This window comes from Gracilinanus agilis, chromosome 3 (assembly GCF_016433145.1).
Source record: "Gracilinanus agilis isolate LMUSP501 chromosome 3, AgileGrace, whole genome shotgun sequence".
Taxonomy (NCBI): Eukaryota; Metazoa; Chordata; class Mammalia; order Didelphimorphia; family Didelphidae; genus Gracilinanus; species Gracilinanus agilis.
The window spans coordinates 137,187,185-137,303,605 of NC_058132.1; the positions used below are offsets into that span (position 1 = coordinate 137,187,185).

Sequence of the window (116,421 nt, forward strand, 5' to 3'; positions counted from 1 at the left end):
CTCTCCCCCCCCCAACCCCGTCTGCCGCCACGCCCGTCCCGCTGCTGCTATGGTAACCATAGGCGCACTTCACGGACTAACGGAATCGTCGTAATCGTTGGTACCGACCTGCGGCCCCCCACATCACCCGGACCACGGCACGTACAGTTCTCCGGGGTGCAACGTTTAGGTAAAGAGACTACGGGAGTTTGAGGGCTACTGGGAAAGCGGGTGGGGGGAGAGAAGGTTGACCCCTCCCTCTCCTTATCACCGCCTCTGCCTGAGCTCTTGTCCATAGTGCTGGAGTGCTGGGGGGATTTGGGGCTCAGCTTTCGGGGAGAGGGAGAAGCGCGAGGGCCTTGCACGGCATTGTGGGATTTGTAGTTCGGCCTCTTTGACATCTCGTGCTCTTTTGCTGGGGGACCTGAAGGAAGAGGACTACAAATCCCAGTGGGCGTGACGGGGATGGAGCTGGGGGGGGTGTCGATGGGCAGATGGCTTTGTAGGGATGAGCATTCTCATTTTCCTTTTTTTGGGCTTCCAAGTGGCTCTTTGCTTGGTCATGTAATGGTGTAAAGAGAAAATGAGAGGAAATGGGACCTAGGCTGCCTTGCTACCCCCATCCCATTATCCCACTGCGGTACGTTTATGTAGCCAGTCTTTGGGCCACCGCCCTACATAATTAACCTGAATGAAACCACCCTTCCCCCCTTACCCCACCCTCCCCCAAATGCAAGCCCTTGGGCCTGTCTAGCGTCATTGACCCCTTTATCTGTTTGCAAAGCCTTAGGTATGTCCCTTTTTGGAAGGTTTTGGTAGAGAGGTTATTTTTAAGGAGGCTTTCTCTTTCTGATATTATAACCGCTTAGTCATTTATATTTGTTCCAAATTGCTCAAGGCCTTTAATAATATTGTTTTACTAAATTGGTTCTATAGTCGGTCAACAAAGATTTATTTTTTAAGCACCTACTTAACAACTGGTGCCAGTCTCTTTGCCAAGACCTGGGGATAAAAACAAAAACAAACCCCCAAACAAAAGAATTATAATACCTTGCTTTTAATATACTTTACAAATGTTATCTCTGACCCCTCCACAACTCTGGGAGGTAGGTGCTATTATCTTTATTTTACAATTGAGGAAACTGAGACAAACAAGTTAAATGACTTGCTCAAGGTCACACAACTTGTGTCTGAAGCAGGATTTGAACTCTCTTGACTCTAGGCCAACTTATTCCATCCACTGTGCCATCTAGCTGTTTCCAAAAACATTTCTTAGCTCTAGAAGAGTTCAGTTTAATTGGGGAGACAAAGTACAAACAACAATATACAAATGAGGTTCAGGATAAAGTGGGGATAATCTTCAGAAGGAAGGTACTAGCAGTAAGGAAGATAAAGAAATATTACAGAGCTGGAAGAGACATTGTAGGTTATAGTTCAACTTTCCTCATTTAAAAGTTGAGAAAACTTGGATCAGAACAAATGATTTGCCCAAGGTCAACACAGTTAGTAGGTGGTAGGTATGGTATCCCAATACTTGCCTCTTCTGACTTCTTGTCCAGTCTTTTTTCCACTCTTAACATTATTCTTACCAAAAATAGTCATTGTTAAGGTAGTGTAAAGCTTAAGAGTTATTGACTGTTCCAGGTGTCTGCAAATAAACAAAAGAGAAATTACTTTAGTTGTTAAATGACATACTGGTATTTTCCATCACTTTAAATGAGATCAGAGAAGCTGTCAAGAGTCAGGAAATATAAGGGGGCATATGAGTCTGTCACATGTTTTTATCCATTACTGGATCTTGTAATTGTGGAGACTGGACTTAGGAGTCAGGAGTCTAGGTTACTATTCTTAACTCTTGAAACTATTACCAATAATAATAGCAACACTGGTAACTAGTAGTAGCAGTACTTGTTAGGTGATAGTGTTTTGAAGTTTATATGTTTTATAGACATGATATCATTTGGACGTCTATAATCCTGTGAAATAGGTACTGCAGATATTAATAGTGCCATTTAACAGATAAAGAATAAATGAAAAAGCATTTATTAAGCTCTTATTAAGTGCAGTATGCTAAGTGCTGAGGGTAGAAAAGAAAGCCCTTGCTCTCAAAGAGTTTACATTTTAATGGGGGAGATAACTTACAAAGGCTTTCTTAAGTTAAAGGCCCTTTAGTTAAAAAAGTTACTGAGATGGTACTTGGGGTTGTAGTGAGGAAATCACAAAATTACAGAATCTGAGAGGCAAAAAGGAACTTGGAGGTCATCCAAGCTGTGTGAAGTGGAAATTGAGGGGACCTTGAAAATTTCAAAGTACCCCCTCTTTGGCCACCATTAAAAAATATGACCTGCGAAAACCATTAAAATATAATGCTTTATTGAGAGAGAAATGGGGAGGGGCGTACTGTCACAAGTCATTGACCTAAGACAAATGCCTCTACCCCCAAGTATTTACAGAGAAAATGTGGGAGCATTGTCTTAAGTCAGTGATGGGCAAACTATTCCCCTTGGGCCAGATCAAGGCCATAGTTTTCCCATCACTGCCTTAAACAATTAATCACTACATGGGGGGTGGGGCGTAGTGATTAGGGAATTGCTTAAGGCAGTGGTGGGCCAACTATGGCCTGGATCTCGCCTGAGGGGAATAGTTTGCCCATCACTGCCTTAAGTAGTTGACTTAAGACAACTGCCCCAAAATCCTGATACAATCAAGCCTCCCTGAGAGATTATAACAGTTTTACAATGATTGGATACAGAATGTTGAATAGCTTTTACAATGGCTTTACAAGGGACACTTTCAAATCCATTCTTCAGGAAATTGGAGAATAGCTTTTTTTTTTTTTTTTTTTTTTTTTAGTCTAGTTATCTAACCAGCTCTGAGTCTTTCTAATTCAATTTCATTCTTCAAGAAATTGGAGAACAGCTTTTTTTGAGTCTAGTTATCTAACCAGCTCTGAGTCCTTCTAATTGTATTATTGCATTACTATGTATCCTATTGTAGTCTTCATCTTTCCATCTTTTCTACAATAATAGTATATGAAATACTTTATCAAAAACTACTAAAAACCAAGTAAACTATAATCTACATTGTTTCTCTTCATTCTGTCAAAAATCAAAAGTAATTCTGTCAAAAAAGGAAATGAGATTAGTCAGAGGCTGCTAGATGTAAAATGGTTAGAGCACTGGATGGGAATATCCTGGGTCAAATCTTGCTCCAGATATCTATCAGCTTTGTGACCAGAGCAAGTTGCTTAACCTCAGAATGCCTGTTTTCCTCATCTGTCAAATCAGGGTAATAATGGCACCTACCTCCCAGGGTTGAGAAGATCAAATGAGATAATAATTATAAAGTGCTTGGTTCAGTGCCTGGCACATAGTAGATGTTATTATTATATATTCTTAATTAAGTCATGCTTTTTCTTACCACTACTTCTCTTTCTACATGTCTGTCAACCATCTCTTTAATACAGAAGTTCTTAATTTAGGGTCCTTTAACTTGGATGGAACAAAATATAATTTATTTTCACTAATCCTAACTAGAATTTAGATTTCTTTCAGCTAAAATAAAAAAAAAAATTCTAATAAAGATTTCATAGACTTTCCCAGACTCCTGAAGGTCCATGAACATCAACAACAAAAAAGTTAAGATTCCCTGCTTTAATGATTGTAATGCCCTATTCAGGAGAGTTGATCATGGTTAATGGTTCCAGAAAAGTGGAGTGAGGAGAAGGCAAGATGAAAGGGTCAATGTGTGATGTCAAGGTGTTTGAAGAGGCTGTTTAAGATATGGCTAGATAAAAGGAGTGAGGAGAACGACTTTCCTGAAGTAGTATCCTGTATAGTCATCAGTCAGTCCTGGAGAGCTCCAGGGCAACATTTTGTCCAGGGAGCAGGGAGGTTGATGAGGCAGGGGAATAGCCAGATATAGAGAACTTAGTGATGTTAAAGTCTTTGGTTACATGGTGGCCAAGTGTCAATATGACTCAAACTTAAGTTTTGTTTTTTTTTTTATAATTTTATTTTAAATATTTTTCCATAGTTACATGTTCCATGTTATTTCCCTCTCCCCTAAACCTCACCATCTCCCATAGCCAAAGCACAATTCCACTGAGTTTTACATGTATCATTGATCAAGACCTAATTCCATATTATTGATAGTTGGACTAGAGTTATTGTTTAGTGTCTACATCCCTAATAATATCCCCATCAGCCCATGTGTTCAAGCAGTTGTTTTTCTTCTGTTTCTCCTCCCACAGTTCTTCCTCTGAATGTGGCTAGTTTTCTTTCTCATAAATCCCTCAGCCTTGCTCTGGATTCTTGCATTGCTGCTAGTAGAGAAGTCCATTATGTTAGATTGTACCACAGTATATCAGTCTCTGTGTACAATGTTCTCCTGGATCTGCTCCTTTCACTCTGCATCAATTCCTGGAGGTCATTCCAGTTCACATGGAATTCCTTCAGTTCATTATTCCTTTGAGCACGTTTTTCATCACGAATAGATACTACAATTTGTTTAGCCATTCCCCAATTGAAGGACATTCCCTCATTTTCCAATTTTTTGCTACCACAAAGAGTGCGGCTATAAATATTTTGTACAAGTCTTTTTCCTTATTATCTCTTTGGGGTATAAACTCGGCATTGGTATGGCTGGATCAAAAGGCAGAAAGTCTTTTAAAGCCTTTGGGCATAGTTCCAAATTGCCATCTAGAATGGTTGGATCAATTCACAACTCCACCAGCAATGCATTAATGTTCCAATTTTGCCACATCCCCTTCAGCATTCACCACTTTCCTTTGCTGTCATGTTAGCTAATCTGCTAGGTGTGAGGTGGTACCTCAGAGTTGTCAAACTTAGTTTTTTTCTGAGTTTTTCCACTTAATTTTTCTGCTTAGTAGCATATTATGATCTTGGTCAAGTCACTTAAGGAAACTGAGAACCAGAGAACTTATGTTATCTATAAAATGGAAGTAATGCTAATGCTGTCTATATCCCAGGACTGTAGTGAGGATAGCAATTTGAAAAATCCCAAAGCATTTAAAAATGTGAGATCTTATTAAATTGCCTATATATTGTCCTTCCCCCCAGTCCTCCATTCCACAACTTGGCTTCTCTTCTCTCCTCCATTTCTCCAAGAAATGGGTCAGGGCTTGAAAATACAAAGTATTAAATGCTAATTACTAGTGATCTTTAAATAATGGTTATACCTTTTTGAAAAACTCTTACCTTCCATCTTAGAATCAATTTTTTGCATTGGTTCCAAAGCAGAGGAAAGATAAGGTCTAGGCAATGGGGGTTAAGTGACCTTTCCAGAGTCACACATCTAAGAATTATCTGAGGTCAGATTTGAACCCAGGACCTTCCATTCCTATGCCTGGCTCTCTATCCATTGAGCCTCTTTACTGCTCCTGCTATACCTTCTTTGTCTCTGATTATATCTCTTCCCTCTTTCATGACTACATTTGAGAAGGCTGTCTAAAATTGGTGCCTCTACTTTCCTCTCACTGTCTTCTTAAATCTGTAGCTTGGCTTCTGACCTCATCATTCAACTGAAACTGCTCTTGGCAAAGTTACCAACAATCTCTTAATTGCCAAATCTAAAGACCTTTGATATTTTCAGAGTCCTTCTCCTTGTTACTGAATGCTCTCTTCCCTAGATTTTCCTGACACTGCTCTCTCTTGCCTGTTTCACTGTCCCTTTTCAGTTTCCTTGACTAGATCTTCATCAAGGTTATACCCTCAATAACAGTGATAAGGCTTTGTCCTAAAGCTCTCTTCTCTACACTGTTTTGCTTGTTGGATCTCATCAGCTTCCATAGTTACAATCATTGTCATTGATGCAGTTAATTAATACAATTAACATCATTATATAATTGATTCTCAGATATTTTTATTCAACCCTAACTTCTCTCCTTCCTTACACTTCCAGGTTCATCTCCAACTGTTGATTGATTATCTCAAACTGATCTGAAAAGAAATCCTAAACTGAACATAGCTAGAATTGAATTCATCATCTTCCCCACCAAACTCTTCTCCCTTTCCAAACTTCCTTCTGTTGTCACACCACCTCCCCAACACAACCAGGTGGCATCTTCAATTCCTCCCTTTTTCATCCACCAGTTCTAATCTGTGAGTAAATCCTATTGATTCTTCAAAACATATCTTGTACATACTCCCTTCTCTTCTCTGACACTGCCACTCCTTTGGGCCAGACCCTTAATACTGCACACCTAGACTTTTTCAATAGCCTCTTCCTGCCCCAAGTCTTTCCTTACTCTAGTCCATCCTCCACTCAACTATCAACAACTTTCTTCCTAAAGCCTACCTCTGATTATGTCACCCTCCTATTAAATCAACTTTATGGGTTCCCCAGTACTTTTAGGATCAAATATAAAAACTTATTTTTAGTTTTTAAAGGCTTTATATCTGGCCCCTTTCTACCTTTTCATTCTTTTTATACTTAAAGATCCAGTGACTCTGGCCTCTTTGCTGTTCCTTACACTAACATTTACAGTGGTATTTTATTTTAGAGGATGTCCCCTTATATGTTCACTATTCAATTGGACTCCAAACTTTTCCCCAATAACAAGAAGCATACATTCATTAAATGCTAATTATATGTAAAGGATTATACTAGGTTCTGAGGGTGTAAGGACAAAAATAAAACAGCTCCTGCCATCAAGGAGCTAATGTTCTATTGGAAGGACCCAACATATTCTCAAATAAATACAATAAAGAGTAAATTATATGGAGTAAGTTAAAGAGGAAAATATTTAACAACTGAGAAGACCAGGGAATACTTCATGGAGGAAGTGACACCTGAGTTCCTTCTTGAAGAAAAACAAATATTCTCTATGTTGTCATGTAGAAAGGGGACATGCACATAACTCATTGCTTTTAAACCCAAGGCAGATATAATAAGCTGATAGACATTCAGTGATTCCAAGGCCCTTAGAATAATGGAATTTTAGAGTTTAAAGCTACTATTTCTCTTTTACCCAGGCTGCTAGGGTACCCTGTTTGGGGGTCATGTTTGTTAAAGATATTTGCAAATGTGTGTGGGTCTTTTTCTTCTTTATTGGTATCTCTTTTTAGGTCTTACTGCTATCAGGTCAGAATGAGAATCACAGTAAATGTATGAAAATGAGATTTAATTTCTAAATATTGTACACTCTATGTAGCATCACTTTGAAACCCATCATCTGTTACAGTGCATACTAATGTCCATTCACATTTTGTTGAATTTTGCAGAATCTTGGCATGCACAAATATCATACATACCAGGGGCCACATTCCAATTTCTGTGAAAGAAAATTCTGCTTTTGCAGAATGCTTCTAACTTTTGTAGGCAGTAATGAGGCAATTAAACATTTGGTCATAATAACAATTTTTTTCCCTCAAGGTATTAGCAAGCAAGTTTCTGACTTCTTCAAAAGTAGTCTTCTTATGCTTTCTAGGACCATATTAATGTATCCTGATAAAGGTTTTTTTGAAAAACATTTAGTAGATGTGCTCTCTCCTTCCAAATGTTGCATTCTTATGTCTATATGCTGATAATATATGCACACATTTTGTATTTAAGTGTGCTCCACTTAGAAAATTGATCGAAGAACTCCATTAGATTGGATGGTGATGATTTCTTTGTCCACGGAAATCCATGAAACTCAAGAAAAATACAAAATGACCTTCAGCCCTATTTTGCTTCTTGCTTTTGCAGTGATGATAGCAGAAGAGGGGTTAAAGGGGACAAAAAGTTATGGTTTTTAAACTATCTACTAATATTCTTTTTATAGGGTGAGGCCCTTCAATGCTTCTGATTGCAGATAACATTTTGCTAATTGTATTAGATCCCGGAACATTGCAGAATCCCCTTAATGGGATCCATAATTCCTAAAAAAAAAGTGTACCCTAATTATTCCTCCACTTTGAGTAATTTTTCCTTTTTTTTCCCAGAGGTAGCTAATAGCACAGTGGATAGATCACTGGACCTAGAGTCAGAAAGTCCTGAGTTCAAATTTAGTCCCAAGTACTTACTAGTTATGTGGTCCTAAGCCAATCATTTAACTACTCTGTCTTAGTTTCTTCTACTGTAAAAAGAGATAATAATAGAATCTACCTTCTGGAGTTGTTTTGAAGATTGAATGACATAATATTTATAAAAAACGTTTGGCACAGTTCCTAGTACAATGTTTCCTGGAATTACTTTCCATTTTCTGTACTTGTTGAACATAGGATCATGGTGTTTAGATCTAGACTAGACTAGGTCATTTAGGCCACTGCATATGGTGTTTGTTGAATGGATGAATGAATTTTGGCCCTGCAAACATTTATTAAATAAATACAGGGTATACCTTGACTGAAAAGTTGTTAATCTGTTAAATAATTTTCCAAGGCAGGCTTTATAATATCCTTTGATAGTATTTAAGATTAATTTCCCTTGTTTTTTGTTGATTTGTCTCCCTGTTTAAAAATAGGGAGATGGACTAAAAAACCTCCAACTTTGTAGTTCTCCACATTTTTAGTTATCAAAAGTTTCTTTTAAGAAGCCAATTGAAATACAATCCCTGACTTGAAACCTTTGTTTACATTAACCTTTTTTTTTGAGTCCCTTTAGTATTTTCCATAAATACTTCCTCTTTGCTATTGCCAAAAAATATTAGGTACACCCCGGTCTGCCTTTGTATCTTTCCTACTTAATGCTTAGTTACGAAGTGTTGACTTCCATAACTTCCAGGTTATGGTTTCTTAATGACTCCTACCCCTTAGCATGAGGCTAATCCAGCTCAGTGTCTTGTCCTTAGTAATCTCAATTAAAATTTGTTTAAATTCAATTCAGTAGCCTTTAATATGATAGAAATATAAACACAGATATAAGAAAAATATTTGTTTTCCTCTGAAAGTATAATACTTTATTTTAAGCCTTATAGCAATCCTGTGAGGTATATACTCTTAATGTGCAAACTGAGGGTTAGAGAAGGTAGGGACTTGCTCATGGTTGCATAACTAGAAAGTTTCAGTGGTAGAACTTGAACTCGGTTCTCCTTAACTTTATAGTGTCAGGAAAACCTGAATGAGAGACAAGGTTACAAAAGGGTCAGGAAGATAGAAGGTAAGGGTTTAAAAAAAAAAAAAAGTAAGAGTAGAGCCTGCAAATTCTAGGCCAGTGAGCCTGGATTTGATTCCTGGGATTGGATCATTGAAGAGATAATTAATGTCCATCTTGGAAAAAGAAGTGATTATGAAGACCCAGCATGGCTTTCTCAAGAACAGTGCATTATGAACCTTGTTTCTTTTTTTTAAAAATGGGATTACTAAACAAGTAGAGGGAGGGATTGCTGTGGATATGGTATACCTAGATTTTACCAGACTTTTGATAAAATATCTTGCATTCTTCTCATAGAGAAAGAAGATGATGAGACCTCATAGATTAAAGTTTCAGAACCAGTTGGAAGGTTAGTGGAGTACTCCAGGGATATGAGTTTGGCACTGTACTATATGACATTTTTTTCAGAGATTTGAATAAAGGCATGGATGACATGCTTATCCATTTTCAGATGATACAAAGCTGAGAGGGATGGCTAACACAATGAATGGCAGAGTTAGGATCTAAAAAAATCTTGACCATTGGGTTGCACCTAATAGAATGAAATGCAATAGAGATAATGTAAGTCCTTATACTTGGTTACAAAAAGTTTCACAAGATCAGGGAGGCATGGTTAGAAAGCAGTTTTAATAAAGGCCTGGAGTTTTTAGTAGATTTATAAGCCTAAAATAGGTCAACAAAACTGATGAGGTTTTGAACCGCATTAAGAAAGCATGGCTGCTACCAAAGCTGGGTTTGTACCCCAAAGAGATAAGGAAAAAAACTTGTACAAAAATATTTATAGCTACACTCTTTGTGGTAACAAAAAAATTGGAAAATGAGGGATTGTCCATCGATTGGGGAATGATTGGACAAATTGTGGTATCTGTTGGTGATGGAATACTATTATTCTCAAAGGAATAAAGAACTGGAGGAATTCCATGTGAACTGGAAAGAACTCCAGGAATTGATGCAGAGTGAAAGGAGCAGAACCAGTTGAACATGGTTCATGGACTGATACGCTGTGGCACAATCGAACGTACTAGACTTTTCTACTAGCAGCAATACAATGACCCAGAACAATTTAGAGGATATTGTGAGAAAGAACTCTGTCCACATCCAAAGAAAGAACTGTGGAAATGGAAATGCATTAAAAAATATGTGATTGATCACTTAATGTGATATGGATATGATTGGGGGTTTGATGTTAAAGGATTGCATTACTGCAGATATGAATAGTATGGAAATAGGTTTTGAACAATGTATAACCTAGTGGAATTGCTTGTGGGATTCGGAAGGGGGGAGGAAAGAATGGGGTGGGTTGGGGGTGGGGATCATGAAATCATCTAACCATGGAAAAATATTCTAAATTAAAAAAGGAAAAAATAAAAAAGAAAGCATGATTGCCATTGTGAGACCTCATCTGGAGCATTGTGTTGAGCTTTGAACCTCACAGTTTAAAAAAGATGTGAAAAACTGGAAAGAGTCCAGAGGAAAACCACTAGGATGATGAGGGCCTTGAGCTCATGTCAAATGAGCATTGGTTGAAAGGACTGGGGAAGTTTTTCCTGGAGAGAAGACTCATCCATTATTACAATTTTCCTTGAGTAATTAAGGATTGTCCTATGGAAGAGTGCCTGTACTTACTTAGTTTGCCCTAGAGCAGTGATGGCAAACCTTTTAGAAACCGAGTGCCCAAACTGCAACCCTCATGCTGTATGTGAACCCCTGCCTTGCCCCAGACAGGAGAGGGAGGAGAGGAAGTGTTCCTATTGGGCTGCTGGGCAGAGGGGCAGATCTTGGGGGGGGGGGAAGGGAGCACCTATCCCCCCCCATCCCCCACCCCTTACCCCGAAGCATGCCATAGGTTCTAGAGGGTAGAACCAGGAAGGTTGGAAGTTGCAAAGAGGGAGATTTAGGTTTGCTTTAGTCAAAAATTACCAGTTAGAGCTATCCCAAATTGGAATGGGTGGTGTAGAGAAGTGTTGGGTTCTCTTCTTTATAGATCTTCAAGTGGAAGCTGGGTGACCACCTGCCAGGTTTGTTTTACTGCAGATTATTCCTGTCATTTTGGACTAGATATCCATTGAAGTCCCTACCACCTCCCAAATCTTTTTATTCCTCTTAGGCATCCAGGTTAAGAATTTCAACTATATATATATATATTCATCTTCCCTTAATATCTGTCCTGTTCTTTCTTTTTCTACTCCAGTCACCCTAGTTCAAATCTTTATTTCTTTGGGCCTAAGATATTCTGATTAACTTCCTAAATGGTCTCACTTGTCATCCTTTATACATTTGTTTCTCAAAATTATCTTCCTAACGTATAGGACTATTCATATCATTCCCCTCCTCAGAAATCTAGTATGTACCATGGTCCTCCGAGGGTCTTAAAATATTTTTTTAGGGAGTCTAGGATAGTGATAATAGATCTGTGATTTTATTGGCATATGGAACTCCCAGGAGGAACTTCCCTTGTCAATGCAAGTTATCACCTTCTCTGCAATTTATTGTCTTAAAGAGCTCCCTGTAACATTGGAAGTTAAATGACTTACTCTAGGTTTCACAGTCAGTCAGTGGGTCAGAATTAAGACTTGAGCTAAGAACTTCTTAGCTTTGAAATCAGTTCTATTTACTGTATCACACTGCTTTTTTTTGTAAGGTGTGTGTGAATTCACAAATAAGCAAACATGTTTTTGCAGACTAAATAAATAATATAGCTGTGCTGTAGAGATTAGGAAAATATTAAATATTTGTATAAGTAAGTTCATTTATAAGTATACTCAGTAGGTCTTTGCCATGATTTAAAAAAAAATTGTTAGATACTGCTAAAAGGATTTTAGTAATGTGTGGTTCTGAAAAAATTTTTTATATTAACATTAGGAGTTAGCTTTTTATAGCTCTTTAAGGCTTACAAACAGTACTGGGAAGTAGTATTATCCCTGTTATATAGCAGAGGAAATGGAGTCAAATCTGGCCTTAGACACCAGCTGCGTGACCCTGGACAAATCACTTAACCCCGTTTGCCTCAGTTACCTCATCTATAAAATGAACTGGAGAGGGAAAAAGCAAACCACTCCAGGCTCTTTGCCAAGAAAATTCCAAATGGGGTCACAAAAAGTTGGACACAACTGAAATGACCAAACGGTAACAACAGTCTAGAGTGAACAGTGACATGTTAGCCAAAAAAATCAAACATGATTTTAGGATGCTTTAATAGAGGCAGAGTGGTCAGAATAAAGGAAGAGAATTCTTACAGTACCTTGAGTATCATGTCTGATTATAAGTACTACATTTTTTGGGAAGGACCACTTCCAAAATAGACCACATCCAAAGGATGGTAACTATCAAAGACTTGAAGACATTCTGTAAGAGGATCAGTTAAATTAACTAAGGATGTTTATTCTGGAGAAGGAGAGATTTGGGGAGAACCGGATGGCTGTGCCCAAGGACTGAAGGTTTGCCTTTGGGCTAGATCTCAGAGCTCAGGAGAGTACCACAGGTGCAGCCACTGTACCTTTTGATGCTGGTCCAGCTCAGTTAGAAAACAAAGCCTGCTGGGGAAATGAATGCATAATTAGTGTTACCAATGATTGCCTACACTTAAAACCTTAAGGATTTGTACAACTATATATTTTAAATACAAAGAGCTTCTATTCAGACAGGACTGCTTTTCTAGTTTTTACAATGTTAGATGGTAAACAGTTGACCTTTCTTGATTCTGTGTCTGACTGTTCCTTCCTAGGCACCTCATTCTCCATAGACCACAGCCATCTTAATTCAGGTCTTCATGCCTTTCAATTAGGTGAATGTAATAGATACTTAAATTAATCTTCCTGACTTAAATCTTTCCCCTCTTGAAACCAAGCCCCATCAAAGTGATCTTCCTTCAAGAAGCTTCTTTAGCTTCCTATTCCCTTTGAGTGAAATATAAACTTAACATTTATAGCCTTTCACAGTATTGTTCCATGCCTACCTTTTTTCAGGCTTATTGCATATTATCTGTTTTTAGGCATTCTATGTTTAATCACATTGTTTTTCTTACTTTCTCATACATGGCATTCCAGTTTCTCTCTTTGAGGTTAGAATCAAAGGACCATAGATTTAGAAATAGAAGGGACATCAGAAGCCATCTAGTCCAACTTATTTTGTAGAAGAAATTGAGATCTAGGGAAATTAAGTGATATGCCTAGACTACCCAGGCAATAAATGTTAAAGGTCATATTTGAACCCAAGGTCCCTGAATTCAGATCCAGAGTTTTTCCCACTGTTGTCTACAAGTTAACTTTTGTCTTGTTAACTTTGTTACTTAATTACATTTTATTTATTTTTTATTTTACTTATTCTTATCCTTTTAAAGTATTTTTTATAGAAACTATTAAACATCACTATAACCAATTAAATTTCTAACTATTTATATTTAATAAATTTATAACAATAAAATATCATAGCCTTTCAATCATTCCATGAAAATCTTCATCAGGATTTCATGTTTGTCTTTGTTTTTAATAAGAAGTTCAGAATATAGTCCCAACAGTTAGTGGGCCAAATGATATGACTATTTTAGTTACTTTTATTATAGTTGCCAGATTGCTATGCAATTAGATTTTTAAAGCCCCTTTACCTTCTGTCTTAGAATCAAATCTAAGTATTGGTTCCAAGCCAGAAGAATGGTAAGAGCTAGGCAATTGGAGTTAAGTGACTTTCCCAGAGACACACAGGTAGGAAGTGTCTGATATCAGATTTGAACCCAGGACTTCCTGAATCCTGGCCTTTCTCTCTATTTACTGAGCCACCTAGCTGCCCATCAATGAGATTTTATAATGAGAAGCTCTTGCTTACATTATGCCTAAATAAATCTAGTATTGCTTTGCAACTTCAGTCAATCCATAGTCATTTATTAAATGCTTACTATGTACCAGCAAGTAGGAATAGAAATACAAAAATGAGATATTTCCTTTTATTTCCTAGAAGCTTATGTTCTACTAGGGAATACAACACATTCACAGATGAAATGTCCCTTCTGGGCTAAGCCCCTCCCTTCCAATTTGTAGGTTAGGTCCCCTGGGAGATGGTGACCTCCAGGTTCAAGGTACTTTGTTGGGTATACTCTTAGAACTCCCTTAACTTCTGTGTATTGGCTCCTAGGTGGAAGAATGGTAAGGGTGGGCAATGGGGGTCAAGTGACTTGCCCAGGGACACACAGCTGGGAAGTGTCTGAGGCCAGATTTGAACCTAGGACTTCCCATCTCTAGGCCTGACTCTCAATCCACTGAGCTACCCAGCTGCCCCTCCCCATTCCATTTTAATAGCAAATTGACACAGCTCAAAGCAAAGGGATTTAGTCATTTGGCATGGCATCATCAGTAAAAACAAAATATATCCGCACAGATCTGGGGTGCTCTTTTCCACAAATACAATGTCAGAGAGAAGAGAGGTTATATGTATATAGACTACAACAGTAGAGAAGTACACATGTAGACAGCACGTATCACCAAGACAATTTATAGCTCTGTTACTGCCAGTTCTGATAGCTTTTCCCATAGTTTTTTTTTGTTTGTTTGTTTGTTTTAAACCCTTACCTTCCATCTTAGAACCAATGCTGCATATTGGTTCCAATGCAGAAGAGCAGTAAACACTGGACAGTAAGAGTTAAGTGACTTGTCCAGGATCACACAGCTAGGAAGTGTCTGAGGTCACTTTTGAACCCAGGACCTCCCATCTTTAAGCCTGGCTCTCAATCCACTGGGCCCACCTTCCCATAGTGGCATTATACAACTCCCTCCAGGTACAGCATTTTCATTGTCAGGTTACCCTGATGGACTTTGTGACCAAATCACTTAACAAATATACTTCTGATTTTCTTTATCTCTAAAATGGGGAGAATACTGTTTCACAGGATCATTTGAAGAAAATACTCTGTAAACCTTAAAACTCTATATTAATGTGTTATTATTGTAATATATGATTTTGTTTTGTTAAATGTTGGGATCATATGTTTTTAGTGGGAACTCGTCTTTGAAAATTATAATGAATGTAAGTGAGAAAATATAATTTAATCCTTATCTTATACTAATTTTTGGTCTTAATGTGGGAATACCCCCTCATACTTCATTTATTTATTTATTTATTCATTCATTCATTTATTTGTTCGTTCGTTCATTCATTCATTCATTCATTCATTCATTTATTTATTTAAACCCTTAACTTCTTTTTATTGGCTCATAGATGGAAGAGTGGTAAGGGTGGGCAATGGGGGTCAAGTGACTTGTCCAGGGTCACACAGCCAGGAAGTGTCTGAGGCTGGATTTGAACCTACGACCTCCTCCTGTCTCTAGGCCTGACTCTCAATCCACTGAGCTACCCAGCTGCCCCTCCCTCATACTTTAGACAACAGTTTATCTATTGCTTCTAATTCTGTCAAGTTCTTGCAACTGTCTTTCCATAGATACTCCAACTAAGGCATTTTTTAAAGTCTTTTTAAATATCTCATTGGTGCAAGTGTAGTACTTAGGTAGTCATCTGTTATCCTTTGCCTAGATTAACAGAATGGGAAATTGAGAATTTAAATAATGCAATCTCAGAAAAAGCTATTGAACAAGTCATAAATGAATGTCCAGAGGGGGGGAAAAATCTCCAGTACTAACTGGATTTATAAGCAAATTCTTCCAAACAGTCAAAGCATAATTAATTCTAGTATTATATAAATTGTTTGCAAAATGGGGAAAAATTCTTCTGTGATACAAATATGGCCTTGATACTAAAATTAGAAAGAAACTAACCAGAGAAATAAAGCTATGGACTAATATTCCTAATGAACTTGTCTCAAAATATTAAAATAAAATATTAGCAAAGAAAGCTTAACAGAATATTTAAGAGATTATACATGCCAACTTGGATTTATACAGGGGATTCAGTTATTTCAATGTAAGGAAAATAAAAATAATAGACCTCATTCATAACAAAATATTTTTAAAATGATTACATTGATGGAAGTTGAAAAAAACAACATTTATTTTTGTTAAAAATGTTAGAATAGATGGACATTTTCCTTATTATAACTAGCATTTATATAGATTCAAGATCTAATACTTTTAGTAATGGGAGAAAGGCTAGAGGCTTTTCCTCTCAAGAAGAGGGTAAATGGTAAACCATTCTTATTAGTTCTATCCATATGATAAGAATAAGGAATTGAGGGTAAAGAGAAAGTGAAACTCACCTTTTGTATGATATGATGGTCTCAGTGATTCCCAAAGTGGGTGCTACCGCCCCCTAGTGGGTGCTGCAGCTATCCAGGGAGGCGATGATGGCCACACTTTTTTTTTGTTTTACATTCTGTTCTGAGTTCAATAAATAGTTTCATAATTTCCGGGGGAGGGGGCAGGCGCCAAGTAATATTTTTTCTGGAAAGGGGACAGTAAGCCAAAAAAGTTTGGGAACCCCTGGTCTATCTAGAGAAAACAAAGAGAGTCACAAAAAGTGAATAGAAACAACCACCCTAAAGTTGCAGAAAAGAAATGTCACCAACATTTGTGTGTGTGACCAATAAAACCCAACAGACAGAGAAAGAAAAATTCTATTTAAAATACAGATTATATAAAACTTGGGGGTCTGTCTGCTTAGACACACACAGGAACTATATGACTACAATTACACAATATTCTTTACAGAAATAAAGACACAAATTATTGGAGAAGTATTTTTGCTCATAAATAAGCTGTATCAATATAATAAATATGCCAATAATTAATTTACTTGTGTGGTGCTATACAGATCACATTATCAAACAATTTCTTTATGCAGCTAGAAAAAAAAAACAATGAAAAATCATCTCTAAGAACAAAAGGGCAAGAATCTCAAGGAAAGTAATGAAAAGTTTGAAACATGGTGAATTAGCAGTACTTGATCTCAAAATATACTCTAGAGCAGTGGTTCCCAAACTTTTTTGCCTACCGCCCCTTTACCAGAAAAAATATTACTTAGCACCCCCTGGAAATTATGAAACTATTTATTGAACTCAGAATAGAATGTAATACAAAAAAAAGTGTGGCCATCACCGCTCCTCTGGATCGCTGCAGCACCCACCAGGGGGTGGTAGCGCCCACTTTGGGAATCGCTGCTCTAGAGCCACATAATAATCAGCACTCTTTGGTACTGGTTAAAAATAGAGGTTAATCAGCAAATCAATTTAGGCACACCACATATAGAAACATCAGATAGAATTCCAAGACCCTAATTAGGCTCTAACTCTAATTTTAATGTATAATTTATCCTAAATTTTAGGCCTGTTTTGAACTTTCTCTGAAGAGGCTGAATATTTCTCTGACAGAAAGAAGATTTGTTGTTACTTTAGACTGCTTATTTGAGAGATAAGAAAAATACTGAGATACATATTAAACCAAAAAGAGGTTTTTTTTTTTGTTTTGTTTTGTTTTTTACTTGGGTTTTACCTTTCTGAGCCACAGGGGTGCTGAGGAGTAAGTTCAGTTTCAATGGTCAGAGGCTTGTCTTCTGTGACTGAGGGAGACAGGGGAGCTGCATTTTAGTGAAGAGAAAATTGACTGTTGGAGTTCCATAAATTTCTTTGAGAAGATTTATAAATTAGAATAAGTTAGATAGTGAGAATAGTAAGTGCAGGTTCACCTTGGTGAACAAGAAGATGCTTAGTGAGAAGCAATTGGGGGGTTTTTGGTTTTATGTAGAAATCATAGTGTTAAGGTTAAGAGATTCATATCCTATTTCTAAATCCTATCTCCTGCCCTGCTTCTCCTCATAGAGTAAGTAAATTAGTTGTATTAGACTGCCTCAGGCTTTCAAATCACTGTCTGCAAATAGTTGACCATGACAGTTTATTAATACAGCTGGGCAATCAAAGCTATTAATACTCAATACCAACGTAGTCAGAGCAATTATATTCATATCATTTATTATACCAGTTTTAATTTACCCCATTACAATTGTCCCTACTAGAATTAATATATTTAATACAAGTTTTAATATACCTCATTACAGCTTCCAGCCCTCTATCAACCACTAGTCAATAGCTTAATAACTAAAAGATTATCAATACAGTTTAGCTGTATCAATACAAGATGTTATTCAATTATTCGAATAGCTGAAAAGACTACATGGCACATTGATGATGTCTTTTGTGGTCTTGGCCAAAGAAAGAGCCAGAAGAGTCTTTGAGTGCCTTTGGAGTTACTGATCTTACAATGTAATTGTAAGGACAAAAACTTCTCAGGACCCTGGAAATCAATCTGGTAGAATTTAGATAAAGACCACTCTCTCACACAGCATATATAAATAGACTCCCATTAGATACATAACTTTGCTACAAAAGACCTCATCACAAACAAATTAGGAGAGCAAAGAAGAAAATACTTTTAGCAGAGCTTCACAGAGGTTAAATGCACAATTTTTTAACTTAAAATTTAAAAGTTTTTGCACAAAAGCATTGCAATGGGGGAAAATCTTTGTTTGTAGTAAGTTGCTCTGAGAAAGGTCTCATAAACAAGTCATATAAGGAACTGATTAGAGATTTATAAAAACAAGAGATGTCTCCAATGCCAAATAATATGAACAGGCAGTTTTCTAAAGAAAAAAACCCAATATCAATATTCATGAAATATAAATATATGAAAATTTCTTAAAATCATTGATAATTTGAGAAATGCAAATTAAAACAACCCTGAAGTTCCACTACATACCCATCAGATTGACAAAGATGACAAGTTAAAATGACATTTTTAGAGAAACTGCAGGAAAATAAGTACACTAATTTACTGTTAAGGAAGCTGTGAGTTAGTCCAGCTATTCTAGAAAGCATTCTTTCCCACTGACCACTAAACTGTGTTAACTTTTTGACCCAGTTATAGTCAGTTTCAACCCCCAAAAAGATTAAAGAAAGAGGAAAAAGAAATAAAACTATTTGTATCAGCTTTTGTTCTTGTTAAGAACAAAGATCTGGAAACTAAAGAGGTACCCATCAATTGCAGATGGCTATACATATTGCGTTATGTGAATATGATGGAATATTATTGTGAAATAAGAAATGATAGAAGAGATGGTGTCAAGGGAAAAAGACTTGGACTGATGTAGAATGAAGTGAGCAAAACCAATAAAACAATTTACAATGACAATAATTTTGTAAAGAGAAGTAACCTTGAGTTTTGATTATTACAGTGACCAGTCACAATTCCATAGGACTGATGATGAAGCATGCTATCCATTTCTTGACAGAGAGGTAGTGAACTTAAGGAAATAGCCAGTGTGTGGATTTGTTTTGCTTGACTATGCATTTTTAGTAAAGGTGCTTTTTTTTTTTTTTTCCCAGTTGAGGGTAGGGTGAGAGGGAGAGAAGACTAATGAATGATGAAGTAGCAGAAAAAAAAAAAGAAAAAATCTTTAAGCATTCTTTTTGTTTGTTTGTTTAAATTTAGAAGAGTGCAAAGGAATAGCCAAAAGGACTCACATACAAGCAGGACAATTTTGAAAGTTATATATTGATTTATTAAGACTTTAGAATTTATTAATAAAAGCAAGTCATTGTAGTCTACATAGTACATACAATCCCCTTTTTTCTGTTCATATTATTTGGTATCTTTTAAGTTTAGAATTAAAGTTTTTTAAAAACTAAAACATTTTTTAAAAGAAGGGAAATACTATTTGTTCTTAATAATAAGATGCATGCACATAACTTCCAGGAGAGGAAAATACATATTTGGGTTTCAAATTTTTATTTTTTTAATTTTAAATTAATTAAGAATATTTTTCCATGGTTACATGATTCATCTTCTTTCTCTACCCCCTTCCTCCCCACTCCTGGAGCTGATGAGCAATTCTACTTCTATATTATTACTATTTGCAATAGAGTGATCATTTAAAATAAAAATCCTCAATCACATACCCATTGAATCATGTGATCCATCATATGTTTTTTTTCTGCATTTCTACACCCACAGTTCTTTCTTTTGATGTGGATAGTGTTCTTTCTTATAAGTTCCTTAGGATTGTCCTGGATCGTTTCATTGCTACTAGTAGAAAAATCTGTCACATTTGATTGTGCCATAACAAATATCTCTGCATACAATGTTCTCCTGGTCCTGTCCCTCTCACTCTACATCAATTCTTGGAGGTCTTTCCAGTTCGCATGGAATCTTCCAGTTCATCATTCCTTTCAGCATAATAATACTCTATCACCATCAGATACCACAATTGGTTCAGCCATTTCTTAATCAGTGGACACCTTCATTTTCCAATTTTTTTGCCACTATAAATATGGTTATAAATATTTTTTGTACATGTTTTTTCCTTATTATCTCTTTGGGGTATAAACCCAGCAGTGGTATGGCTGGATCAAAGGGCAAGAAGTCTTTTAAAGCCCTTTGTGCATAATTCCAAATTGCCATCCAGAATGGTTGATTCATTCACAACTCCACCAGCAATGCACTAGTGTCCCAATTTTGCCACATCCCCTCCATAATTTATTGTTTTCCTTTACTGTCATATTGGTCAATCTGCTAGGTGTGAGGTGGTACCTCAGAGTTGTTTTGATTTGCATTTCTTTAGTTATGAGAGATTTAGGATACTTTTTCATGTGTTTATTGATAGTTTTGATTTCTGTATCTGAAAACTGCCTATTCATGTCCCTTGCCCATTTATCAATTGGGGAATGACTTGATTTTTTGTACAATTGATTTAGCTCCTTATAAATTTGAGAAACGAGACCTTTGTCAGAGGTTTTTGTTACAAAGATTTTTTCTTGATTTGTTGCCTCCCTTCTAATCTTGGTTGCATTGGTTTGTTTGCGCAAAACCTTTTTATTTTAATGTAATCAAAATTATTCATTTTCAATTTTGTAGTATTCTCTGCCTCTTGCTTGGTCTTAAATTCTTTCCTTTCCCATAGATCTGACAGGTATACTATTCTATGCTCATTTAATTTACTTATAATTTCCCTCTTTACATTTAAGTCATTTAGTTGTTCTGAATTTATCTTGGAATAGGGTGTGAGATATTGATTGGGTTTTAAATTTTAAGTTGCTTACAATCAATAATAGAAATTAAGGAAAAATTTCATCATTAAAGTCTTTCTCATATGATTTTTTGGTTTGTTTCAGATCTGTGGAAAAAGATGAATTTGGCCGAGATTTGTGACAATGCAAAGAAGGGGAGAGAATATGCACTTCTTGGAAATTATGACTCTTCAATGGTATATTATCAGGGGGTAATACAGCAAATTCAGAGACATTGTCAGTCAGTTAGAGACCCAGCTGTCAAAGGCAAATGGCAACAGGTTTGATAATCTTTTCTACATTGTAGACTTTAATTTAAAAATTTTAATGTTTTATGTAAAGTTGGTATACATATAAAAATTTAAAATTATTTTTTAGATGTCCCTTGAATTTCTTCACAATATCCAAGTCATTGCTAATTAGTTGCTATTTGCGATAATAAATTTTCACGAGACATATTTGAGAAATTTTTGGTTCCAATTGAATTTACTTTCTTTTCTTCTTATTTTTCCTTGTTTTAATTGGCTTAATTGTGATTGATTGTGTATTTTGGAAATATATACTATTAAAAATTATTTTCACCTGCAACATCAGAATTGGTGGTATTATATTGCCCAAATAATTCTCATAGATGGGTTTAATTAGGAAATATTGTTTTGACATTTTATTTTATTTATTTATTAAAATAATTTTTTTTAAACCCTTAACTTCTGTGTATTGGCTCCTAGGTGGAAGAGTGGTAAGGGTGGGCAATGGGGGTCAAGTGACTTGCCCAGGGTTACACAGCCAGGAAGTGTCTGAGGCCGGATTTGAACCAAGGACCTCCTGTCTCTAGGCCTGACTCAATCCACTGAGCTACCCAGCTGCCCCTTGTTTTGTGATTTTAAAAGGAAACATAAGACATTTAGTTAATTGGCTTTTAAAATAATTATTTTATTTTAACTTTTGTTCCTTTAATATATAACAAGTTTACCTTCTTCCCTTTTCCAAAAAAAGGTAACTGCTACCAAAAAAATCCATATCACAGATGCAGTAAATGCAGTGACAATGCAATTTTTATGAGACTTATCCCTTAAGAAATTTTTCTTGTCTTGTGAAAGATTTTGTACAAATATAGTGAATGAGACAGTAATCTAATAAAGGAATTGCAGTCAATTTGTTTTTGTCTGTTGATTGTACAATAGTACAAAATTAATCAAAATTTGGTAATTAATTTTTCCACCAACTCTTTTAAAACCTTTTAAAGTTAAAAGAACAATGTCAAGAGTTTTAAAACATTTTCCATTAAAATAATATGACTTTCAAGCTTTAATTCAAAATTTTCCATTTGGCAGAAATGGATGCTTTGAATTGAGCTTCAATAAATTTGGTTTATTTTCCAAGTTATGGTAGTACTTTTTTAGGTCAAATTATTTTGGTTGGAGAAGTTTTAGTCAAATTAGATTTCTATTGCTTATACTTTGAGTACTTTATCTGAATAATATTTATTGTTTGGTAAAGTGGCCCTTTTATCATTTTGAAAGAGTTATTGTTATTCAGTAGTGTTCCCAGTCATGTTCCACTCTTTGTTACCCCATTTGGGATGTTCTTGGCAAAGATATATTGGAGTGGTTTGCCATTTCTTTCTCTAGCTCATTTTATTGAGACATTCAAAGTTCAGTGACTTGCCCCAGTTCACAGAGCTAGTTGAACCCAGGAAGATGAGTCTTTGTGATTCCAGGCCCAGCACTCTATCCACTGCTTCACCTACCTGCCCCATATCATCTTATTTCTCGTTTTTTTAAAAGTTGGCTTAATTAGGCATATTTTGACATGTCCATGAAATTTTTGTGTTTGTCTGTGAATTGAGTATCCAGTAAGGGGAAACTAAGGGAAAGCCAATATATGACTCAGCAAGTTAGTTATTACAAGATGGTAGCCATGAAATAAGGTAAATAAACAACTAGGGTAAGGCTTTTTGACCCAAGCCTTGTAGTATGAGGCTTGCCTGGGGTAGGTAGAAGAGTTGATTATTTTTCCAAGGGCTGGGCTTGCTATAAGATTTGTTTTATAAAATCAGTTTCATGAGACCAGTCAGAACAAGAAGGGCGGCAAGAGTTTGAGTAGCTTCCATTGGGTCTAGTCCAACAGAGAAAGGTGAATTGGAACAGGGTTGAACAAAAAAGAAAGTAGCTTTGGAGTCCATGGATAAGGAGTCAATTTTAGAGTTTGGGAAGGTCTGGGTAGATTAGAATAGATTTTCTTAAGCTTTGACCAATACGTTGAAGGTGAAATGTGAACCAGGATGGCTAAAATCAGGCATTGTGTTGTCTTCTACTCTTGAATCTCACCTGTGCCCTATTGCCATTCATCCCTTGCCAAACTTCAGGCCTAGATTATTACTATTATTCATGTATTCTTTGCTCCCACCCATATATGGCTTAACAGAACTGGAGGAAGCCACATACCCATGCTGATTTGGTACATTATAAATTTATGTTCTCTTAATTTCAACTGAATCTTAATTGCAGCAATTCAGTCATTTATTCCTTCTCTAATTGATTCCTTATCTTATTCTCCAAAGAAGCCATTTCAAATTTTGTCTTTTGCCTTCACTTCTCCTATAACCTCCTGTACTCTCTTTTTTCCCCATCTCTGACAATGAGGTAGCCCTTTTGGCCAAGGTCAACCTCTCGTGTCCTTGTTCCCATCTCCTGTTGACTTTTCCAGACAACTAGAGCTTCTGTCATTTCTCTATCCCCATAATCTTAAAAAGAAACCAGCCTTCATTAAACTTGACTGTTCCCTCAAGATATTCTTTTGTATCTAGTATCTCAGTCAAACTCTTGAAAATAACTGTCTAGAGGAGGACAGAGTCAAGGTGATGGAGAAGGTACAGGGACTTATCTAATTTCTACCAAATTACCCTCCAAAAAACTATGATATAATATTTCAAAATGAATTCTGGAGCAGGATAAAACGTAAAGTAATTTTTCAGCATAAAACATCTTAGATGACATGCATGAGGAATCTAGTACAACAGGTGGAGGTAGAGTGCAGCATGAGGGGGCAGGTCCCACTGAGGCAACAGGCCTTGGTTGCTGCGGAAATAGTAGCCAAGGCTTCCAGAACTCTCTACCACAGTTGGACAATAGCTCAGAAGATTACAGGGTATCCTTACTTCCTCTGGGTATAAAACTCTTGTTGCGTTGCTTATATGCAAAACCAGCGCACAGTCTTATGGCACAATTGCAAGGTGAGGAGGAACACCAGCATACAGTAACACTTGCAGCCACAGGGGAGCAGTGGATCCTGGTCACAGTTCCAAGGGGTAAAAGAGTGCTGGGGGTTACTCACAGGCTGGGAGAGTATTAAACATACTGCTCTTACATCAGACCACCTTGAAAGAACTGAAAGCAGATGGATTCTCAGTGCCAGCTCTGAATGCAACTGTTCAAAGATCCTGATGCTTGGAACAGTGTTCACCCTTCACCACAGTAACAGAAGCAACTTTAACCATTTTTTAAACTAAAAGAAAAGCAGGAAAATGAGCAAACAAACAAACAAACAAGAACTCAACATAGAAAGTTCTTTTAGTGACAGGGTGGACTCAAACTGAGAAGAAGACAATAAAGACAATATTGTTACATTCAAAGCCTCCAAGAAGAATATTAGTCTTAAGTCCCAAAAGAATTAATGGAGCTCAAAAAGGATTTTAAAAATCAAATATTAGAGGTAGAAGAAAAATTGGGAAAAGAAATGAGAATAAAAGAGGAAAATCATGAAAAAAGTCAACAGCTTTGTAAAGGAGGTACACACATAATAATATTAAAGAAGTTAATACCTTAAAAAAACAGAATAGGTCAATTGGTAAAAAAGGCAAAAAAATCCAAAGAAGAGAACAACACATTAAAAAGCAAAATTGGCCAAATGGAAAAAGATATTAAAAAATGCACCAAATAGAAAAACTTCTTGAAAGACAGAATTGGCCCTTTGGAAAAAGAGGTACAAAAATTTACTGAGGAAAAGAACTCTTTACAAAGTAGAATTGGCCCAATGGAAAAGGAGGTAAAAAGTTCACTCAAGAAAATCATGTCTTAAAAATTAGATTTGGCAATGTAAGAGGGAAAATTTAGGTATTTATAGATATATATTAAAAATATGTGGCCACCAGGAATCAACAATGTAGGTTGATTCCGTAATTAAATCAGACCCAAGTCAGCATCAAGTTGAAGAGTTTATTTACAATCGGTAGGTAAAAGTAGGAATAAAGAGAAAAAGGAGAGGCTAGTCCAGGCCAAAGGCCTGGACGGAGAGAGAAGAAGGTTACAAAGCTTAATAAATGAAGCTGTAAGCCACAAGGCCCAACAGCCAGATAGGCAGAGTTTAGAATTGGCCCAGCTAGGCCAAGGAAGTCAGCCTAACTTACCCACGTGACAATATAGAGCGTAATCTGTCTGTGGTCTCAGGAGATGCTTCTTCTTCCAGTTCGAGACGGCAACTGCCCCCACAGGAAGTTCACTCACTTACTTAAAGAGATAGTGTCTTTCATCACTTCCTGTGGTCCACCTCTAATTCAAATGTACAAATGGCAGTTTCTACATTGATTTGGACTGCCCAAAGGGCAGTCCTTTATTCTTGATTTGTTACTTATTGTCACGTGTGGGTAACTCGTCTCCCCTCCCCACTAAGGGAGGTGAGAGTGACATCATTAGCACGCCTGGGTTGAGTAGATTTTTGACTATTAATGGGATCGAGCTAATTCTATTTACACAGCAAGTGGAATCTAATAACTCCATGAGACATAAAAAAATAATCAAAGTCAAGAGAATGAAAAAAGAGAAGAAAATGTGAAATATCTAATGAGAAAAACAACTGACTTGAAAAACAAATCCAGGAAAGATAATTTAAGAATTATTTGACTATCTGAAAGCCATGATCAAAAAAAGATTTGAGACATGATCTTTCAAGAAGTTATCAAGGAAAACTGCCCTGATAGAACCAGAAGATAAAATAGAAATTGAAAGAGTCCACTGATCACCTCCTAAAAGAGATCCCTAAAGGATAACTCCTAGGAATATTGTAGCCAAATTCCAAAACTCCCAGGTCAAGGAGAAAATATTGCAGCCAAAAAGAAATAATTCAAATATTGTGAAGTTAAGAGCCAGTATAACCCAAGACTTAGCAGCTGCTACATTAAAGGATCAGAGGGCCTGGAATATGATATTCCAGAGGGTAAAGGTGCTAGGACTTTAAGAATCACTTACCCAGCAAAACTAAGCATAATCCTTCAGGGGAAAAATGGGTATTCAATGAAATAGTGGACTTTCAAACATTCTTGGTGAAAAGGTCAGAGCTAATTGGAAAATTTGATTCCCAAATACAAGACTCAAGAGAATTATATAAAGGTAAATAGAAAAGAGAAATAAAAAAAACATCAAAGGTTAAACTGTTTATGTCCTTAATGGGAATATGAAGATGGGATTGACTCCCCTTGCCTACTTTTAAATTTAATCAACCAAAAGTGTGGGCACCTCTACTTAACACTAAGTAGGGGAAGTCCACAAGCCACTTACTAAAGTGGGTGACAATGCCAGAAGTGATTGACCACCCTTTGGGCAGTGCTAAGCAAATTTAAAGACTGCAATTGGTCCCTGTAAAGTGGAGGAAGGGACAGGAAGTGATGTGAAAAAAAGGACTATAAAAGATGATGAACTTCCTGTGCAAGGGGTCTTCATCCTGAATTTTTGGTTTGAAGGAGTTTGGATTGGGACTGTAGCTCTTGGACTGCTTCTGGTAAGACTGCTCCTGGATCTTCTCCCTTTGGATCTTCTCCTGGTGAGTGAAAATCTGACCTTCCTTTCCTGGCTTCTGGAGAGATTAGTTCTGGAGAGGCCTCCCATTTTGGAGGAGGCTGTGTGGGTTGAACCCTTGCTTAATTCAACACCAAGTCCTCCGGCTGAGGGGTTAACAGTCCTTGCGTGGGTTGAACCGGGGACCAATGCAACATTTAGGGTGATAAGCTAGACTTCTTACTCTACCCTCTCTTTCATTTCTCTACTTTCTCCATCTTTTTTTATAAATAAAAACTGCTAAAAGTCATTTTGAATTGGGCTGTATTAACTTAAAAATTGGTGACCACAGTATTATCTTAAAATTGTTGTATATTTTAGTCAAACTCTTAGTTAAATTCCTTACAGGCAGATTATTCTTGTAATGCCAAAGAACTTTATCATTATTAGGATAGTTAGAAGGCGTATAGACAGGTATTAATTGAATATGATGGGATGATACAAAAAATAAAATAAAATTAAGACATGTGCAAAAGGAATGCATTTGGAGGAAAGGGAAAGGAAAAATAGAATGGGGTAAATTATTACACATAAAAGAGGCATTAAAGAGCATTTATAGTGGAGGGGAAGATGAGGGAAGCCAGGAGAAGAGTATTTGAACCTTAACTCTCATCATAATTGATTCAGTGAGGGAAGAAAATGCACAATTAATTGGGTATAGAAAGCCATCTTATCCTACAGGAAAATAGGAGGGGAAAAGGATAAGAAAATGGGGATGGGACTGATAGAAAAGAAGGCAAAATGGGGAAGGAGAGCTCAGAAACTAAATGGATAAGTAGGATGGAAAGTAATCTGCAATAATCATAATGGTGTAAAATTTCTTTTATAAGTCTCTCTAATAAAGACTTATTTCTCAAATACATAGAGGAATGAGTTGAATATGTAAGAATAAAAGTCATTCCCCAATTGATAAATGGTCAAAGGATATGACCAAGCAGTTCTCAGACAAAGTAATTAAAACTACTTTAATCATGTAAAAATGCTCTAAATCATCATTATTTAGAGAAATGCAAATTAAAACAACTCTGAGGTACCACTATCAGATTGTCTATTATGATAGAAAAGGAAAATGACCTAACTTGGAGGTATAAAAGGGGAAAACGGGAAAGATTATGGTTGGACTGGATATTTAAAGTTTGGTCCCCAGGAATCAATTACTCGATTTCAAAATAACAGACCCAAGTCAGGATGACTTTTATGGTAGTTTATTTATAATTAGGAAGGTTGAAGGTAGGGAAAATGAGAGAGAGAAACTCTGGCCTGGACTGGAAGCCCGAACCTATAGGGCTTCAGAGGCCCCAGCAGAGGGGGCACAGAGGTTAATTAAACAAGGCTTCTAGCCATAAGGCCTCCTCCAAGATGAGAGGCCTCTTGAGCCTAGAGCCTCCAGAAATGTCAAGGGAAGAGAGAGAGTGTCAGCCTAACTTACCCATGTGACAATTCAAGGGGAAGCAGTCTGAGGTCTCACTCAAGCTCCTCCAACGCCAAGTTCAAAAGGCAAAAAGCCCCCCACAGGAAGTAACCATCATTTTTAAAAGATAGCAGTTTTCGTCACTTCCTGCGTCCACCTCCAATTTTACATGGACAAATGGCAACCTCAACCCTGTTTTAGACTGCCCAGGGGGCAGTCACTTGTTTTTTATTTGTCATTTACTATCCCATGTGGGTCACAGACCTCCCCTCTCTCCACTTAATTCTAAGTTGGGTGGGGTGACATTATTCCTGGTGACTAAAGTCTAAAGAATGAATGAGGGTGAACTAATTCCATTTACACAGAGTGGATATGGGAAAGCTGGGACATGAATGCATTATTGGGGGAATTGTGAACTGATTCAGTCATTGAGAACAATTTGGACCAATGCCCAAAGGGCTATAAAACAGTATATAATAGCAATACCATTACTAGGATTGTATTCCAAAGCAATAAAGAAACAAAGAGGGGAAGGACCTATAAGCACAACAATATTTAAAGCGACTCTTTTTTTGGGGGGGGGGAATGAGGGGATACTCATCAATCAGGGAATGGCCGAGTACGTTATAGTATATGATTGTAAATGTGATACTATTATGCTGTAAGAAATGATCAGCAGAAGGAGTTCAGAAATATTTGGAAAGACTTAAAGGAACAGAAGCAGAGTGAAATAAGCAGAATTGGAATAACATTGTACATAGTGACAGGAATACTGTACAATGAACGACTCCAAATAACAGCTATTCTCAGCAATACAATGATCCAAAACAATCCCCGAAGACTCGTGATAAAAAATTCTATCTGCTTCCAGAGAAAGAACCCATGGAGTCTGAATCCAGACCAAAGTAAACTTTTTCACTTTCTTATTTTTTTTAAGTTTCCTCCACAAAAGGATTAATATGGAAAATTGTTTTACATTATTTGATTGCACATGTAAAATCTATATAATGAAGCTTATTATCTCAAGGTGGGATGTGGGTTTTGGGGGGGGGAGAGGGTATTTGAGATTCAATATTCTTTGAAAAATGTTAGAAACTGTTTTTATATGTAATGGGAAAAAAGAAAAGAAAATTTAATACCTTAAGAAAACAATTAAAAAAAGACTACTCTGGTCATCATCTCTGTGCATGGCTGAGGTGGTGGAATAAAAGTATAGGTCATGAGAGCTGAGGATGATGATGAAGGTGAAGTCTTCACTAAAGAATGATGTGGAGGAGAAGTCAGTGTGTTCATTGAAGCCCTTAAATGTGAGGGCAAGGGCTGGAGTGAAGAAGATGATGGTGAGCACTGAATATTAAACTTTTTGAGAATAAAATGGAAATGATCTTGGACATGGTAAATAACTCCAACATGATGATCTATTCAATGGAGTGAATTTCAGAGAAGGCGAGGATGCTGAGTGATAATGGCAGAGGGTGGGGATGAAAGCAGCAGTGGCAGAGGTTTGTCTGTTCTTCCTAATGGCCTACTGTGTAAGGTTACTTGAAAGATGGTCTTCCCAATTTTGGAGAGATTGGCTAGAGATAGGTAGTCTTCTGGAGTGTAATATGAGCAAAAAGAAGAGTGTGTGTGAATGAAGATGAGGGGAAATTTGTTAAGAATAGAAGAGGAAAAATTGAAAGTTTCATCATTAAAATTTCATCAAAATTTAAATTTTTGTAGGTATATATTCACCCAATTTCATTTCTTCTGTAACATCATTTTGTTTTCTATACTATTTTTCTGTTCCCATTTCTGTGGAAGCTAAGTTGAGTCTTCCTTTATAGATGAATGACCTCTAGGCAGCACAATCAGTAGGGTGTTGGAAGCCAGGAAAATTGGAGTTCCAAAACCATCTCTGACACTGGAAAGTCTCAGCCTTAGTTTTCTCATGTCTAAAATGGAGATAATAATAGGACCTGCCTTCCAGGGTTGTTTTAAGGATAAAACAGGATAATATTTGTAAAGTGCTTTGTAGCCTAAATCATTATATAGATAGGGTGCAATCAGATGGTACACTGGATAGAGCAGAAGACCTAGAGTTTGGAGGACCTCAGATTAGTCTCAGATACTTCCTAACTGGGTCACCCTGGACAAGTCACTTAATCATGTTTTGTTTGTCTACTAGTCTTTGCTCTTTGGTTTTAGAGTTGTTACTAGGACAGAAGGTAAGGGTTTAAAAAAAAAGTGCTGTGTAGCTAGGTAGCTGTTATTTCTACTTAATAATATCAGCTATACTAAAAATGACAATAATCCATAAATGGTATGGCTTGCAAATTATTTTTGAAGACATTGAGCCTAGAGCTCAAAATGAATTATAGTGAGGTATAAAGGAGATTAGAGTATGCCTTAAAGAAATGGCTTTCTGATTAAAAATAAAGTTAGATTAAATTAAAAATTGAAATGGAATTCACAGTGCTAAAATTTGGGGTCAGTAATTTTTTTTTAACTTTTGAAATTCATTTACAAAGCTGATTTAAAAAGTTTGGGAAATTTAAAAAAGTAGATCTAGGGTCAGCTAAGCAACTGTTATTGAATTGAATGCCAGACCTAGAGTTGGGAGGACCTATGTACAAATTTGGCTTCATACACTTCCTAGCTAGGGGGACCCTGGGCAAGTCACTTAACCTCAGTTGCATAGCCCTTACTGTTCTTTTATTTTGGAATATTCTAAAATAGAATTTAGAATCTAGAACTTTCTAGAATTTAGAATTTAAGAATAGAATCTAGAATTAGAATAGAATAGAAATTGAGTTTAAAAAATAAATTTATTTTACTGGAAATTGTTTTCTACTGCTCAATTTATTTATATTAAGTTGCATGTTAATGCTTACATTACCTTTGGTAGGTAATGGAATCATTAAACTTACTGTTCAAAGTATATTATTACAATAGGACTCCCATTGCAAAAGTTTCACAATTTGTTTTACTGATGTTTATTTTCATCTTGATTTGTTTTCGTTGTTACTCAGGATTAATATGTAAAATGAGAAGCAGAATGGGATACTATAGTGCCCAGAGTATAGGACTTGGGAGTCAGGAAAACCTGAGGCTAAAAATCATCCTTTTGGCATTTACTAGTTGACTAGTGGGGAAGTTAAAATTAACCAATCTTGCAGAGCTACGGGTAACTCTTTTAAGACTTACTTTCTAAATTAGGAAAAAAATTGGGATATTACAAAGCTTGATATATTGGTTGTCTGAATTAGATAAAAATATTTTTGAGGGTTTTTGAATATGTCACAATGATTTGCTTAGTGCAAAGTTTTATTTTTTAATTAACAGAAATCTTTTTTTCCCTTCCTACCCTTACCCCATTGAGCGAAGGGAAAGGAAAAAAATTCCTTGTCACAAATATGGATAGTCAAGCAAAACAAATTTCCGTATTTGCTGGGTTAAAAAAAAAGTCTCTTTCTATACTGGTGAGGCCATCCTCTTTCTGTCAGGAAGTAGGCAGAATGCTTTATCATTTATCTCAAATCATGGAAGGTCATTGAACTGATCAAAGTTCTTACAACTTTAAAAGTTATTTTAACTATTGGTAAACTATTCTCCTGGTTCTCTGCTCATTTCATTTCTCATCAGAAGGCTTTAAAATAGATTTTCCAATATTAATGTTATAGTGTAAATTGTTCTTCTGGTTCTTACTTTACTTTGTGTCAATTCACATAAGCCTTCCTATGTCTCTTTTAAGTCACCTATTTCCTCATTTTTTTACACAAAATAGTACTCTATTACATTTGCTCCCCCTTTGCAAAAAAAAAAAATTCGAATAGAACTGTACTTTTGGATGTTTTGTATACTTTAACATACTTAATATATGTTAAACATATTTAACCTTGCAAAATAAATGTTCTTTTTTTAAGGTTCGACAGGAATTGCTAGAAGAATATGAACAAGTCAAGAGTATTGTCAATACCTTAGAAAGTTTTAAGATAGACAGGCCCCCAGATTTTCCTGTATCTTATCAAGATGAACCATTCCGTGATCCTGCTGTTTGGCCTCCTCCTGTTCCAGCAGAACACAGGTAGTTTTTGATCCTTCATTCTATATTTTTCTGGTTCTTGTTATGATTTATGACTCTTTTTAAGGATGAAAAGGATACAAAGTTTGAAAAAAAGGATGGAGCAACGCTTTTTGTTTTATCATTAGCAAAAATACTTTTGTTATTCCATGTATACACATGTGTATATATCTGTGTATGTATACTTACATGTATATATTAATAAAATAATTTACCGTATATAGTTTGTTGATTTTAAAAAGATGCTGATGAGAAGGCGTGCTAATCATGTGTAAAAGTGTTATACCATCCACATTGCAAGCTTTTATAGGTAGTCCTTTTTTAAAGGCAAATTTTTCTTTGAGTATTGTCATTTAGCCTTATTTCAGAGGTATTTATGTGATAAAGAACTGTCCTGGGACAGTTTGTTTATCTGATTATCTGATATCTCCTTGGCAGACAAAACAGAAGCAAAATTAGAGTTGAATATTACTGCCTTTTTTCTCATAATTCATTTTCATCCCACCTATAGCGAGCAGAGGTTCTAGCTATTCTTTTTCTCACAAATATAAGACCAACCTAAACCAAACAAGTTTCCTATTTAAAATTTTGTCCTATTTCTGATGTCTTCTTGATGATGGTAGCCCTAGGTTTTTGCAGGCTATGCCAGTGGAATGCAAGTTCTATCAAATCATACCATGTTCAGTTTCTGAATGCATCCTGGAGACAGTCCAAGTATGCAAAGTGCATAGAGGCCCAAAGGTTGGCTTCTGGGTGGTAAATTGTTTGGCAATGGCAAAAATGGCTGTCAGGCCAGTACAGCCACTCTATGTTTCCACAGTGGTGGTGGGGAAATGATGGAAAAGGGAGAGAAAGGGATGCTAAAAATCATGTTTTTGGTTGATATATAAATATTATTTTAATTGTAGAAACTCTGAATGTGACATCTTTGTTCAATGACCATTGAACTGATGTACTTTAGAAAGAACTAAATAGTAGCAGCTTAACAGTTTTGATAAAACCAGAAGACAGAAGGAAAGTACAGCCTTTTGGGAGACTGACTTACAGGCTGTCCTTGGAAAAGGGTGCAAGGAGATTGTTCTTATTGTGTGCAACATTTTATGGGATACACTGTCATCTTAATGTGCAGTGCTCATTGAAATCACAAACAAGAAGGCACTACAAAGATAATTATAGTCTATATGCCAGTGTTTACTATAAAGCAGTGATTCCCAAAGTGGGCATTACTGCCCCCTGGTGGGTGCTGCAGCGATCCAGGGAGTGGTGATGGCCACACTTTTTTGTATTACATTCTATTCTGAGTTCAATAAATAGTTTCATAATTTACAGGGGGTGCTAAGTAATATTTTTTCTGGAAAGGGGGCGGTAGGCCAAAAAGGTTTGGGAACCACTGCTGTAAAGGATGAAGTAGAGAAACTCATAACAATTCAACAAATCCTTCAAATGAAGTCAACATATACTTTTTTCTTTTAAAAGATATTTTATTAATGTTTTGGAATTCTTACATTACAGTCATTTCCCAATATATCACTCTCCTCAATTAAACTTTCCCTTGTGACCAAAAAAAAACCAAACAGGTAAAAAAAAAGCCTATTGAGAGTAATGACATCTGACAATGATTAAACTTGGTAACTTTGATTAGAAAGTTGGCAGAGAGGAAATGATAGGAAGTATTTTGGAAGTTTATTTCTCAGGCTTGAGAAATAAATGAGACCAACTCAGTAGCTTCCCATCTATATATTACAAATACTTCCTTCCAGAAAAAATTGAAAGACTGTGAACATGGTGAGCACTGAATAATCTCACAAATAATAATATTGACTTTATATTAATATGAAAAAATAGTTACTGATCTGAGCATTGTATCTGAAGCACATGTTTGAGGGTAGTTAGATTATTATATAGTTCAGGAGAAGGTAAAAATCAACCTTGAGTTAACTGAAGTTAAATGAAAAAGATACAGATACTATAGATTGAACCTGAACTGTTAAAAATATTCTCTAATTGGGAACATCAAGAAATAGAATTAAAAATATTGATTATCACAATTTTCTGAAAAAGTATAACTTTTGCATTTGCCATGAGAAAGACGCCAAATCAACTGAGAAAGCACTGCAGTCAGGAATTATTTGATTACATTGCCCAGTATATATAGAGTGAAACTGAGGGTAGTACTGATTTAGAATGCAAATTGATTTATAAAGCACTTCAGAAGAAGGTGATAGCAGATTATGAATAGTATTTCTTTTAAATAGCAGGAAAAATGAATGAGTGTAAAAATAAATCTAAAGAAAACTTGATGTGAGGCCCAAACGAGTACCAGTAACACTTGTACATGAAACTGACAGGTCAATTAATGGATGCTAATTGGATCAAAGTTCTTAGTGTTTCTTTAATGATCTGTTTCCATGCTTTGTGACAGTATCTTATTTGAACTCTAGCCTCATTCTTAGAAGTGCTATCTGAAGAAGTAGAAGTGACTCGTAGGAAGGTGGGAAGAGTGGCTGAACTATGCCAATTATATATGGAAGAAATTTGTGCTGGAGGGGTCTTTTTACAAGATATTTCAGAGAGAGGAGAAGATAACTAAAAGAAGACAGAATCATGGATGACAGTAATATCCAAACAAGGGAAATGATAGAATGTCAGTATCTGCCTGTATATCTTCTCATTTTCTAATGAAAATGATCCTACATTAAGGGATATCCTTGATGAAAATGTGGTAAGGGAACAGGCAAATTTCAGCACCCATTCTCTACTTTAGTCCACTTCTTTTTTTTTTTTATTTTTTTATTTTTTTAATTTTATTTTTTTAATTTTTTTTTAACCCTTGTACTTCGGTGTATTGTCTCATAGGTGGAAGAGTGGTAAGGGTGGGCAATGGGGGTCAAGTGACTTGCCCAGGGTCACACAGCTGGGAAGTGGCTGAGGCCGGGTTTGAACCTAGGACCTCCTGTCTCTAGGCCTGACTCTCACTCCACTGAGCTACCCAGCTGCCCCCTAGTCCACTTCTTGAAGTCACATAGCTAACTGGTATGCAGCTCATACATGATCTCACTTTGTTCATTGTTTGTTGATTATCACCCCCCAACTACCTCCCCAAAAGAAAATTAAATCGGTGAAATAAAATGTAGCTTTGAATGCTTGCTTTCGATAAGACGTCTCTTTTGAATTTATTATTTTAAAAAATTCCTTGGTAAATACAGCCATAAAGATAACTTTTTAGTTATCCATTGATTATTTTTTCATTTTAATTTTTTTGAAACCCTTATCTTTTGTCTTATAATCAATACTGTATATTGGTTCTTAGGCAAAGGGGATTAAGTGACTTACTCAGGGTCACATGGCTTGGAAGTATCTGAGACCAGATTTGAACCCAGGATTTCCCCATCTTTAGACCTGACTCTCAATCCACTAAGCCACCTAGCTGACCCATCTTTTGATTATGAATGTCTGTCAAGCCTTAAAACAGAAATATATACTTCTCAAAGTTGTTTGCTATTGTCATAGAGGATGCCCTATAAAATTGTAAATGGAAGAATGATTCCCTATAGATGGTGAAGTCCAAATGTCCATGTTTACAGATGATGTTATTGAATGCTATTATACTTCTTTGGTGAGATAAGTAATTACTCAAAAGATAATTGACCTAATAATTTATATTTTAAAAAAGGCTATTTGGGTGAAAAAATGCCTTTTGTGGGGCAGCTGGGTAGCTCAGTGGAGTGAGAGTCAGGCCTGGAGACAGGAGGTCCTAGGTTCAAACCTGGCCTCAGCCACTTCCCAGCTGTGTGACCCTGGGCAAGTCACTTGACCCCCATTGCCCACCCTTACCAATCTCCCACCTATGAGACAATACACCAAAGTACAAGGGTTTAAAAAAAATGCCTTTTGTTTTGATTATGAAATGTATCTGGATGGCTGATTCACTACATCTATATATCAGTGTGTATATATTTGAGATAGGCCCTGCAGTCAGGCAGGGAATTTGATCTAGAATTGAATAGGAAGAAGAGATCATATTAAAAAAAAATAAATTAGGTAGTGGGGTATTTTATCTTCTTATTTTTATTTTAATTTTTTAAATTTTAAAATATTTTTCCATGTTTCCATGATTCATTTTCTTAACCTCCTCTCTTCTCTCCCCACTCCCAGAGCTGACAAGCAATTCCACTGGGTTGTAAAAATGTTATCACTTAATACCCATTTCCATATTATTCACTTTTGCTATAGAGCGATCCTTTAAAGCCTAAACCCCAAATCACATACCCATATATACATGTGATAAGTAAAGTGATATGTTTTTCTTTTGCATTTCTATTCCTATAGTTCTTTCTTTCAATGTGGGTGGCATTCTTTCACATAAGTCCTTCAGGAGTATCCTGGCTTGTTTGTTGCATTGCTACTAGTAGCAAAATCCATTACATTGGATTGTTACACAATGTTTTACTTTCTGTCTACACTGTTCTTCTGGCTCGGTTCATTTCACTCTGCATTAGTTCATTGAGGTTCTCCCAGTTCACATGGAATTCCTCCAGATCATCATTCCTTACAGCACAACAGTATTCCATCACCATCAGATACCACAATTTGTTCAGCCATTCCCCAATTAAGGGACAACCCTTCATTTCCCAATTTTTTGCCACCACAAAGAGCGTGGTTATGAATAATGTACAAGTATTTTTCCTTATTATCTCTTTGGGGTACAAACCTAGTAGTGGTATTGCTAGATCAAAGGGCAATGTAATCTTTAAAGTCCTTTAGGCATAGTTCCAAATTGCCTTTCAAAATGGTTGGATTAATTCATACCTCCACCAGCAGTGCATTAATGTCCCAATTTTGCCACATTCCCTCTATAAGATTTAAATTAATATCCAGCAACTCCAAGAATTACATTTTATAAAGCTTATTATTATTATTATTTTTTAAAACCCTTACCTTCTATCTTGGAGTCAATACTGTGTATTGGCTCCAAGGCAGAAGAGTGGTAAGGGTAGGCAATGGGGGTCTAGTGACTTGCCCAGGGTCACACAGCTGGGAAGTGTCTGAGGCCAGATTTGAACCTAGGACCTCCCGTCTCTAGGCCTGGCTCTCAATCCACTGAGCTACCCAGTTGCCCCCTTTATAAAGCTTATTAATAATCACTAGAAGTAAAGGAATAAAAGGGTAATTATCTAACAAAATAAGACCACATGACTAAACTTTCTTGTCTGTTTAAAAAGCCTGCTCCACCAAAGCTGCAGCAGGAAGAGAAGAGAGTGAGAGGTGGGACTATACCAAATTTATATCCTCCCTACGTCAGCATATAATGTGAGGAGGAGAGTGGGCTGCTGGGAATTGTAGTTCTAGGGTACAGATATATTAATTACACACCTCCAACATATATTATTTTCCTTGACTGGCCAATATGCTAGGTGTGAGGTGGTACCTTAGCATTGTTTTGATGTGCATTTCTCTAATTAGGAGGGATATAGAACACTTTTTCATGTGATTATTGATAATTTTGATTTCTTCATCTAAAACCTGCCTATTCATACCCCTTGACCATTTGTCAGTTGGGGAATGGAATTGGGTAGTGTTTTTAATGATGTCAGGCTACTCTGAGGTATAATGATGCTGGGCTACTCTGTCTTATCAACATAAATGTTCTTTGATTATAGATCTTGGACCATCCATTCCTGATACCTTACAGGTGGCCTGCAGCATATTTTCAGTAATAAATTGCATTTAAGAAGTAGTTTAAGGATTGGTTTTAGGAAGTACAAGACTGTAAGAAGGAGTAGACAGACACAGACAGAAGTATGATAGCATTCAATGGCATGAGAGAGAGATGACGGATGTGTACCCAAGTGCTCCATTAGTAGGTGACCTGAAAAAGTAAGATCTTATGACTTCTAGCATGTTGGATGGCTCCTCTGTGTGGAACCTAGGTAGGAAATACAAAGAGTAAATAAACAGATATGGTCAGCTAAAGGGAATACCATATTGATGGAGTCATAGACTGAGTGCATTTTTGAAGTAGGATTTTTTATGTCATGCCTTCTGGTCAGTTTAAGCTTTCCTGAACCTATTCTTAGACTTTTTCTCTCTTTTGTATCCATTTTCACTTTCATGTACGCTTCCACTTCCATATTTTTGGTTTGTTATTGGGAAATTTGATTTGTTGATGAACTTTCTGTGTAGCCATATTGATTGGTCTTTTAGACATCTCCCTATTTGTGAGAGCCTTTCATCTTTCTTGTGACAGTAGTTTTTTGGATTCTCCAGCCTGTCTAGTTTCTGAATTCTTTGAAATGTACTTTTTAGAGTTGTAGGGTACAAAATAGACATTTTGATATTTTCTTTATCTGTGGCAAATTCACAATTTCCTGAGGTTCACTTCATTTCCATTTCATTTTCCTTAGGAAACAATACTTTTACTAGTCTCTGTCTGTTTTGCTATAGAGTGAACAGATTGTAAAAAGGCCATAAAAGTAGAGGAAGGAAAACACTTTAGAAATAATGCCTTCATATGTATTTCATATGAAAAAATCAGTACTTTTACAAATCAACCTAAAACCCAACATTACTTTCAAAATTATCTGGTGTTAGACACTTTGGAAAACTACAGTCATATACAATATGGTTGCTTAAACATGTGTGCCTCAAGGAGACAGTAAAAATTCTCAATAAAATGAGAATTAATTGTGTGTTGTGTTATCCTATACCTGTGGGCACTTTTAAATAGATATGCAGTATCATATACATTTTATTCACTTGGATAATTTCTTATAAGTTATAGAGGAGGAGAAACACAGATGTTACAAATATTTCAAAGCACAAATAATCCGTGAAATAAATGTTAAATTTAACCTTAAATGTAATTAAAAAAAACCATTTTAATTGATATCTTTTGTTTTTATATTACCTAGAATTTCCCCCTGTATCTCCCCCATCTAGAAAACTATTTCCAATAACAAAAAATTAAAAACGAAATGAGAAGAGAAAAAATTCAGTAAAATTAATCATAACAAAAATAATCTGACATGTTTAGAATTCTGCCTCTGTGAAACCCCTATGTTTCTGCAAAGGAGTGAGGGAAGGTATTTTGTTATCTCTTTTAGGGCCAAACTTGTTCTTTATAATTTTGTAATATTAAGTTTAGATTTTTTTTGGTGGTTTTATTGGTTTTTCCATTTACAATTTTGGAGATAATGTATAAATTATTTCCTGGTTCTACTTCATTTTTCATCTGTTCATGTAAGTCTTTCCATGCTTACGTATTTGTTTGGCTTGTCATAATATACCATTACATTCATGTACCACAGTTTGTTTAGGCAGCCACTAGTCCATGAGAATCTGCTTTGTTTCCAATTCTTTGTTAAAAAAGAATTACTATAAATATTTTGTGGCCATGTGGAACCTTTCTTTTTTGTCATTATCCTTTTTGGGATATTTGCCTTGCTTTGGAATCTTTGAGTCAAAGGGTATAGACATTTTAGTAACTATTTGTTTAGTTTCACGTTGTTTTCCAGAACAGTTGTACCAATTCCTGCCTTATCAGCCATTATTGGTGTTCCTGTCTCCATGGCCCTTCTAATACTAATGATTTTTATATTTTGTCATGTTTGCCAATTTGCTAGAAGTTGTTTTGATTTGTATTTTCTTATTAATAGTGAGGTGGAGCATTTTTTCACAGTTAGAAGTTTGTAGTTTGCAGTTCTTTCAAGAACATTCATATCCTTTGATAATTTCTCTATTGAACTTCTCTATTTAGTTGTAATTTTTATTATGTATTAAATAAGCATTTTCTTTGGGAAGATGTATCTAAAATAATCATCAAAATCGATGGGGAAAATAAGATTCACTGTGTTAGCTTTTCTTCATGTACAGTTTTTCAGGAATGAATTTGTTTCCTTTGGCTTTTTTCATATGGCAAATTCTAACTTTGTGTTTCTACTTTTCCTTCTCTCATGATGCAACTGAAGGCCATTGTGGTAGCTTAGATGAGATGTGATGAGGATCTAGTCTCTGGGGAGGTAAATGGAGAAAAGGGGATGGATTTAAAAGATTTTGTAGAGGCAAAACAACATAAACTGAATGGATATGTGGGAAGAGTGAGAGTCAAGAGCTGGGGATGACACTAAGGTTCTCTGTAAAATCTATGTAAATTGAAGTATGGTAGTGTCCTCAAAGGAATAGGGATGTTTAGTAGATAGAATCAATAGAGGATAAATTTTGGAGCAAAGCTATTGAGTTCTGTTTTGGATATGGTGCATTTGAGATGTCTAGTTCAAAATATCCAATAGGTAGTTTGTGATAATTGAATTTGAGCTCAGGAGAGCAATTGTATGATATAATGTAAAACTGATTCAAAATTAAAAAAAGTTTTCCCTCCCAACTTTTTCTTCACAGAGCTGCCCAAGTAATTTTCCTAAAGCTTGGGTTTGATCATGTCATTCTCCTACTCATAAGCAGCTTCACTAGATCTCTCTTACATCCAGGATTTAGTAAAAACTTCTCCATTCAGCATTTGATACTTTTCACAATCTGGTATAATATTGGTACAATGTTCTCTGGGTTCTTAACTTCACTTTGAATCAATTCATATAAGTTTTCCCAAGTTTTTCTGAAACCATACTCATCATTTCTCATAGTGCAGTAGTATTCTTCATAATCATATACTGCATTTTGTTCAACCATTCTCCAATGATGACATCTCTTTAATTTCCAGTTTTGTCACCACAAGAAGAGCTACTTATAAATATTTTTGTATAGAAAGGTCATTTTTCTTTGATCTCTTTGGGATACAGATCTAGTAGTGGTATTGCTGAGTGAAAGGGTATGCACAGTTTTATAGCTTTTGGGGCATAGTTCCTATTCCTACCCCCTATACACTGCCCCAAGCATTTGCCATTTTCCTTTTCTTTCATTTTAGCCAATCTGATAGGTATGAGATGGTACCTCAGAGTTGTTTTAATTTGTATTTTTCTAATCAGTAGTGATTTAGAATTTTTTCATATGACTATTGATAGCTTTGACTTCTGAAAACTGCCTATTCATATCAATTTGACCACAGGGCACATCTAGCTTTTGGTAAAATATTCTGTGTTTATTTGGTAAAATAATAGATGAGAATAAATATGGCTTGGAAATGGAGTTTTTAATACACAGTTATAAGCTATTTCCCATTATAATTCTTTAAACTTTTTTCTTGATTTCTTAGATTAGACTATTAGATTATTAGAACATTTTAGACTTTAAGACTATATGGCAAAAAAAATGACAAAATATCACTTGTAATGAAATTGATCTAAACAAAATTTAGAAACTTTTTTGCAATAGGTTCTGGCCATTATCTATTCAAAGTTGCTGTGCTCTAGTATCAGAGATAGAACACAATGCATTGCCAAAGGATTCATAGGGGAGAAGTTTTAAGCCATAGGTAAAAAACAAAACGAAAACCAAAAGACCAGAGAAGGCTCAGTAAAAGAATCTTATGAAAAAATATTAAGCAAGGAGTTTGAAGAGAGCTACTATGTTGGAGAAATCATGTTGGAGACCCAGATCCTTATTTTCTGCACTGAAGTGAAGGCTGCTTCTTTTATGAAGTCTGTTTCCTTTTGACTACTACAATTGTGGAAGCATAGTGTGCCATTCATCAGACCAACTCATCTTATTTAGCATTCCAATAGAGGCTGAATTTGTACAATGAACTTCATCACTATTTGTTTACAGAAAATGTCAACAAGTTTGGCTTCTTAATAGTCCTATCTTTCCATATTATCTCTTCATTAGCCAAGCACTCATTCTTTTAACTCTTGGCTCTAAGTATATCTTGGGAAGAATAGCCACATTTTGGGGAAAATAAGACTTTAAAATACTGCTGCTTAAATGTTGTATCTTTAAGTGAATAGTAAATTTTTTTCCGTAATGGAAAATCTTTCTTTGTTTAGAAACTTCCTTCTCAAGCAACCTAAAAATTTCAGTGATATATTCCTTGTATTTCCCAGTTATCTTGTTAGAAACTTTTGTCCTTTGAGTGAAAAATTACTTTAAAATGTGGTATGTAGTTTGTATACCTCTTGTACATTTAGGTTAATTGAAACCCATTGTTTATTTTTAAATGTTAAATTGCCTTAAAACCATTAGCTATTAAAAAAAAAAGTAAAATCCCTTTAGTCATTAGTATGCTATAACTTTGCAATAAAGAACTCTTCTCTTCTTTACCAGTTTATTATTAGATTTTTTTTGTTAACTGATACAGTTTCTATCCGCATGTCTAAGTGACTTCTTGTAATTTTTGTTTCATCATGCTGATGTTGATAGAAGTTAATGGGTGAATTTTTATACTGTATATCCCAGGTCCTAGGTTCATTTAGGATAATAGAGCTAGAGTAAGAAAGAAACCTCGAGGCCCAAGAGCCCAGCATTCCCATAATACAGATAAAGAGATAAAAGAAACTGAGTCCCAGAGATGTTGTGATTTTTCCAAATCCATGATTTCCAAATTCATTCTAGATTTATGATTCAGATTCTCTGGACTTTTAAGTTCATTGGTCTTTCCTTTGTACCATAATGTATATTGATAGTCATTTTTACTAGTGATCACTTTTCTTGGAGAAACACTTTAAAAAACTATTTTGCACACATATCTGAAAGTTGTCACCCAGTTGTTTTTTTTAAAACCCTTACCTTCTGTCTTAGAGTCAATACTGTGTATTGGTTCTAAGGCAGAAGAGTGGTAAGGGTGGGCAATGGGGGTTAAGTGGCTTGTCCAGGGTCACACAGCTAGGAAGTGTCCGAGGTCATATTTGAACCTAGGACCTCCTGTCTCTAAACCTGGCTCTCAATCCACGGAGCCACCTAGCTGCCCCCTTGTCTCCCAGTTCTTAAAGAATACGTTGTTTAGTGATTCACTCATAGGCAAAAGAAAACTGTACCAGAAAGCCACATATTTCTCTGGGAAGCTGACAGGAGCTGGTGGGCATGCAATCAATACCCACCTCTAGCAGACTGAACTGGAGATTTATAAATCTGCTCCATTCTTACCTTGTCAGTTGCCTGGGTTGCCCAAGGACGATACATCTGTTTTCCTTTAATACAGTTTAACTCATAGGGTATAAAGCTGTATCTTAGATATCCACTCCTCTTATTTTACTGAAGTGGAAACTGAGGCTCAGAGATATTACCCCTGGTCTTGTAGTAGTAAGTAGAAGTCATTTATTTGAGTTCAGGTTTCTGCAACATCCCCACACCATGAGCATTAACTGGTTAGATAGGCTCACCTAACAGAAAATGGAGTTTTTTATAGTATTTAAACAGTGTTCATCACAATCCAGCTCTTCTGGGCTGAGCTTGTATGAAGAGATGAGAGCAGGATATTTAACTGACATTGTATATAATTCCATGAGGTGGGGCAGTCACCAGCAGAGAAGGCAGATGAAATGCTTCCTGAAGCAGTGGGGCAGGCCTGTGGACTGCCGGGACAGTGTAAGTTCTGACAGGCCAGCCTGTCATGGTGCACTGTGAAATAGAGGCTCCCCTTTGGAGCAGAGACTTGAGCTTGAGCTCTCTACATTGAGTGATCCCTGCTACTTGAAGCACACAAGATGTCTTTTAGGTGGTCACCTATAGATCAGAATCATCTCTTCAGTGTGAATATATTTGGAAAGTGAAGGACAGCTAGAAATAAACTTTTATAATGATCACTTTTCCTGTCTGTCAGAATACAAACCAATTGAATCCAAATCTTGATATTCCTAGGATTTAAGTTCAGTTTGAATCACTAGAAACAAGACAACTTCACATTTTAGTGATGTTCCTTGTATTTCCTAATTACTACATTAGAAATGTTAATAATTTTAATGAAATGTTGCCTAAAATGTACTATAAATTCAATAATAAATGTTTACTCATTACCTACTTTGGTACCAGGCATTGTGGATACAAAGAAAGGCAAAAGATAGAAATTGCTTTCAAGGAACTCAAAGTCTAGTGGAGACAACCTGGAAGCAACTATATACAAACTATTTACAGCATAAAATGGAAGTAATCCACAAAGAGAGGGCACTAGAAACAATTGAGATGAGGAAAGGCTTTCTGTAAAAGGTGAGATTTTAGCTGGGACTTGAAGCCAGGAGGCAGAGATAAAGTGGGAGAGCATTTTATGCATGAGAGACAGCTGGAGAAAATGCACAAAGTTAGGAGATGGATCTAGTGTGTGTGGGTCAACAGAAAAGTTAAATCTAGATTTAAGATTTGAGAATCATTAGCTTAGAGATGATAATTGAATCCATGGGATTTCATGAGATTACCAAGCAAAACAGTATAGAAAGAAAAGAGAAGAGAACTTAGGACAAAGCCAAATTAATTAATTAATGGGCTTGACTTGGCTGAAAATTTAACATAGGAGAGCTGAGAGGGAGCAATCAGACATGTAGGAGGAGAGCAATGATACCAAAATGGAAAAGAAGAGAGTATACAGGTGAAGGTGATTGATAGTATCACAGGTTTCAGAGAGGTCAAGTCAAGAAGGATGAGAATTGAGAAAAGTCATTCCCTTCCTCTTCCTTTTCAATCCCCTTCTCCCTCCTTTTTTCTCTTCCCCTTTTCTTAAGTGATTGCAAGAACAAGAATATGATTATTTTTGTATAGCTAAAGAAGTAGGGTGCAAGAGGAAGGTCACTGGAAATAACCAAATTGAGGAACTAGGAAAATTGGATGTTTGAGGGGGTAATAAAATATATGTTGGAAGTTCCCTAGTAATGATGATAAGGGGTTGGGGCAAAAAGTCTGTGAGCCAGCCATTGAGCTCATTGAAGAAAGAAGGGACATGCTCTGGAAGTTGGTAGGCAATAACTGCCAGTATTTTGTTTGGGTGGTAGATATGGATTGTGAACCTTAAAGGAGAGGTCATTGGGTGATGGTGTTAGAGAGTCTGGACATGGCAATGAGGAGCAAGGAATATTCTAATTCCCTGACTTTGACCAGAAAGTTGGTCAAGAGTGAACAAGTGAAAGCATAACCAGTGCTGGAAGGGATGACCAGGGAGTTGTGCCATCAGGAGGGAGCAATGTTTTCAGTGAGTGCTTGAAGAATGAAGGAATGTGAAATAAAGGATTTCAGATGAAAGCCAAGTGTGTTTCCTACTGAGCAAGTATTCCAGAGAACAGAGTGGAAGGAGTGGGCAGGTTTAAATTTGCAGCATTGGTAGGGGTGGGGGTAGGTGGGTAGTTGTGTTGTGTTGGGTGGGATGAGAATAAGGGATTGGTCACTAACTGGGAGAGAATGAGATCTGAATAATGACAGCTGGGGAATTGAGGATTCCTGGGCTGCTGAGGGTATGACCCAGTAGGAATTTGTTGATCTAGACTAGCTAGCTAGATCTAATGATTTACTTTAAATTGTTGTAATCCTTTATATTCTTTAGTTGTTTATTTTAAAAAACACACAAAACTCTTTAATTGTTGGCTTACTGTAACCTTATAAATAGATTCTACTCCAAGCTATTAGGTTTTTGCTAGTGCTTACAGTTTTCACTACCTTTATTAGTATCATAAAAATGGTTTGGTTTGTGGCAGAGGACTTTGGTAATCTGAACAAAAGTGCTATGTTAGTGTCTTGAGTCAGCTTGTTATATATTTTATATATATTTTGTTCCAAGGATGTATCTTATAAACTAATCATCTATTCCTCTTGTACTATTCATTGAATAGTGCCATGTCTGTACTTGCATTCCAGGCCCAAATGAATTAAAGGCCATGGCTAAAAGAAGGATACCTACCAATGGGTAGTGTACGAGGATGAAGTGGGGCCTAAATCCACTGTTCCAGGATTTACTGTAGATGACTGAAACTTCAGATACAAGTAAACAATATATGTGCTCTCTCTGCTTCTGCTCCTCAAGGGCTCCCACCACTTCCAGAAAAAGAAACAAAACAGAACAATTAAAATAAAAATAAAGTAAAAAGAGAAAATGCAAGCCAAGTTAATTCCCCTGGGGCAGATCACTACAGCCTGAGGATCTCAGCACTTCAGGGTCAGGGTAACTGAAACCAAGAGAGACTTTGGATAAGGAAATTCTACTGTACATGGGATCTGAAGAACCTAGAGAGAAGAGAAGGAACTAATCATAGATACATTCAGAGAGACCCAAGCAGAGATACGGAGAAAGGAAAGAACTGAGGTAGAGTAGAACAGAGAAACAAGAGTCAGTGCTGAGAGACAAGGCCTCATAATTATTATAGTCATTAACTTATAGAGATGTATTTCACATTTCACAAAACAAAATTTGCCTTTTTGTGCCATGGGTTAGTAAAAGTCGTCCTTGATTTGGATTGAGAATTTGTGTTAACATGAGAGGTAGATGTGATATGATTTTTTATAGGTGATAAATAATGTTTGACTATTCTAACTTTCTTCCAAAAACCCCAGGATGTGAATTTCATTTACTTTTCACTTGGTTTTTAATTTTAATGTTCCCTCAACCTCAGTTCTTATATCTAATCAGTTGCAAAATGTTTTTTATCCTATGACCACATGTCTCCTATCAGTAACATTCTTTTTACTTACACAGCTTGTACCTAATTCAGGCCCTCATCACTTCTCCCCTGGAGAATTTTGCAATAGCCTCTTAAATGATCTTCTTGAGTCCTGTTTCTTTCCTCTATAATCCATTTTCATTCTGCTGCTATTTCCAAAAAATAGATCTGACCATGTCCCCCAACTCCCAAACTTAATAACGTTAAATTGTTCCTTATTTCCTCTAGGATAAAACCCAGAATCTGTAACCTGTGACTCATTTCTTCCTTCACCTTCTCCATTGCCAGCACTTCTACAGGGTATTCCATTGTTCCTCAGTGTCTTTGGACTAGTGAACCTCCTGACCCCTCTCTCAGGTCTAAAATGGACTCTCTCTTCCTCTTCACTTCTTAGAATCCCAAATTATTTGGCATTTATTTACTTGTGCTCACAGCATTTGACCCCCAGGACAATGTAAGCTCCTTGAGGATATAGCTGTTTTCTTTTTGTTGTGTGTCCCTCTCATTGTATAGCATAGTGCATTGCATGCAATGGTGACTTAATTCATATTTGCTGAATGAATTGAATTGAAATGCTACCATTTGCCATGTAACTGAGAAAATGCTGAGCTTACTCTAACAGTAGAGAAGAAAGTTACCTACTTTTAAATATTGGGAAGAGTAAATGCTTAAATTGTTCATTAATAGACCTCTACTTTTGTCATTCTGTAGTTTTTAAAGCATTCTTTTACATTATACACCGTTGGTTTTGGGAAGACTGAATGAAATAGACTTCTATGGAGCCATTGAGATTATTTCATGGAGAAAGAATCAACCTTTCCCTCACTAATAATAACAGATTATGAATGAGATAATTGTCTTCTCTTGGTCTGTCCAATTAATGTAGCTGGTTGTATTAGAAAGATTTGAAAGTTGTTTTTTTTTTCAAGAACTTTTATAAAATCTTATGCCTGGCAGGTATGTGCATGAGTTAATAGAAGAGAAAGAAATAGTTGAGATATGGAGTGTCTTATTTAATAGTTTTATTCATTAAGATAGTATCGAAGATGTTTTAAAATATGTATATTTTACTTTTATTAATGTTTGTTTTTCTCTTTGTTAGGGCTCCACCTCAGATAAAGCGCCCAAATCGAGAAGTGAGACCCCTGAGGAAAGAAATGCCAGGAGTAGGGCCTCGGGGACCTGTAGGCAGAGCACATCCTATATCAAAGAGCGAAAAACCCACCTCCAGTAGGGACAAGGATTTTAGAGCAAGAGGGAGAGACGACAAGGCAAGAATATATTTTTTTTCCCATCATCTCACTGGAAGTCTGTGCCTTTTGGTAGATAAATTTTACTTTTAATAGCTTCTTGTGGTTCTTTTAGGTACTCATGCTTGCTTCTGTATAGGTCAAGTAAAAAATGTAGTTTGATTGTAAACCCCAAGAGGCTTTTGTAATTTGAATACTGAGTTCTATTATAAGCACTTGAAATTTCATTGTAAATATCTTGAAATGTATTCCAAAGCATTAGAAATATAAATGGGGAAAATGAGTTTTTAAAGCTTCTATTGAATATGTATTATTTTTCAGCACATACTCAACATAAAGGAGAAAATGGATCTTTGAAAAATATTTGTGGAAAAAAGTATTCTGGAATACAATAAATTAATAATTGAAAAATCATTGTGGGAAAAGAATTGTTATGAAGAAATAGATCTAAATGAGAATAATATGAGGGAGATGATTCATGGATTTTTAAAGAAAAACCAGGAATTTTTCTCTGGTGGAAGAAATTTTACTTATATGAAGCTTGATTTTATGCATTTATTTACATGAGAAATCACTAGCGAATAAACAGACTTTCATAGCAGCTTTTATTGCCCTGCAAATGAAGTTATAAAATCTTATTCTAACAGGAGGCAGAACAAAATGACCCAGTATTTCTCTTTCATCTCCAGAGTCAATAATTCTATGTAAAAAAATGAAGTATTAATCAACAACAGCCTTCATTTGTCATTTGTTATTTATTTAATCTTTTAATAACTTAAGGGGGTGATAAGAAAATTTTAAGTAAACTTCCCAGGGACCTTGGATTAGTTGTAGTTCTGCCATTTTTAGTTAAGGCTTGTTTTTCAATGTGGTAAGAAAATTCTCCTGTGGAAACAGCATCTTTTTTCTGATTCTGCTGAGCAGTTGATTTGGAATTTTCTTAATAAGTTGCCTTGGACACTGAGATATTAAATAATCTGCCAGTGGTAACATGACCGGTTTATGTTAGAGATGGGACTTGAACTCATGTCTTTTGATTTTAAGGCCTGGCTTTTCTTCAGTATGTTATTCTACCTTTTTGGTAATGCTTAACTATGGAGAAAGAATTAATTGAAATTTTAATATGTTAGAAATTTAAATGAATATTACCAGTGAGGCAAAAGACCAAAGTTGGTTAATATATGCATGGACAAGAAATGTTTAGCAAATTCATCAGTTATGATACTCTTTTTACTTCTAATCAAAGTAAATCATTGCCTTAAAATATTTTTGGGCCTTAATTATAATTTTGTTTGTATTGATACATATTGTTTTACATCATGTTCATTTCTTATTATTCCATATATAAAGATATTGTCATGCTTCCTCTTAGCCATCGAGTCTTCCCTTGTTAGTAGTAAAGATAAAAAGCAAGTTCATACAAACCTTCATGCATATCTGACATCTTCTGCTCTGGCCTCCATTTAAATAATTGCTACTCATAAGTAAATGATAATGCATTTGAGTTACCACAAATATGCTTGATTTTCTTAGTTTGCTAATAGGAAATATTCAGTATCAGTGCTACTACCATGTGCCTATACTTCTAGAGAAGACGTAGCTTACTTAGGTTAACACATAACTAGCTTTCACAATTGAGGTATAAGTAGTACCTTAATTCATAAATCTGTTCATTACTCATTTCTCCTATTGTCCATTTGTTATTTTTATATAAGAAGAGTAGTGAGGACCATACCAATGATTGCATTGATTTAGGGAATTCTCAGGTGAGGAAGCTTGCTCTATACAATGCAAGTCAGCACCTTTTCTACAGCATTTTTTGTCTGACCTTATTTTTATTTATTTATTAAAAAACATTTTTTAAACCCTTACTTTCTGTCTTGGAACCAATTGGTTCCAAGGCAGAAGAGTGGTAAGGGCTAGGCAATGGGGGTCAAGTGACTTGCCCAGAGTCACACAGCTAGGAAGTGTCTGAGGCCAGATTTGAACCCAGGACCTCCCTTTTCTAGGTGTGGCTCTCAATCCACTGAGCCACCCAGCTGCTCCCTGACCTTATTTTTAGGAACAATATTGATAGGATTAATATTCTAAAATTTGCTTCGGTGCTTCACTGGGGCACTGAAAATAAATGAAATAATACTTTTTATATGCTTGTAAAATACTATGTTCAATTTATTGTAATTCATGATAATGATTAGTATGATGATGATGATGATGATGATGATTGATGATGACCATCAAGTCTCCCTCTTGAGGCAAAAACCTTATAAATAAGGATATATAAAACCCACTTCCTTGTGCTTCCTAATTTTTCTCCATGTTCTCCAGGGGTCAAATAGCCAGCCTTTGTAGCTGGGAAATTATAAAGGGGATTAAATTTAAACTTGCCACATAGCTAGTAACCCTGGGCAAAAAAGCAAGACCAGCTTTAGAACCTGCATTTCACCTTGATTTCATCCAACTTGAGGCAAGTGTAGACTATGAGGTTCTGGTCACAGTGCTGCACTTCAGATAATAATTCTCCATTCAAAGCAAAGTGTATCAAAGGGTTTTTGTAATAGTTCCTAAAATTCTCATTTATTTATGAATTTTTTTCTACTTGGATGCCATATTTGGTATTGTTTACCAGAATGTTATCACTACCAGAACCCTCTTAAGCCAAAACAACAACAACAATAATAAACTTAGATTTAATTGGGGAAAAAGTTTTAGAACAGTTGTAAATACCATTGGAACTTTCAGACATTGTGGACTGAGTCAGCTCTATTTTCTTAAAGGTAATCAAAAGGATAGCTTTTAATGAACATCAAAGGGATTTTTTTGGAGATAGTAAATTGTGCCTCTATGCCTAAAAGATCCATATAAATTTCTAGAATCTAAATTATTATTATTATGAATATGCAACTTCCTTAAAATTCCATGGGGAAATGAAAAAAAAATGTTAAAAAAAAGTCTTTAGTGCCAGGCGCTATAGACCTTAAAAAATTAATGTGAACAGAGAAAGGCAAATTCACTTGCAAGCTCAGATATTTTAATCTTTTCTCGATTTTATTTGTCTTTCCCTGCCTAGCTATTAGTTTAGACTTTGAGAGTTACTAAATACCATCATTTATTATTGTGAGACTAAGTCGAAGTTTACTTACAGTACAGTTTTTTTGGCAGATAAAATTTCCTTTTTTAAGTAGTTTGTATATAGAGAGCCATAGTTATCTCATATGATGATTTATAGTTTCTCCTAGTGTCATAGAGCCAATTTACAATACTTATGAATCCACTGCTTTTTCTTTACATTTTCTTTGGAGATTTGTGTTCACTATCATTTTATTATTAATGTTTAGAAGCCAGTAGAGAAATATACTTAGAGATAATACACTCAATCTATTATTTTTTTGAGATAGGTTTACCTATTAAAAAAATCAGATGGTAGGTGGAATAAGGAAAAATGATGACTAGATTCTTGGAATAAGTGATAATACATTATAAATGTAAGAAATTTAAATGATTATATATGGTAACCATGTTGGTTTTGGGTTATTGCTTTGTGATTAATTTAAATCTTAGACATTGTTATGGTAAAATGGGCGTCATTTCAATTATGATTTGATGATTGGAACACCTATATGGTTTAAAATAAATTTCATAGAATAAATTATTGATAATGAATGGTTATATATGGAGGGATCCAAAATTACTCAACTTCAAAGACTATATTTCACTGGATTATGTGAATACATCTGTTTGTTTAAACTTGTAGTTTTTAGTGTTAGGTACGCTTAGATTGGAGGAGTTCTTTCAGTTAGATTGGAGATCTTTTCCAAGAGTGGAAGTTTAGTGCCATTCCAGGACATGTACAGACATGGGATGTCTTTTTTATCTATTCCTACAAAGACCTTATTTCATTCTTTTAGTCTTCATTAACCCTGAAAATCTTATCACTGGTGGAAGTCACTCAGGTGTTTGTTCTGAATTGCAATCTTTTTGGCCTTGATATGTTAGGTCAGATAGTTTCTTTGCCTAAGAACCCTATGATTAAATTTCTGATATGTTTAGTAGACTTAAGTTTCTAAGGTTATGTGACTGTGTACCCAGATTTTCTCGATTTTTATTGAAGAAATTATTCTTTATTTTTCTAACATTTTGTTGTAATTCAACCTTATTCCTTGAATCTACTTTAGTTTCTGGATATAAGCATCAGTTTTACAATTGAGCTGTTATAAATATTCTACTTTTATAGTCATCTTTAGAAGCTTTTGAACTTGCTTCATTACTTCAAAGATGTGTGATTTTATTAATATGGGTACTTTCGTCAATGATACTAATAGAGAAGCACCCCCCTCTACATCCCCCACCTCAATATGTCATCTTCAAGAATTGCTTTGGCTAAAAAATACACCATTCTCCAGCTACCTGAGGATAAGCTTCTTTGAATTTGCCTAAGTTAGACCTGAGACAACAAACATCATTGGCCCAAACTTGAGCTTTTGGAGTTTGATAGGATCTGCTGGAGTTTGTATTTAAAAAACATAGTTATTAAGTACTTTCTAAGTGACCAGCACTGTGCTAAGCTCTGGGGATTTAAAGAAAGACAAAAAAACAGTCTTTCCCCTCAGGGAGATAATATTATAATGAGGGAAACAATATGAAAATGTGGAAGATGTATATGAATAGATAGAAAGTAATCTCAAAGGAAAATTCTACTGGCTAGGGAGCCTGGGAAAGACTTTCTATAGAAAATGAGATTTGAGTTGATTCTTGAAGGAAGCCAGGGAAATTGAGAGGCAGAGGAAACAGTCAATGCAGAGGCAGAGATGGGAGACGGAGTATTATATTCATTTAATAGCAGATAAGTCCATGTAGCTGGCATATAGAGTATGTGGGAGATAGTAAAGTTTTTGAAAACTGAAAACACAAGAAGGGGACAGGTTATATAGAGTTTTAAAAGCCAAACAGGAATTTCTGTTGGAAGCTGGAGATAATAGACTACCATTGGAGTTTATTGAGGAAGGAGATGACATAGTTAGACTTAAGCTTTAGAAAAATCACTTTGGTCGCTTGGTACTTTGGTAGTAGAGGATGGATTGGAGTGAGAAGAGAATTGACACAGGAAGACAACTTTAGAGAGCTGTTGCAATAGTGCAAGCAAAAGACAATCTGTGAATGGAGGGAAAGGAATGGATCTGAGATGTTGTGAAGTTAGAAACAACATTTAGCAATGTGTTATAGACATGGGGTGAGTATGAATGAAAAGTCAAGGGTGACACTAGGAGTGTGGATCTGGGTAATTATGACAGTAATAAGGAAGTTGGGAAAGTGTGTGTGTGTGTGTGTGTGTGTGTGTGTGTGTGGCGGGGGGAAGGGGGATGATTTGGAGGAAAAGATAAAGAATTGCTTTGGACATTTCACATTTCTAGTACAACCAGTTTGAAATGTTCGAAAAGTAGTTGTGGTAGGAGAAAGGAATTCAGGAGAAGTGTTAGGGCAAAATATATAGATTTGGAAATCATCTGCATAAAGATGATAATTGAACCCTTGAGAGCTGATGGCAACACTACTTGAGATAGTACAGAAAGAAAAGAGAAGAGGCCTGGATAGAGATTTAAATGATTAGTGGATGTGATATAGATGAAAATCCAGCAAGGAGTGTTCAGACAGATATGAGGAGAACCAGGAGAGAGCAGTGTCATAAAAACCAAAAGAGGAAAAAGAATTACTCAGAAAGGGAAGGTGACAAAAAACACATCAGATGCTACAGAAAGGTCAAGAAACCTGAGGACTAAGAAAAGTCTATCAGATTTGTCAATTAAGAAATCATTGGTCACTGGAGAGAGCAGTTTCATTTCAATGAGGTCAGAAGCCAGATTGCAGAGGTTTTATAAAAGAGTGAAAGGAGAATATAGGGAGACCTTCAGTGTTGGTAGTTTTCTTAAAAAGTTTAACTGCCCAGAGGATGAAGATCTAGGATGATAACTAGTGGGCCTGGTAGGCTCAAATGAAGGTTTTTTAAGACTAGGAGAAACATTGTTTGAGAGCAGGAAAAGAGTCAATAGACAGAGAGATTGAAGGTTAAGCCTTAATTTTTTCAGTGAAGTATGAAGTGAGACCCTTAGCCAAGGAGGTAGAGTGGGAGCTTGAGAAGAGATGATATAGATTTTATATTGAATTCAGATCTTTACAAATCAGAACTTTGGAAACTTTTAATCTTTTCAAGTATTTGGACATATGCTCAGATGAAACACTAGAGTTCTTTGTCATAAAGTCAAATATCTTCATTTCCTTCAACTGATTCTTATATGGCATGGTTTTCAGAACTCCTTACAGGTTGGTCATCCTCCTATAGATGACAAACTATTGTTTATCTACCTTAAAATATGGCCCTCAGAATTAAGCTCTGCCCTTGGCCTTAGTTTCCTTTTTTGTAAAAATGAAATTCAGATTAGATGACTTCTCAGGTTCACTTAATTTCTAAATCCATAATACTATGATTTTTTTCTGTCGCCCAACTATTAAGTGTGACAGGCAGCACCATTTGAAACTGCCTAGGCCTCTGATACCAAGTCTAACTTTACCATTAAATGACTGAATTTTAACTATAGTAAGGAATATATAAAACAGGTCATTTAAAGATAACACTAGAACTAAAAACCAATAAAGGGAGCAGAGAAATGAATGAACTGGCAATATAGGTTGAGTTAGATTCTGTGGTTGGTCACTAAATTTAACTTTAAACTTCTTAGAAGCCAAGGCAAAAATGAAGACATGTTGGGTTAAATAGTTTTCATTATCAGATAAAAGGAAGCATAAAGTTTTGTTTGGCAGTACCAACTCTATTCCAGCATCTGAATTCTATGAGGAATTTACTTTGAGGATCCTCATTTGAGGAGTAATGACTAAGACAGTGTACAGTATCTTCACCCATAGTCTTGTGAAATATACAGAAAATATTCTTCACATAGACATTTCTTATAGTAACCCTTTATAAAAGCTCAGGTTATAAAATAAATCTTAGTGGAGGCATTTCCACAGAGAACTAAAGTAATATGTCTAGATTGATAGCTTTTTGATAATCTAATATCTAATATGGCAATAAAAAAGTCATCAAAATGCCCATCAGGCTTTTGGCAAATATCATGTCTCAAGAGAGCTTTCAGTAAATGTTGCAGTTTCCAGTTAAATTCTTTGATCAGTGTCTGAAGTATTGATATATTTTGTTATTGCTGAAAGAAGAATTCATATCCTTTATATTTGAGTGTGAGATGCAAAGTTGACATTTTCTTTTGATTGCTTGGGAATTTGATTTGTATTCTAGTCCAAATGGAGGGCCATCTAGCTGACTTCCATAGGTAGGATGTCTGACAGGGATGTTTTCAGGTACATGAAGATTTTTAAAGCTGCTCAAGCATTCAAACTCCAAATAAGATACATATTAGACCAGAGGCTGTAGTATAAATCACTTAAGAGAAAACTGAAAGATTTTAGAAGCATATGTTTACCAGAAAGCTACCTCAACTACATCCCCTGGGAGCAGCCTATCAGGATGAGTTACCTACAAAATGTTCCAGTAATGAACTGACCTATTGTATGGGGTTGCTTAGTAATATCTATTTAAATATTGGCAAATGCCTGTGAAGTACAAGAAATTTCATTTTAGTAGAATCCACACTAAGCTACTCTTCTTTGGCCATAATAAGCCAGCACATTCCTGCTTCTGTTTAAGATAAAGTGTATTTATCAGCATAGAGAAAGATGCTTATCTTTCCATTGTTTATGGCTAGAGGATTCCATCTAATCATCTAATGGCAGGCTCAGGTTCTTTAAAAGCAAGTTAGAATGAAGGAAGGAGGTGGTGCATTACCCAATTTTATTCCATTCATAAATGGAATTTCATCTGACAAAACACCATTCTGCCTACTGTAAAGTGCTGGTAGCTATATTAAGATGGGCTTTGAAGAAGGGATCTGTATTGAATTATCCAATATGATTGATATTTTGTTTTCAAAGACTGCTGAGAACATTGAATGCTGTTCTTGGTGAGATTAAGGAAATTATAGCCATAATTATTAGTGAAATGATTATTCTTAAAATAATTTTGCTCCTTGTACAGTAGAGGAACTCAGGGCTACACTCTACGGAGAAGAAGTCCATTCATAACATTTTTATAGAATGTCTACCAGACTAAAAGGTTCGTAGTTTTGAAATAATAATGTTTATTTTTGAAGATGAGGGAGCGCTATCTAAGGAGTTGGTTATAGTGAATTGTTTGAAAGGATTTGGAGCCTTCCTACTTAGAACAAGATCTAATCAAAAATAAATTTTTTAACCTTTACTTTCTGTCTTAGAATCAATACTAACTATTAGTTCCAAACAGAAGAGTGGTAAGGGCTAGGCAGTTAGGGTTAAGTGATTTGCCCAGGGTTACATATCTAGGAAGTATCCAAGGTCAGTTTTTAACTCGGGACCTCCCATCTCTAGTCTGGGCTGTCAATTCACTGAACCACTTAGCTGCTTGCTGCCCCTAAGATCTAATTAATCTTGAAAACAACAGACAAATGAGTTTCTTCATTTCTCTTTCCTTTTCCCTTCCAGCTGTGGTACCATTCCCTCTCCCGCTTTCTCTCTCTTCTTCCTCTTTTATCTGACTTTCCTTCCCTCTTCCCCCATCTTTTTCCTTTTCCTCTCTTCCTTTCTCCATGACTATATTTTCCATTGTTTGAGCTCACTTGGGTTCCCTAAGCTCAAATTGTGTCATTCTTCACTTTGCCATTCTTAATTGGTTCCTTTTCCAAAAGAATTTTTAAGTAGTTAATGGAGTATTCTTAGCATCTTTGCTTCAATGTGACTCTGTATTATGACTTTGGAGTGATTATTATTATTATAAAACTTGATTCCAGATAGTGTTTAGATATATTTACTGCACAAATAGCTGAAATGTCTTTAACTCTGTTATTGTTGACATCTGTCACTTTTGGAAACAAGAAACTTGGCTAAAGTAGGATCTGATTCTTTTGCATTACTTCAGAGAAACAGTAAATTGCTCACTTTTGGATTCCAGCCTCCCAGGTACTGTTTAGTAGTGGCAGAAGTCATTTACTAAATCAAACCCGAGTGGCTGGAAAAAAGAGCTAAAGTATTTCTCCAAAGGGAATGATTTATTCCCTTCTTACCAATTATGATCAGGCCTATTGTTTTTCTCAGATGTATTTGTAGAGTAGGCTCACACTGCCCCATTCTTATTCTGCTAAGATTTGAACCTTATGGAGTTAGCTTCCTTTGAATTTTTTCTTTCCTTTTAATATTAGAAAATAAGCAAAGAGCTGAAGTTCCAGGGAAGCCCTTGATTATTCCTGCTGAAATGGTTCCAAAGGGCAAGCCATCTCTGGGAATTAAGAATGATACTTTTAAAATCTTATGTAAAACTAGTAAATCTTAAATAACTCAGGAAAATTGGGTACATAGTATGTAATTACCACATCACTCCTCATTTATTGAAAAGAATTTGGTATGCCATTTTGTAAACAGATAACTTTTTAGAAAAAAGCAGTTTTTTTTTAACATTTATTAATATTCATTTTTAACATGGTTACATGATTCATGCTCCACCTTTCCCCTTCAACCCCCCCTCCTACACCCCCCCCCACCCATGGCCGATGCGCATTTCCACTAGTTTTGTCATGTGTCCTTGATCAAGACCAATTTCCAAATTGTTGGTAGTTGCATTGGTGTGGTAGTTTCGAGTCCACACCCTCAATCATGTCCACCCCGACCCATGCGTTCAAGCAGTTGTTTTTCTTATATGTTTCCTCTCCTGCAGTCCTTCCTCTGAATGTGGGTAGCATCTTTACCATAAATCCCTCAGAATTGTCCTGGGTCATTGTATTGCGAGCACAATAGTATTCTATCACCAGCATATAACAAAATTTGTTCATCCATTCCCCAATTGGTGGGCATGCCCTCATTTTCCAGTTGTTTGTCACCACAAAGAGAGTGGCTATAAATATTTTTGTACATGTCTTTTTCCCTATGATCTTTTTTGAGTACAAACCCAGCAATGGTATGGCTGTATCAAAGAGCAGGCAGTCTTTTAGCGCTCTTTGGGCATAGTTCCAAATTGCCATCCAAAATGGTTGGATCAATTCACAACTCCACCAGCAGTGCATTAATGTCCAAGGGAAGGTTTTTTGAAGATGGGGGAGACATGCAGGAAGCAGATAAGTAGCCACTAGGTAGGGAGAGAATGAAAATAAGAGAGTAGAACGATAGAGGAGGCAATCTTCTTGAAAAGATGGGATGGAATGAGACCAAAGGTACGCATAGAGTTGTTTACCTTGGCGAGTAGAAGGATCGCCTCTTCAGGTGAAAAGGGGTGATGGAGAAGAGAGTGGTGGAAGGTATCTGAGCTATGGGAATCAAGAANAATTATTCTTCTGATTACTATAATAGTGAATATTATAATAGTGAATAGAGTTCACTACAGAGAATTAAACATAACATTTCTCTACATAGGAATACAGATAATTAGATCTCACTGAGGCCCTTAAAAGGCAGATTTAAAAATTATAAGTTTTCTTTCTTTCCCCTCTGTATCTTATTTACCTTTTCAGGTTTTTCTCGATTTTTGTGGTTGGATATCAAACTTTCCATTTAGCCCTGGTCTTTTCTGTGCAAATACCTGGAATTCTTCAATTTTGTTGAATGCCCATACTTTCCCCTGGAAATATATAGTCAGTTTTGATGGGTAGTTGATCCGTGGTTGCAGGCCCAGCTCTCTTGCTTTTCTGAATATTGTATTCCACGCCTTGCGGTCTTTTAGCCTTGAGGCTGCCAGATCCTGTGTGATCCTGATTGGTGCTCCTTGATATTTGAATTGTTTCTTTCTGGCTTCTTGTAAGATTTTTACTTTTGCTTGGAAACTCTTGAATTTTGCAATGATATTTCTTGGTGTTTTCCTTTCTTGATCGAATGTAGTGGGTGTTCTATGGATCCTTTCATTGTCTATGTTGCCCTCTTGTAGGACTTCAGGGCAGTTTTGCTGAATTATTTCTGTTAGTATGGAGTCCAGGTTTCTATTAATTTCTCGTTTTTCTGGAAGACCGATTATTCTCAAATTGTCTCTTCTAGACCGGTTTTCTTGGTCTGTCACTCTCTCATTGAGATATTTCATGTTTCCTTCTATTTTTTCAGTCTTTTGGCTTTGTTTTATTTGTTCTTGTTGTCTTGAGAGATCATTAGTTTCTACTTGCTCAATTCTAGCCTTTAGGGATTGATTTTCGGCTATAATCTTTCGGTTTTCGGCCATAATCTTCTGGTTTTCGGCCATAATCTTCTGGTATTCGGCCATAATCTTCTGGTATTCCTTTTCAATCTGGTCATTTCTGGAGTTCAGTTTGCTTATCAGTTCATTTGGTTTCTGAGCCTCACTTTCCAATTGCATGATTCTACCTTTTAAACAGTTATTTTCTTGCCAGATCTCTTCCATTTTCCTCAAAATCTCAGTTTTGAACTCTTCCATAGCTTGTGAGGAGTTTTCCTTATTTGAGGAGGGTCCGGATGCTTGTTTGTTTCCTCCTCTGTTTGCTCGGTTGTCTGGATTTTCTCTGTGTAAAAGCTGTCGAGTGTTAAAGACTTCTTTTTCTTGTTGTTATTCTTTCTCTTCTGAACTTCCTGAGGCTGAGTAGCCATCATTACCCCAGCAGCTTCTCAGATTTATCCGTGCGCTCAGTGTCTGTCCTCTGACGGAGATTTCTTTACAAGTCTCAGGGCGCTGCTTCCACAGTCGTATACCGGTCTGCACTGGTTCCCCACTTAGGCTTTAGTTCCTGGCTGTGTCTGCCTCCACCCACGCCTCCGCAGTGCCTGCGTTCTGCTCAGCCTGCGTTGTGCACCCTGCGTTGTGCACCCTGCGTCCTGCTCCCGCGCTCAGATTTCGCCTGCTTTCTTTGGCTTAATGGGGTCCTAAGTCTTGCTGCTCTCAGGAACAGGCCCCGGAGCTGCCAATGACTCGATGGGTGCCCCAAACTTGCTCTATTTCTTTTTAGCTGGCTTCAGAGCTCTAGATCTTGTGTGTGGAGGGGGTGGGGGTGGGGCGGTTGCTCAGCCCGCGATTTAGTGAGAGCCCTTTATAGCTTGGAAATGTCTCGATTCCACGTACCTTCCACGCTGTGCCCTGTTGTGGGGTTCCTCCGTTCGTCTGGACTTGTTTTTATGTCCCCTTGAGGAGTTTTTTGTGTTTCGGTCAGGAGAGGTTAAGAGCTGCTTCTTACTCTGCCGCCATCTTAACCCGGAACTCTCCCCAAAACCTAGAAAAAAGCAGTTTTGACAACATAATTCCACAGGAAAAAAGTATAACTTCTTGACATGACTCAAGGGAAGTTTGAAGAAAATACCTTGAAAGTTAAGGTTATTTCCTCACCTAATCCTAGTCTCTTTCAGGAGATGGTGGTATATGGGGCAGATTATAATGCCATTCTCTCTAACATTCAGCAACCATCTAAATTTTGAGTTGATTCTTTAAAGTTTGGAACCTTCTCCACTGACAAAATTGATAATAGAATATGTTCATAGTTCTCTCACAACTATGAGGGTGATCAAAAATCTGCTCTAGCAAAGTCAGAGCTGAGTTTCTAAAGATCTTTGGAATGATGGAGGAAACATCTCTTTTTTTTTTATCTTCATTTAACAAAAATTTAATTAGCTAATTAATTAAGAATATTTTCCCATGGTTCCATGATTCATGTTCTTTCCCTCCCCTTCTCCCATTCCCCCCTTCCTGGAACCAGTGAACAATTCCACTGGGTTTTACATGTATCATTGTTCAAAACCTATTCCATATTATTACTATTTGCAATAGAGTGATCATTTAGAGTCTACATCCCCAATCATATCCCCATTGAACCATGTGATCAGTCATATGTTTTTCTTCTGTGTTTTTGCTCCCATAGTTCTTTTGTTGGATGTGGATAGAGTTCTTTCTCATAAGTCCCTCAGAGTTGTCCTGATCATTGCATTGCTTCTAGTAGAGAAGTCAGTTATTTGATTGTGCCACAATGTATCAGTCTCTGTGTACAATGATATCTTGGTTCTGTTCCTTTTGCTGGGCATCAATTCCTGGAGATCTTTCCAGTTCACATGGAATTTGGAGGAAACCTTAATTATAGAAGCTCCAAGAATGTGAGGCTGAAGAAGTCCCTAATAAGATTAATTGTTTTTTTGGGTATTTCTTGAATTAATTTATCAAGACTCTTTGGAAGTTGAGCATGAGCATTTAATAACTAAAAATTCTTAATAGTTGATTTTCTTTAATGTTTTTTCTTTATGTCCATAGGGAAGGAAGAATTTGTCAGATGGTGCAGGTGATGGGGAAATTCAGAAGTTTGATGGTGCTGGATATGATAAAGATCTAGTTGAAGCTCTTGAAAGGGATATAGTATCCAGAAATCCTAGCATTCATTGGTATGAGGATTTTTACCTCTTTTAAACTTTGCTTTTAGATCAATTTTATTTTTGAATGATTTGCTATGACTTTGGTATTTTTTAAGAAAAAAAATGATTAAAAGCTTACTAAGCTTCATATTATAAATTCTTCCATAACATATAGAATGTATCATTATAATTAGTTTTTTGTATAACATCTGTAATCTGTACAATTTTAAATTATTACTTTGGTATTATGGACAGTATTTAATTAAATAATTTATGACTTTAGCTACAAAATATTTTCATTGTTCTTCCACTAAAACTTTGAATAGGTAATAGAATTAAAAATGGGCTCTCTGAATAACCAGAAGGGAAAAGATATGTAAAAATTAGTATTAACTGTGAAAACTAAAACATTTGTAAATATTTTGTGAAATTCTATTTTTTTGTAAAGGGATGACATAGCAGATTTAGAAGAAGCTAAAAAATTGCTAAGGGAGGCTGTTGTTCTTCCAATGTGGATGCCTGACTTTTTCAAAGGGATTAGACGGCCTTGGAAGGTGAGAGAATTCATGTAATGCTCTTTTCATGAAAAGCAGATTTGACTAACAATTTAGATTCCACTTTAGAAAGGTTTCCACATTAAGGGATCGAACCTGTGTTTAAGGTGTGCTGCCACCAAGTGGTGGTAAGTGCCTTGTTGTTGTAGTCCAGATGTTAATTCAGTCCCACGACTGTTCTGAGGACTGCTTGAACCAAATTAAAGTATCATTGGGAAATATTTAACAAAATAAATAAGCATACAATAAAACATAGATAATACTAATATATGGTTTTTCTAATAAGAATGCAGCCCTCAGACATCCTTATGCATGATTTAGATTTCTATTTGAACTTGACACTATTGTTAAAGTCCAAATTACCAGGCTTTAGTTACTGGTATGGTTAATTGAGAAAAACTGTAAAATTCTTGTTACTTATCACTTATTTTTTATCCTTGATTTAAAATATTTTTGGTCTTATATTGTATTCATTTCTTCATCTTCTTCATTGAACCTTCCCATGTAGAAGATTAAATAGTGAAAATAAAAACAGTTCAGCAAAACTAGCTAACACTTTGCCTGTATATAGCTGTATATATGGAATATTTCACTCATATTCCCCTACCTCTAGAAGTGATGTTTTCTTTCTTAATATTTTTTTCTATTGATATTTTTGTTTGTTATTAGTCAGTCAGTAAGCATTTATTAAGTGCCTTTTATGTGCCAGCCACCATGCTAATCTCTGGGAATACAAAAAGACAGAAACAGCTCTTGCCTAAATAAATAAAAAAAAAAAAACCCAAAAACCAAGATCACATCATAAGTAACAGAACTAAGATTCAAAATAAGGACTTTTGACTCCAAATCCGAAATCTTTTCCATAAGGGCATACCCATAGGCAACTAGGTGGCAAATTGGATAAAAAGCCAGATCTGGAGTCAGTTCCTGAGCTCAAATCTGGCCTCAGACACATGGGAGTTATATAAGACCCTGAGCAACTTACTTAACTCTGTTTGCCTCAGTTTCCTCTTCTGTAAAATGATCTGGAAGAGGAAATGGCAAACCACTCTAGGATCTTTGCCAAGAAAACCCCAAATATGGTCACAAAGGGGAAAAATGACTAAAATGACTGATCAACATAATACAAAAAGAGCTGGTCACATGGCAAATATGGAGGGCGTGATTTGGTGGAAATCAGTGTTCCACAGGTACCCTCGTGACACTGGGAAAAGCAATAAAGTTTATAGTACATTGATTATGAATCAATCAATTAGTATTCCTTAAGTACCTATTATATGTTCTAAACTGTGTTAGATATTAGGGACAGAAGTCTAAAAGATAAAACAATCCCTATTTACAACAACTATATTTTAATAGGTATACAAAGGATGAGCAGGTACAGATGGTCCTGCATCAGGGGAGGAAACTGCTGAGTTGATGAGATAACAAATATAATTGAGTATTTGAGTAAATCTCATTTTATTAGAATTGGCTCACTATTCTAGAATAAGGATTCTTAACTATTTTTTTTTGGTCCTAGATCCCTTTGGCAACCCCTCAGATATTTTGCAATTCAGATTCTCTCCCTTGCCTCCACTTCCCAAGGTGGTAAATAGTCAGATATAGGTTATACCAGTGCTTTTATGCAATACATATTTTTTCCATATTCCCCATATCTTTACAGAAAACACATATCATAATACAACTAAAAACTTGTGAACAGATCTGCAATCAGATGCTAGATTCACTTTTTCATGTTACTCCCATTCATTCATTCATTTTTTTCCAGGAAACAATATAAAGTGTGTGTGTGTGTGTGTGTGTGTGTGTGTGTGTGTGTGTATGTGTGTGTGTGCGCGCACTATACAAAGTACTATACAAAGTGTCATATGAAATAGGTAGGCAATTACCAAAACAAGGATGCTTCTTGGAAGCAGAAGCATGATTCAGTTAAGTTTTGAAGAATGAGTTGCATTCAGTGGGTAGAATTGGTGTTGGCATGAACATTGTGGATAGGAGGTCAGCATAGGTGTGGAGTCATTAAAGTACTTGGTAAAGTTTGTGGGACCCCAAGTAGATCTATTCAGTTGAGATGATGTTGGAAAGATAATTCAGGGCCAGATTGTGGAACTCCTTAAATTTTAAATGATATAGACTTTGTTCTACATGAAGTGGGAAGCCATTGGAGGTCTTTGAGCATGGCTACATGGATGTTCTAAGAAGATTAATCTGTTGGTGGTGTCAAGTATAGATTAGACAGAGAAGATATTGGAAGCTGGGGAGGGCAGTTAGGAGTAATGATGGAATTGAAACAATCAACAACTCTTGGCAACTGATTAGATGGAGGGAATGTAGGATAAGGAAGAGTTGGAGATAACTAAAATGTTTTAAGCATGGAAGACTGGAAAATGTCATGATACCATTCATAAAAACTGGAGAGTCAAAAGGGAGAATTGGTTTGGAACCCAGAGAGTTCCATAATGGAAAAATGATGAATTTGTTTTTTACATGTTCGATTTGAGTAGGAGAATGGGTTGTTGACATCCAAATAGAAATGCCTAGCAGGCTATCAGAAATGTGAGAATAAAACTCAGATGATAGGTTAGATATTAGGGAGATTGGGGATTTATCTAAATAGATGAAATAATTACCCCCGAGATGACTACATCCTTATAGGTAATAGAAACCTTTCCTAGTTTCCTCTTAAGTCTGTCCCATTTCTTTAAGACCCTAGGCACATTTTAATTTTAATTTGCATAACTGGTGAAAGGATCCAAATAAGGAATAATTGATGCAGGATAGCACTTGAATTGTACTGAGAAGGCAGCACAGAAAATGCTTTGAGAATGAGGAACTATTATTGTCTTTCTTACTAGTTAAAAAATTTATAAAATTTAATTCTAGCAGAGTAAATGGAAAGTCCTATCCTGTTTGTAAGATATATTTTAGAGATTTTCTTTGAATATAAAAATCTATAAATATTATATTGTATGATAAATGAAGAAACATTCTTAATTAGGGGCCAAACTTTTACAGGTTAAAAAGATAAACTAATCTTTTCTATAGGTTCTCTTTTTGATGTGTAGTGATAGAAAGAACTGAAAGGGTTGTATGTTGAAATGTTCATGTTTGTTGGTGTTTGTCAAGTTCATAATTAAAAATGAAATTTAAATGAAAAAAATAACTGAAAACATTTTGAAAAGGGAGAGTTCTAGGAATTTATATGGTTAATCTGTTGCATTGACTGTATATGACTTTAGTTATATGTGTCTATATAATGCATTATCAGTATTCAGAATTAGGAAACCCTAAATCACTTTATGTATTAATATTTATTTTAATATAGCTGACATTCAAAAAGCATTTAAAATTAGGCCAAGTACTGTTTATTTGTAATACTGTTTAATCTTCAGACAACTTTGAGCTTTAAGTATTGCCTTTTTGTTATTCAGTTATTTCAGTTTCTTTGTGGCCCCATTTGGAGTTTTCTTGGCAAAGATACTGGAGTGGTTTGCCTTTTCCTTCTCTAGTTCATTTTGCAGATGAGGAAACCAAGGCAAACAGGGTTAAGTGACTTGCCAAAGGTCACACAGTTAGTAAGTGTCTGAGGCTGCATTTGAACTCAGGCCTTCCTGACTTTAGGCCTGGTGCTCTATGGCTGCACCATCTAGCTGCCCAGATACTACTTACCATTGAGGAAACTTATAGATACTCAGAGGTCAGCAGTTTGCCCAGAATCACACTGTTAAGATCAGATATAGGATTTGAATCCAGTTCTTTCCTGATTTCAAATCTTACCTAACAAATCACTCTGCCTCCATTGTAACAGAAATCTTTGTATGAAAACTAATATGTTTAACCCCCAACTAATGGTCAAGAATTTGAGTAGCATCAATTCAACTAAATCCTGGTGTGGGGGGGGGAAATTTGTACAACCCTTAAAATTGACTGAAATGGAGTTTGACCTTTATATGACTTCCAAGCATCAACCAAACTATGTTGAAAAAAGCTAGATGGTAAACAAAAAAGCCATAAATTCCTTATTGGAAATCATTGAAATTTTACACATGAAATCTAATAGTAAGCACATATCTAAGCTCATGTGAAAAGTGTTTGACACATATAAGAACATCAAATTAAAGAATGTGTAAGCTCTCATTTTAAAAGGCTGGAGAATTCAGAAATTTTAAACAATTATATCCCCAGGTGCTTTGTTCAGTGGTGAGCTTTGCCTATTAAATTTTTTTTTTAAACCCTTACCTTCCATCTTGGAGTCAATACTGTGTATTGGCTCCGAGGCAGAAGAGTGGTAAAGGGTAGGCAAGGGGGGTTAAGTGACTTGCTCAGGGTCACACAGCTGGGAAGTGTCAGAGGCCAGATTTGAACGTAGGACCTCCCGTCTCTATGCCTGGCTTTCAATCCACTGAGCTACCCAGCTGCCCCCTTGCCTATTAATTTTTAAAGGTAAGGAATAACCAAAATTTATAGCAGAGATCATATTTAATAGGTCTTTCATCACTTTCATCATACTTCATGTGTAAGTCACTGATTTACTAGAATATTATATTTTAATCAAATTAAAACTAATTCGTGTTTGAAATATAGCATAATTTTCCGTTACTGATGCTTTGTAAATTATAAAGAGTTTGTTTTTAATAGAAAATAGTATGTAATATGAACGTTTTTGTGGATAATAGGTTTTTTCTTCTAAAAGTTATAGATAACATATTAGTGAAAAATGCATAATTCCAAAATACTTTCAACAAAGTCTGAATATTTTCATTAAATTATTAAATAATCATTTACAATTAGTACTCAGGTATGAAATTTGGTTTTTCAGTTATTTTAGCTGTGTCAGACTTTTCTTGGCCCCATTTGGAATTTTCCTGGTAAAGAGACTAGAGTCATTTACTATTTTCCTCTCCAGCTCATTTTACAAATAAGGAAACTGAGGCAAATATGGTTAAATGATTTGCCTAGGGTCATACTTCTAGTCAGTATCTGAGGCCAGATTTGAACTGTCTTCTTACTTCAGGCCTGCTACTCTGTCCATTATGCCACCTTCCTGCCATGGAATGTTAGGTACAAATGTGCTATTTGCCACATTTAGTAGAAATGGGGAGATCCTGTGAAATATGCTTCTCTTGTTGCTCTATCTATCTACTCTCTTTGATTGAGAGAAAGTTTTACAATCTTTTCATTTCCTTTTCTACAAAATGATAGCTGTTGTAGCTATTATTGTGCTGTAAAGATTAAATTTAATCTTTTAGTGAAAAATTGGATAAAATAAATTATTAGTAGTACTGTTATCAAGTATTTTATGGTGTGATAAATAATAATACTTCTTGTGGAATTTTAGGGCGTGTTGATGGTGGGACCCCCTGGCACTGGTAAAACTATGCTTGCTAAAGCTGTTGCCACTGAGTGTGGCACAACATTCTTCAATGTTTCCTCCTCTACTCTGACATCAAAATATAGGGGTGAATCTGAGAAATTAGTCCGCCTGTTGTTTGAAATGGTGAGTAGGGAGTAATATTTTTAGATTTGTGTCATTTATGTTGCAGAAAATAATAGTCAAGTTTTAATTTCTTTCTTCCTAAAATTTGTATTCTCCCAACTTCTTCAAAGATGAATTCCATTATAAATATTAGTCATTTAAAAACTTATCAAATGAAATTGTATATGAATAACTCTTCAAACCCTAGAAACATAGTATATGGGATGTAGAGGAATGTATTGTGCCTTCATATTCCATCTTATAAGAAAGCTTTTGATGATACCAAACAAACAAACAAAAAACAACCAATCACCACATATCCTCTATTTCTTTTGATGCCTAACACAACACTGTGAAGGAGCTAGGGTAGGTATTATCTCCATTTTATAGCTGAGGTAACTGGGACTGAGACAGTTGATGTTCATGTCCAGGAAGTAAATGATAGAAGTAGGATTTGGACACAGTTCTGACTTTTCAGGCAAGTGCTCCTTCCTTGCTCTGTCATCCAGTGAGGAGCAGAGAAGAGAGCTCTTGTTATTTGTCCAATATATGGTTAACTGCCATTCTTTGCCTCTGCTGTTTTAGGGAGGCCACTGTTGGAGAGACAGTCTAGCTTAGCATATAAGAGCTGGATTTGAAGTCAGCAAAACTTTGGTTTAAATCTTGCCTCAAACCCATATTCATGTGACTCTGGGCAAGTCACTTAATAATGCTCAGTTTTCTAATTTGGAAAATGAAGGGACTGGACTTGATGACCTCTGAGGGCCCTTTCTGCTTTAGATCTGTGATTCTTTTCCATGATCAGAACAACAATTTTTAAATTTCACAAAATCAAATAAAAATTTATAACATTTCTAACAAAAGACTTGAAAAATACCTTTTTAAAGTAAATTATATATATATTTAAAGGTTTACACCATTCATTTCAAAAATTGTCATTTCATGTTGTTCATAATTAGTGCCTGCCATGGGGTATCACATTAAAACATTCTAATAGGGAGTATTTCTACTTCATCTTCACAGGGGATTAAAGGGCTATCAAATGGTTGTTTCTGAACCTTCTTCCTCTCCCCAATTTTTAACTTTCCTAAAATGTTTCATCTCTTTCTACAACAATTTAAAAAATATTTTTCAAAGGCTAGATTTTATGCTCCTACGACAATCTTCATTGATGAGATTGATTCCATCTGTAGCCGAAGGGGTACTTCTGATGAACATGAGGCAAGTCGAAGAGTCAAGGCTGAACTGCTCATTCAAATGGATGGTAATTAGTATTTAAGTATTTTTGCAAGTCTAAAACTGTTTTCTTTTTAGAGTTTATGTTGAAGGCAGCTTTCATTTTTATTTTTTTGTTGAAATACTATCCAAAGAACATTGTTAAATAGCCATAATTATTAATGAGCAAGTACTATTTATATATCTTCTATGTCCTTTGCACTTATAGGCACTATAAAGAAGTATAACACTTGGTCCTTGTCCATAAAAGCTTACTATTTCCTCCTTGTTCAGATGCTGAAGGAAATAGAAATCTAGGATATTTTCCCTTCAAATCAATACAGCTGCTTTTTCTTTTGCCCTGGCATGTTTCATGCTGATACCAGATGGTGCTGTGGTAGAGCCCAAAGCGCACTGGGAGTTTTTTAATTTAAAAAAAAAATCACCAGCTGTAAATTGATTTAGTCTTTTATTGAGCAGGTGAATTTTTAAAAAACCTATTTGATTATTTGTAGTTTCCAGGGAAGTAGAAGCTAAATAAAGTATATTTGTTTTGTGTTGATTATACATTTTCTGGGCAATATTACTTGGACTAAAGCTATTTTGTTTTTTAAAAAAACCTCATTCAGGAAAATCACACACCATAAGCATACAATTAGTTTAACATTGCCAGAAAATAACATGATGTTTTAATTAATGAATAGCCACTAGTTTTATTTTTTAATATTTTAAGGTTTTAGGAGTCATTAAGAAATTTGAATGGCTTCCTGGCAAGAAAAAAAAAAAGAAATAGAAATATTTAGTATACCTTTTTTGTCTGTCATGATCTTCTCCCCACCTCTTTTCTTCTCATTAACATTTATTGGGGAGAAATTTAAATGTTACTTTACTTTTTCTTTGAATCTTAGAGTCTTATACTAACAAGACGAATCTTTATTAGTAACTGATGTAGTCTTATCTCTGCTCCATATGCAATGGAATGCTATCCTAGTGCATATGTATAATACAAATGATAAAGTAGAGAATAAAAAATATTGTTTTATTTTTTGCTAGATTTCTAAAATGTTTTAAACATTTTTTCTTGGAAAAAAATGCAATAGGGGTTGGAGGAGCTCTTGAAAATGATGACCCTTCTAAAATGGTTATGGTGTTGGCTGCCACAAATTTCCCATGGGACATTGATGAAGCTTTACGAAGGAGATTAGAAAAAAGAATCTATATACCTCTACCAACAGGTGTGGTTCCTATCATTTACTATGCATTGAGCTTTCTATAATGATATTTCTTTCACCTTTGTTATCAAAGCTTCTCTTTAATTATCATTCTTCATTTCCAATGTTAGTCATTTTGAAAAAAATCTATTTAACTTTACTGTGCTATAGATAGAACCTACCATGCTGAATATATCTTTAAGTGAATTCTTATATTTTAGAACAATTATGATGTTAATAAACTTGGCAAGGAATTTCACATTTAGTATTTAGTCCTTAAGATTTTTCTCTGAACTTTATTTGAGTGATAATTATACTTTTTCTTATAATGTTTTCTGAAGTATGCTATTGTAGAAATATATTATGCATATATTTGTTATATACATAATTATATATTTATTATGTATAGTATATATAGTATACATATATACATTATATACATCTACAGGTATATATTTATTATGTACCTAATTAGTCATTATGTATGTGATGAAATATTCATCTCAATTCTTGAAGTTTTGATTTTGAAACTTAATTATTGTAATAGGCTCTTAACTTTATGATAATTTCAGGACGTTAGAACAGAACTCATTGCTTTTTAACTTGGATATTCTAATTATTATGCCATCTTTTCTGTTTTCTAGATTAATATTCCTCTTAACTTCAGTATTTTTGACATTTGAAGTTTGCATGGCTTTATCTTTCTTTTGGAGTAGAATAATACTTGACTCATTGTCTGATCTTTGAAGATAATAGAGTAGTTAATACAGCCTAGCATTTGTAGAGTTCTTTAAAATTTGAAACACTTTTTACATGTTGTCTCAGTTGATCTTCAGATGAGTAGATGCTTTTATTATCTCCATTTTACAGATGATGAAATTGAAGCTGGGAGAAGGTAAGTGACTTGCCCAGAGTCACCCAGAGAGGAAGTATTTAAGGCTAAATTTGCTTGTTTACATTCATCTTGTTGTCAGAACTGGAACTGCATGTTAAACTGCTTAGTTGTATACGTCATAGAAAGCAGTTATTACTTGCTGGCCCTATTTTAGACCATTTGCAACAAAATTTGATTGGTTTACTTTTAAGTACTTAGAAGTTTATTTCTAAGAGAGCCAGCAAGTTGGCATAGTGGATAATGTGCTGGACTTGGAGCCAGGAAAGCCATAGTTCAAATCTAGCCTTAAAAATTTATGAGCTTGTGTGATCTGGACAAGTCATTTAACTTCTGTCTACCTTAGTTTTTTCACCTGTAAAATGGGGATAATAACCATACCTACTTTTCAGGGTTGTTGAGGATAAAATGAAATATTTATGATGTCTTCATGACCTTTAAATTGCTATGTAAATGCACTTATTATCTTTGTTACAATTATTGAAGTTGCTATGATTTGAAAATTGGGTCCCAGTGGTTCCTAGTAGAAAAGTTGAATTGATTTTTTAAAATCTACTAGAAAAAAAATCCATATTTTTAGAGTTTGAAACTTCATTTCACTGTAGTGGTAAAACTAAAAGCATGTAGAAGAGAAAATATTATTGAAATGCAATTGACATCAGCAATTTTATGAACAACTGAGAGAATCTTATATGTTGGGAAAGAAACAAATGCTACATATATAGTATAAAAGAAGGAACTTTGAGTGCCAACACCTTTGGAAACAAAGAAACTACAATTATTATTAAACATTGAGCTCCTTAAGAGCCAAGACCACTTTTTTTTTTCCATTTTCCTTTTTTGTGTTTTGAGCATTTCTTTATTGTATTCCTAGCACTTCGGACAGTGTCTGTCATGTAGTAGGTGCTTGATATATGCTTGTTAAGTGACTGACATTGGGTCAGACAACGGATTTCTTTGTAAGTATATACCCACTTAGGCAGAGTACTTGAAGTTCATTTCAGCTGATCACAAAGCTTTGAAGCAATATCACTTAGAGCTTGAGTATTTCATTTGAAAAATATTTGAAAAATTTTCTTCTAAAGCAGTGGTTCTCAAAGTGTGGTCTAGGGACACCTGGAAGGTCAAAGAGAAAAAGTCTCTCTTTTAAGGAACAGCTTTCAGATAGCCTGAAGATGACTATCATGTTTTCCTCTCCTTGCTCCTCTGAATCTTCTTTACTAGACTAAACATCCTGAGGTCCTTCATATGTCCTGAGAAAGGATGAACTTCAGCTCCTCATCGGACACTCTCTACCTAATAAATACCCTTTCTTAAAAGTTAATGAACATTTAGAAAAGGAAGCAGTGATCACCCCAAACTAAGCAGGTTTCATTGAGAGTAGGTCATGCTAGAATATTATTTCTTTTTTGACAGGGTTGACAGTTTGGTAGATCAGGGGATTGCAATAGTTTATGTGAATTTTACCAAATTTCTTGATAAAGTATCAAATGTTATTCTGAAAAAAAAAAGATTATTTGCATTCAGAACTTATTGAATGCCAGATCCAACAGTCATTAATGTAATTTTGTTTTTTACATTTGCTGTAATTTCTAATAGGTAATATCTAACAGAGTGTCTAAGAGACATGGTACTTGGTGATAGTTTTATCACTGACATAGATAAAGGCATAAGTGACATATTTACCAGATGTGCAGATGGAAAAGTTGGGAGAGGTTTGTTAGCACTCTAGTGGACAGAAGTCCATATCCAGAAAGATCTTGAGATGCCATTACATTGTATCAAGTCAAAAAGGATGAAATTTAGTGAGAATAAATGTAAAGTTCTACCCTTGGATTAAAAAAACCCCAATATCATAAATCCAGGATGGTGGTGGGGAGGCATGAATAGACAGGGTTATCTGAAAGATTCTGGATGTTTTAGAGAATTGCAAATTCACTATGAATCAATATTGTGATATTATAGCCAAGAAAGCAAATGCGATCCTAGGCCAAATAAAGAATGGCTAGGACTAGAAAGGCAATGGTCTTATTGAACTGTGTGGTCAGACCACATCTGGGGTATTATTTTTAGTTGGGCACCACGTTTAGGAAGAACACTTATAAATTGGACAGAGTCCAGAGGACAGTAATCCGGATGATGAGGGCCTTGAGAATGTACACTATGAAGCTATATGACAGATATATTGTTGAAGAGAAGGCTCAGGAGGCATGCAATAGCTGTCTTCAAGTGTTTGAAGTACCGTCATGTGGAAGAAGGATTAGTCTTTTCTGCTTGGCCCAGAGGGAAGAGCTACTTGTAGTGGGTAGAAGTTACAGAGGCAAATTCTGGATTACTGTCAGGAAAAGCTAACTCACAATTAGAGCAATACATATATAGTGGGTTCTTTCAGTGGAAATCTTGGCCAAATATTAGAGGAACATTTTGAGGTAAGAAATTGTTCAGGATCTTATTGGACTCAACAGCATTCCAGATCCCTTTCAACCCTAAGATTTTATGATTCCAGAGAGGAGAGAGCTAACAGAGAAGGTTAGAGGTAGAAAATAAGTTTTTGGAAAGGAAAAGATGGAGAGAGACTAGTAGGTAATCTTATGAGAAAGGAGACCAAATAAAAGGGAAACTTAAAGAAGAGGACAGTGTTATTTGGGAAAAGTAGAGACTAGAAATAAGGAAAGGGGAAGAATCTGGGAAAAACAGGGAGGACCACATAGAGAATGCTATTTTACCCAGAGAAATTAAAAGAGAAAATTGGAATATGGTAGAAAGGCCAATGTAAGTCAAACTATTTAACACAGAAGTAAAATGAACTTTAAATTTTCAGTAGTCTGACATTTCAAGGTAAGATGACTTAGTTTCTCCTCTCTGTTCCTATAGATACTGATCTAATCTAGGTTTTTATTAACTCAGTTTATTTTACTGCAACTATCTGACCTGCTTGATTATAGAGTCTTACCTTCTCTTATCACTCTACCCAATCCAAACACTAATCTTCCTAAAATATTGAGTCACTCTATTGCATAAAAACTTTCATTGGTTCTGTTTCTTATTGCATTAAGTCCAAACTCCTTTGCATTGCATTCCAGATTCTGTGAACTGATCTTACTTGTACATGCCCTCATTTCCCATGACTCTTCAACCTGTACCCTCTTCTGACCTCCCCTATATCTTGTATTCAATAGATGCATTTCTGCCCCCGTATCTTTGCAGTTCTGCTGTTGTGTGGAATATCCTGTTTCTTCCCCTCCCCTTATCTAAATGAAAGCTTAGCTTAAGTCCCATCCACTTCGCTGAAACCTAAGTTTGCTCTTGTGATACTGTAATTTCTTTTGAATTCCTGTTGTACTAATGGCACCATATGTTTAGCATTGTTTCCCTCTTCCCTCAATTTATCCTGTATGTTAATTTTGTCTTTCTAACTACAAGCTTCTTGAGGGTAGGAACCTTGGACTTGTGTGCTTATTCTCTTATAGTGTTAAGCAGAGTGCCCTGCGTATAATAGTGGAGGCTCCACATTTGTTGATAGATTAATTCATTGATGCTGTATGAATACTGATGACCAATAAACCTATAGTAATGCTAATTAAACTCTTGTACCTTTACTGTTTGAACCATCACATTATATTTGTAGAGCCTTTAAACATGAACTTAATGATCTTCTTCATAGCATATATCTGTGAGTTTATTAAATACCGTTATTTCACTTCCTTCCAGTCTCTCCCAAAATATTGGTGGAACCATGAGTACAAATTAAATACCTTAGTATCCTAGTTATTAGTTTTTATACTTGAGCCTTTGAATGAATTAATGTAGAAAGGAAATATCAACAGACATCAAAATAAGCATGCTTCCCTTGAAACTTCTCTATAGCCTCGTAGACTAAACTTGAGTAAATACTAGTGTTATATTCTACTAGATATATAATTTTATAGTCATCCAGCTACATAGCTCTTTTAGCTACAAGGCATAAGACAAATGTGGTGTGTTTTGAATTGCCTAGATATGGTTTCTGGAATTAATGCAGATTTTTAAAAAAGCATTTAAACCCTTGGGTTTCTCACAGCATTTGTTTGTACCCTTCTCACATCCTGTCCTGTATCATAATTATAAGTGTATATATCTTATTACCTCCCTGCCCCCCATTAAATTGTGAGCTTCTTGAAAACAAGGTTTGTTTTGCGCTTCATCTTTGTTTCCCCTGCAAGTGACACAGTATTGAATATATTAGGCACTTCATGTATTTGTTGAATTAATTTTAAAGTGAGTAAAATCGTAAAGGGAAAAACTAGGAATTTAAAAATACTTTCAGGATTATATTTTATTTTGGGAAATAGTTTTATATTTGGATCTTGATTATCACAAGAAAGAAGGCTATAAATTATTTTTATACTTATGTGTGAAATTTGTGGAATATTCTGCTGCTCTGCCCTGTGACCATGGCAGTGCCACAAGGAGGGCAGCTTCCATATTCACTTTTGCTGCTAAAGAGACATAGGCCTCTGAGCCTTTTCCCCCAGGCAACTTAATTAAAAAAATTTTTTTTAAAAACCCTAATATCTTTTTTTTATATATCCTTCTATATTAATCTTTTATTTTTTATAGGGCTAGGCAGTGGGGGTTAGGTGACTTGCCCAGGGTCACACAGCTAGGAAGTATCTGAAGCCAGATTTGAACCTAGGACCTCCTGTCTCTAGGCCTGGCTCTCAATCCACTGAGCTATCCAGCTGCCCCCTAGGCAACTTAATTTTAATATACCTGTATCGCTGTTTTCTACAGGAAAAAAATGAAATTTTGATTGAATGATGAACGAATGAAAATGCATTTGTTAAACTCTTATTATGTGAAGAGTTTTGTGCCCAGTATTAGGGATGCCTACAGAAAAGCAGAGACATGCCCTGTTTTCATGGAGCTCCTGTTCTAATGGGAAGGGCAGCAGAAAGTTTCTTTTCAGATGGGAAAGTCCTAGTGTCCGTAGGGTATAGCATCAAAGTAGATGATAATGCATCTTTTTTTTTTTTTTTTTAACCTTTACCTTCTGTCTTAGAATTAGTTCTAAGACACAAGAACGGCAAGGTATAAGTAATTTGAGCTAAGTTCCTTGCCCAGGATCACACAGCTAGGAAATGGTTGAGGTTAGATTTGAACCCAGGTTCCCTGAACTCCAGGCCTGCCATTGAGTCCACTGTGTTACCTAGCTTCCCCAATAATGCATTTTTTAAAATGTCATTTCCACAGACAAAATCATACAATTTTTTTGATGTTGAACCTAATGGGCAGAGCCAAAGATTTTGGTGGTAAGGATTTTGTTTACTAGGTCTTCAGTAACTGTTACTGCAGTACCTGCCGGATTAGTGGCCAGGCCACAAATTCATATAAAGTTGAATTATTTCCTCTTTTAATTTCCTGATAACATCCCATTATATACATCTAAAGCCCTACCTCCACAATTCCTTTTAATAACTTAGAGGCTCATCTCCATGCCACCATTTGTAGCAAGCTTTTCCTTAGTCAGAAGAAGCTTCCCTTTCAGGTTGCTTTCATTTATTCTGTAAGTATCTAATTTGTATCTGTTTATTTAGTTGTTGTCTCTCCCAATAAGGTATGAACTATTTGAGAAGAAAGACTTTTTACCTTTCTTTGCATCCGCCAGGCTTAGCACAGTAACTGGCCTGTTAGTAAGCACTTAATACATGCTTGGTGATTAGGATTCTTTTGGCTCTATCTACGTTGGAGTAAATAGTACAAAAGAGGGAACTCAGATTCCCAAGGCTTTTAAAAAAAATAGAAATCTTTAAGTCTCAGTAAGTTGAAAATGTTTGATTGTAAGTCCTGTTGATAAACTCACAAGACTAAATTCTGAGAAGTTTATCACAAAAAGATTAGCTGCCAGGTGATGATTTTTTCTTTTTTTTTTTTTTTGGCCATGGTGAATCAGGCAGCCATGTGTCAAAGCACAAGGGTCATGATTTTCATCAGTGGAGAGATAATTTACATAAATGAAATAATGGATCAGAAAAATAACAAAGAGGTCTTGATACACTCACAGTTAGGGAGTAGGACATCTGAGAAGGAATAGTAGACAGGTCAGAGGAGAACCAGGTGAGAGCAATGTCAGGAAAGCTAAGAGAGGAAGGAGTGGTCATTAGTATCAGATGCTATAGATATAAGAAGAATGAAGACTTGCCTAACTTTGTAAAATTGAAATTGTTTTTGTCAAAGGCTAATTATTTTCATTGCTCTCCCAAAGCCTAAGTGACATTTCTTATGTTTACTAATATATACATTTTTATATAATAATTTGAAAATTCTTTCCAAAAAGTTTCTCTTAAGCCTGTGCTCTCTTACTTCAAGGCTATTATTCTCAAGGAGCTCCCTCTTTTCCTCTCTTCCTCATCTGTCACTCAGATACATTCTGCCATTGTCACCTCCTTCACTCATTTCACATGATGAGATGGCCTTACTCCTTACCTAAGTTAACTCCTCTGCCTTTTCAAGTGATCTATTCCTTCTTGTCTCCTCTGTTGGATTGCTTCTTCTGTCATCCTGCTCTGTCACTTATTTTCCATCTCCCCCTCTCTACTGCCTCATTTCTTATTGACTAGAAACATACCCATGTCTTTCTCATCCTAAAAAATTCCATCCCTGCCAACTATTGTTCTGTATGTCTTCTGCCCTTGGTGGCTAAAGTCTACAATAGGTGCCTCCACTTCCTCTCCTCTCACTCTCTTCTTACCTTCTAACAATGTCTCCCATTTATCATTCACCAAAACTACTCTCTCCAGTGATTTCCTGGTTGCCAAATCCAGTGGCCTTTTCTTAATCCTTATACCTCTTGGCAGCTTTTGACACTGTGATCATTCTTTTCTCCTTGATATTTTTCTCTCTCTACGTTTTAGGGACACCACTCTCTCTTGATTCTTGTTCTACCTTTCTACCTATTTGCTCCCCTGTTTCCTTTGCTAGATTCTCTTCCAGATCATACCCACTAAGCATAGATGACCCACAGAGTTTTGTCCTGGGCCCTTTTATCTTCCATTTGATGATCACATCACAGTTCCCTGAGATTTAATTACCATCTCTGCTGATGATTTTCAAATCTCCTTATGCTACTCCAGCCTCTTTTCTGACCTCCATACTTGCATATCCAACTGCCTTTCAGAAATGTCAAATTGGAAGTCTAGTAGACATCTTTAACTCAGTATGTCCAAAATAGAACTCATGATCTTTTCCCCCAGCCTTCTCCTGCTTCTAACTTCCCTGTTATTATTGAGGGCAACACTATTCCCATCTCATTCAGACTGTTGCCAAAGCCTATCTATTTTACCTCTCTAATGTCTCTTGAATATCCTGGTGCAGGTCTCATAACCTCATATCTGGATAGTTGTGACAACCTGCTGGTAGATCTGTCTGCCTTAAGTCTCTCCCCATTCCAATCCATCCTCCATTTACTCACTAAAGTGATTTTCCTGACATTCTGGTTTTAATATGTCATTCTACTACTCAGTAAACTCCAGTGGCTCTGTATTCCTCCAGAAGCAAATGCACAATCCTCTTTGCTTGGCATTTAAAACCCATCATAACCTAACCCCCTCCTCCCTACCTAGTCTTCTTACACCTTATTCCTCAACACATACCCTTCAATCCAGAGACACTGGTCTTCTGGCAGTTCTACAAACAAATAAGACACACTCTCTCTCAGCTCTAGGCATTTTTCCTCTGGTTGTCTTCTACGTCTTGAATGCTTTCCCTTCTCTGCTCTCACTACTGACCTCTCTTTTAAGTCTCCTTTAAAATCCCACCTACTATAGGAAAGAAGAAGAAGAAGTAGTAATAGTAGTAGTGGTGGAGGAGGAGAAGAGGAAGCCTTTCCTAACTCCTCTTCATTTCAGTGCCTTCCTTCTGTTAGTTATTTTTTATTTATCCTTCATATAGCTTGATTTGTATATATTTGTTGCCTCCCCTATTAGATTGGAAGTTCTTTGGGGTAGGATCTGTCTCTTGCCTCTTTTTGTCAGTGCGTAGTACAGTGCTTGGCACATAGTAGGCATTTAACAAATATTTATTAGTTAATTGATTGATAACTTACAGTTACCCTGCTCACTGTCCAGGAATCAGGCATAAGCTAAGAGTTCACTTGGTGTCAGATACTGTTATCAAACTCTGGGCACCTACATGTAGTTAGGTGTCAAGCAGTGCCCCTCTTTCAGACATAGAAACCAAGACAGTGTGTAAATGTAAGCTGAATTATTATGTAGTGAGTCAGAGCTATAGAACTTACTATTCTCTGTATTGCATTCCCTTCCTTCTTTTCCTAGGATTTTTTTGTCTGTGATTATGATAGTACTGGAGTAAAAAGGTTTGTAAAATCTCTAACCAGAAATTTTCTATTAGCAAAAGGCAGAGCAGAGCTACTTAAGATCAATCTTCGAGAAGTTGAATTAGATCCTGACATTCAATTAGAAGAGATAGCGGAGAAGATTGAAGGCTATTCTGGGGCCGACATAACTAACGTTTGCAGGTATTTCTTTAATTTAAAAAAGCTAAATAATTATTTTTTAAATATAGAAAATCTAAAGTAAAAAAGTTTGCTTATGAGTTAAATATAATTAATTGTCAATATATCCTGATACTGTCTTGGGATGAGTACTTGGTTTGTATCAGTACTAGTGTCACTGGCCACAATTCACATATTCCTCTGGTAGTCATATAGCTGCCTGTCTGCTAGAACTTCTGGGGTTCTCAGTGATCCTGTGAACTCTGGGTTCTGGGAGTCTGCATGCTAATCTAGCATCTTTTGCTACATTTGGGCCACTTGTACTTTCCCTGCTTATCCTTAAATGATCATGCGATAATCTTAATGGCTAAATGAACCCTAAGAGAGAAAATTAAATTTGACACAATACTTTGAAACAGATCAACAAAAGTTTTGTTTTATTAAATTTTTTTTCCTATGGCCTTCCTACTGTTTTAAATGACATATTTTTTGAACCATTTTGTATCAATGATAATAAGGATTTTTCTTTTGGTTTAAAGAAACCCATAAATCATATGCCTAAATTGATTTTTAATATCAAAACAGTCATTACTTTATACATATTTTGTGGCATTAAAACATAGTAGTTAGATGGCAGCATGGAAGTATAATGGAGAGAGCCCTGGAGTTGGAGTCAAAAAGTGTGTCTAAGACCCACCTTACAGGTTTGCTTACTTGGGTGGCCTTGGGCAAATCATGTTACCCTAGTTGACCTCCATTTCCTCCTCTGCCTCTGAGGTCCCTCTGGTTCCACATGTATAATCTACTGGGAGAAGTGTAATTAAGATCATTGTTTCTGAAGTACCAAGGATTTCTTTAGGCATCTGTTTAAATTTGGTGAAGATCTTTCCTCCCAATCAGTTCTTACTTTTCACCTCTTGGGTACTTGTTATTTTCTCTCTTCACCCCCCAGCTAATTATTGCTAGGTGTAGTTTTTCTTTTTTTCAGAATATCCTTTGTGACCCATTTCTTTTATGTGTTCCTTTATAGTCCACAGTGTTTGGTGACAAAAGTAACCTCTGTCTGAGCTTTCAGGTCAAGGATATAATTTGACTACTGATATCTGCTAGCTCCTTTACCCATTACCTTAGTTCTAGATACTCTGCCATGAGGACATTCACAAGGTTGGAGAGTGCCTTTTTTTTATGGTTAGATTTATATTCCAATTAAAGGAGGAGCTTGCTCTATTCCTTCTGATTAAGTTAAGTCATAGATGGATACTTTATACATTTCCATAATTTTAGTTTCTTCTAGATGTGGATTATTCAAAGCTTAGCTCAGAGTGGGAGGAAAGGAGTATTTCCCAAGGTTCCAGGCTTCTAGAGAAGGAAGCCAGAAAGAAAGGCTGTCCAACATGGATTTTGGGTTACTTTAATCACATTTTTGTTTTGTTGACCTAGAAGATGCGCTATAGTTGAGGTATTGTGGGAGGAGCATTAGATATGGAGGAACACCTGGGTTTGAGTACTTGATGCCTTGATGACTTTAATGCCTCCTCTTCTCTGTGTGATCCAGGGCAAGTGGCTAAATTCTCTGAATTTTAGTGTCCTCATCTATCAGTGAGGATCATATTTACATGAGCTACCTCACTGGGGTGATGTTAGGAACAAATGAAATTATATAAATTGCTTTTTAAATTGCATAGATAAAAGGAGGGCATTGAGATCATCACTGGACTTGTTATTTCATTGATCTAGGGAGTGAGGAAACTCTCTCTACCAGATGCAGGTTGGCATCTTCTCTGCAATTCATAATCTTAGAAGGCCACATGGAGCTCTGAGAAGCCCAGTGATGGGCCAAAATGAGCTGGAGTCAGTACTTAAATCCAGATCTTCTAGGGCTGAGGCCACTTTCTAGCCACTATGCAAAGGCTGCCTTCCTATATAAATGAAAGCCATTATTATTTTAAAATCATGGGATGAAGAGTTAGAGACACTTTCCAGGTCACATAAGAGATTTTGAGTTGAAAGGGATCTTAACAGTTACCTGGTTCAGCATTTTTACTGTACAAGGAACCATGCCCAAAAGATGGAAGTTACCACCTAGCCTTGCACAGGTGGGCAGTGCCAGATATCAGAGCTGAGCGTTGTTCCATCAAGGCCAAATTCAGTGCTTTTTTTCCCTACATTCTCTGCCTCTCCTTGTAGCTTCATTATATTATTATTATGAACCTCCATCATGCTACTTAAGTGGAAAACACTCAGCATTATAAAACAAGTACTTTTGTGAATGTTCTTTTATCATTCATTTTATTTTTGTCATATGCAGCAGTTTTTTGATGTATTTTTATGTACCCCTAGGGATGCTTCTCTAATGGCGATGAGACGGCGCATCCATGGTTTAAGCCCAGAAGAGATACGTGCCCTTTCTAAGGAAGAGCTGCAGATGCCTGTTACAAAAGGGGATTTTGAGTTAGCGCTGAAGAAAATCTCTAAGTCTGTGTCTGCTGCAGACTTAGAGAAGTATGAAAAGTGGATGCTTGAATTTGGGTCGGCTTAATTTTAATGTTGTTTTCTCTTTGTTCTTTTGCGGCTCATATTTTGTTTGTAAAATGCAAGAAAAATTACTAGAAATCTTTTCAAAGATTTGAATTTTTCATAGGGGAGATTCCTTTTTCAACATCTTTTCATTCAAAGGCAAAAAACATAAACTGTGAAGAATAGAAGATGTGGTTGAGGGAAAAGAAGAGCCTCCAGAAAAAGCAAGATCCTCTCTGGATTAGTTGGGCCCTGAGCAGATGTTTTAGCTTTTATTTCTTGCCTTTCAGATTGCTAGCCAGCTTGTCAAAGAGGCTGATGTGGTAAAAGGAGCTAACAAAGTATTCTGTCTTCTTTTAGAAGAAAATTGTTTGCACTTAATGTAGAGGGGACTGTCTTTCTAATTCATTTCTCTATGTGTCCTGGAACATAAGTATTTCTCCTCTTTAGCTACATTAAAAGTACATAGGGAACTAATCTGACAAATTAGCCTTTTAAATTAGAAATGTGTTTGTTATCAAGGTAGGAAATCTATATTTTGTTGTTAATAGAAGTTTCTGAGTCAGTTTTTGAAGGAATCAATGAGCTTGTGAGTTTGACCCATTAGTCTTCTGGTATCTCTCCAACATAGGCTTCCCCTTTTTCTCAGAGCTCGTAAGTACCAGAGTATAACTTTGGTGACTGTCCCTGCCAGAACAGTTTAACCATTTAAAAAGTATTTTGTCTTAAGTTATAAATATCTTTTCACACTCTGGTCTTTCAATGACCAAACCAAGGGTACATTTTTATAATCTTATTTTTCTTGCTAGTGCTTATCAAATTGAATATGGAAAATATATGAAGGAAGTTTTGGATCCTCCAAACATAATATGCAAACATTCTTAATACCTGGATTTTTCTCTTTTATTTTTTTCATTATATTCAAACAAATGCATCCTTCATTTTCTTTACTCCCACCATTTTTGAATTCTGATATTAGATTTCATTTAGCATTCTAAACTATTCTATCATTTTCACGAATTTTCCACACAAATATGTGGCTAAAACAAAAGAATTACCTACCTCAAAGGGTTATTGTGCTTTGTTGGGCCTTAATGCTCTATATACATGTGAGTTGTTATTTTTTTGGTAGGGGGGAGGGAAGGGTAACAATATAGACCTGTATTGGTGTAAGAAATATTGATATAATTGGTATAAGAACTTCTTATTGAGGAAACTTCCTCTACTAATGCAGATCTGTGACTATTATCCAACTTATAGCTGAAAAGGTATCTGGGATCATTGATAGGTTAAAGAATCTTTCCTAGGATCACAGAGCTATTATATGTCAGAATCAGGACTTGAACCCAGATCTTCTTGGCTTTATGATTGGCACTTTTATTCACTACAGTATGCTGATTTTCACATTTCTTTTCATGCTAGACCTACTCAAATCATCATGGTGTAGAGTTAACCCTGACTTTCCCAGGTTATGCGGGTAGAGGGCAGGCCCTGGCAATTTGTTCCAAGCTGGAAAGGCTTCAGATATGGTTCCAGTGAGAGTGAGAGGCTTGTCCTTCTTTCAGAGGCTACCCTAACTAAATAGGGATAAGAATTATTTGGTGATGAAGCAGGTTAATATACAAAATGGCAGTCAGGCCTGTGTGGCTCCTTTCTGCCTGTCTCCTATGATTAATGTAAAGGGGGCAGAAGGTGCTAAGAATCACATATTTCTTTGGCTTTCTACACAAATTCATTTTACTTATCAGTTGTTCTAATCTGTAATTGCTGTCTAATGACAAGGCATTTGTTCTACTCTTGGAAGACTGGAATAACAACCATATTGATATTCTCACTGACAGAAAGAAGTCACAGCTAAATGAAAGAGGAACTTTAAGTTCTCCTTATATATGTCTGAAAAGGAGCTGATAAATTTGCCTTTATTTTGTGCCCAAAGGTTATAAGAAATGCAACTGTGTGGAATGCTTGCTCTTTTCACTCTATAGTGCTTGTGATGAATATAAGCAACAGACTACCATGAAGATAACTATGGCTTATGTGTCTGTTGCAGATAATGAAATAATAGGGAAATTTCATAAATAACTTGACAAGATTATCCACTTTAAGTCAGTGTCTCTTGATTCTTGGTAACTTCCATGCAAACATGGATATAGGAGATGATGATTAAAAATGTTGGAATATATGATTCATGTTCAAGAAATGAAAGAGACCAACAATCTGTGAGTGATTAGAAGTCTTGCATTTCTACTTTATGAATATTTTTTTAAGAAGAGAGTTATAACATGACAGACATGATGATCACCAAATAACCCAGAAAAAATAAAATTGACTATTTCTTAAGAGACATAAAATGTTTAGTCTCTTGTCAGTCATTTCAGAATCATTATATGTGAAGCAACAGTCATCAGCTGATTAGAGGAAAGATCAAAATCAGTAACAAATTAGGAAAATGATAAGGATGAAAAATATACAATATACAATACTAGCAGCTCCAACCCTACTTGTTTTAAAATAAACTATTGTTGTAAAATAAAAAGGAAAATAGTCAAAACTAAAGTCACTTGCTCTGTCACCATTTATTACAGATTAACTGATACAAAAGTCAATAGAACAAGGACAAAACAACACAGAAATAGTTTTAGCCATCAAATACTTACTCACAATCTCTTTGCTAAGTTAGTATGGCAGCTAAGGATACACCATCATTTTAGTATATGAATATATGAATTCACTCATAAAATACTATGAAGATGATGATGGAAGATTACAAGTATCACTTCAGAATGTACCAAAAATCACTTGAGAGAGGAAAGGAGCCCAGAGGCAGCATACCTATATGCAGTTAAACCAGAGAGTTAATTTAAAAGCATTTGTTGATGAAAATGGATGAACAACAAATAGATGTGAATTCAAAGAGATGTCTACCTTTGTTTCTATGTCCATCTTATCTCTTTAGTGACAGTAGTGGTACCACTGCATTGGGATTATGCCACTTTGGTGCTTCACATATTATGTTAATAGTATTGGGACTGAAGAAGATAAAAGTTGAGAAGAGCAGGGTAAACTGACCAAATGCACAGAGAATAAATTTGTGCTACTGACAGCACAATATTGAAGGCACTAAAGTATCAATTTGCAAGATAGAAAGACATCTCAAAAGAGGGGAAGATACCAAAAGAATGGAAAAATGTAACTCCATTGAAGAGAAGACATCTGTAACTACCAGTATCCCTAATTTTTTTTATCTCTGTAAATTCTCTATTACAATGGTTTCTGCATGAATTAAGCATTCCCTTGATGAGAACATGAGAAGGGAACAGGTCAAGCTATTTTGAAGACATTTTCTATAGCACCCTATATCTTTGTAGTGACAAAATTGACTTGAGATATAGGAACTGCAAAATCTCTTGGTGTTTGTTGTTAATTATAAAAAACTTTTGAGCAGAATTTTGAGTAAAATATAGTTTTTTAAAGGTCTCAGGTGAATTTCTCTATAATGTTAAGATCCATATAAAATTCTATGACAGGTATTTGTTCACAAAGATAACTGTGTTCACTGATGTGCTAAGTATCAGTTTCAAGTGAGGTACAAAATAGGGAACCAGATGCACACAAAAGAAAGCATGGAGTGAATCCTATGCAGATTCTTATAGAAGAGATTGTGGGTTTTATTGGAGAGTTTATCTACAGCTTTCTCTTTGGAACCAATGTTGTGCTGATTGCACAGAGCCCTGGGTCATGATCGGACCTTCTCAGTGAGATCTGTATTTACTCCATGATATCCACCCAACTATCCATTCTAGAGAAACAGAGGGCATAAAGAACACATAGGTCTTGCATTTTGATAGGTAGCTCACAGGCATAGTAAATATGCACTGGGCCCAGAACTGAAAAGGAGGACAGATTGGGCTGGATTACATATGAGAAATTTTAGTCATCCCAAGCTGCTCACTACAATAAAAGCTCATTTTTAAATGCTAGCATTCATATAATAATGCTATATGACTATAAGTCATAACACTATGATTTCAGAAGAATAAAAATTACTGGTGAGCAGGGTCAATGAAAAGATGCATTGTGAGTATAACTAGACATCAGCATATTACCAACAATAACACATTGAGGCTTGGCAAAAAAGACACTATGAAGGACTGATACTGAAAAGAGAGATGGGCCAGCCATATAGCAGAAATGAGAGATAAATGAAGGTCTGGATACTGCATTGTTATAAACAAAATATATTTAAAAGCTATAGGAAGACCTCTATATGTGGGATAGATCCTTTACAGAGGATTTATGGAAAGCCACAGATAATATTCTAGAGTAAAAAGATATGAGTATTGTTATCTATACCCATGGAGAATTGCTCTGAGGATTATAGATCCATTGAAATATTATTATCCTCAGTTTGGGATATTGTAACATAAGGAGCATGTTTGCTTAAGTTTCTACAACTTCTTTATCTTGTTCATCTGAATTAGAAATACAAGTATTACTTTTCCTTAATTAAGGAGGATTTCTAAAATAGAGAAAATAACTAGTTAGGTTATAGGTAGATAATACAGTTTTTTGTGTGTATTACTTTACCCAACTTTACTTTGGCGCTAGTGCTTTTCTCATGTTTACATCTGATGATAAATTTATACTTAATGTTGAAAGCTATATCTTGGTTAAAAGCTAAGCTGTATTTCGGTTAAAAGCTAAAACCAAAAAGCAATACAACTTCAAAAGCATTTATTTTTATATATACATACACATATATTATTTGTATATATGTAATATACACACAAACACAGGTGTGTGCATACATTTATGAATATGTACATATGTATATGTACACACACACACACACACACACATATATATATATATATAAACAGAGATAGAAACATACACACCAGAGAAAAAGTTCTGATTGCTGGGTAGGAGAGAATTCCTTTTTTTGCTTACTGTCTATTATATAAAGTCCACATGCTCTTTTCAGATATTCTTATGTAATTGAGTTCTGAGGCTACTTGATCACCAGTATTGATCATCTGATGTTCAATTTTTATATTTTTTCCTTGCTTTACACCATCAATGGCCCTGTGAATGATCTCATTCTGCTTCCATGAGGCACAAATATTACAGGAGTCAAAATTACAAGGAATTTTGACTTTATTACAATTAAATTCATCTTCATTTTTTTTGTCATGACACTTGCTTTTTCCCAGTGGACTTGATCTTTTCCTAAATGAGCAAATGGTCTCCCTTAGGTATCCTGCTAATTGTTGTCAAATTAATTTTTTCATTTTTTCTATCCTAAATTACTTGAGATGATCACCAAACCCTATTAGTATTTTGACTCTCAAAATCTGTATGTAAAATGTCAGTTGTGCTATGTAACTTAGTAGGATTAATTTTAATTAGAACTTATACTATTCTTATCTTTTTGTGGCTTAATTCTCTGTTATTTCTTACATGGTAGAATTTTTTTTTTCAGAATTTTGTGTGGATAAAATTGTTGATTCTGATTTTTCTTTAGTTATGCAGTTTTTGGAATCTCTGGCACTTTGCTTCCTAGAAGCTTTTCTTTCATATCTCACCCAAGTCAATTGTGCTTATTTATACTATTTCCTCTCATTTTGTTCCCTCAGTGCATGATGACCTATGCATTTATCTTGAACCCATTCAGGATATGGAAGAGGACTCTAACCATCCTTTCTCACCCTTGGTTGCAAATTGCATATAAATTAATCTAATAGTTTACATTTTTCCTGGTATCAAACTACAATGTATTGACCTCAGGTGATACAGTAATCTAGCAGCAGATACATTGAAATAGTTGTGAAGATTTGGTTCCTTTCATTCGTCTGTAACTGTTAACAAGAATTTCTGGTTCTACAGTATATTAATTTTAGAATCATATTCTTTTTAAAAAAAAAAACTAAACCCTTACCTTCCATCATCTTGGAATCAATACTGTGTATTGGCTCCAAGGCAGAAGAGTGGTAAGGGCTAAGCAATGGGGGGGTTAAGTGACTTGCCCAGGGTCACACAGTTAGGAAGTGTCTGAGGTCAGATTTGAACCTAGGACCTCCTGTCTCTAAGTCTGACTCTCAATCCACTGAGCCACCTAGCTGCCCCCTTAGAATCATATTCTAATAGTTTCTTCTCCTAAGTTCAAAGTTATTTTCCCCATTTCTTCAATAAGCACTTATTGAATGCAAGGTATGTATTTTAGGCACTTTATTAGGCACTGTATATAATACAGTTGTATGAGAGAGTCCTTGTCCTTTCTTATACTTTCTCAACTTGCACTTTGTTAACTTTTGGCCTTTAATTCTAAGAAGCTTTTAATCACCAAGTTAACTTTGTCCATTTCTACATTACAAAGGGTAGCCTCAGTAGATAACTGGCAAAGTTGACTATAGTGGATGGTCAGATCAAATAAGTTAGAGAAGGCTCACTCTACAGCTTAAATTTAACAAATAATTATCATTCTCTCTCTGGCCACCTGATTTATGCCACGGTAATTTAAACTTTATATTTTGAATGACCTTAACCAATTTGTATAACTTCCTTAAGTGTCTCTGTATAACATTGACCATCTGTTAAGTTAATAAGTCTTCAACCATTTATTTGGCTGTCTGAAAATGAAGAACATTATGAAGGAATAACTTAAGTAATAGAAAAAAAAATATATATATACACACATATATTGTCTTTGCTTTTCCCTACATTAACTTAGAAGATTTATGTAGTCTCTTGCTCGTCTGAGTATGCTTTGCCTGACCTATTTTGAAACTGTTATTGCTGATAACTTTCTTTGAGTAGTGATAGATTCTCTCTCTCTCTCTCTCTCTCTCTCTCTCTCTCTCTCTCTCTCTCTCTCTCTCTCTCTCTCATCTTAATCCTAGCAGTGTCACTTTAGAATATGCCCTGTGTTAAAGGTGCTGCTGCCAATGTTATGAGACTGAGAATTTCAGAAAGACTGAAGAGAGAAAAGAACACTTGGTTATCTTATATCTTACACTAGCCTTTGGGGTGAGGGAGAGCAGAGAAAGAGAGAGTGGGGAGGGGAGGGAGAAGGGAGGGAGGGAAAGAGAAAGACATGCACACAGAAAGACAGACAATGTTTATGTGAACCTAAGGTTTTGTAACAGTAGAAAAATAGATAGTTGATTTATTGGAAGGCTGAAAGTCAGGAAGAGAAAAATATTAAAACAAAAGTTTGGTCCTAATCACCAGTAAATATTAATAAGGAAAAACATATATATTTTTTTGTTACTATGAGTTGACTTAGATGCCTTTTTTAAACCCTCAGACTTTTATTTTTATTTGAGGCATATGCTTTTCATCTTGTAGCCTAAGACATATTCTCTCAATGAGTCTTATAAGAATAATATGTTTTGAGGATTTTGCTTATGGCAAACAAGGTATTGTTTTAAACTTTTCCCTCCTTGACCTATAATTTTTTTACTTTTCTTAGTTTCTAAAGTAACTCTTGACTTAGAAAATGTTACTAAATGACTAGGTGTCTTGTCAGCTAAATGGAGATATCCTGCTGGTAGAAAATTGATTTGTTGCTTTTCTTATATATACCTGCTATTTCCTTAAACCAAGACCTGAAATTACCTTAATATTTCTTCACCATGACTTTAGTTATTTGAGTAAAGAAATACCTGCACATTTCCTTTGCTGGTAACTTTTAATAATTTGGCAGAACAGATGGTGAGGCCATACACATCCTCTCCATTGTTGCCATAAGCCCCAAAGCAATTCATTCCTCCAGCAGTCACTCAGTTTGCTTGTTGCTTCAGAACTCCAAAATGCACATGACTTTCATGTAATCTGAAGTGACTACAAATGGCTCTTTAGAAAAACATGAACCTTTGCACATTTTATGCCCAAAATCTACCTCAGTTAAAGTAGGCCTAGATTTAAGGGGAGAAAGATTGGGAGAATTATAGAACTGTTGAATGTTAGATAATCACAAGTACTATATACACATATTTATTTCCACAGGGCCTTCCCCTTCCCTTTGTGACCCTAATTTTTTTAAAAAAGAAAATCCAGATTCTCTTTTTCACCTTGAGTTCTACCTTTTCTCTTAACCATGAGGCTCAGAGACTACAACTTAATTAAGCCTACATAGACTATCAGCAATAACCTGGCCCCCTTTTTGAGGGAGGGGTGACTCATTTCAGTTAATTCGAGACTTGATATTTAGGAACCGTTCAGAGATAGGTAGGTATATGTATATATGTATATCTGTACACACTCTTGATGCTAATTGTACTGACCAATGAAAGGTACTACTATTTGTTGCTGTCTCCTCTGCTTGGACCCACTTGTGGTGCAGCAGCAGTCGAGCACAGCCTTCCATTAACATTGTGATGGGCTTTGTCAGGGGCAGCTGTGGTCTACTGAGATAGTCTGTTAGTATATTTTAGAGAATTTTTGTTTTCAGTCTTTGTCTCTCAGTATTTTGTACCTAATTTAAAGGAAAAGACGTCTCTAAACTGTATTTATTAAATGTGTCTTTCCTAACATTTGTATGCTGCTACTACCTAGTCTCATGAGTTTTGTTGTGTTTGTGCTGAGGTTGTATTTTTGGTAATAAATTTCTGGAGCGTTCTTTGGTTGTCTGTCTTTTTCCTTGTGGTTACTTCTGGATGTACTATCAGGTACCAAAGGCCCGTCAGGAATAAGAAGTGAACATTAGAGAATTTTTCTCTAGGTATACATATATATTTTAAACTTGATGTTTTCTCTCTGTCGCTTATTGGACTGTAACTCACAGGAGACTAAAACCATGCAATTTTCATTACTGATGCAGGTAAAGCCAAGGGTAGCTTTCAATTAAATTACACTAAATCATTAAAGAAATTCAGTAATGCCTTATTTAAATAGTACCATCTGAGAATGAACAAACTATTCCATGTAAGTGAATTTTCCAGATGACTGAAACTTATCCCTTTTAAGTGCCATTTTAAAAAATTAACCACTTTTGATAGGAATCTTTCTGAAGTATTTCATACACTTCCTTGACTTCTTGAGCAGAGAACATAACGAACATAATTTAAACCTTTCTTGATCTCTCAAGGTTATCTTTATGAATATCACTGTATGTATCATTGTGCCATAATACCCTGATTCCTTTTGGACCCACTGAGGAAAGCATTTTACGCTAACTGGTCTTAGACTACTGCTATGATTTGGAATTATCTCTTTTCTATAGTTTTCTTATCATGTTTCCCATTGCTGTACTATCAGCTATCAATTTTTGTAGCTGTCAGTCTAAAATGTCAGCTATGCCCACTTCTAATTTGCTGTTTTTTAAAGGATAGAACATGATTGTAGTGAATAGAACACTGAACCAGAAACCTGGGGACTGGGTTTTAGTCTCAGCTCTGATACTAATTAGCTGTATAATCAGTCCTTCAATAACTTTGTGTCTCCATTTCCTCAAGTTTAAAGGAGGGAGTTGGGCTAAAGACTTTAAGGTCATTTCAAGCACTATATTCTTTGATTCCCATCTTTGAAGTGGGCTAGAAATTAGATAACTGAGCTTGTTAGAACTATGTTTAAAAGAAAAGTAATTAGTAGAAATCCTGAAAGGTTTTCATATGAGTAAAGTTTATAAGCTTTTGGGCTTGAACTTTGTGACATCTCTTGTCTGTTTGGGAGTGAGCTATAATGGAAGGAAAAGTGTTGGGGTTGGAATCTGGAGAGCCAGATTTGAATCTTGACCCTAGAATCTACTAGCTATGTGACCTTGAGTAGATTCCCTAATTTTTTCCAGCCTCTCTTTCTGTAATATATGGAGGATAACATTTATATTCCCTATCTTGTAGGGCTTGCAAAAAGCACTTTGTAAATTTTAAAAGTGATATGTAGATATGTATTATTTGCTTACCTCCTGATTCACTTGTATTTCAGGTAATTAAAGTTGCTGGACATGTAAAATATTACTATAAAAAAGTGTATATCAGATGATTATTTGGTAATAATCATCATAACTAGGAAATCATGTGATTGTTGAGTTAGAAGATAATCTGAAGATTATCTAAATGAGGTTTTGGAGAGGTATTGGGAGAGGCCGCTTTTTTATGGTCCTTGAAATCAGACTAGGAGGAGGATCTTCCTACTTTCCCCAAATGGAGGGAAGAGCCCTCATTGCATTCATGCCTCCTTCATTTAGTAATATAGCTTGCTCTTTGGCATTCAGGAGATGTGGGAGCTTTTATGTGGAGAAGTCACTCTTTGGCTAGGGCCATTTAAGTAGTTCTTGATGGGGGTATAGAGATTCTTTTTGTTTGTTTGTTTCTCCAGTAATATTTTGTTGTGTTTTCCCCACATTATGTAAAAATGATTTTTGACATTTTTTTTCTGACATTTTGTGATCCAAATTCTTTCCCTATCTTCCCCTCCCCTTCCCTGAAATGGCAGGTAATCCAATTCAGGTTATACATTTTCTATCATGCAATACATGTTTCCATGTTTGTCATGTAAAAGAAGACCCCTTTCAAGGTGTGGGGATTCTGAACCCAAACTCTGATGCCTTCTCTTTCTTTCCCCATTATTAATCTGGGGAAATTGACTAGTTACCTGAAGGACATGATGTAAAACTCCTAGTCTTGGCTGGAAAAGGGAGAAGATTTAGAGTTTCCCTGCCTTTCCCATTCCTTGTACCCCTCTTTCCTGCAGTTCTACTCCAGATTCAGTGCATTAGGTCTGCCTCCTTCCACCCTCCCCCCTTAATTTGGATATGGTCTTGGGCTTCGAGGTCCCTATAGTAAGCCTGAGTTCTAGGTTATTTCCTAGCTACATCATAAGACAACCATTTCCCTGCTTCGATCAGTCTGGGCCAACACTCAGAATTTATTCATTGCCTACCTAGCATAGACAATCCCCTCCATAGGGAGAACTCATTCCACACCTTACTCTGACAGTGATACATTTGCCTGGGCTCTATTTTCACATAATTGGGGAAAGGCTCAGGCCACAGACCTCTGTGGTAGCCATTTCATGTATTTGTCCCAACAAGGACGCCTTTGCTTATGTACTTGGGCTTACTCTTTGAGCTTTTTTGGTGGAATCTTCACATCTCTTCTGTTAATCCTTACAACTTTTCCCCAACCTTGATTTTCAGGTCAACTTGAGAGTAGGAACATTATAATGAGCTAGTCTAATTTTATAGGTAAGGAAACCGTGGCCTAGGGAGACTGTGGCTTAACATGTCAGGCCCTGGAGTAGAACTCGAGTCCCCTAGTTCAGTGGTCTTACAACTGAAAATGTATTTACTAAAGGCCCATTGTGCTAAGGACTTGGGGAAGAGAAAAAAGTTTAAATGAGATATTGTCCCTGTTTTCAAGGAGCTTACAGCCTAGCAAAGAGATGTGTAATAACTAAATTAAACTTTGGTTCTTAATTTCCATAGAGTTTATTAATATTTACTTGAATAGGAGAAGACAGACAGAGAAAGAAACCTAATTTTATTCTGCCATGTGGTCAGTCTCCCAATGGATCCCTTAGCCACCTTCCTTTGGCCACATGCCGGAGAGAATAGAGAAAGCCCACTTCCTGCATCCCCCTACTTTATTTTCTCCCTTTTCATCCAAATCAATTTCCCAATCATTTCCTGGTCAAGTACCTAGGGTCACCCAAGTCCACTGACCTGACATAGCTCTAGCAGTGCTGGGATACTGGTAGGACCCCAGTGTGTGATCCTGGGAGGGGGTTCCCTTCACTCAGATGTGATATAACCCTATATTGGTATAATCTACATCACATGATAATGTGCTCTGGGACACGGGAATTTGCATTATCAGTTAGGGTTCAGGGAAGTCTTACTATTGAGGTGGCAGAGATTCAACATATGAAGAAGAAGAGGGGCACTCCGGGCATGGGGATGGCCTTCACAAAGCCCAGCAGATGGGGAAATACAGTGCATCCAGGGATTGTTTGACTGCATGGTAGAGTGAGGTTGGAGGAGAGGCAGAAAGGCACAGAAGGAGTTTATTGCAGCAGTGTCACGGAGGTGTCGATGGGAATGGAGAAGAGGCAGAGGGCATGAGAGATGGGGATGACCTAATGGAGACATATTTAAAGAAACTGCCAGTGAATCAACCAGTATTTATTGTCAACAGAAGGTACACTCCTTAAAAATCAATAGAGTGTTTATCCAGTTTAATTAGAGTTGAGAACCAAGGAGAAATACTCTGAGCTTATGTGCAAGGTGACCAATATGGAAAATATTCTCTAATAGGTTGATTATACAGCCCATTTTCTGTGCTTTTGATTTTGATCGCCATGAAATCTTTTGTTATGCCCCTTAATTTTGATGCCTTGCTCTCTTTCCTCAAACAAACAGTACTTGTTTATAAATAAGGGCTCTGTGGAAAGTAAGAATATTACTGCCCTTTCTTCCTCAGAATTAGTCAATACTGAATTTCTTTTACAAAGGAAGGTATAATGAAGGGACCCAACCTTTGTGAATGCCTTAGATAGGTTTGAACAATCCATTTGAATTAAAAGTATGGCTCAAATAGTTGCTTATTTGTTCATGTTTAATTGCCAGTGGGGCGTTAATAAGCAGATGACAACTATCCTCACCATTTAGATGGAGCCTCATTCTTTGTTAATAATTATTGAGACTCTCTCTGTACACCGTAGGGGTATTTGAAGTGTTGCCCAGAGAACCCAGTTATGTGCCTTTGCCTTTATTCTTTTCGAAGTGCTTGAAATGTCTTTCAGGATGGTAGAACTTAATTCATTTTTTCTACAAATAATTCATCATGGCATGACTGGCCTTTCATAGCATAAATCCTGCACTACAGTGCTAGTCATTCTCCCTTATTGTAATGCAATTAGAAATGGGCAAACCCAACCTGCAATTTGGGGTTTGTGGATTATCTCAGGCTATTTTTCTAACATTTTGAAACACATTTTGTAACATATTTTTCAAACACACTTTACCAAGCTCATTTCCTCTTAATTTTTAAACCCTGTGTATTTCAAGGGAAATTTAATCCATATGTTTCTGATTCATTGGCACTCAATTCATCAAAGTTGTTTTGTAAGAACAATTTAGAAGCCTTAAGAACCTTTCTCATGAATTCTGTCTGCCTTTAAAAGGCCCCACCCCTCTAAAAAACAAAAAACACAGCACTACTTTTCCCTCAAGTTAAAGAAGGTAGTGTAAAACCTTGTAGCGTGGCTTGAAATTCAGAACCCACATTTCTAAACCTGACTTGGGCATAATCAATTTTCATGCCTACAGCTTATGGAAGATCTCACTTCAAAGCAAAATATGACCACAAAGGGTGGGCTAGCAATAGTTTGCCCTTCTGTGAGAGCACAGGCTACAGACAGAAGCACAATTTCATAGGTTTTTGAAGTTCGAAGGCATGCTACGGATGAACTGGTTTGGCCCACCCCCAACTTGGGTTTGACAAATGTAGAAATGGAAGTAAGTAATTTGTTAGTCCAAGGACCCACAGACACACACAGAGTATAAACCTGTCCTTGGATTTCAAATCCAAGACTCCTATTACATCCCATTGACATAATTATAGCATTTCTGCAAATTGGGATGACAAATTGAGAGGGATTGGGGACCTATCATTAACAAAATATCAAATTCAGAAATAAAATAAATTGATGAATCAAGGAACAACTAATTTCTACCTATTACATGTCTGTATTGTATGAGATACTAGTTTAAAAAAATACAAAATTTTGGTATGAAACACTGAAAAATTCATTAAAGGGGTTTAACATTTATTCATTTCACTATCTCTATATACAAATTATAATGCATCACTGTTGATTTATTTTGAAGTGACTGTAATTGTTCTTATGTCACATCAGAAATGTTATTTCTATTCTATCTTGGTTCAGCAGGTTTCCGTTGCCCAGCACTGGGTCTTCTGGCATAGTGACCTGTATGGAACAAGCTGATCATTTGTTATCTTCTTAGTTAAAACTAGGTCATTACAGTGAAGGTTAAAGGAACTGTGCTAAAATCCAGCTGGACAGAATGGAACAAACCATACTAGCCACTTAAGGAAGTCTTTCTTTGCAAACAAAAACAGACTGTTTAGAGTTGGGAAGATCCGGGTTCAGAAATGTTTTGGGTAAGATCAGTGCTGTTTGATTCCTGCCTTGAGTAAAAGATGTATAAAATAAATATCTTCTAATTAAATGAAGTAAATCAGTCTCTCCCTTTAAAGGAAAATATATTTTCTTCTGGACCCTCAGCTGTGGAACTATCCCAGAAAACCTTTGTTTTTTGCTGCTTATCTTCAAAAGAAATCTGGATTTTTGAAGTTCACGTTGACTGACTCATCCAACTCAATTTTCTGAGAAAGAAGATAAAAAAGCATTTATTGAACTTATATAGCAGGTACTGTTCTAAGTGCTGGAGGTACAAGTACAAGCAAACAAGACAGCTCCTTCCCTCAAGGGATTTTGATTCTAATAGGGAAGACCACACATGAATCTAGAAGGGGTTGGGAGTGGGGAGGGGATTAAGAGAATAGGTGTTGAGGGAAGGCTGCTATTGAAGAGGAGGAAAAATCCAGAGAGTGAAGAGTGAAGCCAGGAGTGAAATGAAAATATCCTGGGCACCTCATAAAATGGTGGTTTGAGTCAAAGGCTCATCAATCAGAGGAGGATGGAGGCATCTCTAAGGGTGAGAAGAATGTTTGAGTAGGTGGAAGAGCCCAGAGATAGACTAAAGAGCAAAGTAGACTGTGGTTAGGAGCTTATTAAATATTCAAAATCAAAACTCATTTTTGGAGTTTGTTCGGAGGAAGAGATATGCTTTAAATTCTCACCCACAAATAATAAAAAGTCAAATTGTTCTGCCATAAAGAGAGCTAAGGCAGCTCATCAGGAAGAATAGGAAGTCAGCTGCAGCTTTCAGTTTCCCTACTGAGGGCTTCCACCTCTTTGACCTTCTGAAGCTACATTTGGTAGTTTAGGTCAGATATTCCTAAATTGGCTGCTGCATCCCAACTGACAAGCTGATTGTTTTGATTGGAAAAAGAACAACAAACCCAGGATGAAACCACATCGTGGTGAAGCAGTGGCTGCAGGGCAGGGTCTGATGTTACTGAGTGGCTTTTCTGTGTCACAAGGAAGGAAGAAAAGTATTAAAGGACTATTATGTGCCAGGATTCACAGATATTATCTTATTTGATTCTCATAACCACCCTGGGAGTAGTGCCATTATCCTCATTTTACAGATGAGGAAATGGAGGTAAATTAGAGGTTAAATGACTTATCCAGGTTAATATAGCTAGTGTCTGAGGTCAAATTTCAACTCGGGTCATGCTTAGCACACTTTTCATTGAACTACCTAGCTGCAAAGATTGGCGAAAGTTAAATTCTTGGCAACAACAACTGAGTTCTTCTCAATTTTTTTTAAACCCTCCTTGCCTTCTATCACATGTATTAGTTCCATGGCAGAAGAATGGTAATTGTGATTGTTCTTATGGTGTCGTAAGGGCTGGCAGTGAGTATTAAGTGGGATCACATAGCTGGGAAGTATCTGAGGTCAGATTTGAACCTGGACCTCCCATCTCCAGGCCTGGCTCTCTATTCCCTAAGCCACCTTGCTGTACCTTTTTCCTTGATTTTTTGAATGTATATCTGTCATATAGGACCCTCACATTCTGTGATTGTAAGATTTTGACAAGAACCATGAGAGAAATCAGGTTTCTTTCTCATTTCCTTTTGCCCTTTTGTTTCCGTCACTCATAAAAGTTGTGCTAAATAGTTCCAAGTATTGTGCTAGGAATACTCCTATCTTAAAGACCATGAATGCTCGCTTTTGTTTCTCATTAGTTTTTACACACAAGGTCAGACGGGCTTGATACCTGCCCTCCCTATTGCTTTTTCAGCTTCCCTTTGTGGATTGTCTTCCTTACTAGTTTGAAACCTCCTTGAGGGCCAGAACTGTCTTTTCCATTCATATCTTCCAGGCTTAGCACACATCCAGGCCCAGAGGAGGCAGCTTAATGAATACTTATTGCCCCAAGCCAGCAAGAGTTTAGGCCGGCCCTTTTCTAAGCTCAGTGGATGCTGATGGCTTTCTGTTGGGTGCACGCTTACTCTATAGGTGAGTGCTCTTCTGGGGAGGACACATTTTCTCAGTCTGTTGGCCAGCTGTGTCTTTTCAATCGGGAGTTAATAAACTTGGATAGTGGATTCAGTAGGCAAGGCTACATCCCTTCGTCCTTGCTGTAGGTATTGCTCTTTGACACTTTTTCATCTCCTCTTCAGCACTCAAATTTTTTCTTTCTCTCTGGTTATTTAGGCCTCCTAAAGAGGGAACGGAGCTGAGCCTGCCCTCCAGAGGCCCATGTTCCATAGCCCACTCCTTCCCTCTTTGTCCCATTCTCTTAGGGAAGACCCTGCATTCCCACTTGTAGTTGCCAATTTGTTTAACTCATCCATTCTAAATAATAATGGGTAATAATAGCTTCATAGGTTATTCCTTCCAGGTTCACATTTTTTGTATATTTTTCTGGTGTTATTCGAAAAGAAACACCTCTAACATTCCATTGAAGACTGAAAAGGGAGGTAATTTGGAGCAGGAAGACTTTTCAAATCCTGCCACGGGGATGACTGTTTGGCTTTTGGCTCTCTGTTTGGCTTCTGTACTCTGAATCAGTGGTGTCAAACTCAAATACAAAGAGGGCCACTAACAGGCATCCCTGCAGGCTGCATATTGACTTAGAAAACCACACATTGATATTATCTATGTTCTATGGTATTCTTACTATTTTGTTAATTATTTCCTCCTTACATTTTTGGCTTAGAGGAGAGGCTGCTGGGCCTGAAGTCAGGAAGATCTGAATTCAGGTCTGGTGTCAGACACTAGCTGTCCCACCCAGGACAAGTCGCCTAACCTTTATTTGCCGTTATCCACCGGAAAAGGAAATAGCCAGCCATAGCAGTGTCTTTGCCCGCTTCTAGCTCAGCCCTCAAGGCCATCATGGGAGAGCAACGCCCAGGAGAGGGGACCAGCCCTCTCCCCCAGCTGCTCTTTGGGGGAGCCGGTGTTTGTTGGGAAGAAGTCAGGGTTGGGGGTGGGAGTGGGAACACGGGGCTAGTCTTTCTCCTTCCTAGTGACTGGGGAAGCTGCTTCCCTTTTGGACCCCACACCCCAAAGCGGCTCCCTCGCTCAGCAGTACTGAGCAGGGCAGATCTGATGCTGGTCCGGTACCACTCTCGGGCCAGAGCCAAGAAAGCACAGCCTTGTCCTGCTCCTCCACCCCCAGGAGGCCGAGGCAGGTCAGAGCCTGGCTTCCACGTCTTCTCATGGGCTGTATCGTGGGCAACCCGTGTGCGTGTAGCTTACCTGCAGACGCACAATTTATAACTAGCTCTCCTTTATCAAGGCAAGTGATCTACCTTCTGCTCCTTGGACAAGTCCCATAACGTGGTGGCTTCATTTCACTCACTTATTAAAGGAGAGAATAATACTAGATCAGAGGTGTCAGACCAGGGCAGGAACCAGATTAAAACATTAATTGGGAAATATTTAACAATAAAAAATACAATCGAATATAGATAATGTGGATGCACTTTTCTAAATGTATAGCCCACAGAGATCCTTGTATACAGTTTAGTGGCTCTGCTTTTCTATCTATTTTATCTATTCTAGTGGCCCTGCTATTCTCTCGGGTCCCCTCCAGTTCCAAGGCTAATTGATTCTACATTGAAGGCAAAGCTGAGATTAGAATGCAGAACCTGACCCTGAGGGAGGGTTAGGTGAGCCATCTATGGCCATGACTAAGTACAGGTTGGAACTCCATTTCTTTTAGTTTTGCCCAGCTTAAGGTATTCCGTAGTCCATAAACAACTATAAGAAGGGAAAAGATAAGTCCAAGAGCTCTGGCAACAGGAGCACCCTGTCCCTTGGACCACCTGCCCTGCCCATTCAGGGACTGTCCAAGGGAGCAACCCCCTTAAAGATGCAACTGCCCCCTACATTCTCCACCACCTCAGCAATCACAGCAACAAAACCCCCAGAAAAAAAGGTTCTTGAAGCCAAAGTCCTTCACGTTTTCAAGTGCTTTGACATCGAAAACAGATACGGTTATATTAATGGAAATGCCAATAAAGAATATCCGTGAAGAAAGGCAGCTGGATAACGTACTAAGCCCAGAGTCAGGAAAAACATGAGTTCAAATCCAGCCTCAGACACTTATTAGCTATGTGACCCTGGATAAGACCTTTTTGCCTCAGTTTCCTCAATTATAAAATGGAGATGATAATAACATCTATTTCCCAAGGATCAAAAAAGATGGGTTTTGTAAAAAGAGTTTAGCATGGTGCCTGGCACATAATAGGCGCTGTATAAATGCTTATTCTCTCCCCCATTCCCTTCTGCATTCTCTCTAGGTTGTAAGAACCACTGGACTTTTCAATCTGATTTGCAGAGGTCTAAATGTGTGTCATCTCTTCCATTAGAACACAGACTTCTTGCGGGCAAGGACTTCTCTTTCTAGTTGTATTGCCAGTACTTAGCACAATATTTTTATATACAATAAGAGCTCAATAAATAGTTATTCATCCTGGCAGCCACTTTCAGATAAGGAGGAAATATTTTTGTCCATGCCTTTGTTCTCAGATACAATGGATGATAACCTATGTTATACTCACAATCTCTTTTTTCCATATTCAAGAATCTAACTCCATTTTTCTTTGCCCAGATACAACCTGTTAGCTCATCTCCCAGCTGTCTATAGGCTAAATTTTTTTTCCCCACTTGTGAACCAAACCTACTTTGTAAATCAAAAGATACTTCTTAATTTACAGTCGTATATTAAATTCACACATTTCAGATTGAAATTCACACCATCTATTTTGCATTACTCACACTTAATAGCAATTTCTTTCGGCTAGTGCCCTTGAGCTATAGAAGGGTAAAAAAAATAGATTTGGGCTTTTTATTTTGACTACCTTCACAGACTGTAAATCTAATTAGCTCTGTGAGCCCTGCTCTTGAAATAACATCCATAATACTCTCTGAACAAGGACCGCTAAGTAGGGGCAGGTTTGACTTATATTTATTTTGCGTAAATTTTCTCACGTTCTACTTGTATGTAACTTCTCTTCCCCCCATTCTCCCCCCCCCCCCATCCATCCCCAATTTGCTACCTAGGGTTGGTGTGTCCTCCTATTCAATGGTGTATTCTATCTTAGAAGTGGCTATCCTGTAACCAAAGTAGGGGAGAGTGCCATCAAATTCAATTCCAGGCAAGTTTATAAAATGGATTGAGAATTGAGAGAACATGGCATCTACGGCCCTATAACAAGTCATCCGGTGCATGGACAGGATGCCTGGATGGTGGTAGGTTCCAAATGAGAATCTTACACGTGTCATATTCACGAGGAGATCCCTGGATCCATTTCCCTTCTCCTGGCTCGTATCTTAATTTGGAAGTGTCCTTACATCCTAGCCCCAAGACTCCAAGTGACACTAAGGTGACTGGGCAATTCTGCCATGGCTCAGATCATGGGGGGATGGCGTTATGGGTGCCCCCATTTTTGCTAAGCTTTGATGTTTGCAGGATGAGTTTTCCCCCATTAGACTGGCATGGTGAGACTATCTGGACTGTAAATGAGGGTTTTGACCATCTTCCTGCAAAGGATTACTTTAAGGCATGCGTGACCATAGTGACTGCATCGTTTTATTATCATCAGTCAATAAACATTTACTAAATACGAAAGACAGATTATGATGGCCAAATGGCAGTTGTTGTTTTTTTTATCTTGGAGGTATTGGGGAACTGTTGGAGTTTAGTGAGTAATGGGGTGATGTGATCATCCCTGTGCCTTAGATCACTTTGACATCTGAGTGGAAGATAGACTGGAGTGGGGAGAGACGAGAGGCGTGGAGACCCTCCAGGAGGCTGTTGTAATAATCCAGGTGGGAGGTGGTGAGGGCTTGCGCTAGAGTGGTGGCAACATCAGAGGAGAGAAGGGGGCATGTTCATGAGATGCTTTGAAGGTAAAATGGACCAGTCTTGGCAGTATCTTGGATATGAGGGGTGAGAGAGAGTGAGGAATCCAAGATGCCATTTAGGTGAGAGCCTGAAGGACTGCAACTATGGTGATGCCCTGCATAGTAATAGGGGAGTTTGTAAGAGGGAAGTTTTTTATTGGGAGAGATAATGAGTTCAACTGTCTCTCTCCTGAGACCGTATCAATATTGGTCATTCACAGTTTTGTTTTGTTTTTAATATTGAGAGTGCTAATCATTATGCAGGAGGCTCTTCACAATCTCCTGACTATCTGCCTATTTACTTTTATTTCCTGAGATTCCTCCATGCACTCCGTCCATTTGCCCAAACAAATCTTATGCTTTTCTACCTCTTTTCCTTTGCTTATTCCTTTTCCTATACCTATAAGCCTTCTTTTCTCCAATTCCTTCTTAGACTTTCTTGATCCTCTAGTGAAAATTCTTTCCTTCCCTCTATCTTGCATTATGTTTTATTTCTACTTTTCTTAGGTACCTATTTTGATGGAGCCGTTTGAAAATGTTTTATCCCTGCTACTAGGGTGAGAGAGGTCTCACCGATCCCTGCAATCTCCTCCAGCTTCTGATGTACGTTTGTTTTTTTGGTCAAACTTATGCTTTAAAAAAATCATTGTAAAGGGGACAACTAAGTGGCCTAGTGGATCAAGGGCCAGGCCTAGAGATGAGAGGCCCTGGGTTCAAATCTAGCCTCCAACACTTCCTACCTCTGTGACCCTGGGCAACTTAACCCCCATTGCTTAGCTCTTACTGCTGCTCTGCCTTGGAACCAATACACAGTATTGATTCTAAGATGGAAAGTAAGGGTTTGAAAAAAAAATCCATCAGTGTAAGGAGCTCCTGGTGTGGAAGCAAATTCCTTTCACCAATGCATCTGTTCTGCAGCATGTATTCTTAGCAAGTTGCCTGGTCATTGGGAGATTGTGGTTTGCTCCAAGTTTTTAAATAGCCAGTATATAATATCAGAGGCAGGATCTGAACGTGGGTCTTCCTGTCTCTGAGGCCAGCCATCTCTCTACAACATAGCTGGCTTTACATATAAGCATCTAAAAACTTTTTGCTGAATTGCAAACCGCTGATGGTGTCTATGGACCCTATATATAGCCAGAGGCTTCAGTGTCCAGCCCAAGATGAACGGTCCTTTCTCCTCTCCCAGGCAGAGAGGGAAGGGGAAGTGATGGGGCAGTGTAGCTCAGAGCCCACGCTACAGTGCCTGCTCTGGGAATTCCTGTTGTGTCCCCTCTTCTCCTCTGTGTTGGAGCCTCAGGGGAACTGAATGAGATTTGGCTCCTATTTGCTCTTGAAGGCGTGGGAATTGGCTGCTACCTGAGGATGGGTGCCAAGGACATTAAATATTAATTTGCTATTAAATATTTAAGTATTTAATTTAAGTATTAAATACCTGATCCTCTTCCTTGTTATAGTCTTGTTAATACCGTCTAATTAAATGCATTTTCACTTTGAATTCATGTATCATCTGAGACATTTGGGTACAGGCTAATAGCTGTTGAATAAAAAAAGTACATGGATTTGGGAAGTAGCAAGGGGATCCCAAAAGCTATGAGAGAAATCTGAAGGGGGTACCCTTTCTACATACACCACAAGGAGATTGGAGCAGATGAGATATCTCAGGTCTTTTCTGCCTCTAATTCTCAGGATTTGAAACCAGAACACTGGGCTCCTGACTTGTAAGAGCTTATGTTTTAATGGGGCGGCTAGGCAGTATAGTGGCTATAGTGGCAAGAGTGTAGGATCCGGAGTCAGGAAGTCTCAATTAACCCCGTTTGGCTCAGTTTCCTCATCTGTAAAATGGCTGGAGAAGGAAATGGAAAACCACTACAGTATCTTTGCCAAGAAAACTTCAAAAAAGGTAATGAAGAGGGGGTGGGTGGGTGGCTCAGTGGATAGAGACGGGAGGTCCTGGGTTCAAATCTGGCCTCAGACACTTCCAAGCTGTGTGGCTTGTCACCTGGGCAAGTCACTTAACCCCCATGGCCTTCCCTTATCACTCTTCTGCCTTGGAGCCAATACACAGTATTGATTCTAAGACGGAAGGTAAGAGTTAAAAAAAAAAAAAAAAGGTAATGAAGAGTTGGACACAACTGAAAAATGATTGAACAACAACAACATCAAGAATAGCAGTGACTGTTCTGTCAGGCACCCTGTCCATGTGCACAAACATCACACTGACTTGTACTCCTTACTCTTTATGTTGGTTTTAGCTATTTGTTTTGGTTTTCTATTCTTAATTTCCATTCATCCGACTTGGTAGACTTGTGGGCCTATGGGAAAAGACAATCACTATTTTGCTAATTACAAAAGAACATGTTTTGATTGTTCTTGAGTGTCCCATGCCTGGGAGAGAAATATAAAAATGGGCCCGAGGTGCACAGTTCTGGAATGAAGGATGCCTCAAATTTACATCAGACTTTCAGCCACATTTTCATTAGAGGGAACTTGTTTAGCTTTATTATGCAGCATCAGTGGGGCTCCAGGAGCTATTAAATCCTACAGAGAAGTCAAAGTTGCTACCCAGGCAAATTACGTCTCTATCATCTGCACTCTGAATTATTTGATTTAAAATATAACCTGTATGAAGTCATTGGACATAGAGCACATTTCATTTTCATCTTTTGTTTGGAAGAAGAAAAGTTTATGAACTTGCAGACTAGAAAAATAATTTTGTCGGGTAGGAGCTGTGACTTTGTACTCACTGCTGGTCCTAATGTATTTCTGTTGCTCAGTTGATGCTAAATAACAAAACAGAGCAAGTTTCCTCCCATGAGGAGACAGCTGAAAGAAGAGCTCTGCATTTGACTTATTAAGAGACTGACCTTCTCCTGCTCCCTTCCTTCATTCCTTTTACAGCCTCCTATAGTTCTGCATCCTACTACTAGGAAGTTAGGGATGGGGAGGGAAAGGAGAAGAAATGATCAGGATCATGGCAAATTGTATAATGAAAAGAGCGGTTTCTAGAGTCAAAAGACATGAGTTCAAATCTCATCTCTCAGATTGCCTGTGTCACCCTGGACAAGTCACTTAACTTCTGTGTACCCAAGTTTCTTTATCTGTAAACTTGAGGTATGCATAATTATAGCATTTACCTTCCAAGGTTATTGTGTAGATAAAATATCTGTAAAGCTCTTTGCAAACCTTTAGATGTGATATAAATGTTAGTTATTATTACTTTACATTAGCAGGGTACCATTTAAACCTATAGTTGTTTTCTGAATTACAGTTGTTGATTGTCCTTCATTAACCATTCATTTATTTAATTTTTGACTTTGAAAAATTTTATTTACTTAATTGATTTAGAATATTTTTCCATGGTTCCATAATTCATGTTCTTTCCCTCCCCTCCATCCCCACCCCATACCAGTGAGCAATTCCACTGGGTTTACATGTCATTGATCAAAGATTGCCCTTCGTTTTGGAAGAGGACCATTGACATCATGGAGTGAAGTCTCGACTTGTGCATGAATTGAAGTGAGGCAGAATTGCACAAAGTCATCAGCTTCACTCTCTCTTCCAGAGTCATCATGGTCCAATCAGGGCAACTGGTGATGGCCTTAGATACATCTTCAGTGTCTGGCCAAGCTCTAAGCATGCCACAGCACCAGCTTCAGCTGCCTTCTGAGCCAATGGAAAAAACCGTTCTCATTCACCCATTCTGCTGAGGGAAGTCTCAGGGTAGACATCTCGCTAACTTGCCAATGGGTTTGTGGGTCAGTAGTTACTCTCCACCTGGTTTAGCCTGTCTGCCAAGATGCTTTTACTGGGGTGTAACAACTGCCCATGCTATAGCTTCTTGGAGCCACAGGTGAGAATTGGGTGAAATGTGGACACCAAAGGGGGAAGGGGCTCAGCAAGCCCTCACTCCAGAGGTGCCAGCCCTCCTTGAACACCCACACTTTCCCATTTCTGAAAGACACTATGTTTCCCATTTTTCTTTAAAATAAAGAGGCGATACTAGATGGCTTCTGAAGTTCCTTCTATGTCTAGAGTTATGATAATTTCTAAGAGACTGTCACAGTGAGAAGAATTAAAGAAGAATGGGATAAGGATAGGGTTTGATATTGAAGAAACCAGAGATTGCATCAAAAAATATATTGAATTTGGAATCAGAGGACCTGGGTACAAAGCTTAGCTATAAAGTCTGATGTTTGTGTGACCTTGGGAAAGTCACTAAATGTCTTTGCTCCTTGGTTTTCTTAACTGCAAAATATGGGGGTGGGTTTGCCCTGGTTAACTATAATCCTTTATGAAGAGCTCATGATAAAGGAATGAAAAGAAGAGGGGCATTCACAGGGAAGGTGGGCAGGAGTCTGGTGATGTGTCCCAATTATAGCATTAGGCTTTTAGTTATGAAATGACACTTTCATTTATCTCCTTTTCTTTAAGCTAGGAAGCTAGCAACCAGGCTGTCTATTAATAACAAACTGCGTGAATCTGGGCTAATGATCACACTTTGTACTTTTAGTCTCTCTTTCATCTGATTTCAGAATGATTTTGAAAATGTGGCTGCATTCGTCAGTGTGGTAGGCACACAAGTGTCAGTTGTGAGGATCTTTGGGGGAGACTGGCAGCTTGTTTATCAATGAGCTTCTCACAGGTGGGGCTAAACTCTTCTGTCTCCCCCCTCCCCCCAGCACCTCTCCTACTTTAGTGACAACAGCCAGTCCAGACTAATTTTCACTGAGGATCTGGGTCATTATTGGTCTGGTAAAGACTCTTGGTAGAGCTATGTGGAGAGGATGGGGACCTGACAAAAGTTCAAGGCCAGATATATTGGCCTCTGCAAGGGGAAAGGAACCTAGGTCTGCCCTGACCCCAGAAATACTAGGTCTGGTTGTAGTAAGATAAAATTATTTCCATTTATGTGAATTGTTTGTCATTTGGCATGTTGCAAGCATTGGGCCTACAGGTAAGTAATATGTGTCCTAAACCTGGTTCTCTTACCCTACAGTGGTATCACTGAACAAATTACTTAATGACACACTGCTTGTTTCCTTGACACACTGCTTGTTTCCTTGATAGTAAAATTCAATTGATAATATTTGCCTTATCTGTCTCACTTGGTTGTGCTTGGGGTCAAATGTGAGAATGGTTGTAAAGTACAAAAAGTAAGGGATTAAGGCAGGAGTCCTTAAACTGGAGGTTACAAGAATTTGTTTTAAAATATTTTCATAATTGTATTTCAAAGTAATTGCTTTCCTTTGAGCTCTTATTTATGTCTCTTATGTATTTAAAAAACATGATTCTCAGAAGGGATCCAAAGGGGTTACAACACAAACCCCCCTGGATTAAGGGTTAATTACCATGGAGAAACAATCCATTTTGGAATTCTTTGTTACCTTAATGTCACCGTGGGATGTTTTGGGTTATCATAATATCAAGGCAGGAGCTACGATTAGGGTAGGGAAGAGATCAATCAACTGATTGATCAACAAGAAACATCTACTACGTGCCAGGAATGGTGGTAGGTACTGGGGATACAAAAACAAATGAAATGGTCTCTGCCCTCAAGGAGCTTCCATTTTATCAGGAGTGACAACATGTACATATAAAAATAGGTTTGAAATAAGTCAAAATAATTACAAGGTAGTTTTGGGAGGGAGAACACTACCAGCATGGAAGATCTTGAAAGGTTTCATGTAGGAGATGGTAGTTGAGCTGTCTTTTTTTTCCCCATTTAAAAAAATTTGCATTTAGTAACTATAGAAATATAAATAAACAAATGTACAAAAAAATTAAAATTCTGTATTTAGTAACTACTACAACCACCATAAAATACTTAAAAAAACAAATGTATAAAAATTATGTGGACTTCTAGGTTAAGATGGCTGCAGAGTAGAACAGGGCACTTAACTCTCCTCACCACTGACCACCAGCATACCTCCAAAGGACAAAAATAAAACAAATCCATTTGAAAGAAGGGACCCCACAATAGGGCACAGTATCAAAGGTACGTGGGATTTGGGCACTTCCAAGTTATAAGGGGGGGAAATAGCTTCCATCAAAACACGAGCTGATCAAACCTCCCCCACCCCACCCACAGTACCAGAGTTAGAGGCTGCGCACCAGAGTTAGAGTGAGAGGGGGTGCAAAAATCTAGCTTCTTGCCAGCTAACTCGGACCACCAGGAGTTTGCCCCTGAAAGCAGCAAGACTTGAGACCCCAGAAGGCTGGAGAGCACAGACCTTGGGTGCAGAGTGGAGCTGAGAGAGGCAGTGGACAATGGAAGCAGCTCAGCGATCTGAGACTCGGGGGAGAACCCCAGGCAGAGGAGCAAGTGTGGGCCAATTTCTGGGCTCTGGGAAGCTCACTAGGACTACTGGGGGCTTGACCCTGAGAACAGCTAGACTAGAGACCCCAAGAGGCTGGGGAGTGCAGACCTTGGGTGCATGAGTAAAGCTGAGAGGGGCCGCGGATAGCAGAGGCCTAGCAGACAGTGGAAGCCAGGAGACTCACAAAGTGGTCTCAGGCAAAAACTGCTCCTTAGCTCTATACACAGAGAGTCTGCCTGTCTCACTCAGACTTCTGGCTGAGAAAGAAAAACCAGCATAATGATGATAAGCAAGGCCCAAGAAATAACCACCAAAAAGACCAAGAAAAAAGCTCTAACACTTGATAACTTTTGCACAGAAAAAATCCAGAAAGCAGAGGAGGACAAACAATTAAAGACATGGAAACCTTCCGAAAAAAATGAAAGTTGGTTACAAGCTCTTGAAGAATTCAAATCTGAGATCATGAGAAAGATGGAAGAGATCTGGCAAGAAAAGTGGGAAATAGTTCAAAAAGAAAATAACAATTTATAAGGCAGAATTTTGTAATTGGAAATTGGGGTTCAGAAATCAAATGAAATGATAAGCAAATTGAAGACCAGAAATGACCAGCTGAAAAGGAAAACCAAAAGATTATAGCTGAAAACCAGTCTTTAAAGGCTAGAATTGGGCAAATAGAAGCCAATGATCCCACAAGACAGCAAGAATTAATAAAGCAAAGTCAAAAGACTGACAAAATTGAAGGAAACATGAAATATCTCAATGAGAAGATGACAGATCAAGAAAACAGGTCTAGAAGAGACAACGTGAGAATTGGTCTGGAAAAATCAGAGGCAAATAGAAATCTAGATATCATACTACAAGAAATTATCCAAGAAAACTGCCCCAATGTCCTTGAACAAGAGGGCAAAATAGACATTGAAAGAGCCCATAGAACACCCTCTACACTAAATCCTCAGAAGACAACCCCCAGGAATGTAATAGCCAAATTCAAAAGCTTCCAAGTTAAGGAGAAACTATTACCAGAAGCCAGAAAGAGACAATTCAGGTATTAAGGAACACCAATTAGGATTACACAGGATCTGGCAGCCTCCACACTACAAGACCGCAAGGCTTGGAACATGATATTCAGAAAGACAAGAGAATTGGGTCTAAAACCAAGGATCACCTACTCATCAAAAGTGACTATATACTTCCAGGGAAAAGTATGGGCATTCATCAAAATAGAACATTTCCAAGTATTTGCACAGAAAAGACCAGGACTAAATGGAAAGCTTGATATCCAACCACAAAAAAACAAGAGAAACATGAAGAGGGGAAAGAAAGAAAACTCTTATCTTTAAATTTCCTTCTTCAAGGGCTTCAATAAGATCAAATTATTTGTATTCCTATATGGAGAAATATTATGAAAAAATTGTATTCACTATTATAGTAATTAGAAGAATTAGTCATAAGGAGAGGTTGGGGTACTAAATGGTGTAAGATGATATGGGGAAAAAAGTGTGTGTGGGGGAAATAGAAGATGGCCCCAAGAGAAACTTGAAGGAATAAGAAAAATAGGATAATCTATACCACACAAAGAGGGCATGGGAAGGGGAGGGGATGAATACTATTATAAGAAGGAGAGGAAGAAAGCATTAATAGGAAATACTAAACCTTACTCTCAGCAGAATTAATCCTGAAAGGGAAGAGTAGCTAGATCCAATGAGATATCAAATTCTATCTAACCCTAAGGATAAAGTCAGAAGGGATAAACCAAGGGGGGCAGTAGGGTGGGGAGTTCATAAAGGGAGAGAAAGAGAGGGGGTAGGGAATTCATTAGGCCTTAAAAATAATGAGAGGGAATAAAAAGGGAGGGGGTGGAAAGGGAAGTAAAACAAGGGGGACTGATTTAAAACAAACCACTGGTTTAAAAGGAAATAGTGTAAGAAGAAGAGGTAGAACTAGGAGAGGTTACCAAAATGTTGGGGAATACACAACTGATAATTATAACTCTGAATGTGAATGGGATGAAGTCATCCATAAAACAGAAGCAAATAACAGAGTGGATTAGGAAACAAAATCCTACCATATGGTATCTATAAGAAACACACATGAGGCAGGTGGACATATACAGGGTTAAGGTCAATGGCTGGAGCAAAATTTATTGGGCTTTCACTGAGAAAAAGAAGGCAGGAGTGGCAATCATGATTTCTGACAAAGCCAAAGTAAAAATAGATCAGATTAAAAGAGATAGGGAAGGTAATTACTTCCTGATAAAAGGCAGTATAGACAATGAGGAAATAACAGTACTCAACATGTATTCACCAAATGGTATAGCATCCAAATTTCTAAAGGAGAAACAGAACTCAAGGGGGAAATAGATAGTAAAACTATACTAGTGGGAGATCTAAATATTCCTCTTTCAGATCTAGATAAATCAAACCAAAAAGTAAATAAGAAAGAGGTAAGAGAGGTGAATGAAATTCTAGAAAAATTAGAGTTAATAGACATGTGGAGAAAAATAAATGGGGACAAAAAGGAATACACCTTTTTTTCAGCTGCACATGGTACATTCACAAAGATTGACCATGTATTAGGGCATAGAAACATGGCAAACAATTGCAAAAGAGCAGAAATAATAAATGTAACCTTTTTAGATCATAATGCAATAAAAATAATAATCAGTAAGGGCATATGGACAGGCAAATAAAAAACTAACTGGAAATTAATATGATTCTCCAAAATCGGTTAAAGAACAAATCAGAGAAACAATAATTTCATTGAAGAGAATGACAATGATGAGACATCCTACCAAAATCTGTGGGTTGCAGCTAAAGCAGTACTCGGGGGAGGGGGGAAGGGAATAAATATCCTTGAGTNCGGGGGGGGGGGGGGAAGGGAATAAATATCCTTGAGTGCATATATTAACAAATTAGGGAGGGCAAAGATCAATGAACTGGGCGTGCAAATCAAAAAACTAGAAAGGGGACAAATTAAAAATCTCCAGTTAAAAACTAAATTAGAGATTATAAAAATCAAAGGAGAAATCAATAAAATTGAAAGTAAAAGAACTATTGAATTAATAAATAAGATGAGAAGCTGGTACTTTGAAAAAATAAATAAAATTGACAAAGTACTGGTCAATCTAATTTTAAAAAGGAAAGAAGAAAACCAAATTATCAGTATCAAAGATGAAAAGGGAGTCCTCACCTCTAATGAAGAGGAAATCAAGGCAATCATTAAAAGCTATTATGCCCAATTGTATGGCAATAATATAGCAATATAGGTGATATGGATGAATATTTATAAAAATATAAATTGTCTAGGTTAACAGCTGAAGATAAAGAATACTTAAATAATCCCATATCAGAAAAAGAAATTGAACAAGCCATCAAAGAACTCCCTAAGAAAAAATCCCCAGGACCAGATGGATTCATAAGTGAATTCTATCATATCTTCAAAGAACAACTAATTCCAATACTATACAAACTATTTGACATAATAAGCAAAGAAGGAGTTCCACCAAATTCCTTTTATGACACAAATATGGTACTGATCCCAAAGCTAGGTAGATCAAAAACAGAGAAAGAAAACTACAGACCAATCTCCTTAATGAACATAGATGCAAAAATCTTAAACAGAATACTATCAAAAAGATTCCAGCAAGTGATCACGAGGGTTATTCATTATGATCAGGTGGAATTTATACCAGGAATGCAAGGAAGGTTCAACATTAGGAAAACCATCCACATAATTAATTATATCAACAAGCAAATCAACAAAAATCACATGATTATCTCAATAGATTCTGAAAAAGCCTTTGACAAAATACAACACTCATTCCTACTGAAAACATTAGAAAGTTTAGGAATAGAAGAGCCTTTCCTAAAAACAATAAAACAAACATCATCTGCAATGGGAATAAATTAGAAGCTTCCCAATAAGATCAGGGGTGAAACAAGGATGCCCATTGTCACCTCTATTATTTAAAATTGTACTGGAAACAGTAGCAGTAGAAATTAGAGAAGAAAATTGAAGGTATTAAAATAGGAAATGAGGAGACCAAGCTATCACTCTTTGCAGATGATATGATGGTCTACTTAAAAAATCCTAGAGAACCAACTAAAAAAGTTGGTGGAAATAATCAACAACGTTAGCAAAGTTGCAGGATACAAAATAAATGCACATAAATCATCAGCATTTCTATATATTTCCAACACATCACAGCCACAAGAGCTAGAAAGAGAAATTCTATTTAAAATCACCCTAGACAATATAAAATCCTTAGGAATCTATCTTCCAAGACAAACACAGGAATTATATGAACATAACTATGAAACCCTTTCCACGCAATTAAAACTAGATCTAAACAACTGGAAAAACATTGAGTGCTCATCAGTAGGATGAGCTAACATAATAAGAATGACCATCCTACCCAAATTAATTTACTTATTTAGTGCTATATCTATCAAACTACCAAAAAACTTTTTTACTGAATTAGAAAAAACTATAACAAAGTTCATTTGGAAGAATAAAAGACCAAGAATATCAAGGGAAATAATGAAAAAAAAATGAAGGAAGGTGGCCTAGCAGTACCAGATCTTAAACTGTACTATAAAGCAGTAGTCATCAAAACAATATGGTACTGGCTAAGAGACAGAAGGGAGGATCAGTGGAATAAACTAGGGGTAAGTGACCTCAGCAAGACAGTTTTTGATAAACCCAAAGAACCCAGCTTTTGGGACAAAACCCCACTATTTGACAAAAACTGCTGGGAAAATTGGAAAACAATATGGGGGAGATTGGGCCTAGATCAACATCTTACACCCTATACCAAGAAAAACTCAGAATGGGTGAATGACTTGAATATAAAGAAGGAAACTATAGGTAAATTGGGTGAGCACAGAATAGTATACTTGTCAGATCTCTAGGAAAGGAAAGATTTTAAAACCAAGCAAGAGTTAGAAAGAATTACAAAATGTAAAATAAATAATTTTGACTACATTAAACTAAAAAGTTTTTGTATAGACAAAACCAATGCTACCAAAATTAGAAGGGAAACAACAAATTGGGAAAAAATCTTTATAACAAAAATTTAGACAAAGGGCTAATTACTCAAATATGCAAGGAGCTAAATTGTACAAAAAAATCAAGCCATCCTCCAATCGATAAATGGGCAAGGGACATGAATAGATAATTTTCAGAAAAATCAAAACTATCAATAAGCACATGAGAAAGTGTTCTAAATCTCTAATAATTAGAGAAATGCAAATCAAAAGAACTCTGAGGTATCACCTAACGCCTAGCAGATTGGCTAAAATGACAACGGGGAGAATAATGAATGTTGGAGGGGATGTGGCAAAATTGGGACATTAATACATTGCTGTGGGAGTTGTGAATTGATCCAACCATTCTGGATGGCAATTTGAAACTATGCTCAAAGGGCTTTAAAAGACTGCCTTTCAATCCAGCCATAGCACTGCCTGGTTTGTACTTCAAAGAGATAATCAGGAAAAAGACTTGTACAAAAATATTTATAGCCATGCTCTTTGTGGTGGCAAAAAATTGGAAAATGAGAGAATGTCCTTCAATTGGGGAATGACTGAACAAATTGTGGTATCTGTTGGTGATGGAATACTATTGTGCTCAAAGGAATAAAGAAATGGAGGAATTCCATGTGAACTGGAATGACCTCCAGGAATTGATGCAGAGTGAAAGGAGCAGAACCAGAGACTGATACACTGTGGTACAATTGAACATAACGGACTTCTCTACTAGCAGAAATGCAAGAATCCAGAGCAAGGCTGAGGGACTTATGAGAAAGAAAACTAGCCACATTCAGAGGAAGAACTGTGGGAGGAGAAACACAGAAGAAAAATAACTGCTTGAACACATGGGCTGATGGGGATACTATTGGGGATGAAGACACTAAACGATAACTCTAGTCCAACTATCAACAATATGGAATTAGGTCTTAATCAATGATACATGTAAAACCCAGTGGAATTGTGCATCAGCTAAGGGGCAGTGGGGGGGGGGTGGTTGGGGGAGAGTGAAAGAACATGAAACATAACTATGGGAAAACATTCAAAATAAAAACCAAAAATTAAATAAATAAATAAAAATTATATGTACAGCCACAAACATCACATTGTTTACAATTTATAAATTATATGAATACAAATATCCTCTGATTTTGAGTTCCTTTTGTTTTTGGGTTACTTTGATATTTTTTTCTCTTGATTTTATGACTTTTTAAAAATATAATCATAGTATATATTATTTTTATTTTCTTTTCATCTCCATACATTTCCCTTATTTTCTTTATATTTTTAGTATTTGTCATTTCAAGTAACATAATACAATACATTACATTCAGATATCACAATCTGTTCAGCCATTTCTCCCAATCACTGCATCTGTGTTATTTCTAGTTATTTTGCCATTACAAACAAAGCTTCTATGACACAGCTTTTTACCCTCCCAATAATGCCTTTAGGGCCAAGTTCTACTAAAGGGATCCCTAGGTCAATGAGCATGAACAGTTTTACAGCTCTTAATGTGTATTTCCATCTTGTTTTCTAAAAAACAATTTTACAGCAGCATTTAAATACAGTATTAAGCCTGTACCTCCATGTTCCTATCAGCATTTATTGATCAACTTAACCCATCTGGTTCTCAGTTAATATACCTTACCAGGGTCATATTTAACTAGATTGGTCCTTAGGAAACAGACGCAATCTGCTGTCAGGACAATTATTATTATTAATTATTCCTGTTGACTCCTTAGGAGCAGAGGGCCGCAACCATCTCACGCCAGCGGACTCTGTTCTGGGCAACTTCCCCCAGCTGGGCCCATGTCATTCCGACTGTTTTTGTTTCATTTTCGGCAGATCTTCGCCAGGTCTGTTTTGGTCTTCCAACTTTCCTCCTCCCTGGAGGGTTCCAGCTCAGTGCTTGTCTGGCTACGTTGTCTTCCGGTTTTCATAGCGTATGTCCTATCCATCTCCACTTACGTTTCTTTATGTCCTGACTAATGGGATACTGGATTGTTCTTTCCCAGAGACGAGCATTGGAGATCTTTTCAGGCCATCTGATGTTCAAGATGTAGCGTAGACATCTATTAACAAAGACCTGGAGTTTATTGGTGTTAGCGCTCGTCACTCTCCAGCTTTCTGATCCATATAGGAGGACGGCCTGTATGTTGGTATTGAAGATTCGGAGCTTAGTGACGAGGGACAGTGCTTTGGAGATCCAGACAGACCGCAGGGTGTCAGGACAATACCCTATGCAAAATAAAGCCTTTCCAGCTTGGCCATACTCAGTGGAACTTTTGATCCAATACCACAATCCCTTAGGAATGCAGGATTACCTCTATAATATGATGAGTGTTAAAGTAAGACTTTTGCGGAATATTTATGCTTTCTAAACCATTGCTGTCCCACTGGAAACTATGTTTGGATTATATGTATGTTAAACTGAGTCTTGAAGGGCTTCTAAGAGTTGGAGGTAAGAAGTGAATTCTAGACATGCAGGAGAGACAGAATAAAAGTACAAAGACCAGAAATAAAGTGAATGAATGCATGAAAAACATGAAGATGGCCACTTTGGTTGGATTATTGAGTGTATTAAGGAAAGTAATGTAATATATATTAAACCTGGAAGGTAGATTGGGGCCAAGATGTGAAGGATTTTAAATACAAACAGAGGAGTTTATATTTAATTCTAGAGAGCCACCAGAATTTATTGAGTACGGAAGTTATATGGTCAGATCAGTGCTAAAGGATAATTATCTTCATAATTCATGTGGTAGATGAACTGCAGAGGGGAGAGATTTAAGTTGGGAGAATCATTAGGAAGCTGTTGCTGAAGCTGGGTTAAGAGAGAGTAAAGACCTAAATTATAATATTGGCAATATAGAAAGGGTTGGATGCAAGAGGTTTTATCGAGGTATAAATGTCAGGATTTGGCAATCTATAGGTTTGCAGGGTAAGGGAGAGTGTGGAGTTAAATATAAAACTGAGGTTGCAAACTAGAAGTGTGATTGTACCCTAACTTCAGGTAGCTAGTAGAGTTATAAAGTGTCAGGTCTAGAATCAAGAAGACTCATTTATCTGAGTTCAAATTTGACCTTAGACATTTACTAACTATATAGTAATAATATACCATATATATATATATATATATATATA

At 36.6% G+C, this 116,421-nt stretch overlaps 1 protein-coding gene across 1 annotated transcript; it reads left to right on the forward strand.

Moving 5' to 3' along the window:
- Nucleotides 1-21,174: 21,174 nt before the first annotated feature.
- Nucleotides 21,175-81,944, forward strand: KATNAL1 (katanin catalytic subunit A1 like 1). Its single transcript, XM_044666107.1, has 10 exons — nt 21,175-21,351; nt 32,218-32,378; nt 48,000-48,168; nt 61,466-61,593; nt 62,012-62,117; nt 67,459-67,617; nt 68,734-68,860; nt 69,912-70,046; nt 79,303-79,429; nt 81,746-81,944. Exons 1-10 carry the CDS (start codon nt 21,190-21,192, stop codon nt 81,942-81,944), a joined length of 1,473 nt encoding a protein of 490 aa, XP_044522042.1. The 5' UTR covers nt 21,175-21,189.
- The last annotated feature ends 34,477 nt before the right edge of the window (nt 81,945-116,421 follow it).

Bases quoted from the DNA above. Each gene is read 5' to 3' on its own strand.
- KATNAL1 (XM_044666107.1), top strand. From the start codon at position 21,190: ATGAATTTGGCCGAGATTTGTGACAATGCAAAGAAGGGGAGAGAATAT. The intron at 32,379-47,999 runs GTAGTTTTTGAT...TCTCTTTGTTAG, and splicing joins CCTGTTCCAGCAGAACACAG to GGCTCCACCTCAGATAAAGC. The intron at 62,118-67,458 runs GTGAGAGAATTC...GTGGAATTTTAG, and splicing joins GGATTAGACGGCCTTGGAAG to GGCGTGTTGATGGTGGGACC.